Source organism: Saccostrea cucullata, unplaced genomic scaffold (assembly GCF_032062105.1).
Source record: "Saccostrea cucullata isolate Sc308-1 unplaced genomic scaffold, CSIRO_AGI_Scuc_v1 ctg1427, whole genome shotgun sequence".
Taxonomy (NCBI): Eukaryota; Metazoa; Mollusca; class Bivalvia; order Ostreida; family Ostreidae; genus Saccostrea; species Saccostrea cuccullata.
The window spans coordinates 10,617-136,337 of NW_026922815.1; the positions used below are offsets into that span (position 1 = coordinate 10,617).

Sequence of the window (125,721 nt, forward strand, 5' to 3'; positions counted from 1 at the left end):
TATACTAGTACTATAGCTTGCGACTAATATAGAAAGAACATTGCAGGTACCCCCCCCCAACACATACACACACAGCCGCTTATTTCCTCAGTATCGGGATGTTTTTCTTACCGTTTTCGAATAAAGTGAACAAATTGTTGTGTTATGCCTGAAATCCTATTGACCTTGTATATCCTAAAAATACAGGTACTAATATTTTATCACTCGCGTTGTTGTCGCTGTATATGTTAATTCTCATGCACGAGGAATGTTTATACCGTTCATTCTGACTTTGTAATCAGAATATGGATTTACTATACAATACTAGTTAAAATAAGTTGCTGGTCATCCTTATACTAGTATGTCTCCGAAATGATGAATGAAATTAAATTTTGTATCTATATCACTTTTTAAATCTCGCATATTCCAAAGGTCAAGATATTTATACTCGTACTGTAAACGTGAAGTCGTACGTTCAACAAATGACGTTGTAGATATAGATCACGCCGTAAACGCAACATTTTAGCAGTAAAAAAGAAAACTTTGAAATTTTTTAGCAAAAAATCTAGCGAGAAGACATATTGATTTTTTTATATTAATACTTTTGATTTTACCTCATCTTCGCATTTTGAAATTCCTGACTAATTCGTCTACGTGTTTAAAAAGTTATCCAACCTTTATAAAAGAAACTAATTCCACAAAATTGGCTTAAAAACGTCATTTTTCCATACATTTCAATAGTAAAGCGTAAAAAAGGTAATAACAACAATGTCGCGTTAACAGTAATGTAGCATTAAAACTACGTAGGCAAATTTAATAAAATTTGCAGATAATACGCTGTGAATTCTAAGGAACATTATATCAAATTTTCAGGATATGTTTTCTCGTAAGAATTTTTATGCAGTAAACCCGCGACCTACCTTAATGTCGTGCAAAACAAGAGAAAATATCCAAGATGTACTTCGATAAGCCATAAGCATAAGTTTTAGCAATTCTGTGAAAATGAACACGTCAGATAGACTGACATTTACAAGAAAACTAAGGACATCATTTGACTGCAGAGCATCAAACAGAGAAGACGTCTCCAGGCGACTCATCTTACTACAAAACTCTTAACACGGACTATCAAAGTAAGGAGATGGCTTACCAGAAACCAATCCAGGATAATGATAATAACAGTTTGTCGTATCATCAAAGAAAACCAATAGGGTCTTCTGATAATCTTAGAACCTATCCTTGGCCATCGCAACTAAATACGAAAATGTGCATTTTTTTAGAAATACCCATCGTGTGCCGATTGCGGAACCATGTACGCCAGCTCATATGATTTACTGCGTATTGTTAAAAATGGTTGTCGAATGGAAGATAATTAAGACGAAATCGATACCATGTCTGACGTCAGTGAAGAGGATGACGACAGAGGATTCTCTTCCCTCGTCAAAGAAGTATGGGAGGAAACTCAATCTCAGTTTGACAAAAAATATGATCAGCTCATGGAAGAAAATGCAAACCTCTCCAAAACGGAAGCTCGAGAGGAAGTAAGTGAAATGATGTTACCCAAAGACAGGAACTTGCTCCTTAAGAAGTATAAAAGAATTCTTTTAATTTTTGCGAAATTGAATCGAAGCAAGCTTCACCGCGACATTAACAAAGTATCAACCCTCATGGAGAAAAAGGATATATATCTGGAAAGGGCAGTTACTTTTTGATAACTTTCACAGGGTCTATAGAGCTTCTTCGTGTTTTTGACAGTATTTGTTATGTAAGAAAATAGTGACCCATTTTGCTGTTGCAAAACTGCAGAGTCGACCTTTGATTGATCAGCGCGATTTGATTGGTAATACATTTTCTTTACTATATATAATGAAAAAAATCGATACTTCGATATGTCACCACGAGTTATCACTCTTTACCCACTGAGTATAGTTACTTTTTTAACACGGTAAAAATTAAGTAAATTTATCTTTCGACAACATAACTGTAACCAATACATGTCGTTCGGTGTGTGTTAGAAAATTTGTCCATCTATCTTGTGTCAGTGAAACCTTCTGGTTGCTCTCAATTATAAAAAAAAAAAAAACTTAATTAAATAGTTTGATTTTTTTGTTTTCTACAAAGTGTTCATTACTTAACATATGTTCCTATCGAACTAACTGTGATATGTCCCGCTAAGAGTGAAAAACGATATAAAATCAATTATTGAAATCGACGTGTAAAATGTCCACGTCGCGCTGTTGATAAGCCATACGCGCAGCGGGGATCTCCGTCACAGTGTTCATCCGTTTTTTCGGGCACCATTATTATAAATGTCAGTCTATCTGACGTGTTTATTTTCACAGAATTGTTAAAACGTATGCTTATGGCTTATCGAAGTACATCTTTTAACAGTGTTCATGGATATTTTCTCTTGTTTTGCACGACATTAAATTCCCTCCGTGTGTTGTTTATAACGTATCCCGTTAAAAGATAATTTCCTAATACTTAATTGTATAATTATTTATTAAATTAAGTATAATATATATACTACATATACTACCCCCCCCCCCCACGAAAAAAAAAATAATAATAATAATTATGTACATGTATGCATATACAAGTATTTTTAAATCATATAAACTATTTAGTCTTTTATATTTTATACTCTTGTTAATACTTCTTAAAAAATAACACCACCTGTGGTGTGGTACACCCCCTTTCCCCTCATTAATTTTGGTGGGATCCGTTCCATGACGTCAGCGATGGGCAAATTTGATGTGCAAATTTGATGAGGGAGCGTATAAATGCACACACTATACTACTGCTGATATTCTTGTTTCACAATTGCAATCTTGTTTGTCAATAATTTCCTTGCTTTAAATTGAAGTTGTTCATACGTAGAGCATGCTCTTGCGTATCGAATCAACTGAGATATATAAACTCCGTATGCAAATGATGAAGATATATTGCTGAAAAAGGGAAGTTGACCAAGGGAAGTTGACCATTGAAAAGTTTTAAAAAGTTACCACGCTAAGCAAAGAGCTTTGTTGATTGCTAGATTGCCGTTGACGGTTCTTTTTTCAAATAAAACATTAAAATATTAAACAGGCTTTTCAAACTCTGTGGTGTCTTGTATCTTAATCTCACCGGGATATATTGTATCGATACATGTATAAGACTGAAAATAACAATGGTTAATTGACAATATGTCATCGATATATCTAAATGTCAAGTTAATGGCAACAAAATTAAAAGTTTTTTTTAAAAATACAATTTATATAAGGAGTTTTACAAACGAAGACAATGTTGTTACCTGCTTTGTCATCGGTACCAGTACGTACTGATCATGTTATCTATCTAATTCTTCTTTTACCCCTTGATTATTGAATACGGAGGGATACATGTACATGTATATAAATTTCAATATACCCCTCGATCTTTTTATACGCTATTGTTACAAGGACCTAATACATTTTATCATTTATGAAAAATAGTATCTAGGTATAACTATACTCGTAATTGATACTTTATTTTCTATAATGTAGTAATATTAAGCAATCATTCCTGATTTGAAGGCAATGAAAAGTTGATTTGGCAACCGGTGGAGGATCCCGACGGTGAATATTGTACTTCATGATAAATAAATTGAAATTTCGGGAGGGAGTATGGAGAGATAGCATGTAACCCTCTTATACAGTGTATAGATAAAATGAGCTTCAATTCTGTCTGTCTAGATGTCTGCCTATTTGTCTGTAAACAATTTTTAAAAACGATACTCTTCCTACATTTTTAGTCTCTTTTCAATATAACTTGGTACACAAGTAGACTACGCTAGGATACATAATTCCGTATATCGGTTTTCAATTTTGATGAACGGTGTAGCCGTGGTTACTAAAAATAGTAATTACTGTGAAATACTTTAAAAATGATTTTTCTCCTACAGTTTTAGTTTGATTTCAATTTAGTTTGGCACACAAGTAGACTACACTTAGATTCATAATTCTGTGTATCGGTTTTTGATTTTAATAAACGGTGGTGCGGTGGTTACTAAAAATAGAAATTTCTGTGAAATTCTTTCAAAATGCTACCCCTCCTACAATTTTTGTCTGATTTCTTTATACTTTGGCACACAAGTAGACTACACTACATAATTCTTTTTATAAGTGTTTAGCTCACCCAAGCCGAAGCCTCAAGAGAGCTTTTTTGATCATATTTTGCCCTTCGTCCGTCTGTCTAGCTGTACACCTGCCTGTAAAATTTTCTTCTCAAGAACCACTTGTCCAATTTTAACCTATCTTGGTACAATGCATCCATAGGTAGAGGGGAGTCTAAATTGATAACATGAAATGTCAAGTCCCCTTACAAGGGGAGATAATTAAAAAGACAAATATGGTTGGATCATTAGAAAGTCTTCTTCTCTACATGTAGAACCAATGGGTCAGAAAAGCTAAAACTTCTGTGGAAGCATCGTAGAGTAGTGTAGATTCTTAATTGTTCAAATTATGACCCCAGGGGCTATGCAGGGCCACAATAGGTAATCAAAGTGTGACACTAATTTAGGAAAAGTTAGGTGAGGGTCAAAGAAAAGACCAAGGTAAAAAATGTTGATGGCGATGAATTGCTCTAATCAGTATGTATCAGCATATAAGTTTAAAATGTATTATGAATATTTTCTTTAAAACTGACTTAAACAAAATTTGATAAAAGTGAGGTAAAGGTCAAATGAAAAATTAAGGTAAAAAATTTTGATGCAAATGAATTGCTCACATCTGTATGTATCAACATATGAAGTTTGACACTACTTTAGGAAAAGTGAGGTAAGGTAAAACATTTTGATTCAGTTGAACAACTCTCATCAGTATGTATCAAAATATGAATTTTTAATCTTTACAAATGAGCTATACACTATCAAAGAAAAGTGTGGTCAAAGGAAAGGTCAGGGTAAAAAAAATTTGAAGCAGTTGACTAGCTTTCATCAGCATATAATGTTTGATATAAAAATATCTTGGATGGTTTCTTAAAACTGACCTAAACACTCATTTAAGAAAAGTCTGGTCAGGGTCAAAGGAAAGGTCAAACATGATGATGTAATTGAATAGCTCTTTTCAGTATGTACAATGTATCAACATGTCAAGTTTGACATCACTCTCTTGAATGATATCTTTGAAACTGAGCTAAAAACTCATTCAAGAAAAGTGGTGTCAGGGTCAAAGGAAAGGTAAAAAATGTCGATGCAGTTGAATAGCTCTAATCAATAATTATCAACATGTGAAGTTTGATGACACTTTCTTATATGGTATCTTTAAAACTGAGCTGTATTATTGTTTCATATTTATCATTATGAAAGAAAATTGAAGTAAAATGAATTTAATTGGTATTGAACTCTCATTTAAGAAAAGTGAGGTCAAGGTAATGGAAAGTTCAAGGTAAAAAAAGTTGAAGCGGTTGCATAGCTCTTATCAATATCTATCGGTATATGAAGATTGATGAAAATATCTTGGATAGTTACTTTAAAACTGAGCTTTGAACTTAGCTAAACACAAAGTGTGACGGTAGGACAGATGGAAGACGGACATAGGAAAAACTAAATATGAAAAATAAAAGCCATTTATTTAAATGGATGTTCTCTATAAATTTTTGATTAAGTGTAGAGAAAGGAAGGGCGTGAAAAACAGAGCATTCTGGGCAAAGAGCATCTATAAATCAAGACAGCAATTTGATACAAATTATACATCACTTCATTTTCGCTCAGGACAAACGACAGTGCAACACATGTAACTCTTACAAGCACCCCTGATCACCCACACAAGCGCGTTACTATATATTCTCCTATTCCGTTACAAGGCGATATTAAATCCTATTGTTCATAAAGAATTTTTTTTGTTTTCAAGTATCAACAGATGATGTGGGAAATGTTATTTCTAGAGTATTGGATAAATGTAAACAAAACGCAAAATGTGTATAGCCGTATCCAACATGATATGCCTTATTTCCTTATTTAACCTAAATGACATCGACCTTCATAAAATTGGCTAAAAACAGAAAATGGGTTGTGTTTGTCGGAAATTTCGTCGTTATAGTGCGTATAGTAAAGGGTGCAAACATGTATATGATTATACACAATGTATGCTGAGTATAATAGATTTCGCATGATTGTTCAATTTCTTTGACAAAATTATTAAGATTTTTGAATGAGACAAACATATGACAAACGACGTCATAATCCTTTCGTTTACGCTTAACTTAGGTTTCCTGTAAATGATGGTTAGTGTAGTAAATGCAGGGAAAAAGGATTACATGTTATAAATAATTGATATTAATTTGAAGTAAACAAGATGTGTTTGTGAAACACTTCGCGCCCGGCGGTAACAAATCTGAAAAAAAAACATTTGTTTTAGCATAAAGGTCACAGTGAAGGTCACAAGGCCATTGCTCTTGGTGTCATTTGAAAGATCTTGATTAGTGAAGTATGAATACCAAATATTAAGTCTCTATCTTATGGAATCCGGATAGGGCCATGCAGTTCACTATCGCACCATCGAGCATCGACTTATAGGTCGATGGCGCGATAATGCGATGACGCGATAACGATGAAGCGATGGTGCGATGACGATAAAGCTATGGTGCGATAGCGCGATGACGATGATGCGATGGCGCGATAATGCAATGACGATGGTGCGATAGAACGATGGAGTAAAAGTGAATATCGCTTCATCGTCATCGTACCATCGCGCCATCGTTATCGCACCATAGTGTCATCGCTATCGCACCATCGCGTCATCGCGCTATCGCGTCATCGCATTATCGTACCATCGTCATCGTTGTCGCGCCATAGCATCATCGTCATCGCGCTATCGCACCATCGCTTCATCGTTATCGCACCATCGCTTCATCGTCATCGCATTATCGCTTCATCGCACTATCTACCTAAACCTCGATGGCGCGATGATGCGATAGTGAACTGCGTGGCCCTATCCGGATTCCATACTATCTTTATGGTTCAAAAGTTATGGTGAAGATTCAAAAAAGCTATTTTTAGCTTATAAGACACAGTCAAGGTCACAAGGTCAATGACCTTGGTGTCACGTGAAAGGGCTTAATTAGTGAAGTAGGCATGCCAAATATTAAGTCTCTATCTTTTATGGTTCAAAAGTAATGGCAAAGGTTAATGTTTGCAATAAAACCTCTATTTTTAGCATATAGGTCACAGTCAAGGTCACAAGGTCATTGACCTTGGTGTCATTTGAAAGAACTTCATTAGTGGAGTAGGCATACCAAGTATGAAGTCTCTATCTTTCATGGTTCAAAGTTATAGCGAAGGTTAAAGTTTGCAAACAAGCAGACAAACAGACAGACAGACAGACAGACAAACAAACAGGACAAAAACAATATACGCCTCGGATCTTTCGATCCAAGCGCATAAAAATACAAAATCCTTTTTGATTACGTTTTCCTTTTTTTTTACTTACTTTGTAGAATGTGATGCTGGGTTCTATGGGAAAAACTGTTCAAAGATATGCCTCTACCCAAGCTATGGCAAAAAGTGCCATTTTGAATGCTTTTGTGAAGTCATGGAGTGTAATCATATTATCGGTTGTAAAAACATAAGTAGGTTCATTCTTTCATCTTCATATAATTAATATTCCCTCTATCACTCTCAAACACACACTTCTACACAATTGCTTTTAATTATTTATGAATAAACATGATAAATGACTAAGTGATCTTATTATTCAAGTTTTAATCTTCGACATCTTGATTATAGCACCGAACCTGCTTTTAAAATAGCTACTTATATCGCTCATCATCAATATTTCATCGAATAAAACCATCACCAGTCAAAAAATTACACTTATTTAGATTTATTACCTTTTGTGTTTTTTCTTGGAAGAGGGAATGCCGTATATTCATGTTAACATGATGTGCAGATAAACGCTGTAATTCATCCTTAAATAAAAACTTGTGTGCAGAAAATATATAATTAGAGAAAAGGTACAATGTACGCCAGTCAAACAAATTAAAATTAGATGTAAGATCCGCTCGCATACTCGCTACACTAACATCTAATAACATCGTTAGTGTAGGAAGTATGCAAGCGGATCTAACTTTACTTAAATTAGAATGATGATAGTATACAAATTAGACACGAGAATGGAGTTCCTGATATTAGTATATATTTTTTTAATTTTACTGATTAGCTGATGTAACAAGTAACCTAAAGTCTTCCAAAGATCTTGAAATCGTTTTCACAACAAAGATCAGCCGGGAAATTACACGGGGAAAAACACGAAATCAGGAAAAATCTCCAAATGATGACAACAAAAACACTTTTGATGACCTAAAATCTCTATTACTAGGAGCATTTGGAATCGTTGGAATGTTTATTGTTCTTTGTGCTGTATATGTTGGAGCCAAGATCACACAAAGACGAAGTGCAATGAACGCTCGTGATATATCATTTCCAACAGAGTGCAAATACATAAGATCTTTAGCAGGTACCCAGAATATGCCATGGGAAGGAAACACAGGCCTAGAAATTGACCATTCCGTTCACGAGGAAGTTCGTGGAAATACTCCTTCGCCATACCTCGAAATAATAGATAATAGATTTGATGGCAGAAACGATGGAGGATATCTCCGTCCGCTGCACTTGTAGTGTTCATGGCAGGCTAGAAAATCCAAAGAATGTCCAAAATGAATTATCGTGGTTAAATTGATTAAACACATAGGAAGTAATTCCTTGATTTGACTGATACAGCTTTCTCTTTCGTGTTTTTTTTTAATCTTTTCAAATATAAATATATGCTTCCTGTATATAAATAGAACGGACAACAAACGTGTTTATAGTTTTAAGTTTATAGAAACATTTTTAAATTTAGTATGGATTGAAACTCGAATAAAATTGTCCGTTTCATTGCTCTGACAGGAGTCGAAGGACAAAATGAGTTTTTCTTATCAATCTGTTGTCCGTCGTCTGTAACCGTCACATTTTAGACATTTCTCAAGAATCACTGGACAATTTTCAACCAAATTAGCCATAAAGCATCCAAGAGCAAAATGGATTCATCATGCATTCCACAGGTTTTACTTACTGTTGGAGCAAGCGGTAAGGAAATATTTAAGAATTCGTAGAAATTTGATTCTATTATTCAACAAGAGGCCCATGGGCCATATCGCTAACCGGAGTATTATGGCTAGGAAAAATGAAGCAATCACTTTATAATTTATTAAAAAGTTTGAACCAAAAAGTGATCCCAACCAATGCCTATACGTCGTCCGCCTATATTTAATATGATCAATCATGACTTTGCTGCCCTTAAAATATTTTTCCTATATATTCTTAAATAAAATTTTGATCGGCCTTTGTGGCCCCGTACAATCGCCAGGGGTTACATGTATGATGAGAACAAACTTGAATCTACACTGCCTGAGAATGCTTCCATATAGATATTACCAATCAAGACTTTGCTATTCTTGAAAAAAGATTTTCAAAGAATATTTCTGTATACATTTATATGTTTAACTCTTATCGGTCATTGTGGCCCCACCTAGCCCCCGGGGGTCATGATTTGAACAAACTTGAATCTACACTACCTGAGGATGCTTGCATATAAATATTACCAATCATGGCTTTGCTATTTTTGAGAAGATTTTAAAAGAATTTTCCTATATATAATGTATTTATATGTAATACTTTGATCGGCCATTGTGATCCCACCCATTCCCCGGGGATCATGTCTTGAGCAAACTTAAATGTACATTACCTGATTATGCTTTCATAAAAATATGATAGATTATGACTCTGCTTTTATTGAGAAGAAGATTAATTTTTTTCCAGATCATATCCCCTGGAGGGGCGGGGTGGGAGTTTAGGGCATGTTCATAAAATGGGGTCAAAGTTTAGGAATATGAAATATATGGATATAACGAACAGTTTTCAGGCTCAAAAGTACATAAAACAATAAAAAAAATTGGAGCAGAATACACACGGACCTCAAACATCTGAGGTGGGATTAGGTGCCTTGGAGGAGTGAGAATACCCTTTCGACCAGTCACACCCGCCGTATGCTCCTTGTCATGATTGGATAATAACGGTAAAATCCATCGTCAATTCAGTCTGTAAATAATAGACTAACAATTTTGGAAAACAAATGCAGCTGTATAAGATTCTGCATGCATCAGGTAGAGTTGCGAGGGCTGCTCAATAAATAGTGTCGTGAATTCTATTACATACACCATATAATTTATAACAATCATATGTCATTCATCTTGACTTTTCTTTTGTTTTAATCTTTATTGAATTGATTACAGTTAATGTGGCCACTTTTCATCACATAGATTCATTGTGAGAAACTGGAAAACAAGGACTATTCGAGATACTGCATTATAAATGGTATTGAAACAGTGAACTAGAAATTAAACGTTTCATTAAAGCTCCTGTAAACCTTGTACAAAATCCCAACCCAAGAATTATTCATTCATTTATGAGAAATTTACAGCAACCAATTTCTGTTTCATAGACACATGAGTAATAGTGGATTTCAACTAACAGGAATGGTATAATGGGCATTAAAAATGGGTATCGTCTTTGGTGATAAGGACTTACAGAAACCAATGTACTGTTTGCCAAAATTCAACAAATTATCACCAAATATGACTTGTTTTATTGACTTTATTACACATAAGAAAGAGCAATTATTTATAAATGATATGTGTCTTAAGTGGCCCCTTAAAATGAATTTCTTAATTTTATTTCATATATAGATTTAATTTGAACAGCTTTACATGTACATGTACATGCCATCTCTATTGGTCATTTTTAATTTTAATTTAGTATAAAACTGCTCATTTTCAACCTGTTTATTTCTGAAAATATTGAGCGCAGACTAGAAAAAACTCTATATTTTTACCTAAGATGAATCTATCCAATATCATAGTGTATGTTCTACACTGAGTTCTATGTTTCCCATAAAAAAAAACCAAGAAGAAGGCCTATTTTTCACTTCTCGGTAAGATAGTAATAATAACATTATTTCTCATTTCATTTACAGCCAGTGAGTGCATAAATATGTGAAAACTATGCTGGAAAAATACAAAATAAATATCAATTAAACATATCTGAATATTATTCTAATATGTTGTTTCAAAAATTCACTACACAAAATTTCTTCATGGCAGCGTCCAAACCCACACGCCTTTAAGAGGTAAAGGAGTTTGGGTGATAAACAGAAAGTTAATGTTTTGTCACACCATTTAACAATATTCGCCAGATCTTTCACCCTTTGACTTGTTTTATTTTCCAAACTTTAAAACACCTTTCAGAAAGAAGAAACAAGTCCAAGAAATCATGGGATCTGCCATGTTACAATATACAAAGGGTCATACTCAAAAATGTAATAAAATTATTACTAGAAAATTGAATAAAAATATCAAGAACATGTGATTTAATTTGAATATAGTATATAAGTAAATTCATTAGACTAAATGATTGAAAAGCGTTTTTTTTTTCTTTCCGAGCACCGAGGACATTATTTATTATACAGCCCTCATATATGTAGAAGATTGAATTTTATTTTTACTTGACAAACCATAACAAAACAATACTATAGTAAACTAAAGTTAACTATAGTACCAAAGTTAAAACTTTGGAACATTGATTTACTATGATGAAAACTTTGGAAGTTTGATTTACTATAGTAAAAATTTTAGACTTTGATTAACAATGGTGAAAACTTTGAAACTTTGATTAACTATGATGAAAACTTTGAAACTTTGATTTACTATAGTGAAAACTTTGGGACTTTGATTTAGTAGTATAAAACCCATGGAATTTTGTTTTTGCTTCCTATTCTCTACAACTCTACATTTTATGAAAATTAAAGATTAAAATTCATTATAGTTTCAGAGAACTTTTTAAAACCAGACCCGTCTCCTAAAGGAATTATGTACGATAAATGCATTTTAATGTAAAATTGTCTCTTGCACAGATAAAAGCGATATTTTGTTGAACAGATAAAACGTAAGTCTTATTTATGGAGAAAAAAATTACTGTAAGATAAAATTTGCGTTATTTAGAATGAAAATATATGCTTCATTATCTCAGTCAACATGTTTTATTTTTACTGTAAATGGTAAATATTGCATTTAAATTAATTACATGTACTTTGAATATTTGAATTAAGATTAACAATAAAAACCAGCCTCAACAAACGCAACATCATCCCCTTTTAAAACAATTGAATAATATAAAAAAAGTTAATGAAACTATTAAATTATTAAAGTTATTAAAAAACTTTAGAACTTTGAATAACTATGGAATTAACTTTGGAACTTTGATTTACTATTGCGAAAACTTTAGAACTTTGATTTACTATGTTAAAAACTTTGCAAAATTGGAATTTTCATTTACTATAGTAAACTATAGTTAACAATAGTTTTCTATAGTATTTTTTTGATAGGGAAATGCTATTGATTAACTTTTACGTTTCAAAATGACCACTACTTTGTTTTCATTTTCTTATTGTTGAATTATTTTTAAGAAAAATATTTTGTGAATACAATGAACTCGTAAATTTGCTAAGAATTTATCTACAGCAAACATTTCCAGATTTACAGTATTCCAAATTATGAATGAATAGTTTGCTCCGTGGAAAAGAATTCAAAATGAATTTCAGAAGATAGGAAGTCCTCATTGAATAAGAGAAGAAAAGTGACGTTGCGGAAAAGCAGTTAATGAAACCTACTCCGGAGAACTTCTTAATACACACTGAAAATGCAAGAGGAAGCAGGAATTATGTCAAAAGTGTAGAATCAGGAAAGCTTGAAATTCGGATAGAGCCACGAAGTTCACTATCGCATCATCGCACTATCGAGGTTTGTGATGGTGAACGAAGGTGTAATGAATAGAGATGAGGCGATTGTTCGATAGCGCAATGTTGATGATGCGATGGCGTGACAATGCCATGACGGTGATCCGATGGTATTATAAAGATAGAGCAATGACGCAGTGGTGCGATAGCGATGACACGATAGTACGATAAGGATGGTGCGATGGTCCGATGACGATGGAGCAATATTCATTATTATACTTCTGTTAAAATGTTTCCTATGTAAAGTTCAGAAGGTAAAATAACTATTCTTCATAGTCTGAAAATTTCCCTGCATAGAAAGCTATACCCCGGGGTATAGTTTTTGCTACCCACCCCTCGGAAAATTTTCATGCAATTTTTGACGCCAATTTTAATTTCAAGTGTTAAATCCATAGCCTAATGATGTCATAATGACTTCAGTAGCATTGTGACATCATCAGGATTTCAGCTCATTCTTGCAGTATTATCTAACTCCAAAGAAAATTCAAACCTTAGAAATTATAATAAACATCAGTATGATAAAACAATTATTCAACGGTTGTGAGTGGGATAGCTCTTTTATCAAACCTGCGACAGAGAACTATTCCCCGAGGGCTTTCCCTCGGGGAATAGTTCCCTGTCGCAGGTTTGATAAAAGAGCTATCCCACTCACAACCATTGGATAAGTGTATATTATCGCATTATCGTGCTATGGCACTATCGTCATTGCATTATTGCGTAATGGCATTATCGTCATCGCTTCCTCTTTATTGCACAATTGCTTCATCGTTATCGCGCCACAGCATTATCGCACAGAAGAGTTTTAAGTCGATGCTCGATTGTGCGTTAGTGATCTGCATAATACTATCCGGATTCCATAGTTTTGAGACAACAAAATTATAATGTGCAAAAATTATAAAGTTACAAAAAACTCAAATATAGGGAAAATGATAGATGTTATATAATGTCACCTCTGTCAAATATCCTCGTAATTTAATACAAAATCATCCATTTTTGTATCTTCAATTGCGATAATATAAGCATAAATCTTCTTTTCATTCACGTCAATGGCGTTGATAGCTGCAGATCTGTAGCTATCCGAAAAATGTATATTGATAGACCGGATAGCTACAGTGCCACCCATTGAAAAAACTGTATATTTATTGCGCACAAAAAAGTGCGCTCGGTTCGTGATTCTTACCTCAATTGCAAAAGAGGGAAGATTTTAAAAAGTTTCTCTCTCCTCTATCAAGAACATTCGTAGTTGACATCTGAACGATGCATATTGGACCGAATTATCTTTGAAACCAAAAATGTCAGTATACATTATCGAAATGTTCGATGATTACAATATCAGGGTCAGGAGGACTATTAACAACAATTTTGACGAATGTTTTTTTGTGGAAAGAGTCAAAGAATATGTTAGGAACACACGGTAAGTAATATTTTGAGATTACAGTTTTAGGAACATGGAGAAATAAATCGAAAACCGAGCGCACTTTTTTGTGCGCAATAAATATACAGTTTTTTCAATGGGTGGCACTGTAGCTATCCGGTCTATCAATATATATTTTTCGGATAGCTACAGATCTGCAGCTATGGCGTTGATTGAACGACTATTTTGTGTTGTAACCCTGCCACAACATTGTAATATCAAATATTTACAGTCATCAGTTGTTCCCTTGATTATTAAATAGTTGGCTTTATTTTACACGACAACTTGATGCTTTTATTTGTTACTCCATCGGGTATGCTGTGTTACCTTGGAGTGTCAATTTCATTTTTGCCATTAAATATGAAGAATACGAAGCAGAAAAATGCATGATTTTTACAGGAATGTTCCACAAAGACTATCTACAAATGTGGAAAGGTACATGTAATGTAGATAATTTTATAATCTCGTATTGATAAAGAAAAAAATCACGAAGTCATTTTAACAATTTTTTTAAAATCAATTATTTTAAGGAAAATTCTATCCCAAGAGCAGATTCAAAACATTTCAAAATAAGTTGGCAAATTTTTAACGACATTTATTTTTTCAAATCAAAACACTAATGCATATGAAGAAGTATAAATTACTCTCCATAACGATTTTTGAGTGTTTTTGCGGCAGACACATCAACACATAGCATGATGGGAAAAAGTAATCAGTGGCGGATCCAGAAATCGTGAAAAAAGGGGGAGGGGTTGTGACCAGTTTGTGGTTAGGGTACTGGTCCACAGACACACACAAAAAAACATTGATTTATTAAATTTTGTGTATTTTTGGACACAAAAAGTGCCCCCCCTGCACCCTATTAATTCGCCAATGGGAATGGATAGGGACCTTAATTATTAATGATCTTGATACGTTAAATGCATATGAAAATAAGACACAAAGTTAAAAAAGCAAAAATTATTTAGATTGTCAATATTTGTTATATGTATAATTTATTGTTTAGCGACACAATTAGTGATCGCTGCCTTCATTTTAGGACACAACAGATTGCTGCCTCAGAATGCAGATTCCACCTCTGCCAAATGTCAAACCACCTAGATATAACTATATTCACCTTATACTTTACATTATTCTTGATTTTTGGAAAGAATATATAGCGATGTGTTCTATTATCCTACCACAACCGTTATGAATTTCATCATCAGAATCTAACCAAATGTTAATAAAAATGTTGCTGTCATGAAGTATCATAATTGTATCTTCACTACGCTAATTGGTTTTTGAAACATCTGTTTTTGAAACGATTGCTGCAGGTTACATAAAAGTATTGAATTTTGCTTTCAAATTAAATGTTTACCAAAGTGCGCATATCTGAGAGGGTGGTTTTAATTTAAACCAGTTTTGAATGGTTTCCTTTTCAAGTTTTGAAAAACAAATGAATACTTTATAAATATTTAAATGCGCCAGAATATTTGAAGAGGAACATGAAAACGTGAAAAAGTTAACGGGACAGAAAAGAGGCACAATTAGAGATACTAGTAAAAAGCCTATTTAAACAGTTTTTTTATGTACGCTTAAAACACTTCCCAATATTAAATTTCCACGCAACGATAAAATTACCCGATGAAATTAAATGTTGTGTTATTGCAGAACGTAAAAGGATTTATCTTGCTGTCGTTGCATATTCAGAATACCACACTTACAGTAAATGAAGCACGCATGCTTACAAAAGAATCCCGGGAAAAGAGTTGGATTTTATTAGAGAGTTTATGAAATAAGCCAAAAATGATGGTTCTCTTTTATTATTTGAAATTCGTTTGCATAGTTGGATATGTTAATGCTGTTTGTCAGACCAACAGAATTGAGATAGATGGAAATGGTTATACGGGAATCACAGTTGCAGTGTCCAGTAAACTGGAACCATCTGAAATACAACTACAAAGATTAAAGGTGAGATATTATATTCATGATTATTGCTGTCATTATAACTCAGTGACAAGAGTGCCAAGATCAGATGGTACACAAAGAACGTATTTGTATTCAAACTCGGTGTTCTTTATATTTATTGTGTACAACCAATCATTTTTTGGACTGTTAACATGAGCCCCGAAAACTTTTTCGTGGAGAATGTGAATAGGGTTCAATATAAAACGAAATATTCTGAAACTTGGTAAAACAGTAGGTTAACATATATAAAACTAGCTCTTTTCATTAAAAATCTTTTTTTTTCGAATTACAATATTTCAACAACATACTAAATCTGCTAAGGGGCTCTACACATTCAACTACATGCTGAATTAGGAAGATTGGATCTAATCTATTTATACATTGAGACTCTCTGATTTATTTTTTTTTATACATTTTAAAATCAAATATTAAAATGAATACACGCACCAGGGGTTGTACATAATTAAAAAATAGACGCTACCGAGTAGAGTTTTAAAATTGCTTGCCTTGTCTGAAATACCATCCTCAATGAAACAGTAGTCTATTATTTGCCAAAACAGCTACAGTTTTGTCTGACCTAAAATCACAACCCATAAAGGATTTTAAAGAGAAGCTAGATTGAATTCTGTCCTATTCATTCTTCAAAAGCCACTCTACGTTTTCTTCTTCACATGGTAAGGAGATCCAACATTCTTCCGCATTCAGTTTTCATTCCTTGTATCAACTTTCTTGTCTCGCACTGCATTTTGGAAGGTTTTGAAGGTCACAATATCATTTGCATCAGTTATAATATATTCAGGTCATTTATCAAAATCTTTGCATATCTTTTAAAAGTATATTAAAATTATTTTTTCCGCTTACTGAGTATATCGTCTTAAATGCAAATGTTTAAGGTATAATTCTTCATAATAGCTGATATTTTTGTGATGTTTTTCAGGTATTAATATATCCTTCTAAAAACACTTGGAATTCCAGAAGTTCAAAAATGATCAAACACAAAATGGAAACTATCAAGAATTTTAAAAGCACTTGACAATTCCCATATTTTATAATCGCCAACGAGGCGCAGTCATTCGGATGAAACCATATAAACTGTTGTCCACGTAGGTGCTGACACATAAGAAAAATTCCTCACTGCTCAATCACTATGAGTGCCGAGTATACTCGTGGATCAAAATTTGTAGCCCCCTACCGGCAAGTTGCAACGTCTCCATATGAGTGAAAAAAAAAATCGAAAGGTACGTTAACCTAGAAAACAAACAAAAAATAACTTTTAAGAAATATAATATCAATGGAAATTAACCTAAACCCATTCGAGTTTTGTATTATCATCTGATGAAACGGATGTAACAGATTCTATAGTGTTTTTCATTTCAAGTTCACTGGGATATATCGAGTAGTAATTTGAATTAAAAAATATTGTTAATTGATGAAACGTCGTCGATATATTAGAATACTTTGTCGAAGACCACTGCTAAAAATTCTTCAAATGTAATAAAAATTGAATAAATCATGTTTCACAGTAATAAAAAAAACAGGTCTGCTAATAAAGGAGTACAATTAGTGCTCATGGGAATTCCAACAGATAAGTGAAATACCTAGTATCCAAAGACTACATGGTGTTGGCAATGTAGAACTTCAGCATATTTAAATATCAACCTCAGAGTAACTATTTGTACATGTAGAATCAGAATGATTTTTAACACTCCAGTTTTGTAGTTGACCTATCAGAAGATATGAAAATTTACGCGTTCAATTATTCCTGATACCAGATGAAATTAATCAAGATTTTGAACTATTTTTGTTCTTCAACTATTGAATGTTTTGTTTTTATTTTAGAAATCTACAGAAATTGATTCTGATAACAATTTATGGCCAGGGTGTTGTCTTACAAAAGAACTTACAACTACATGAAGACCAAAACTTTGTTTTGCTTATAACTTTCCAATTTACATTTAATTGCAAATAAAGTTTGATATTATTTTTACGTTAACTTTACAATTTGAAACAGATTTATTAATTTTGTAAAGTTTGGCAATCAGCTGAGGTTTTTGATCTCAGTAGTAAAGTATTTTGTAAAACAGGTCTCTTCTTTTGAATTTGTCATGAATTTGTCATGAGAAAAGATAAAGTAAAGGTAGTTATTTCATTAAAAAAGATTGAAAATATGCAGCAACGTCTTGAATATGGCATTGGTTTCAATGATTTTAAAAGCATAATTGACTTAAATGAGCATTAAAAATAAATTAAACCTCTGTAAATGGATAAAATCTTCCCATCACTACATTTTCTTTCATTATACAAGGGATGTTTGCGACAGACACTAAATTTTGGTAAATATTCTTTTTCTACATACCCTCACAACGAGTTTGGAGGGGATATTCATGTAGTAACGCGATCGTGTTTGTTCGTAGATGGGTGAGTTAGCGCTGTACAAAACGGAAGTGAAGTAATTTGCTTCGGTATCGATTTCGAATACTGTTTGATTTATATAAAAAATAAATCAAAATAAACTATTTTACGCATGTTATAGGTGTAAATACTTTGAATATACAAGCTGCATGATCCAGTCTGACGTAAAGCTGATATAAGATTAACGTAAAAAATGGGAATTTTGAATTTATTTTCACATATTTTCACATGTTATTGTACACATTCTTACGTTTTCATTATCATGACACACTGCAAAATTTATGTATATATATGACTATAACTGATTTAATGTCAAACTAAATAAAATGGAGATAATTTACAAGCGTCATCAATATAAAAAATTCATATACACAATCTGCACAGCCCAGTCCGATGTTGCGCTAGATTTATGACAACGTCGTGAATATGGATATCATGATTTTTATTACATAACAGTGAATATATACTTCTTTTAGTGTTTTCAAAATTATACACACCGTTGAAAAATTGTGTGAATATATAAATACGATATATTCAACCTTACTAAAACACAATCTTATGTTTAAACGTTGTTCCGTTAAGAGGGGATGTTGCTTTTTCTGTCAATCTTTAAACGTACTTCGTGCGGTGTTTACTTATATTTTCAGTGGATGTATAGAAAACGAGTTTCAAACAATATAAAAAAAATGTTCTGAAATAAATTATCATAGCATATATTTTTGATATACAATAAGTATATCTAGAACTATTCATTATGGCAAAGACATTATTAACCATGAACTTTATGACAACCCTAATACATGTACGACTAGCAGTAAAGCATTCTCATAAAGTACTGTTTACATTAAATTGAATTTGTTACATTTGTACAACAATAAATGATGCATTTTTATTTGTTCTAGGACCTGTTTACAGCCGCTTCTGCTCGACTTTATAAGGCAACAAAACATCATGTATTCTTTAAAGATATCACAATAGTAATACCAAAGTCTTGGCCGAGCAATATAACTGATAGTTATATAACCGGACCCCAGCTTGACTCTGCCCATGTGATTGTTGACAAAGCTAACCCACTCGCAAATAATAAGCCCTATGTCTCTGGCATGACCGGATGTGGAAAACCTGGGAGACACATACATTTAGAACCATATACGGTACAAACTCTTAACGCTGTTGGAGATGCAGGTATATGAAAATTGTAAAGCGTATAAAATATATGTATCTTCATGCAACATAAAACTTGAATTTATTTGCTGTTCTTTCGTAAGATATGACATTAACGCTCAGACTTTGATGGGTGTAACGGTTTGTTGTAATTAATAACCCTTTCATATTATAGACAGATTATTTGTTCACCACTGGGGCCATTTTAGATGGGGTTTATTCGACGAACATGGTGATACCGAGTCTCCTGTCCAAGAGTCGAATAGAAATACGTGGTTTTATTCATCTGGAGGAACCTTCAAACCAAATATGTAGAAACATACTTCTAATAAACACTAAATGGTTTTGTACATAAATTACTTAATTAACATTCGTAATTATGCTTACGATTTATGTTTTTCTTTCATGTACATCATTTTATTTCATGTGCCTATTCCCCCGCTTCAAAAGCGGAGGATGCGTGGTGATGGTTGTGTCCGTCTGTTTGTCCGAATATAAGTCTGCCTATCCATTACGCTTTATTATGATACCCATATTTATCCGCTATCCCCCTTTAAAACCACTGGATAAAATGTAATGAGACTTTCACAGACTCTCTTGTACATTGTCATTTTGCACCCCTACATTGTATATAACTTTTTTATAGGAAATACATTTGGGGTTTCCAATGACAAAACATATACACTACCGTTCTTTCTGTGATATTGGGGGTACATATCTATTTTCTGCAACTCCTCCTATATCGCAAATAAAAAATGATAGTCTCATATAATCTTTATTACACAATGCCATTGTCCTCTTTCTATTTTACTTTTTGATCGGATACATATTTCGGATTTCCCAAAGCAAAACTGATATAGGAATTGATGGGGGATGGGTAATAATTTTTTGAGCTCAGTGCTATCTTTAGAATGATGTTGGTTTCCTGTGTTTTGATATTTTCCTCCATGATTTACAATGAAAAATGATTTTATGTCTTAAGTACTTAAATTACCTTTACAGCTGCGTTAAGAATACAAAAGGGAAAATTGAATTGAATTATTGTGGGAGTAATATGAAGTGCTCAGTGGATGAAAATGGTCTACCTGAAAAGAACTGTAAATTCTGTGGAGACGAGACTGGAAACACCGTTAATGGGTCAATAATGGGGACTGTAGAAATATCCAGTGTAAGTATTTACAATTGAAACAAAAGAACAACGATGCAAAATATCTCTCTTTACTACATTTCTTCTCGCTCAGACTAGTTATTGAATATATATAAAACATATGTAGCTTATTTGAAAGAAAGAGGTTTTGAACAAAACTAAAGAAAGCTTTAATTTCAAATAAAATCTTTCGTACTGTCACAAGATTGACAGATAAACGTTAAATTTGTTAAAAAAGATACCCGACCTTATGTTAGTTTTGCATATGACAAGAAGAATAAGAAAGACTGTGATAAGCATTTTGTATAATTCGGATCAGAGATTAATGATTTTTCAGTTCTATATCTTTGTAATCATGAGGTACTGACGTCCTATTCTAAAAAAATGAAAAATCTCTAGGAAATATTTCACAAAGAAACGGTTTTGTTACTTTTAAACCAATAATTACAGATTCATTGGAATATTTTTAAAGGTGGAAGAGTTTTGTGATGAAGAAAATAGCAATGTTCCACACAACAAAGAAGCTGAAACACCACAGAACAAAATATGTCAAGGAAAAAGTGCCTGGGAAATAATGAGACTTCATTCTGATTTTAAAGGTTTCCTCTTCTTTACATATTTACAATATTGCTTATCATAAGAAAATGAAAGAATAGAAGCTTTTTTCTATTTTAGAATATTTTCAAATTACTAAGATAACAAAGTGCACTTTTCTACTTAGAAACGTCAACTGGCTAACCTCTTTTTCCTCTTTTAAAATTGGACAAAAAGGTTAACAATATCAGATAACGCGTTTGTTAGCAACTGACGATGTTCTAAAATGTTGTTTAGTTTTATGAACATTAAATTTGTAGTCTGGAAGTTTGATAATTGACAACAATACATTTCTTTTCAAAGAGCTGATAACGTAACAAACAATTCATATTAATATATAATATGTTTTCATGTTTCTTGGTAATACCGATATATATGCAAAATTAATTTTATTTTATAACATTTCTGAAATAAAACTTAAGTTATAGCGAAAATATTAAATTTGAAATCATCTAACTATTCTGCGTTTAATTGTTTAAAAAAATGTAATAGGACACATTTGGGAAGATATGACTAATTTTGTTTGTGTTCGTAGATACAACGCCAGGCTCTTCATCGCAAAACACAACACCAACATTTCGAATTGTTAAACAGAGGGCGGGTCAAAACTTTGTCTTGGTCTTAGACAAGTCCGGAAGTATGGCTGGTGCTGTAAGTTAAAATTCAGTCCATTTTTTAAACTTTCTTGCACCGAAAATGTTTTGAATTGTTTTGGAGCCAATACAAAAATGCTGTTAATGTAAGATGTTAAAGAGAAGTGAAAACATTTAAATTTGCAGAAAATAAAGGAGTTAAAAGAGATATCATCTATTTTTATCACAAACTGGGTATCGAATGGTAGCTCTGTAGGAGTTGTGACGTTTGATACTTCTGCACAAATTGTCTCCTCACTCAAGCTTGTGACGTCAGATGAGGTGCGTAAAAGATTGGTGACTTTGATAAACAACATTGGGGCAGCTGGAGGAACATCAATTGGAGAAGGCTTACTTAAAGGGATAGAGGTATAAAATTCATAAATCCTGATGAGGAGTTCAATTTTAAGGACAGATCTGATATAAAACATAAAAAAATGGAATGCCTGAATCGGTATATATTTTTTGACCTAATTTCATTGCAAATGATGCATATATTAAATTTCTAGAATAACAAGAAATTGTAAACCATCTGTGACGTTCAAATTTCTACCCTTCTGAAACCATCCATATTATTCTATACAAATACTTTTCACTGCAAATTCCATTCTGGTGCAACTGTGAATAAAAATGAAAACTGTGCTGTGAAGTTTATTCATTTTATTTATTAAAACGTGACCAAAGTTTGTTTTTTTTTCAAAAGTTTTGACAAGAGTTTGTTTGTGTGATTTGTCCTCCATTGTTTTTAACTGTATGCTTTAATGAAATTAGACTGTGATTTTTTTGCTCAGAATTACAAATTAATCTTCATCATATAATAAATCCATTTTTGAAGATGAGTTCAATGCACTTACATATAAATGCATATAGATCTGATATGCATGAGTTAACTTATACTAGCTTTTTTGTTCAACTTTAGGTTCTTAAAACACATAGTGATGATATCAGAGGAAGCGAGATAATTCTAGTGTCAGATGGTCAAAATAATGCTGGTACACTAGGAATCGATGATGTAATAAATCAAATCTTAGCCGAAAAAGTTATTGTTACGACCGTTGCCATTAGTCAAGCGGCAGATAAAGATATGGAAAACCTTGCAAGGCAGAGCGGAGGCTCAAGCCATTTTTATTCTGGAAAGGATAATTCTACCGCTCTTATTGATAGTTTTGCCAAAATTGCCGAATGTGCCTCTGATGACGATAACAAAATGCAACAGGTAAGTAGGACAATGCCTTTTTTTCTTGGAACCCGCATAAGTGAGGGATCTGACTGACTTCAAGAGTACATGTGTCTATCTATCTGTCCTTCCGCACATATTTGAGATGTAATAACTTGAGTATCTTCAAACTTGCAGGCATTATATATGCATGAGATAAAGAGGCTGAAATCGAGAAAAGAGTAGTTTTTTTGGTTTAATTGCCCAATAGTCAAAATATTTTTCATTATCATGCAACAAATGTTTGATCTGGTAATGTTGAATTTTTATCGTACAGATTGTCTACATGTAGATACATATGCATTTATAGGTCAAAGATGGTATAATAGGAAATCATGATTGAAAATACAAAGTCAAAAGTTATTGCCTTGGTTATTTTGGCACCTTACAAATTTTAAATGCAGTAAATAGGTAGAGTATTGTAAAAGAAAAAAAAAACTTTAAGGATTTATTTTGTTAAGGTAAAGGAGAACAATCTAGACAAACTATATTACTAAATGTGATCAAACAGCGTGAGCAATCTACAACATATGGACTCATTTATTATGATTGATTGATTAAGTGTATATTGTTTAACAATCCCTCTTTTTTTCACTGATATGTAAGACGTCACATATTGAAGATAAATTTACGTTTTCGTCACTAATGTTGCCATTGAAAATGATGCATATTTTAGTTAAAAACTTTTCGTCAAATACGTTTTTAAGGTTATATCCAAAATACAATTGAAATTCCTATACTATCCTAGCGTTAAATTGTTTTAAAATGGAAAAGTCACTACTTGTTTAGGCAAAAATGTTTTTTTTTAGTTTTTGTCCATCAAATTGTTTGCACATTGTTTGTCTTTTTTTGCTTAAAATCTCAGGCTCATTTCCGGCAAAATGCGTCAACATTTCAAACCTTGTAATGAAAGTGAAAGTAGGGGAATTTCAGACTTCAGCTTTACCAAGCTATTTTGGTAGGACAAGTCCGGAAGTATTAACCAGTGTGAGTACGCAGTTTAATACATCTTTCAAATTTTCTTGCACTGAAAATGGTTTGAATTGTTTGAGAGACAATCCAAATATGCTGTAATAAATTAATAATAGATTTCATAGAGAAGTGGAAACCTTTCAATTTGCAGTAATTAAAGCCATTAAAAGTAACCACTTAAACTTTTCACGAACTTTGATGAAACTTACCCATGCTTAGTACTTGACACCAGAAACAAATATCAAACAAAATTTCGTTGCTATGTGTCGTCGGATGCTATGGCAAAAGTTTGGAAAAGTTTGAAAAACAGCATTTTCAGCCACTTTAAATCTTGACTGTGGCTTAATAAAAGGGAAAAAGCAAACAAACCATTCTCACAAAAACATGACACCTTGATGTCACTTAATTTAAAGAAACTGTTTAGAATATATCTCTAAAAGGTGGTAACCAAGGGTATACATTTGGAATACATTTGAAATGCAAATATGCATTGAAAAAATTTTCACTAATGGTAGGTGTTAAATGCTAAACCATTGTGACGTTAAGAAAAACAATGAAAATGTTTGAAACCTTAAGTATATAAGTATAAGCAATATTATTCTATAAATAACTTTTATTTGCCATGGTAACATGTGAATAACCATGCAAAACCAATAACTAAGTTTATTAATGTTTATTCATTGAGGAAAAACATGAAGGCTCTCTGTGTTATAAAAAGTTTTGACCAAAATGAAATATCATATTTTGTGTGTATATGTTTCAAGGTTTTTTTTGTATGCTTTAATGAAATTATCAGACTGTGATTGCTTTTTATTTTTACAAATTATGACTTCATAAAATAATAATATTCCATTTTTGAATACTTTGTTCAATGCACTAACATATATATGCATATTGATTTATAAACATGTTTATCATGCATTTAGCTTTTTGACCTTCAACTTTTCTTAAACAGTATTGCCAATTGTATTGATTTGAAGCAAATGTTAACTAGTGTCACATGGTCAAAAAATGCTTTTACACTTTAGGACATGTTGCCATGTAATAAATCAAATCTTAGCCAAAAATTTTTGTTGATTTCAGTTGCCATTAGTCAATGACTTTTAGATAAGAGATATGGAAAACCTTGCAAAGCAGAGCGGAGGCTCCTATATAAAATTTCAAAGTCATTACAGACTTATTGATAGTTTTGCTAAAATTGCGGAATGTTCTCTGTGTTACCCATTAATGAAAAATGAACATGATTCATAAATAAGCATACGCTTAGTGTTTCTATATCTATCAGCACCTGGCCCAAATGGCGCATTGGTAAGAGCGGAGTAAGGATTTGTCCTTCGATACATTTGTGGGTTTGTAATCCAACTTGGGGTATATCTTAACTTGCAGGCATTATATTTACAATTACTGCAGAGTTTGAAATCGAGAAAAAAGTAGTGTTTTTGGATCAATTGGCTAATGGTTAAAATATTTATCAGTATCATGTCAAGTATGCGTCTCCATATTAGTGAAAATTCTCGAGAGGGACGTTTGACAAGGTCAAATCAAAAGGTATATCAGCACTTAGTTATATATAAACCTTTATTCTGTGATTTCCGATAGCCCCCCAAACACTTTGCTTATAAATATTTAATTATGTACCTTAAATAGGGCGGATTCCATGGAATTTGGGTGGAATTCAACGCAATGAATATTTTCATAAGTAATGACGTCATATATACGAAATGACATCACAAACATGACGTGAATTTCAGTTTTTTTATGAATTTTACATTAAAATGTACATATTTCGTCAATATTTTGAGTAAAAATCACCGAGCGCATGTGTGTTCAGGTTCAATATTTTTAAATAATGTGTAGAATGATAATATCAATTATGTCATTTGTTCCTGGTTAAGTTTGCTTGATCATTAATTTCAAAGCTAAAATTGTTGAAACAGGAAATGCAGATATATCAATGTTAAGGCTTTTACACTTCTTCTGAAAAAGGATGACATCACTATTGCTGGTAAAAAGTTATGAATTAACTACTTTGAAAAATTATTATGCCACTGTACAATTATATTTTATACAATTTATTGAATTCAGCACATTTAAAATTTCAAAATTTGACTTTTTGCACACATATCTGCAATATCAATAATAGTTCTGATTAATGCAGTGAATAGGTAGATAACTGTAAAACTGAAAAATATTTAAATGAAGACATGTATTGGGTAACTAAAATGTTACATATAAATTATTGAAATGATAAAAAATTATTGTAAAAAGTTTGTTGAATTCTAAATACACACACAATCATGGTGGTGTTTTAGTGTCCCTTACACAAAATGTATAAGTTATATATATCTTTACTATGTTAATGACTTGTCATTATGTTTTCTTACAGTTCAAAAAGCTAATTTTTATTAACATGTAAATCATAATCGAGTGTTTTTATTTGTTAACATGGTAAATATATAGGTTTTTAGGTCACATAGTATTATATAATAAAAAGAATTCCAAATATTCGTGAAGCTTAAAACTGATACTGTAATATTTTGATTACTAGTTTAATTACATGTCATTTATTTTTTCTGTGTTATTTCATTAATTAAATTCCTGCCACTTTCCTCTTGGTTTCCGCTTGGGTTACGCCCGGAACCTGTGTATCACCATACATGTAGAGAGAAAAGCACTGGAGTATATAAACCTTCTCCAATGCCTAGTTTGCTATATTCCGGGCAGAACATTTCGAACAGGTATATATACCTTGCATTGAGTCTCTGTTTAAGTTTTATTTCAATGAACGTTAATGCATTGACCAGTGCATCTTTGATAACTATTTTTCTTGACCTGCCAGAGGCAAAAGAAATACTTTTTTTGAAGCGTCCAAGTCTATAATTATGGGAATAAAAGAAATCATGTTTGTTGTTCAAGCGCAAAACCCTTAATTATTAAGAAAGTTGAGGCTTTCATAACAACTTGAGAATGATTGTCATGAGTAGGCTAATATGGCGGAGTCGGACACAGTTAACTCTTTTCCTTTTACGAATCGTGTTCAGCTCTAAGAAGAATACATGTACAATGTAAGTGTTGAATTGGATATTTTCTCCTCCAGATAGAAAGTAAAAGTGTAAGTGTGACAAAAGGTCAGAACTACACCACCGTTGTATATGTTGACTCCACATTAGGACTCGATACAGTTTTATTGCTGCAAGGCCCTGGTGTGAGCGATATCTCAGCTTTCATCATAGGACCCGGAAATCAGACTTGGAAGACTGATTCATGCACAGATTCATGTCGCATAAAGATAAGTGGATTAGCAGAGGTATGAACATGTATAATAATTTTACTCATAGGACTTCATTCTGATTTTTACAATTGTTTTTAAAACTTTTATCAGAACGCAGAAGAGCTTTAGCATTGAAAAGCCAGTTTATATTCCCTTTGTGCATCTGTCTTTTGGTTTATCAATATTTTTATCTAAAAATATCACTTTTTATACAGCATTGATCTTATTTTAATGTTATATGGAGATCACACCATTACACAGAGGCGTTTGTATATTGGTTTTTGATTTTAAAAAAAAGGCATAGCAATTTAAACTTGTATTGTAATTTTGTTAAAAACTAAACCAACCTTGACATTGGCTTTTGCAAACTTAATTTGTTAAAAAAATTCTGACTGTAAACACAAGAACTTTGAATTAGATTTTAAATGTATGCTTGATTTTTTGGTTGACAATATCTATATGGTTTTTGGATATCACTTCTTCCAACAATCATTTAAAATTTCATTAGGTAGAAATTACTACGGTACTTGTTATTAGCAGACCTATTCTTCTTATTCAAATGAAGCATAATTTATTCAAAAACAAATACACAAGCAGAAGAGGCAGATACTTACTCTGGCCTTCAACTCAACATTAAGATATACTCTAACAAAAATAATATCGTTAAATATACTTTACTATAGTAAATCAATGTGCCAAAGTTATCACTATAGTAAATCAAAGTTTTCCAAGTTATCACTATAGTAAATCAAGGTTTTCATAGTGATTAATACATTGTATAGAAAAGTTTTTCAAGTGATCACTATAGTAAATCAAAGTGTTTACCAGAACATATCAAAGTTTTCATAGTTATCACTTTAGTTAATTAAAATGTTAAAGTTAACACTATAATAAGTCAAAGTTATCTGTATAGTAAATCAAAGTTTTCATAGTGTCAAAGTTTTCATTAAGTTAAGCATAGTTAACTATTAAGAATAATAAATAATAGTTAACTATAATGTTTTTGTTGGGGTATCAACGACGCATTATCAATAAACAATGCTTACTTTCATTCATATTTCTAATCGACATACTCGTGAGATTCAAATTGAAGATATCACAGAGTCTGACACATCTGTTCAATATTTGTTTATATTACTCGAAAAAGATTTTATTAATGGTTACCTAACGTGATGACTTCTTCTTTTCTTTTGTTAACTTCTCTTATCTGATATGTAGAAATATATCGTTCAAAAGGTGTCTCCCAAATGATCCAATAAGCAACATGCTCTTTGAATATTTTAAAAACCTAGACATGATATTGACAAATAAGTTGATGAAAGCAAAGAATGTCAACAGTTTCGTTCAAAGTCATCATTTTGCAAGTTTTATGGTCGATACAATTACCTTGTTAGAAAATACAACATACGTACATGTATCATTATGTAGAATGCTGACTGATGTATTCCATATTATTTGTTAAACCATTATTTACACACTGAATTGTCAATAGATTTTTTTCCGTTTTTTTTCCTGATTATGATAAAGAGCATAAGGCGGGTTTGACCTGGTCGGCAGGGAGTGCTCACTCCTCCATGGTACCTGATCCCGCCTCTGATATTTTGGGGGTCTGTGTTTGCTCATTTCAATATCATCTCAATATGAACAAACATAAGTTGATTATATTATCTTCACATCTGATGTCTATATTCTGGAATGAAGTATTTTTAAACGCGTCATTTTTTCACATTCAAGGTTGGAACTTACAACGTGCAGATTTCATCTATCGCCGATAAAGACACAACTTTAACCTTGACAGTGCATTCATATCCCAAAGATCCTTCTGAGGACGTATTTACTGCTACTGCGTGGATATCTACGGATTCATTTGATTTCTCGCCCTCTACTCCTCTTGTCATCTATGCATTAGTTATGAAAGGATCGTCACCAGTCCTAGATGCTTATGTTTCAATGAAAATCGAAGATTCTAAAGGATATGTGTTAACAATTGTTCTGACAGATAATGGTCTAGGTAAATGAATTTAAATACGGTAGATTCCTTATTTTTTTGCGGGTACTTATTATCGCAAAATGGCTCTCTAAAGACAAATTTATTTATTCGCGAGAATCTGTTTGCAAATGGACCGTTGATCAAGAGAAATTCCATGAATTTCGGCACTATAAAAATAAAAGCGAGTATTATATTTTGCATTTTGCGAGTGATGCTTCTCGCTAAATGACACAATGATAAATTCCTCGCGTTCAATTTGGAATTTACAATAAACAAAATTCCACATTGACCTATTACAAAAAAAAAAAAAAAAATAGTTTTGAAACTTTTTTTATGATTTTCTCCTTCTTTTTCTTCAAACCCCAATAAGGAATTCAATAACATATACTGAAAGGAAAAAGAAATGCAGGGTAGCATAATATTTGAAAAATTTTTGACCGCAAATCCGAAAATTACGAAAATTGGTCATATGAGAAATTTAGATACTACGCACCAAAATCAGTGTTCAGAATTACCCAACCGTAACATGTATGACGTCACGCAGGGAAAACGCTAAAAAGACGAAAACACGTGCAATTTGATGACGACGAGTTTGTCAACAAATTTTGTTGCACCATTTGACGCACCTGAGGTATACACATCTTTTTTCAATATTTAGAGACGATATGAATTTCTTGCAATCTTGGTACAATTTACGGAAGTTCCATGGAGTCCGGTTTTATTGCATAATTAATGAAAAAGGCAACAGTGGGTAACTAAGCAATTTGTTGTAAATATTCCCCCATAAAACCTGTTACCCGTTGTCAGAAAGGGCCTGAAATGGTTTTTAATCAACCATTTAGTGAGGATGACGTTAACGCAAAACAGAGTCATATTACGAGAAGGTTATTCGTCCTGCCATCTCTTAAATCGCCACCTAAATTACTACCACAAAAACCACCTTTTATACAGAAGACTGTTATAATCATTGCATACAGCTTACACACGAAAAATGAAAAAAAAAAAAACAATTCCGCAATTTGATTTTTTGAGCCGGTGTATTTACTGTTGTTTTTCTGACACTGGCGCATGCGCGCGTCGTATTACTAATTTCTTGGCGTGGTTACCCATGCCCAATATAGCCAGGGTTTGAAATTAAACACTCGGATGAATTCCTTGCAAGGGAGAAATAAGGCTCTGACAGATGCGCGGGAGACACATTGAAGATAATGAGAGTTTTCGATTTACACTTACCCTCTTACATTTACACTCGATTTATACTTTTGGGGGGTATCGTCATATGAGCTTCAACAATTAATGAATTATTAGACAAAATCAAATGGAATTTTGGTTTTATCTTTTTAAAAGTTAGACAGGAATACTGAGAAAAATTAAGAGCAAAAATTAATTTAATTCACCGCAAAAGTTTACCCTGTTTTTCTTTTTCCTTTCAGTATATTTCAAAAGAAAAGAAACTGAATTTATTCAACTCAAAATATTCAGGTAGCATAATGGCTACCGATGAAAGTTATATAAATTGCATTAGAATTTACCTCCAATTGTCTTTAAGCGATTTTTTAAATAGCTTAAGCATAATTTCATGCATAAATTGCAAGTATGACCCATCTCAATCTCGTGCTTATCGATATTAGATTCATTCAATATCAGTATTCCAATATAACACTAATATTAAAAAAAAACAAAGTAATTGCAGGTTAGGCATATTTCACATTGTGGCAATAACAATATTATCAACTTAATAGTTATAGGAATGACCATGACTTATGATCAGAAGGTCTATATTGTATTAAACAAGTGCGAAGCAAGTGATCTTAAGATGTGAACAGGCAGTTTATTTAACTCCAGCTTTAGCTTTATTTCTCTTCTTAAATTGTTGTACTTTTTATAATCTTTTGAATGTATGTTGATTCGTAAGAGTATAGAAAGAAGCATTGTTAACGTTATACCAGTAAAGGAAATTTCAATGTTTTCGCCTATTATTAGCCTAAATTTTCACATATTTGTCTTTCTTCATGCTGTATACAGGGTTTTTTTTTTTGCCCCGTGTCAGTTTTGCCCTTGCTTACAAATTTGCGTTGTTTTAAATTCGAACAGTCCAAGTTCTGTTTAAGAATTTATACTGTGTTCTTATTTTATATTCGCACACTTGTGACAAGGACGAAAAGTGCGAAAATAAAACGGGGGCGAAAATTTTCCTTTATATGCAAGTAAATTTCTCTTATGAAATTTAATTTATGTCAATATTTGCAGAATTACATTCTTACCTTTAGGTGAAGATGTAATTAAAGGAGATGGACTCTACACAGGAGTGATGTTACCTTCTCAAATTAAAGAAGGGGGCAGACACAGCCTCAAGCTCTTCGTTACAGGAAAAAGTGGCGAAACAAAAATCCTTGTACCAAAAGTGAAAAGACGAAAAAGAGAAACAAAGACTGAAGACAGTAAGCATAATTCTCATTATGTTCTCTACCTCTTATATTTAAATATTTTGTTCTAGTATCCTTTAAGGAGCTGCGATTTTCAGTAAATCATTAAAGTTTGATAAGCGGTTGTCCATGTAGGTAAAATCACCTATCAGGTTGTTTTCAAAATAATAAATCAGACATTTCAGGAATTAACAACAAAATTAATATCAATTTGACGTTTACCCTTTTAGCAGCCACAAATTTGGAAACGCGTACAGTAGATGGATTTCAGCGAGTTGCATCCAGTGGCTCATTCACAGTATATAATTATAGCCAAGTGAATATTACTAACGATATCATATCCCCAGCGCGCATAACGACACTCCAAGTGGTCAACAGAAAAGGCAATTCTTTTAATGTAAGCTGGAATGCTGTCGGAGATGACGTCACATATGGCAAAGGTATGAATTTTTTTTTTATTAATGGCTTACAAGTGAATTATTTCTTTTTGTTTGTGTAAAATGTGTGACATTATATATATTCGCAGTAGAAAAAAAAATAAATGACCTCTAAAACATTGAGTCAATATGTCCCTCTATATTTTTTTTTCTTTTTTCTTTAATAGCTTTGCTCTATAACATTTTATTATCAAAGAACCTTTCAACTTTACGGGACTCTCCAGAAACGATTGAACCATTAACCGGAAACGCACCCACACCTTCTAATCCAGAAAGCTTGGAAATATTCTCTTTTGAGTTACCGGAAGTTAGTACGAACTACTATTTAGCAGTCCGTGCTGTTGATGAAGCGGGAAATAAAGGCGATGTTTCGAACATCCTGTCTTTATCTGTGATCACTGACAGCACTTGGAAGCGCGAAAAAATACAATCGCCATCTTCATCCAATGAGGCTTTGATAATTGGTATTTGCGTGGCAGCTTTAGCTTTGATAGTCCTGCTTGTGTTTGGATGTGTTATTTATAATAGAAGGAAGGTGCTTGGAAAAGGCGCAGTGGTCTAGTCCTCTGGAAAATGTACATGTGTGTATATATATATATATATATATATATATATATATATATATATATATATATATATATATATATATATATATATATATATATATATATATATATATATATATATATATATAGTTTAATTTTTACAGTGTATGAAGATTGCCTAAAGTCTTTCAGAAACGGTAATTTTGTATATTATTGGCCTCTTCTTTAAAATACTTTCAGATTTGATACAAATACAGATGTCGGGACTACTTTTCATGTGGTTTCAAATTGAATTCCAAGAAAATACTTCAGTTTCTACATAGTTCTCTTAGAGTCCTAAAGTACGGGGAAAAGAAAGTTGAAAGTGATAATGCCGTCATAATGGATCTAACACCAAAAAATTAGTCTAAAGACATTTACTAGATCTTGACGTGAAAATTAAGGTCAATCAGCCGAAGGCTCATGTGAGCTTTTCTGATCGAAAGGTGATCTATAGGCCTTTGTCGTGTGTTTTCGCTATTTTTTTATTTACATTTTTGACTTCTTCTCAAAACACATTGGTTAAATTCCATCAAACTTACCATTAAGTTTCTTGGGAGAATGAGATTTAAGTTTGTCCAAATGTACTTAAATATCTAACCCCAGGATCATGAAAGAAACAAAGACTTGAGTTGAATTTTGTTTCGCCTTTAAAATGTTTATTAATTACGCAATTAATCCCTTTCAAAGGGAGAAAATTAAGACTTAAAACCACTTTGAAAAAGAAGAGGAACCAGTACATATATTTATAGTGTCACACTTGTTCAATTCATGACCCCTGTGAATTGTTTGGGCCACTATAGGCAATTCACATTTTACATTTGAATACATGTATATATGAAGTCTTCTCAAGAACAGCAAAGCTATGGTTAATCATAATCAATTAGTATCCGTAGGTAAAACATACTAATATATATTCAAGTTTTTTTTTTCAAATCTCGATCCCTAGGGCCATAATTGCCTATCAAAGGTTTATATGGGAATATGATTGACTGATTCTATTTGTTTTGCGTCCGGTTGGAGAATTTTTTACTCATAAGAGAACACCAAACACGCAACGAACGAACGTATCTCGACGGTATTAACCGTATTACTAGTATATAAATAACATCACTCGCTTTATGTTTATATTGTAATTATTGCAAAGGCGGATCCAGCACCGGCGCGCCGGGCGTGTGCCCCCTCTTCCATTTGATTTTTAATTTTGTTTGTATTATCCTAAAATCAACAGGAAAACACCTCTAATTTGTTATAGAGTTCCTCAGTTTCCGTGGCCTTCGCCCCTGGATTGCGCCTCTGGATCCCCACCAGGTCTTTAATGCAGCCCCCAGACCTCCCAGTCTTCTACTGCGCCCCCCCCCCCCCCACGTTTTAAAATTCCTGGATCCGCAATTAACAATTCGTTAACTATAGTTTTCATCTGTAAAACTATATTTAACGGTTGTTAACTATCGTTTACGAATGCTAATCTAAATTAATCTGTCTGTAATAAAACGGTAACAATAGATTTGTTGATAAACATAGATTCGCGTATCTAAACTATAATTTACAATCGTGAACTATAGTTAAGAGTTGTTAATCATAGTTTATAAATCATGAAACTGTATTTATCAGATAATCTATGTTTTGCAACCGCAAATGATTGTTTTTAGTGTTAAGTATATATAGTTTATTGTTCTGGAACATAGCTTATCGCGTTAACTGTGGTTTACAGATGTAAAATATAGATTAATTTCAATTGTTAACTATAATTTACATTAGTGTACAACCGATAAACCTAGTTTTTCGACTGTGAAATTATATATGTTTACCTTATTTTTGTGAATTTGGCGTGCCATGCATACATAAGACATTATCGTAATAAACAAAGGTCATCCTTTAACATGGGCATACAGAAAAGCAATTTTTGAAAAAAAAGGAGAGGGGTCCAGGTCGGTGTACCCAGCACTCATGCGAAGAATCACACCATGGCCACTTCAAGTCCGTAGCTTCATTTATAAGAAGGGGAGCTCCAAAAACATTTCACAAGCAAAACAAACAAACAAAAACAAAACAAAAAAACCTATGCGCAACACTTTAAACTTGGGAGGGGGTAGAGGGGGCTTCGTGTCACTTTTCTGTTCGGTACAATACTTTCAATCTTGAATCTGCGTTTCTGCATGCTACAGGAACATTTTAATATTTTTCTAGTTTGATTAAAAATATTTATGCATACTTCTGAAGTTAGTTACTCCTGAAGATGGTCCAAAAATGGTATAGCTAAAGTTCGCTGGAATCTACATATCTAGCGAGCAGAAAGGACAGCGATTTTTTTTATTTTTCAAATGATTAGACGTATAAATATCTATATTACAGAAAAGCTATTCTCTCTCTCTTTCTCTCTCTTTCTCTCTCTCTCTCTCTCTCTCTCTCTGTGTGTGTGTACAAAAATAAAGAGGGGTTCAAACCCCCGGAACTCCCCTCTCGTTTGCCAATGCTTTAATGTAATATGGATCAATTTTCATTTGTTATAAGTTAATTAAAAGGAATCAATAAATACACACCTGAACATATGCATATATTTATATCATACTGGTACATGGAACACCAAAGCGATTATACTTATCAAAGTGATAAATTTTTCTATACGTGTGATTCGTCCGTACGTTTCGTCAGTTACACAGGTAATCACAAAGTAAACAAGTTTACTGTTCGTAAAACTAATATTCGTTCGTTACGTGTTTGGTGTTCTCTACTTAGAGACGTCACCATGTACCGGTGAATGTTCGATGCTGGCCATGAGCACGATTTTTTTCTTGTATTAATTTTTTTCCTCCATTTTTTATTCGGAATTAGATAAATTTAATGCTATTATACCAGAAAAAAGTAATAAAATTTTTAAGTTAAATAAGCCGATTATTCAATAAAAAGATGCAACTGAATGATAACTGAAAGGTCACTGAAATGTATGTGCTATTCAATCGACTGAATGGTAACTGAATGATCACGGAAAGGTCACGGGAAAGGGTCTTTTCAGTGACCTCTCCGTGACCATTCAGTGGGGATTCAGTTGTCATTCAGTCGAATGAATGGTGGATTTTCATCCTGTTTGTCTTCAAATTTAGATCTTTACGTGGCACTCGGGATCATTAATAAGAGAGGGTTCCTTACGGGAGCGCTCTCTTTTATATCTGAATAAATATGAAATTTTTTTTTGATATTTTCTTCTCATGATTGTTCATATTAATATGGAAGCATCTCCAAGTAGTTTAGCTTTAAGGGCATTTTAATCACCATTTGGGATGTTGGTTAGCGGCACAATATGTGACTAAAGTTTTACTGGATTGAGGGGGGTGCAGAGGGAAAACAACAGATACTCAAATGAGCGATGTGGCCCATGGACTTCTTGTGTTCATAATCGACAAAACTATACTAAACAAGAAATACATAATAACCAAACAGAATACATTTTCATTTTTTTTACAAGTGCTTATCCTTATACATAGTCAATATAAGTGATACCATTCTTTTTCTGCTTTATAGCACACTGACACAGATTTTGTCTATAAATTTTGCTCAGTAAATCTTTAATTTTGTATATTTGTTATTAACCTTTGTTTCAAAACAAATTTGTAATGATTGTATTTTGTATTATTTCACTAATAAAGATATAAATGGTAACGGTATTGAATAAGTTATAATGAAGTTATTGTATAAAAATATACATTATTTTATTTGGTTAGAGGGCAATATGCTTTTGTCGGACCCAAGAATGAAACTGTTTTCCTGGGGCCGCATTTAGCCCGAGAACACAGTCAATAATTTTTTTTATACCTTTCAATTTTAACCTACATGTATCTTATGTCGGCGTCCATGAAGTAAATTTCCTCTACCGGCTCTGCAGTAAAACTCGGTAAATTCCGTCACCATTGAACACTAACAAATTCAAGTCAATGTCTCTGATACAATTTTGGTGTGGCAGACGGACAGAGGGACAGCTAGACGGATGGACGGACAGACAGACGCCGGGAAAAGGGGTCCCTTAGTGCTCCTCTGCTCTGCAGGCGACTACAAAAATAGATCATTGTATCCCTTGTGTGGTCTCCTTTTTAACAGCAGGTTGCACCAAGATTTAAATAGAGGGGAGATAATATCTCAGATATATTCATTGTGTCTTAATTCATGCCCATAATTGTTTTCCATAAATTTTCACCAAATTACTGTTTAACTAATATTAGTAGCCTTATATGTTCTCCATACTATTAAGCTTGTTCAGCAGGGTTTACCAGGCAACTAAAATCCCGTGATTTCAGAAATCAGAGTGGGCGTTACGTAGCAATTGACGAGAGAAGTAGTGTGTGAAACGGCTCGTCTTTCCCTTATATTTATTTGTTTAATATTTCATGACCAGAGGTCCACCTATTCTGGATAAATGTGTTTATCTATTACCTTAAGCTGTGTGATTTATTGACCGTGTTTAATATTCCTGTAATGGCAACAGAACTTTTTTTCAGTCTATAAGTTCATTCGTAAATTAGATTCAATTTAAAGTAGTATTTGCTCATGTAAAGTATAAAGTAAAAGTAAAATCGTATGATTATATGTTTAATGTAGACATAGTGTTGTATGTACAATATATGGCGTATAGTATTCGTCTTAAGGTTTCATCAAAGATCAATATCATGAATATGTCCAAAAATTTATTTTTACAATAGCTCCAAAACTATGTGATTTATAAAGCTGAAACTTTTACAGTTTATAAATATATCATTGATTCACAGGTAGAAAGTACCACTCGAAAACAAAGACGGAATAAAAATATTTATCGAGAAAATTATTTTTAAAAATGCCTTTATTTTCAAAAATACACCTTATTAATTCTATACTTTTAGTGAAAGCCATCATTGCAGGAACAATGTATATTTATCAATGAAGTGCGAGTTGGACTTCGATAGCCTCTAGAAATTGTTTTCCTGCTTATTTTGTCCAAATGTTTAGATTTGCCATCGAAAGTACATTACAAATAGCGGATTTAAAGGGTTCAGGCCTTTATACATGCTGTGCTTTCAATAAAAGTCTTTCAAAGACGATTCACGTCCAACTTGCCTTTCATTGATAAACATGTATTATTTCTGCTAAGATGGTTTTCACTAAAAGCACAGAATTAAGCAGGTGCATTTAAAAAAAATATTGATTTTTTTTTGTACATAATTTTTCTCGCTAAATCTTTTATTTTTTACATATTTGTTTTCAAGTCACACATTCTAACGTACATGTACTCTTTATATGCCATTGTTATTCAACGCAAAATCACATCATAGAAATGAGGCGTTACCTTTTCCCTGCAAGCACTTTATAGCGCGGTACAAGTCTCTTAAATTAAGTTTAGCGTACTAAGGAATATTATGATGTAATGTTTTAATAAGAAAAAAGTTTTTTAATTTTTTAAATTTAGAGATTAAAGCAAATATAAAATACAAGGAAATTGGCATGAAATGAACATTAAAGGTTCTTTTTAAAGTGCGCGAAAAATGTGTGATCGCGGGAAAACGGTATACATGTGCGCGTGATTTTGCGTTAGAAATAGAAAATGGCATATACGAGTACATGTACATGTACGTTAGAATGTGTGACTGTGGTTAAGGGGATTGAGCAATCTTATGATATATTCATAAATTGTCAATGTTTTAACTTTATACCTCACATTGTTTTGAAGCTATTGTAAAATTAATTTTGTAGCATGCTGACAATGAAGAAACCTAAATCTTAGCAGAAATAAAGTATGTTTATCAATGTGGAAGTTGGACGTAAAAATTCTGTAAAGTAAAGGAGATTTATTGAAAGTACAGTGCAGTAAAATGCAACTTTAAATGTATTTGTAATGTACCTATAAGTAAATGTATCAGTAAAAATGCAAGGAAAACAATTTATGTATCAAAATTCATGTCTGTATCTGACTTTGATTTATTCTATACTTGGTCACTTTTATAACTTTTATACCATTTATGCCAATTACGACATTGAGCCACTGAGCCAGTCGGCCATTTAGCAAGAACTGCGCGTGTATTTGTACATATTTTGAATATATACTATTTTATATACAATGCCTTGCAATTTTGGGGAAGCAGCCCTGTGACACATTGCAATAGCCCATTAATCTGTAATTTTAATAATATTGAAATTCAAGTTCACGTATAACATAAACGTTTTATTTTATTAACAATTAGGATTAAATTCTCCATGGCAGAGTTGGCAGGAAAGTATTTTTCATTTCATATCTATTGCAGTCTAAAAGATTTTAGTATCGATAATTAGTTAACATACAAAGGTATCCGTGTTTGTTCATCAAAGCGTATAGACTGTAAATGAATCGCTGTTTTAAAAACATCATGGAATATTTCATACGGACCATTTATTTTCGTTGAATGAAAAATCTTTAAAGCAAATTATGGTTTGAAGACGAATGTAAATATTAAAGCGTATGTGTATGCGTAAATTTTACATGTGTGCAGACTGATTTGTTTCACAAAGACATGCAATGTGCATGCTGTCACAGGAGACTTTTACATGTATTATTCCCCTTACAACATACTAATTGTAAGGGGAATGTTGACTTCAATGTAGCTGTTTAGTGCATTATACAACAGACAGAGATTCTTATTCCTTCTAAGCTCAAAAACCTACAGTTGTGTGCCAAAAGTGAAGATAATTTTATTTTTTCTTTATATATTTCATTGAAAACAGTATTTTGTAAAATCGCTGGTATGACAACATTTCTTGACAGATTTTATCAAAAATTTCTTGATATTCCAAGAAATTGTTGCAGTTAAAAAAAACAATAGTTTTTATCTGATAAGCATTGATAATCTTAAAATATTGTAATATAAGTGTGACATGAATTTTTAAGTAATATACTCACAATGAATTATATTCAACATTTCTTGAATTTTGAACTATGTTTAATGAACTATATTTTACTACATTAAACGTGTAATGATCTTTTAAAGAAAGATAACTACACATTTCCTGATTTAAGTACTGAAATAAATAATTAAATTGGACAAAAATTGACCATTTACCTATGATTTTACAAAATGTTGTTTTCAATGAAATATATAGAGAAAAAATAAAATTATCTTCACTTTTGGCACGCCACTGTACATCTGGCTCCAAGACCATAAACTGATAACAGACTTAAGTCAAAGATTTTTAATATCTGAAGTTTCATTCATTGTATAAGATAAAAATTTGCAATTGTGCAAAACGCTTCAATTCAAACATATAATGAAAATTTTATTTTATTATCAAAATTATTCCGAAAGTTCTATCAATTTGAAATTTGACTTAAGTCTGTTCTCAGTTTATGGTCTTGGGGCCTAGTGTTTCCGTTGAAATATGTATTACTCCTGTTCATGAGTTTGTTGTATACAAGTTTCATGATATGCACCAGTTTTGTCATCAAAAACTTTTTATATGACCAAATGCCAAAGAAATTAAAAGCGAAAATTCATATACATTTATGGAAATTGGTTTCTTAAAACATCTATACCAAAAAGTCAATTTAGTTTTCTAAAATGCATAAATTGTTTTAGTTGAAAACAAAACACATTTATACATACATATGAGTTCTTTCCGTTGTAATGTGTTAAAACACAACCAACAGATAAGCAAAAATGTATGTAAAATCAATATAAATCTACTTGCATCTTTTTTTCGATTTTTACTGGAATCTTGTATAAGAAAGCAAAATCAACTTCAATGATTTGTTATACATGTTATATGACGGAGAGAGAGAGAGAGAGAGAGAGAGAGAGAGAGAGAGAGAGAGAGAGAGAGAGAGAGAGAGAGAGAGAGAGAGAGAGAGGGGGGAATAGAAAGAGATTTTACACCAATGTGTGTATTAAACATAATTATGAAGTTTTATCTTGATAAGGATTTCTAACGCACTTGTTTACATTTGCAAATGTGGTCTGCTATTTGTTTAAAATATGGGGCAGTTATTTGAAAGGAAAATTATCGAAGTTCTTTTAAAAGAAAAAAAAATAATATTTACAAAATATGAAAAAAAGGCAATTTCCCTTGACAAGTTATTGTAAAAATATCCAATTTTTAATCAAATGTACTCTTGGACAGGACGCCTACTAAAATTATTCCTCAGGGCGAATTGGACATTCCTTTCCAAATATGATCATTATGACCTCATATATCATGTATACCTTCGACGGAAATAGGGGAACCCCCAAATGATCGTTTAACACAATATACCCCATATTATATTATTATAGTGGGGTATAGTTATGTTTAATGATATTTTTTTAATGTTTTAGTCGATTTTTCCGATGGCACACATGATAAATTTGTTTAGATATAATTTGTAAAGATATGTCCAACTAGTCTCCCCTGGGTTGAATATTTTGGGATGGGGTTACATGCACCGCCCACAAGTAACTATGATCTCAATTATTCGACATGTTTTAATAGTATTTTCAGATCAAAGACCATGAATTCAGGTCACATGCATCACTCTTTTGAGTTTCAAATTTCATAGAGTCACGGTTTTACCTTAAATGAATTTCACCGTCGTCCTTTTTGTGTTTGTAATTCATGCAAGACTGCCTTTTTCATTCATTAAAATTTGAGGTTTTTATTTTTAAAATCTTCTCGAATTATTATCATTGTCTGTATGTTTCTGCTTTTTATGATGTATGCAACTGTTGTCAAAGCCACACGATACTTTACAAAATAATATATGTTAATTAATTTCTTATAGGACTCAGTTGATCATCTTGAAGAGTGACTTGAACTTTATATATTATATAAGAAGATTATTTTCGTAATTTTCATTGGTTGAAAGAACGTCACGTGATATTCCTCCTTTTGTGATGTCGACGCAAAAGCGCGTACGCGGAAAATATCACACGACACACCGTTCAGTTGCACCAAAGCTACGTAGAACGTGACGTCATAATATAAGAAGCGTGTTTTCACCATTGTGACGTAATGACAGCCGAGTCTGTTCAGTTAGGACTGTGTCAGAGCATTCACTTTGAAAGATTATATAATATAACTATTATGGACTTCAGTGAACGGTCAATATGTGGCTATAAGGACTCATGGCAATATTGATATTGACCGAAGACACAGAAAATGATAGCGACCTCGCAGGCTCGGTCGCTATCACTTTCTGTGTCTTCGGTCAATATCAATTGCCATGAGTCCTAATAACCACATATCGACCTACACTGAAGTTCATAATTGTATAGTATATCCACTATCAACTATAAAAAGAAACATCATCTTAAAAAATTCTCACGTTTCAAATGATTACCCAACAATTTTGTTTTTGATTTATTGGACATTTAAAATTGATGATTAAGTTTAACTGAATGGAATTGTAACAAACTCGATGCTGTATTCAGTGGTTGTGTCATTAGGAAATACTGGTATTCTATGACCTAGTTATCGGAAATATCAGTATAATTGTATTTAAAAAATCACCTAAATATTTGAATTGACGTTTAACCTTGTTTCACTTTAACCGTAGATTTTAACACGACAACCAGTTTGCAAAATTGTAAATCGACCCCATTTAGCTGCTATTCATTTCACCTTTTTTGTAAAGGAACATGATTGGCCATATTTAGCAAAATACCCGGGTTTTCAACGCATGCGGTAATTAATAGAGTCCGTGACTTGTACACGAAGGTGTGGTAATGCGTCAAAAATCATGAGGTTTTTGGCCTTTTACTTAATTTCTTTATGTTTTAGCTCTAGTGTCAGGGCTGTTTGTCAGTCAAATAGGATTCGGATAAATGGAAACGGTTATACTGGAGTCACTGTTGCAATATCCAGTAAACTTCAACCTACTCAAATACAGATACAAAAAATTAAGGTGAGGTTTTCTTCTTTCATGTAGAAAGGAATTTTTTTTTAAACGTACAATGAATTGAATAGAAACTCTTTGTTTCTTCATTCAGAGTAAACGTGTACACTGTACAATACTGTAGATAAAATGCATGCGAACTGATATCTCTCTTAGGGGTTTTTATAATGTATACAACATGTACATGGGTATTGATTTGTTTGTCAATTAAAGCTGAATATTATATGATTTGTTTGATAATATAATATAAATTTGGTTTTAAGAAATTCAAATTAAAATTTCAGAATACTAGTAAATTGGTATTTTGTTAATATAAAGATTTGCTTAATATAACGATCCAATGACCTTGAGATAAGTCGCAAAATTTAAAATTAAACATGTAAATGAAGCAACTCAATACCATAGAAGAAACACCCGAATTCCTTATCAAAAGAAATGCAGTGATTGTAAAATTTGATAAAAGGCGTAGAGAAAAATCAGAAACCTTGAAAACCGAACGCATTTTTAAATAACTTGGATCTGTTATTTGCTCTATTTACCTTTAAAACATTTTTATTTAAATCTTAAAAAGTACACATTTAACAAGCAGGTTCTTCTTTTAAATAAATGTAAATAAGCATTGATTTTAATGCTTCTGTGATATCGATGTATCTTTTCTTTTAAATTAGACAATATTAATTCAAGAAATTTATATAGAAATAAATTACTTATTTTATTTTAATCATTATTATTTGCTAAATGGAAACTGCGAGGATGATAGCAAAGTCCTTCTCATCGTCTCAAGCCACGGTCCGGAGTCCGCATATACTAGATGGTAGAGGAGCGTACATTTTGGCCGTGGTTTGCGACGATGAGTCCTTCTGGGAACTTGGGAAAGAGAAAATTATAACTTTACAAATTGAAGCTAATTATTTTTACAGTCACATCAAATAAACCTAAACTTGAAATCAAACAATCTTTTTCGTTTTATCTTAATTTCTCTTTGGTTCTCTTTTTCCCGAAAACTGAAGGAAAATTCAACATTATTTGAAACTAGTTTAGATATTACAAATGTCTTCAGCGCTTCAAAGATGCGGAAACATATTTAAACTGAATACATATAGGTCTGTAGTCACCCACCTTTCCACAGCTGCTGTGCCGTCAACATATAAGATTATACATGTATATGAGTCATTATATAAGTCATTTAGTAGAAAGATGCAAAATAAAATGTCAGAACTAATCATCTTTATATTCGTTTCTTATAGGACCTATTTATGGCCGCTTCAGCCCAATTGTACGAGTCAACAAAATACCATCTCTACTTTAAGGATATTACAATAGTAATACCAAAGTCATGGCCAAACGATATTACCAACGATTTTGTTAGAGGACCCCAACTCGATTCTGCACATGTGATTGTTGACAATCCTAACCCACTGGTGGATAACAGGCCATATGTATCTGGTATGACCGGTTGCGGAAAATCAGGAAAGCACATACATTTAGAACCATATACGGTACAGATTCTTCCAGCTCAGAAAAGCGGAGGTATTGCAGTTAAAAAATATTTGTAAAAATCCTTGCATTATAATTGTATCTCGGTTGTTATATGCACGAGACAGTCATTTTCAAGAGAAATTTTGCAATGTTTATTGTTTCTTCTTGCAATTGTAGATAAAATTTTAGTGCATCTTTGGGGCCATTTTAGATGGGGTTTATTCGACGAACATGGTGATAAGGAATCTCCAATGCAGGACTTAAACACAAATACATGGTTTTATCCATCTGAAGGAACATTTAAACCAAACATGTAGGTACCTTACAAAAGAAAATTATATTCAGAAAATAAACGGCCCTCTGTTTGAAAACTGACAGTTTTTTTCAAATCTACTTATATTTCCAGCTGTGCTAAAGATATCATAGGAAAAAGAGAGCTCTCGTATTGTGAGAGTCAAATGCAGTGTTCATTAGACGAGAATGGTTTACCTGAGAAGGACTGTAAGTTTTGCGCAGATGAATCAGGAAATGCCGTCAAGGGGTCAATAATGGGGAAACCAGGAATCTCAAGTGTAAGAACCTAACTGTGCAAAAGCAACAGTTACTTCAATTGCTTTAATACTGTTCCGTTGAACTTAATAAAGAAAACCCTTGAAAATTTCTTGAATAGTTTTTTTTCCTTCTTTTTACTGCATACATGATTTTTTTAATTTAAAAGTAAATATTAATCTTTTTAGAAATTCTTAAATCTTTTCACACCGAACAGAGTTTATTAATGCATCAATATATGGAACACAAGGATGCATAATACAGCTAGGACGCATTTTATCTCTTGTGTAATATAATGCCTTATCATCTATAAAGGTGGAAGAGTTTTGTGATGACAATGGCAACACTGTTCCACACAACAAGGAAGCGCAGACTCCACAAAACAGATTCTGCCAAGGTAGAAGTGCTTGGGAAGTAATGAGACTTCACTCCGATTTCAAAGGTATTTTTTGCGATTGAAAAAGCTACAGTTGCTAATTTAAAAAAGTCGTCAGAATACTTCCTGGAATAGGTTGAAGTTTTTAACGAAAAGATTTATTTAATTGTTTTAAACAAACTTCATTAATTTTGTTCTATACACTGCACTTGTGATTTCATTACTTAAAAATAGAACAAATAAAAATATCGTATAACTTATTAATGTTAACCAATTACTGATGTAATACCAATGCTAACGTAATTTTTAATTATATATAACATAGATACAACACCAGGTTCTCCGACACAAGATACCACGCCAACATTTAGAGTTGTTCAACAGAAAACTGGTCAAAATTTCGTGATGGTCTTGGACAAGTCCGGGAGTATGAATTTTTATGTACGTAACAGGTCAGGAAATGTAAGAGTTTATGTACATTTCAGAGTCAGGAAATATATATCTACCTACCTATATTAAGTCTTTGTTGCACCCAGAGGCACATAGACTTAGTAATAAAGATTTATACCCTTCTCTGTTCCTTGCTATCCTTTCAAACTATCCTCAGGTAAGATTCGCGTCTTTGAGTCAGGAAGTATGAAGTTGTATTGCATGAAAAATTATGTAAAATATATAAAATTTTATGCAAGTTCAGTTTGCATTAAAACTTTTTGAAGCAGACTCAAAATGTTTGTTATTTCTAGCATCAGAAATTATTGCATAATGATGTTAACATTTATATTTTAGGATGGTCCCTCTAATGATACAAGTGTTCTACGGAAGGTAAAAATTGCTATTTTTATCATTATGTTATTATTCTGAACCATGAATATATTTCTACTGTAATCAAATCTAATCTAAATGAAAGAACTTTCTTTCCTTTTCAAAGCAAAGAATGACAAAATTGAAAGAAATAACTTCCATTTTTATTCTGGATTGGCTACCCATGGGGAGTTCTCTTGGAATAGTGGCATTCAACACAACAGCTTACACTGTAGCCCCAGTCAGGTCCGTAACGACGGGCGCCGTACGACAAGAACTAGTCACACTAATCAAAGATATTGACGTTGGCGGAGGTACTTCTATCGGGACAGGGCTTCGGGAAGGAATACAGGTACAGAATCATTTTATTAGTTATAATTTATTATGAACAAAGGGGCACTTACAAGATGATAATAAAAGTGAGGTGTCTTCATGTATATTTCAGCATAACGTATTATATATATATATATATATATATATATATATATATATATATATATATATATATATATATATATATATATATATATATATATATATATATGTATGTATATATATATATATATATATATATATATATATATATATATATATATATATATATATATATATATATATATATATATATATATATTTAATTTTATTGATTATTGTTTCCAATTAATTATCTGAGTCAAATAAGATTTTTTTCAGTATTGATATTTTCAGCTGTCCTCTCAATATTCAGTATCAAATCATTTCAATAACCCTACTGTGTTATAGATTTTTAATCGAGGTTATATTTAGGCTAATACGTACATCTGTATAATAAAAAAAATAACTTACCTAACTGACACTACCTGTGGTTTGATTGATTTTGAAATGTTTTGGACAACGTTACTTCATATAACGTTATTCTAAAAGTTCAATAAAAAGCTAAGATATTGGATGCTAAAATGTTCTTAAAATTTAAAGTTATTATTTTTATTCTAGAATATCTATTTGCTACATGTGTATATAATTATAAAAATGTATTGATTGAGTTATTTTCTGTAAGGCATTATTGAAAACTTTTTTTTATTTAAAAAAAAACATTAAATGCTTACCCTTTCATAGAGCTCGTTCTCAAAAAGAAAGATATCAACCCATTTCTGATCAGATTTATATTATGTTTTTTTAATCATACAATGAAATTTGAGATATATTTAATAGATGATACATCACAAATAAAATAAAATCCTGTCAAGAGGCAGATTTTGGTGGAAATAATTATTCTACTAGTGAAATAAGAATAATTTAATCTGTTCAATACCTGTTTATTTCAAGTTCTCTAAAAAATAAAATGAAAATATATCAGTCTAAATCAGAAAAAAATAATTATAATAAATCATATTAAATGTACAATAAACTTAATAACTCATAATCAAACTTTTTTTATCTTGCTAGTAATTAGATATTCGTTGTGTATTAAATATCTGCATGAAAATGTCTGAGACTCTGTGATAATATTCCAGGTATTAAAGACACTCGGAGTAAACATCAGTGGCAGCGAAATCATTTTAGTGACTGATGGTGAAAATACACATCTTCCAGGGATAAACGAGGTTGAGAATGAAATCTTAGCTGAAAAAGTAATTGTTACAACCATTGCCATTGGTAGAAATGCAGACAAAAACATGGAAACCTTGGCAAAAAATAGTGGAGGTTCAAGCCATTTTTATTCCGGATATGACCAGTCTACCGCTCTGATTGATAGTTTTGTAAATATTGCTGAATGTGCTTCTGATGACGAGAGTAAACTTTTTCAGGTCAGTATTGACATATTTCGAGTATCAGTATTAAATATGAGATTTTCGAAATCTTTATTTTAATTGACCTGGGGTCTTTTTTGGTATTACCAAAAAAAAATCATGCCTTGGGAATTTGTTTTAAGGACGGCAATAAATATTCCAAATATAACATTCTTGGCTTATATCTCTACACAACCTTACCAAACCATGATGCTTCTATGATACCTTGTTTAATCTACTCTTATTTCAAAGCACAGGAATTTTTTTTTAGCTTGATTACAGTTAGTCTAGGTTAATTGTTTCCCATACAATATATATAGAATAAGTATCCGTATATCTTAAACACAGTGTAAGGATTGAATTATTTCGTGTTATTTTTTTTCAGATAGAAAGTAAAAGTCTGAATGTCACGAAAGATCGGAATTACACCAGTATCATTTCTATTGACGACACAATAGGACGGGACACAACATTGTTACTTCAGGGTCCTGGCGTGAACTATGCTACATTATCTCTGTCTGGACCTGGGAATAGAATATGGACATCCGGTGTATGTAACGATTCTTGTCGCGTTAAGATTGACGCACTAGCTGAGGTACGTGTTACTTATGAAATCTGGAAGTCTCACTTGAGTGACGCGCTAGCTTAGGTATGAGATTGTTCCTTGAGTATTGAAGTCAGATTTGAACCTTTGATTATCTTTAGATAAAATTATATTTTGAAGGTTGGTGATTATGTGGTGAATGTTACGTCATCTTTTGACACTGGACTTGTTCTAACACTGACCGCGCATTCATATCCCAGAAATCCATCAGAGGAAGTCATCACTGCGTCTGCGTGGTCCTCAACAGACTCATTTGATTTCTCGCCTTCTAATACGATTAATCTTTTCGCACAAGTACAAAAGGGATCATCGCCAGTTTTAGATGCTAGCGTCGAAATGTTGCTTGAGGATTCAGAGGATCACATGACAACAATTAATCTCTCTGATAATGGCTTTGGTATGCAAACATAAATATTTTTGAACATTTTCTAAAAAGGGCAATCTCTCGTGGATGGTCATAGACGAATTTGGCTTATTTACATGAAAAATATGGAGATAACGAGCTATAATTAAACTCATTTTTACGGGTGAACTATTAATGGTGGATTGCTATCGATATCATTGCCTGGTTATGATTTCTATATGTAGGTGAAGATATAGTTCAAGGTGATGGTCTCTACACGGGTGTGATATTACCTTCTCAAATTAAATCTGCTGGAAGACATAGTCTGAAAGTCTCTGTGACGGGAAAAAGTGGAGAAACCAAAATTTTGGTTCCAAAAGTGAAAAGACGTAAAAGAGCTGCTCAGGACAATGTCCGTAAGGATGTCTTTTTGTATTACACTATTTGATTCTAGCCATCAGTAGTCTTAATTATAGATGAAGCATTATACATTGAAAACTGTGTAATCCGTTTTATTGTGAATTTCAATCTCTTTTCACTGTTTTTACTGGTTCTTTTTGCTGTCTGGTCAATCGTCTTGTCTATTCTGACAAAAGATTTCTCTCCCTGTGCATGTTGCCTCAAAAAGAAATCGCTTGCAGATATTTAATGTCAAAGGCCATATTATTTACCTTTTAATTTTCTACCTATATTTTATGATAGTAAAGTATATTTAATTTAACCATTTAGTCTAAAAAGTAACTTGTCGCGCCTCTAAAAATTGAATATTTACATGATTTAAACGACTTACCGTGTGATTTTTGTTGAAATTATAGCCGGAACAGATCTTGTAACTGGAACAGTTGCAGGATTCAAACGAGTAACTTCCGGTGGTTCCATCACTGTGCAGAATTACAAAACTTCAGCCGAAGGAGGTGACAAAATTCCACCAGCTAGAATAACAACACTCAAAGTAGTGACGTCAAACGGAAACCTCTTTAACATTAGCTGGAACGCTGTCGGAGATGACGTCACATATGGATCAGGTATTCAAGGCTGTGTGCGATATCCTTATGTTATGAATTTATCGATATACATGTATATATGAATTAAATAATGTATAAATGGTTATTTTTGTAATGAAATTACGTTTTGAAAATTGTTGCCATTGTAATTGTCCAAAACAAAAAAAAATATTTTTGGACTTTTGTTCTGTTCTGCACTCTCAAACTTAATATACATTCAAATGATAATGCTTTGATTTCTTGTAAGACATATCGGAATACTAGAACCTCATGAAGACCATTTGATAAAATGTTATTCTTCCATTGTTTTTTTACATTTTGAGATAATATGGATTTTTTTTCATTTTCAACATTGTCTTTCATGGATCAATATAAAAATATTCACAATATTTAAAGTTAAACAACTTCTTCTTAGTTCTCATGAAATATGAACTTGATAATCTTTTCTATTTCTAGCTACATCTTATTTGATTTTGTTGTCAAAGTCCTACTCGGATTTGCTGAATCTTCCAGACAGAGTCAATGCTTTGACCGACCAAGTACCAACACCGTCAAAACCCGGTAATACCGAATTCTTCTCTTTATCGTTACCAGAAGTTGGTGTAAATTACTATTTAGCAGTCCGAGCTGTTGATGACGCAGGGAACAAGGGAGATGTCTCAAATATTCTGTCTCTGTCTGTGGTTACCGATAACTCTTGGCAACCTGTCCGAACACAGCCACCAACGTTGTCCTATGATGGCGTCATTGCATCTGCGTGTGTAGCAGCATTACTTGTTTGTATAATTGTTTTATGTGGAATATGCTTTTGTAAGAGAAGAAATGCTTCCAGAAGGAAATCAAGCTACAAATCTAGAGAACAATATGGCCAATTTTCAAATGATATTTCATATGATCCTTATCAAGCGCAATACCAAAATCACATGTTGCATATGTACATGCATCAAATGCACAACCAACAAATAACCAGGCAATATTATGCCAACGATCCGAGATTTAAAAAACGAGATGTATATCCCTACCATATTTCCTGAAAAAAATGGCAATTATAACGAAGAATCATAGGGAGATTTGATGGGATGAACTAATTCACATTAAATTTTATAATGGAAAGTTCGCCTACAATACTCGTACTAACTGCAAAGATTTGTACACGCTGGAACTAAAACAGAAGAAGATGGACTGTTTTTGAATTTCTTTTGACGTACTTTTTTAATTTATGTATATCAAATCCATCGAAAATTCAGCAATTATCGTTTAAAATAAATAAAGAAATGTTTTATTGTTGTTTATATCTACTTAGTGAAAAACATTCTTGAAGGATTAGAATGTCCAAAACTTGACCGATGTTTAGTTTCTTTACATAAGACAGATGTACACTTCGTTCGTTTTTTTTTTTTTGGTTAAATATCCCATCAACATTATTTCACTTAAGAAATAAATAACAAATTTATAAACTTCAATGGGAATTGAAGTGGGCCGGTCACGTGATCAAATCCTGTGAAGGCCAAAGGCCTTCTCAGAAGATTTGCCTGAAAGGGATGGATGGATCCGTGTTTTGTGCCAGCATCCATTGCGACATCCGAAGGGCCTATCTCCGTGACCCACAGTGGGAATTAAACCCCACGATTCCTTACTCCACGACTCGAGACCAAGCACTTTAACCAATGGGCCAAGCGCGCCCGTTATCCATTCAACACTTTCAAGTGCTAGAAGGTCACCTGTTTGGCTTTCATTATGAGAAAAGCCAAGTGTCGTCCTGTCCTCATCTCTCTAAAAGTATTTTTATTCATAAAATGTTATAATAATAGTTATTATAAATACGATACTCTTAATTTTTTTTTCATTATTTTCTTTAAAATGTACGTATTCTTTATCCTCATCTTACGTATATATACTGTTGTCATAACCGAACCAGTGACTTATTATGTAGCAGTGTCTCAGGCAGATGACCATGAGGTGATAGTTATCAATTCAAACAAAGCAATCTGTCTGATATGTTATGCAGTTGTTTATTTAGGTATCTAGAATCAATCTTAAATATTGCCGATCAAAAGGTGTGTATACATAAATTTGTTGATAACCTTGCAATGATCATAATCTAGGTCAAAAAAAAACTCTTACAATGTTCTATCAATGAATTTTCATTTCGATCGTGTGAAAACCGGATTTGCATCCATTCTTCGCTAGGAATAATTTCTGCAATGGAATTTTCCTTCAGAACTTTTATTTTTCTCGCGATATTGTCACAGGTACGTACATGTATTATCATAAGATGAATTTTAGTTCTCCTTAGTGAAATTATTTGTTCAAAATATTACATATTATGTCGCACGTGTGTAGCAACCGCTAATGATATACACTGTAACGCCGCTTATTTCAACACTCAATGATAGTTCTATCATTCAGCGGCGATATATCATTAGCGGTTGCTGCACACGCGTAACACTTTACTATCTTTGAGTATTCTTACAAATATACATGTACTTCCATGATAGTGTTTCTGTAAAATGGTTCAGCAAATGATAACGGATAAAAAAAAACAAAAATCGACCATTCAAAAATTGAAGCAGTTTTAAAACCATGTTGATAATTATAGGGATCTTAATTAAAATCAGTTTCATCACATAGCTTAAGGATATTAATTTCATTACATGTAGTATAGACATGGAAAGTTGCATGATGACTACCAATATGTATATAATTATACTCTAATTATAATTATATACACTGTACAAAAATATATTGAAGAATCTTAATTAATTAAAAGTTAATTTGTTTGCCATGCGAAGTAATTTATCGAATAGTTCCTTTAATTCACTTAGAATAGTTTGCATTATGAATTATTGAGCACATTATTTAATGGGAAAAAATTGCAATTAGCACATTCGATTCGATGCTTCTTTAAATTGAAGTTATATCACAAGTTGGTTTGTTGTTCAATCTCATGTAAGAAAGACTGTAATTAAATAAGTAATAATAATCATAAATTAAAGATTGAATGCTATGCACTTTGAAATTTATTTTTGAAATTATTTTTTTTTTTAAAAAACTTTATAATGCGCTTTTATACTGCAAAGAATAATATCAGAGAAGAGAAAATGCCACTGAGATATTTCCAAATTTTACACATTTTTCTTTATTTCAATTGTGTTTACTGTATTTTCTTTACATCTAGACAGCAGGAAAAATCACGGTGGTCTTCCATATTGACGAAATAGGAAACTCCGGAAACCGAGTGAAAGGCGGGGCCTGCTGTCAGGGGCTCACAACGACCTGTTCTAAGTTGTGTAAGCCCGTCATATCAGTGTGCATCTACAGGTGGGTAGATGTCTTTTCAATCTATTCACTGGGTGAAAAAAGTGGTTTCCCATCATGGGAAACTTTATGGAAACCACATGGAAACCTCAAGTTTACATCATGTTTCCCAGTGGTTTCCGCAGCGGATGCCAGGTTATTCCGCCAAGTTTCCGTGACACGGAAACCCCCTACGCTCCGATTCCATAAGGTATCCCGAACCACGGAAACCTCTGTAAACCTGAAGTTTCCCGAACATCCATGTAGTTTCCCGTAATGGGAAACCTAAAGATTCCACTGGTTTCCAGAATCAGGAAACTTGATGGAATCGGAGCGTAGGGGGTTTCCATGGAATGGAAACTTGGTGGAATCTTTAGGTTTCCTTTTACGGGAAACTACATGGAAGCTCGGGAAACCTCACCATTCCTATAGTTTCCGTGACTCAGGAAACCATATGGAATCGGAGCGTAGTGGTTTCCGTGGGATGGAAACTTGGTGGAATCTTAAGGTTTCCTTTTTAAGGAAACTACATGGAAGCTTGGGAAACCTCATGATTCCTAAAGTTTCCGTGACTCAGGAAACCACAGGGAATCGGAGTGTAGTGGTTTCCGTGGAATGGAAACTTGATGGAATCTTAAGGTTTCCTATTACGGGAAACTACATGGAACCTCGTGAAACCTTACGATTCCTAAAGTTTCCTTGACTCAGGAAACTATATGGAACTTGTGTAGCAGTTTCTGTGTGGCGGAAACTTGGTGGAATTATCTGGAGTCCCATTCCTGGTTGAAGTTACTGGGAAACTTCAAGATTCCCCAACTTTTCTTAAGGAAGCGATGTGAAATTATGTGTATTCTTTCAAAAATCTATCAAAAAAATTATTAAATGTAAGAGAAAAAAAGCATTACCATTTTATATGTTTAATAATTCATTTGATGTACAAAAACTGTAACAGTGTTTTTCATTGATATCAAAATACTAAATAAATTCATGTATCTTAGATAAAGAATGGAACAGTCTTTCACATTTAAGTCCATTCATAAGCGTCATTAAGTACTTCTTTCAACATCAGTTCCCTGGTATTTCCTTCACATCACCTATGATCTGCAATATTCATACAAAATTATCATATGATGTGTCAGAATTATAATGCTTGAATATAACTTAGAAATCTGAAAGATCAGTCAATGTTCTTTAATATACCAATATCAATAATTACTTTCCATGACCATGATACATATGATTTCAGCATTTAATGTGTCTCTTTAAAATTTAATGCTTTATGATAAGGAAAAATTTTTTACATAATATAAATAATGTTTTCAGCCTCATTATGTCATTGAGAATATATTACAATTTCATAGAACCCTGCTTTAAGTTGAATTAGTTTGAGAGAAAATATACTCTTTATAATAACAAAAATATTAATAGAGAGAGAATTTTTTAAAATTTTTGATATTTGACCTAAAAAATTGGTTGAAGATCATTGCAGACCCTCCACACCAATTGCATAAAAGCTAGATTACACCAAGGGAGAAATATACTCTGGACTACGACTTTGAATAAAGATATACAGTACATTTTGATACTGACCTTTGACCTAGAAAATTAGTCCAAGGTCACTCTTCATCCTCTATCCACAGGCTCTCTGTAGTTTAAGTTTGAGAGAGAAATATGCTCAGAACAAGTGATATCAGATGGCATGATGGGAAGACACACTGACTGTTTAAGGGCATCCACAGAACAGGTCTCTAAAAACAATGCAATATATATGTATTACAGTATGGATATACATGTACTTGTATGTTAATGATTTATCATATGCTGCATTGGACACATATGCTTTTATCATGGTGTAAGTATACATGTATCTTATGAGTAATTTTATGCCAGTATTGCATGTACACTCAGTTTATAAACAAGTAATTTAAATTTTTTTTTTACAAAAATTGACCAACATTATTTACATCCACTCATCATGTTCATGAATCGGTGGATCAAAATTCAGTCAGTTTTAGATCTCTATGATATACCATAGACAACTTTCACATTTACAAAAGTTATTCCCCTTTGCAGGGTCAATCTGGGGTCAATCGGCTTAAAGGGGGAGGAAATAAGCACCTCCTTCAAATTTACCTGGTCTTAGAACCTCTGTCAATCATCTGAAATTAAGCCTGGGATTGGATACTTTGATTTGATTGACATTTAGCTTGCTGCTGTTGTGTATATCTTGTGTACCATGTCTGGAGATCGTACCGACCATCGAATTAACTTTCAGGCTTTTGATGCCTACCGCACTGTATGCCAACGTGATAAAGAAGCAATCAAATCGTTCTTTTTTTAATTCATAAGAATAGTCATAAATATAATCAATCTATCAAATTATTAAATAAATGACAAGAAAATCATGGCTATATATATAATATATTATAAATTTAATTTTAAAAGGGAGGATTTCATATCACGATTACTATTTTAATTTCCGTGTCAAAACATGAGTTAACGTACATTGATTCCTCCATTAATGAACAAAATAAACCGACCTGTGTTTGAAGCTTGTGTCATGGAATTAAATAAAATATTTTTTAAAACAAGTATGACAACATTGTAACATTGTTCATGAGTCAAGCGAATTTATATTTATAAGACAATCCTGGTACGTGTCGCTTTTCTTCGAGACATGGTGACGAAGTAACCTGTTACGGTATAATAATAAGTTTTAGAAGAGAAATTACTCGGAATATAACATCTTGCTTTGTATTTAATGTTTGAAATTAATAATGAATCCCGAAAGAAAAAAAAAACATGCAGATTATTCTTTTCCCGTTTCATAGCTGTCGGGGAATCAGCCCGGGCCATTTTTACCGACTTACGTTATGGAAAAATCAAGTAGGGTTTAGAAAAAGATATTTATAGACAATAATATTTCTACTTCAACATTTTATTCTCAAAACATCGTTTCTATGTTTCATTGTTATTTACCGAGAGACTGTTTTATGATTCACTTTCTTCTTTCGTTTTGCGTAGATGACGTGTAATTTGAATTACTTCCCTTTTTGTCGCCAGATTACAACGACAGATTATAGTGCTAAATGTATTTTCGTTATAACACTTTATTAAGAAACACACTGTATATAAAAAATGTCGAATTATTAAAAATATCAGTTATTTTAAAAGAAAGAAATTGAGAGAGATTCTGTCTGCAACAAAAAAATGCTTTATTTCGCATTTCAATTCATGAGCTAAACATAAAAAAAACGGCCTCGGTTTACAAAGTCGTAGGAAAACGCATACAGGTAATACACTCAGGGGCTCAGGTAACACCCTGTGTATATAGGTAGTATACACAAGCCAGCGTCGTTTAGTGTGGGCTTTCAGCCGCTTCGATTAAGCTCCACCCCACACCAAACTTACCTGAGGAAAACCGTACGGTTGAAAACCTCGGCCTTTAAGACGCTGTTTTCCCTCTATATAACCGTACCAACTTTGAGGGTCAATATCTTGGAAGTGAAATCTGTATGAACATGTTCATTATGATTTTCATGTTACCCCATATTGGCCATACAGATACAGATCGACAATAGTTTTATTGAAAAAATACAAGTAACTTACAAAGGACAAAGTGAGAAAAATGAGCGATACACCGACAATTGGAGACAACTCTTAGCAATGTGAAATTTGTCTATTGGTGAATAGATGACAATTCCTGTTTTAATGTCACTGAAAAATTAAGAGACATTAAAAATTTAAGCCCGATTGTCATGCATGCATGCTGTTTTTTTCAACCAAACTATAAATTACAATTGCTTGTAATTGAAAGATGGATCCATTACACATTGCACCCCATTACTTTGAAAAAATGTAATGATTACAATGCATTACCATTACACATTACCATTACCCCAGGTCTGTTTTCAACCACATAACCTTTTACTATCATAAAATTTACCAAAATTTAATACTTCAAATAATTTCATTGAATACATGTATCTAAAAAATTGAGGAAACTCTAAAAACTTAGTGTCAGACTTACAGAAATTAATCTTTGGAGAGAAAAAAACCTATCACATAAAGATGTGCATAATGAGCCTTTTTTTATTCATTTAGAACATATCGTATGTGCATCATTTCCCCAAGAAATTTTCAAAGACAATGGACTATTTGTGAGCAGAAATCATTGCTGTTTACTTAATACATTTGGAAAATTTATGAAAATAATCAAATAATTTCTTTATTTTTGATTTTAGATAATGCTAAAAATTATTTAATCTCTTATAAGTAATCCAACTGACTGTAAAATAAAATTTTTCTTAATCTCAATCTAAGGGCAGATCACTCTAACTGCATAAAACTACCCAATATCAAAGTAGAGCTCTTTAGTGTGCAGATTTTAGAGCTTCCTTAAAGTCATCAAAATACTGACCAGCAAGAAATCAGTTAATAACATTTCCTCTTTTTCATTCAAATTTTTTGAGAGATCTCAAAGTTTTTTCCTCTTCAATTCAGGTTCGAGATGACAAAGTTTTACTGTAGTGTATGTATTAGAGAACTGATTGTATGTCAATCACGACAATACATACATAACATGGAGGGGGGCAAATTGTTTCAGCCCTAGCTTTTACATAAAACTTCTTGTAGCTCACAGCTGATAAACCACAGCTCAGTATTTAAAATTTAGAATCTTTTTTTTTTTTTTCAGGCAATTGTTATACATACCAATCATGATTTAATTACCACTTACCAAATGACCACATCCTGAATCATCATACATTTTATATGATTTTATCTCACTGGTTTTCTTTTAAAGTCATGCAGTTTTCTTCTCTCTGAAATGATAAAATATGTTAAGGTACTATTGCATTCTAATTTAAACTAATTATGTAATAGCATTAGCAACAACAGGGATGGGCAAAAAAAAAAAAAAAAACAAGATGCGCTTGTAAAACACTATGTGCCCGGCGGCAACAAAGTTTCGAAAAAGCAATTTTTTTAGCATATAGGTCACAGTCAAGATCACATAATCATCGTCCTTGTTGTCACGTGAAAGCACTTCATAAGTGGAGTATGCATACTAAATATGATGTCACTATCTCATATAGTTCTAAAGTTATGGTGAAGGTTTAAGTTGACAACAGGCAGACACTGAGATAAACAGTTATGGCAAAAGTTCGAAAAAGCTATTTTAACATATAATCACAGTCAAAGTCACAAGGTCATTGACCTTGTTGCATTTCAAAGAACTTAATTATCATAGTATGCATACCAAATATGAAGTCTCTATCTCTCACAGTTCAAAAGTCATGGCAATGGTTCAAGTTGACAACAGACAGAAAGGACAAAATCAATACACGTGCCGAGTCTATCAATTCAGGCGTATAAAAATTTCAAACAAATGAGCATCAACTAGTTTGTACCATTCTACTTCTCCTATGTCAGGACAACCATCACTAATTTACTATTTCATCCAAGTCTTTTTTTCAAAATATTTAATCTAATGCAATAGCTCACCAGCAGAATATGATATTGTGCTCGACTCATTGTTTGCCTGCACCACAGTTATGTAGAATGTGGCGTATGTTATAAACTTATAATTATATTCAGATATAAGAAGCATGTTATTTTTTATGACAGCTAAGTCTGTTCAGTTAGACAATACCATGTACACTGTACATGTATGTAAGTAGTTTAATTGTGCTTGATTATTTACTTATTTTCTTCTCAACTTAAAGCTGAACACAACTCGTAAATAGGCATACGCCATTTTCAATAGCATTATCTACGATACATCAATACTAGGGTATACTCGTTGCAATCGTTACACCTGACTGCTTTATTGTCACGGGTATTGGCGTGGAATAGCAACCCGTGATCGTGCTGGTTATCTTGCATTACCTTTTTTTACATTTTATTGCAGTTACGTTTATCTGTGTTTTTTGTATATTTTACTGACTTATAAAACTATAATTATTATAAACTTATTTGGTATCTTATTTTCCTGCATTAGATGAAGTATTACGTTATTACTTTCGCTACCGAGTTCTTCTGTATAGCATACGTCCATCTTCACCAGTGTAGACTGATTACACTGAACAGTGACCAACTGCTGCCCTATTTATAGCGGTCTGCAGAGAAGATAGACTCGGGAACAAAAATGGCGGACAGATTCCTTTTACGAATCGTATTCAGCTTTAAAGTGTTCTGTATTTTATTATCAAGTTTGTAATAAGCATTTTGAAACATACTATCAATATTAATTCACTATGAAGGCTTAATTTTCTTTTTTTACATCTTCATCTCAGCAGGTTAGACAGTACAAAAAAATCTTTTGAGCAGTAAACTATTTCAATAAACAAACCTATTCTCTTCAGAGAAGTGGACAGGCTTTCACCTACATTCACTTTTTTATGTATATTTTCCCTCCATATCATCTCATGCATATGATTAAGGGTTATGCTACAGTATTGGCTACAATCTATTCCAAATGTTCTGAATGATGATATCCTTCATGATAATCGGATAAGCTGAGATTGAAGACACTTTTTGTAAAAATATTGATGCTTTTATCAAGGTTTTGAACCAAAAGTATTTCATTCATACCTTGCCATAAGTCATAAGTTCCAAAAATCAAAAGAGTTGGCTATCCGAAAACGGAAAGTCAGAAGAAAACACATGTATGTATTCAAACCGGATGTACTACAGTCTGAATTTAACTACGAAACCATGCTCGGTATAACTATTATCATCCGGATAATTTGAGCGGGGTTAAAAATATATTTTTGTTTAAATCCGAAAAGTATTCATTTATATTTAGAGAGAGAACATACATATTGAGCATACATTTTAATAAACATGGTGAAAGGCGAAACGTTGCCATTTTACAACATACGGTGCCTTGGGACCTCTATAATCTATTTAAGTTATGTTGTATCACTGTCTCAAATCTCTCTCTCTCTCTCTCTCTCTCTCTTGCAATATATGCACTTAACAATTTAAAACTTAGATATCCAACTTTTTAAAATGGCGTCAGAACAAAAGTTGCCTCCGATAGTGAAGATTTGTTGTTGCCAAATATTACAATTATTTGCCGTAAAAAGTTAACAAAAATATACGTACATTAATCCTTGGTCGTTGGTCATTGCATTTATCACAGTCTTAAAGACACTGGGTGGTGAAAACATCAACTTTTCACATTTACGAGCTGCTTACACCTTCTTCTTCGTCCTTCTCGATCCTCCAAAAATGGCGCCTCGGGAAATTGACCAATGAAATAAAGCGCCTGCAGAGCGATGCAGGATGGGAAAATAAACTGTTTACATTCACTATGATTATGTGTGATTATGAGATTTTATATTAGAATTTAGAAGTTTTCCCCTGTTCATGGAATAAAAAAAGGGGCTCCTATTAAAATATTTTTTGTCGATATGATGTGTAGGCCTAGTATATTTAGATAAAAAGCGGTTAAATACGTGAGAGCAGAGAAAAATAATGTTTCTTGTGTGACACCTCAACTTATTTGCCTTCGGGATGAGGGGTTCGGGGCTTGGTTGTTGGTTGTGGCCGTCCTTGCTGAAATTACCCCCCCCCCCCCTCCCCGCTACTTTTAACTGTTATAATTATGAATTTATAATGTCACATCAAAAGATGTTAAACCTTTAAAAGTACATTTTTTTAATTGCGAACGTTCCACAGGAATCCTTAAAGGCATGAAAATGAGTTACAATTATAATACATGTATATATAATTAACAATAACCGTCCTTATTTTTTTTTTATTTCAATAGTGATGATTGAAAAGTTCGGTGTTTAATAATTAATTGCTTATAATTTTTGGGGGGATTAAAATACTACTAGAACTCCCTCCTTTTCTGGTTTTAATTAGATTTTGAGCCTGCTATCAATATACTGTATTATTACTGGTGGACCCTCTAGACGTTTCTCTATTTGCTACATGTAGGCCTAAATTGTACTTGAAACTTCTTTGCCTTTAGCTAATAACTTTCCCACATCATTTTAACAAGTAAAATTGTTAAATGAATTAGGATGTTGAAAATCTTTTTTTAGGAGAGTTACATGTATCTCAAGATGGAATAAAACTTACATCTAATCAAAGACAACAAAATATAATAGTATTTTAATTCAGTATTTAGTCGTGATGGGTATAAGTGAGGTCATGGGAAAAATTATGTCAAAAGTCATCTAGATACTCGTTGATGTACAGGGCTGTACTTATGCATATACAGCTTTAGCTGGTCCCGCCCTGTATTTCTTTTAATGTTTTTTTTTTTCGTACAGGGCTGTACTTATGCATACAGCTTTAGCTGGTCCCGCCCTGTATTTCTTTTAATGTTTTTTTTTTCGTCATTAGCTTTACAGAAATCTGGTAAGGTATGCTAGTCGACATCAAAAAAAAAAAAAAAAATCCCGGTAAATTTATTACCCTAAAGGAAATTACTTTCCTACAGGCCTGAAGTTCGAGTCTATTAGTCAAATTTAAGAATGTCACGCATCTTTTTTAAAAAGAGTAGCATGTCGGGGAATAAAAATAAAGTAATGTACAATTTAGATAAAGAAAATTAATGTTTGTTGAAGTATTGACAAACTTCATACCTTTATATAATGAAATCAACAAAAACTGCACAAAAATACAATCGTGACAATTATACAATTAATTCTTTTAATAGATTGCCTCAAGTTAGCATCCACTACTTTAAAAGCCGTTGTTCTTCAGGAAAACAAAATGATGCAAAATATTATAGACTTTTCTTTATCTAGAGAAATGGCCTTTGGAGAAAAGAATGGCTGAAATTTTTAAAGTTTGTTAAATATATGTGCATGATCATATGTGCATTTAGGACCCTACATTGTAATTTTATGCGAAAAGTGCAGACGTTTACTACACGGGGATCTGCGTACATATAAACAAAAAAGGAAAAAAAAAGTTTTATGTAATGAATATTATAACATTATTTAATAAATGCCTTTGTATAGTACGTTGGATTACAAATTTCACACAAAACTCATCAAGACTATTAAATACAGTGTTGATTTCACATTGATCTATTAAGTAATTCTGATTTAATATAATTATACACGACGAGAATTTAGATCTAATCAATACCTATAGAAAATTATTTAATTTCTAAAGTCTGAGCATAGTTTTTTTCAAATCAGTAATGAAAATTGAAATAAAAATTCTAAATAGTTCGTTCTTTCATTGAACATCTTAAAATAAATGTATGTTATTTTATAAATATGTTCTCTTGTATAACTTTATTTATGAAATATACAATTTTTTAATTGATAAAAAAACACAAATCGTCATCTTAATTCAAACGAATTTTCGATCGGAGGCTGTGTGTGTACATGCTCGACAACAGCCCATTGTTCCCTTTAGGTAGAAAACCGTCTCAATTCACATAGAATATACAAAAAATACACAGTGACAGGTGTCTTCGCGGCACGTGTCTCCACCTGATATGGCACGTGAGGACAGGTGCCCGTAGTTATTACACAGGCCGACTATAGTGATTTTTTCAAGTGTGGTTTTATTTTTTTTTGAAGGGGGGGGGGGGGGGGGCTTCTCTAGGAAAAAATGAAAAGCAATCCACCCACCCCAATAATAATAATAATTTATTAAATTAAAAGAAACACAATCTTACTAAAGTAAAATACTAGTATGATAATACTCAGCCCCCAACCAATTCGATGGATTTTATCTGACCAGTTTACATTGATCTCTATGTAACCATACTTACTCTTCTATATTTTGTTTTTTTAAAGGTCAGACGATACGTTTCCCATTAAGTATCTGTTTTGTGAATCTTCATATTAATGTATAATAAATTTGTATAAAAATCTTTATTACTTTCTAAACTGGTTTTTAATAATTTGAAACACTAAAAATGTAATTGTGACAAACCAACTGAAGAATTTTTTCCTGAAGGATTACCCCGGTATATAAGAGATGCCAACCTCTGGTATCTCACACAAAATGCCTTGTAAGGTACCTTGAGTTTTTGTGAATACATGTTATAATGTAAAAAAAGTAAGTCTTCAATGTCAAAATATTGGAAAAAATTATAATTATATTATTGAGGAACTTCTCATCTGTCCTTAATCACTACATTTTATATAATCGCAACTTGACATATTTCTTTATTTACTTTTTTATCGATCGTTTTACCTTTTCTGTAAATAATATCATTAAAGGTGCCCTTCGCTCTTGCGTTTTTTTCAAAGGAACATTCAACATAGACAGCTTACAAGAAAGTGGGATCGGAAATGATTGATATCTACATAACTGCACTTAATTTTCTCTATTCCATTTCATGCATTCTATACGAGTTTACCAAAACTTATTTGATAAATTTTTAATATTAAATTGCGTTCACGGCGGTGCTGAAATATTATATCTTATCACGCAGAAATACACATCTAGTTATTTTAACTGTTTGAAGGGAAGTTAATTATTTTGATACAGCATGTAAACACTTTTGAAATATTTCTATAATTGGTAAGCATGTGGTAACATCAGAAAATATTTAACTTTTTGTAAAATAAAAAGTAGGTGGATTACCATTGAGATATACTTTCAAAGTTTCTCTACCTGGGAAACATGGGGGAAACTACACATTGGTGGCTTCCATGTCGGGAATCTATATGGAAACCACTGAGGCATGTTTCCATGGTTTCCTATCTTGGGAAACTAACGGGAAACCACAGGTTGGTTGTTTCCATGTCGGGAATCTACATGGAAACCACCAGGGCATGTTTCCATGGTTTCCTATCTTGGGAAACTAACGGGAAACCACAGGTTGGTTGTTTCCATGTCGGGAATCTACATGGAAACCACCAGGGCATGTTTCCATGGTTTCCTATCTTGGGAAACTTACGGGAAACCACAGGTTGATTGTTTCCATGTCGGGAATCTATGTGGAAACCACTATGTGGTTTCCATAAAATTGAAACTATATGGAAACTACTGATGTCACGATTCCCATATGTTTCCATCGGGTTTCCAAATTTGGGAAACCTGGCTTTTCATCCTGTGTTAAATACATAATTAGTCATGAAAATATAAACAGTCATGTAATGGTGAATTATATATACACAATAATAATTCAATTATTATGTATTAAGTTTCTTCAGCTTTGATAAATGTTGTACGATATTTTTTTTTTTACAATTAATGTTGATTGGAAACAATGCTTTTGTATGTTGATTGTTGATGCTGATATTAAATCGGTTCCATGTTGACAGGGATGATCCTAACAACTGCGATGCCTCAGCGGTAACATCAGTCAACCTCAAAACCAACGACCAAAAATTTGGCACTCACATTGGAAATATGTCTAATCCTCTCTTTTTGGAAATAGATAATTGGGTGAGTTAAAATGATTATTAAAGATTCTATATAAAAAAAAGTTTCAATTTCATTTTCAAAAGTGACGAGACCATTCTTCAAGCGATAGCAACGTAAATTGCTAATGCTTGTGTTACTACCTTGTATTCTGAATCAACGATCCGTACATAGAAAAAAACTGCTTCTAGATAAAACGGCTTTAATTAAAAGGGTGGGTGGTTGTAGCGCTTTCACAGAGTGTATTATATTTTGAAATGAATTCAAATTATACATGTATACGCAGGAAGTACACTGAAAGAAAAACCTATGAATTTAACTAGTGTGCCTCGTAAAGCGTTGGTCGTAATTAGTAAACTTCCATTTTACTAGTTAAGATAGTGATTTGTGGAGCGGGGTTCGTATAGATACTTAGACACCTAGTGAAAGTTACTTATCAATTCTAAATTTACTAATCTTATCTAGTATAAATATACCAATATCTGGTAAATCTACTTTTAAGGTAGTGATTGTATGGACAGTAAATTTACTAGTTTTCTTCGTAACTTTAACTAGTTATTTTTTTTACAGTGTATTTCATTTGTTATCGGATAAAAATTTGTTTTGGCTTTTAAAATGAAATTTGTACCCCTCTTGCCACAGTGACTACACGTGTACCTTCCCCCAAATCACCACAACAGAAAATAAAAGTATTCTGGTCTTTAAAATTGGATCCGCATACATGTATGGACATGTATATTTTTGTAATAGGCCCAATGGACGAGTCAATGGTTATGATCTTATGAAAAGAGCGCAAAGAACGTACAACACTGAAAGGTTTTTGGTATCATATTAAAACCTAAAAAGCTCAAATTATGGATATCTCAGTTGAAACTTTAAAAACATAAATTCCATGCATAACTCAAAATTTTGACACTTCACCTTGAGCAGATGAAGTTTCTAGATGAATGATTTTTTTTTCGAATGACCGTTGATAGCGACAACAACACATTGTTATATCCAAGCACTCAATCATACACCTACGTGAATAGAAAGACTTCTTTAAGCATCAAAATTTGAACGCAAATCTTTATCTCAAAGCTTTTTTGTGTTAAGACATAATATCAACATACAAAGTTTTCTTTCATTAATCAAGAAATTAACAGCTGTAATCGTTGATACCTAACTATTAAGATATACTTTGAAATCACTAATTTTCACTGGGGCCTAATTTTCGTTGTTTTCGAGGTATGGACAAATCCACGAATTCATGAACACCACAATCAGTTAACTTTTATATGCATTACTACTAAACCAACCACGAAATCAAATCCCCTCAAACCTAAAAAATTTGACCCCACGAAAATAAAGGATTTTAAAGTAACACAGACTTATACTCATCACTTTATCAAGATCCCTACCCAATCCCAAAAGACTACCAGATGATGGTCCCATGCCCTCACTTCTCTTACTCTGTCAAAAAAATGTTTATTTCGTTCTTTAGGATAAGTATAAGTCAAGGTTCCAAATAATAGTCCACGACATGGGACCAACAGACACGCCCCTTATTTACCAGGCCCAGTTTTCTGATTTCTCTGTGATTGTTGGAACGGATGAACTAAGTAAAGTTTGGAGAGCAAAGACGTTAAAGGCAAGTTGGATCTCCTCCAACAATGCTTTCAGGTAAATGGACGCTTGTTCACGAATTATTCTATATATGTTAGTACAAAGGCGACGCATTGCACATAAAAAAAAATTATAAAAACATTGATGAACTTTAACAAGATCGCACTATATGAGCCCATAATGAAAAAAACATCATCCGTATCTTTATTAAACGATTTGCTATATGGTTTTTTTCTGTTTGACAATTTTTTTCCTATCCTATTTCTGTACTTCTTGAAAAACTAGCATAAATCGCTATTCATGAGAGACGAGTGTTTCTAATCGCTATTCATGAGAGACGAGTGTTTCTAAAATCTTGTCCCCAAAAGGAAAACGGTTTTGCTTTATTATACGGACACCTGCGTGAAATATGACACCTTGATAAATAACATTTTTTTTCTTTTATATAGATTACACATATCATATAAGCTCTACTGTTCCTCTGGCTTTTATGGACCAAACTGTGATATCTCATGCCCTCGAAACCCCAACAAATGCGTGCATGATGGAAAAACTTACTGTAAGACAGGTACCTGATTTCCTTTAAATCTTTAAATGCTCATCAGAAAAATATGTAAAATGTATGCTGTTTTATTTCGAATTCATTTCCGTCGTTTAATGATTTTTCTTCGACAATTATTCAATTACAGAACTCTTTGTATATCCTATATATGTACTGATATTATCCTTTGATAATGACATCTACAGTTAGTATTGAAACATAGCAAAAGTGTAATTTTTAATTGAAAGTCTTTTAAGAGAAGGACTACCATTATTATAGACTTTATGTGTGGTTAGTAGACCCTAGACATATTTCAAACACTTTTGTCCCTTTTGTAATAGGATGGAACGGTACAAACTGCGATCAGGACATTGTGGAGTGTAATGACCCAGGCTTTTGTCATTATGGGCGTTGCGTGAATACTATTGGAGGATATTACTGCGAATGTCCTGATGGACTGACGGGTACCCAATGCAGGTTAGATGACGATGAATGCTTCTTTGAACCCTGTAATGGAGGATCCTGTCTGAATACCCTGGGCTCCTTTTCTTGTTCATGTCCAGGTGAAACAACGGGCAAAACTTGTGACCAACTGATTGCTAGCAGGTGTTCAGATTCAACATGCCATGGTAACGGAACATGTAAAATGATATCCAATGGTAACAGTACGCATGCACAGTGCAAGTGCAATTTCGGTTACATGGGAGCAGATTGTCGACACCGAGATTATTGTAGTATTCACGGTTGCATTAATGGTGGTACTTGTGTTAATACTGCTGACTCATCTTTTTGTGTTTGTCAGACTGGTTTCTCGGGTAAAGATTGTGAACTGCATGACTACTGTTCGAGTTATCCTTGCAGCCATTCAGGAACGTGCACAAACATCTACAACGGTTTTCAATGCGACTGCGCCAAGGGGTATTCCGGTGTAACATGTGATGTTCGTGACTTTTGTCAAAATCAAAACTGCAGTAATCACGGCGAATGCTTTAATGGACATTCAGATTTTCATTGTGTATGTGAAAATGGTTTCTCGGGAAAAGAATGTGAGCAGATCGACTTTTGTTTTAACGCGACCTGTCCGCCGGCTCAGAAATGTGTTAATGGCAAAAGTGGATATTCATGCGTTTGTGCGGGTGGATTAACCGGAGACAAATGTGACAAATTGGATCGATGTTACTTTGACCCCTGTCATAGTCATGGAATATGTTCAAATACAGATTCTGGTTTTACCTGCAATTGTGAAGGCGGTTGGACTCTAGCAGACTGTAGCAAAATCGACTATTGTTATGTAGATCCGTGTATACATGGTAACTGTACAGACTTGGCCAAGGAATTTCAATGCACATGTGAGGAAGGATGGGTTGGAAAAAAATGCAATGACACAGACTTTTGCTTAAGTGATCCGTGCTACCACAACGGCACATGTTCAAATAAGATTAATACTTTTGAATGTCTGTGCCCAACAGGATGGACGGGAAAAAGATGTGAATTGGTTGATGATTGTTTGAGTACTCCATGTCATAATAACGGGAGTTGCTCAGTGGATAACAAAGGATTTCACTGCGCATGCTTATCTCGTTGGACAGGTCCAACATGTCTCGAAATAGATTTTTGCTCGGGAGATCCGTGTCAAAATGATGGAACTTGTATAAATGGATTAACTGGGTATTTCTGTCAATGTCCTGATCGTTTTACAGGAGCAAATTGTGAGACAAATGCCTGTGTCAATGAGACCTGCAGTGGGCAGGGGTCTTGTAAGGCATTTGGTGGGGGGTATATTTGCGAATGTGATGATGGGTTCGTAGGATACGACTGTGAATACACAGACCCATGCAAAACATTAAAGTGTTTAAATGGCGGAAACTGTACGGTATTACAACATAATTATACAACCTCCACCTCTTTATATTTCAACTACACAGCAGCATGTATCTGTCCTTTCACATGGAAGGGTGAAAGATGCGAGGAAGATGTTGACGAGTGTCTCATTAAATCAACATGTGGAAGGCATGGACATTGTTCAAACAGTAAAGGGGATTTCACCTGTTTCTGTGATCCTGGTTATGAGGGCAAACATTGCGAGAAAGATATTAATGAATGTGCCTCCATGCCCTGTAAAAATAATGGTACTTGCGAGAATAAAGATGGTAATTTCCTTTGTCGATGCGATCAATTTTGGACGGGAACGACTTGTGATCAAGACATTGACGAATGCAGGTACCATCCGTGTGAAAACCAAGGAATATGTAATAATTTTCCGGGAAATTACTCATGCACTTGTGGAAAATTCTGGATGGGTAGGCATTGCGAAAAACATATTGATGCATGTCATGCGCAGCCATGCAAAAACGGTGCAACATGTATTGACTTAGACACCACCTTTTATTGCAAATGTGATTCAAGATTCACAGGTCGTCATTGTGATGTTGATGTTAACGAATGCCTAACACAATACCCATGTCAGCATGGGGGTACATGTGTCAATACTGTAGGGGGATTCAACTGCAATTGCACATCCTACTGGGAAGGACCACATTGCGAAGAAGACTTCGATGAATGTTCCTCAAGTGTTTGTCCTAATGATACCGCATGTGTGAACAAGCGCGAAGGATATGAATGTCAGGATTGTTCCCTATTCTCATGTTATCATCATGGTACATGTATAGATTCCCCTGTGTCTGGTCCAAAATGCCAGTGTCCGCGAGATTGGACTGGAGATCATTGTGAACAGCGAGATTTTTGTCGTTTCGACCCATGTGGTCCCCTTCAAGTGTGTAAAAATACTGAACATGCTTACATCTGTGACTATCACCCATGTTTGAGTTCTCCTTGCCATAATAATGGTACCTGTGTTGAGGTTCGAAGTGACATTCGCTGCGATTGCACAAAAGGTTGGATGGGTGATCTTTGTCAAGTAAAAGACTATTGTGCCAGCAATCCTTGCGTTCACAATGGCACTTGTCAAAATCTTGCAGATGGTTTCAAATGCACCTGTCCACCTGATTGGTTAGGAGATACATGTTCTGTTTACGACTATTGTTATTCTAAACCATGTTTGAATGATGGAGTCTGTGCAATCAGACCGAACACATTTCAGTGCTTGTGCCATCAACAATGGATGGGAAAAAAATGTGATGTTCGAAATTACTGCTATGAAATGCCATGTGAGAACCAGGGGATATGCACCAATACAAACTCTTCCTTTAATTGCTTGTGCTCAAGAGAATGGATAAGTCATAACTGCAGTGTCTATAATTATTGTTTTAATCAACCATGCAAGAATGGTGCCACATGTAAAAACATGCCTTCAAATTTTACTTGTACATGTCAACCCGGGTATACAGGTCGACACTGTGAAACAGCGATCGACTATTGTGCTTCAACGCCATGTCAAAATAACGGGACCTGTGTGAATTCTCCATATGGCTATTTTTGTACATGCGCAGCAGGCTTTGTCGGACATAATTGCCAAACCGACCTTGATGAATGCAAAATTGACATGTGTCCGGCTAAATCATCCTGCTTCAATTATCATGGGGGATACACCTGTATATGGGCTTCCCAAACAGCTAGGATAAAACGAAATTCATTAGGTAAGGATAAGTTATTTATAAGAAAAATCCACATAGGAAAACTTATTTATATAAAGTTGAACTTCGGTATCTAAAAAACTGATATCTCAAATACCATTAATATGTCGAAGTTTTTTTTTTTTAAATCCCAACAAATATTCATGTTTTTCTTGTTCCGATCAGGTTCAATGTAGAGTTTTTGGCTGTATAAATACATGTAAAACGGAAAGATAGGCAGACACAAGAAAACAAGATTACCGATATATAATCTTGCTGTTTGGTTGCAGTTATTTTCTGTTTTTAGAAATGGCATCCTTGAAGGTGACAGTGCCGATAGAATGGGAACACGGAAGTTACGTAGCCTTGGTGACACGTATACAAAGTACTCTGGATTCTTCTGTATGCTCAAAGGAAACGGAAGTAGAACCGGAAAAGTATAAAATAAACTACATGTGAGTTTTTGATTTTTATCAGTTATATATAGTCATAAAAGAAATAACTGAGAATTGCAATGGATATAAAGTTAACTTTTTCCAAATAAAAAAAAAATGATAACAAAGATCAGAAGTAAACAAAAATCGGCTGAAAATAAATGCCCTCTTCATAATTCATTTTCACTGTTTTACAAAATGTAAAGCATTATACAATAAACTACTGAATATACAAATATTTTATATTTACACGAAAATACTTCATTTACAAATTACACCCTATAGCTATTTACTGTAACTGCAATATTTTAAAAAATAACTTATATGTAGAAGCACATATAGAATTCTTGCGTACCATATAGATCATCCAACTCAATTAATAACGATAACAATAGCCTGCAATACCTGGCCGATTTTTAAAAGATAAAAAAAATTTGTTAAAGTATGAAAAAATGATCGATTTTTGTTTTTTTTAAGTCAGCTCTGCGTATGCTTTTTCATAAGCAAATATTTTCGGTCTTTGTGAGATTTTTGTAAATTAGAGAGATTTTACATTAAGTACATGTATACTTTAATATTAGAGGAAATATGAAGTAAATTTTGGATATAACTGATGTTAAATTTTTCCCTTCTTATCTGTCGCGCTATAGGCATTCTGTCCGCCTTATCCCCTCATCTTCTTTATGAAAAAATATAACATAGATCACGAGGGAAAGAATTCGCAGAATGAAATGTAAAATCAGCAATATTACGCTAACAAAAAAGCTATTTATGGCGAGCTCAACCTTCAAGAACATTGTTTCACTTCCTCCCAGATTTTTTATTTAAAAAAAAATGTTTTTATAGTATTATTTCTGCTTCGTATGACAAACTTTTCCCCCCTTATTTTGCAGATCCAGACAGGTTGCCTTTTCATTTAAAGCAAATTGTTATGGAGAAAACATTGACATCTCAGAAGCGGAAAAGGTCATACGTAATCTGATATCATCATAGAAATACATCTGGTGTACCTTATGATTGATGAGGACTTAAAATGCAAAGAAGGGAATTGCAATATTTCAAGAAAAAGAAAATTGGCCGTCTTGTGTAAAGACTGTGACTTCTTTTTTATCATTGATCTAAGGTAATATGGGAAATTGACTTTCATTTTTTATATAAACTTGAGGCATTTAATAAAGGAGCTAAGGGGGGGGGGGGGGCTACTCGGTTCCGCGATGAACTGCAAGAGAGAGATATTCTTACAAGAAATTAGCTTTCTAGAAAAATATTATGTTATCCTCATCGGCAAATAATTTATAATTTCCAAAAACTTGTTGTCTATCCTAAGTTTACAGTGTACATATAATTTGGTTGCGTTTTACTTCAGATATATGAAGATGTGTTACACAAGTTTATTTTTTATACACGTTTGGTTAGGATAAGAGAATTTGCTTGCATTTTCATTGACTTTATGCTTTTTCCTTTTAAAGAGATTTCACCACCAATTTTTTTTCTTCCTTCATTTATTTTGATTAATTAAATTATTTCCTAATTGATTATGCTTTGTTTTTTAATTTCTCTTGTCTGTTAGAGTTTTTATTTGTGTGTTTAAATTTTTTTTGTTTTTTATTTAGTTGTGTATCATATATATAATAGTGATGTGTTTTGCATGCACTTTGTATAAATAGTAGTCAGGGTTTGACACATGGTGCACGAGCCGGAGGCGAGTGTCAAACCCTGACTACTATATACGCATAGTGCATGCAAAATACAACACTATTGTTATTAATTTGCTTACTGTTGCATAAGAACGACATTATTTTCTCCAATCCCGATGTTTCATCATTGTATGCGCATCAAATGTAACCATTACATATGATTTTTTTAAATATAAAAAGTAAACTCTATATACTACATGAATGTGACGATTGAAAGATGTTTTATTCATTTAGATGAACATAAACATTTATTAAGTAAAGTCCACATAGGAGAGACTAGTACGATATATTTGACGTTTTCCTTTCATTTAAAACGATTTTGATATTTGATGTGCCACGTAAACGTCAGAACCAGCACCGTTGAAAAAACAGGAAATTTCGCCGTCTGCAACAAGCGTTGATCCGCGTTTTCCTGACGTTAAATATCGAAATTGTGAAAAAAAAACCTGGAAAACACCAGATATTTTGGACTAAGGAGAAGGACCCCCCTGGAAGTGCAGGTTTACATGTATGATAAGCAAGAAGGTCTTCATTCAATACAATTTATTTTAACACAACCATTTACCCTTCCTTCCTACGAAGAATCGGGTCTGGAGAGAAGGGGGGGGGGGTTTAGACCTATAGGCTATACGCCCGATTGTTCAATGCATATACATAATATTTTATTATGACTGTCTTCCTTTACAAAAAGTAGCTCACCCTACTCCTTTTCCGACCCCGATTGTTCAATGCATATACATAATATTTTATTATGACTGTCTTCCTTTACAAAAAGTATTGTTCATCATACTCGGGACCCTGCTCCTCTACCCCCCCCCCCCCACTACACACACACACACACACCCTCTCACGCACACACACTTTTTATTGTCCCCCGCTTTGGTTTAGCAGCTGATCCTTCGCCAAGCGCATATTTCACAAGTGTATTTCACTTTGAAGTTTAAAAGTCTTTAACTTTTAGTCATATCTGAGACCATATTTCAAATATATAGCGACCTTTTCATTGGATACCAACCTCGACCTTGACCATGGAGACGTACTTATAAAAAACTTTAACCTTGACCATAACTTTTGAACGGTAAGAACTAGGGTTTTCATATTTCACATATGTAATCCTTGTAAGAAGACCTTTCATTAGATACCATGAACTTTGACCCTTTGACCTTGACCTTTGAGTAAGACTTTTTTTCCTTTGACCTGCACAATAATCTAATGCGGAGGCTAAATCATTATATATATGGCCATAACTTTTGTTGAACTTATATATTTTTGTGAAAAGACCTACACAACCTTGACCTTTTGACCTTGGTATAAAAAAAACTTTAACTTTGGCCATAACTTTTGAATGAAACCCTTCAATTGTTCAACAAAAATATTTGGATTTAAATTTTAAATAAATAACATGTGATAGGATTTTCATATTAGGCAAAATATGTCAGAAAAAATGACATATCACTTAAAAAGACATCGAAAGCGGGGGACCACAATTCCTTGAATTTGCTTGTTGCTTTTGAAACCTATCTTCAATTATTTAATCAAATATAATGTGAAATGTTATAATAATGCTTTATAAAGTCGAATACGCTGTAAGATTTACAAGCAAAATAATTTTACAAAGCCTTTGTGACATGACCCGGCGAGTTTTCCTTTGAAGTCAAGCATACTGTAAAAAAAATTGGTATGCAAATGAAAAAAGTATCTGCAAAATATCAACGATACAGTACGGTTTATTTTTAGCGATGACGGAAAACATATTCAGACACATCGTTCAATTTGCATGATAGCACTGTTAGTAATTACTCAAAATTTAGGTGGAATAAAATTTTTACATGAGTGTCGGATTCAAAAAATTTAGAAAAGAGGGAGTGGGGCAGATCAAAAAGGACTACCTTGACCCCCCCCTAAAAAAACCCATGAAAATCCACACACACACACACGTTACTTGTTGATAAATTAAAAAGATTATGTATATACTCTACTCACACACACACATTTTATTAAAAACAATTCTGTTTATTTCAATTTTGTATATGATTACAGGTTAGAGGATAAGCCGAAGCATTTTTGTTTCAAAAATATATATAAAAATGTTTTCAAATACTTAAATTAAAATAAAATGTGAAATATTATAACAAATCTAAATTAATTTTTTGGAAAACAAATTATATAATGCATCCCTCAAATAATTATTTTTAAAATAATAGTAAATAATTACCTGCAGGTCCACCTCACTCGGCATTTCAGTTGCGAATGCTTAAAATGGGATACTAAATCAACTTTCTGCTAAAATCATCTGATTGGTTGAGAGAAACAAATATGAATGTTTTACAAAGCATTTATTTACGATGCCAACTGTTAAACTTCCTTCATTATAATTTTTTTGCCAACTGTTAAACTTAATACATTAAAACTTTTTCCTATAGAAATTCTTTTTAAAAGTGCATGTCACGTTGCTTTAAAACTAAGCGCATTAAAAAAAAATCTCGAATCGGATGAAGAAGCACCCACGGAAATCATGTGAAAAGAAAAAACAATACCAACTAATTATTCATCGGAAGTTTTTTTAAAAAAATGTCAATTCGTCGTGTTTTTCGAGGTCAAAGTTTATATTAAGATTCATGCAAATAACGTCAAAGCTATAGACAGGTTTGCCTTTGTTCGATCGTGACTGCACTTTTCTTCCCTTAAAAAAAGTTATCGCAGTCATTCTTTTTTCCGTCTTGTAGTACTGCGAATCTACTTGAAATCGCTTAGGTAGCAGACGATAATAAAACGACCGAGGATTAGAATAAGGAGAAAGAGAAGGGGGAGAGATAGAAAGGATAAGTGGATTTTTATCTACCTTCGACAGGTAAGTTACAGGTAGATGGCAACACAGGTGTTTCGGATGCCCTGTTATCTGCTTGGGGTATATTCTGTGTTGACATCCCTCAGAAGCCATTTTGGTTCCGCTTGAGATGGGGGGATAGATTTTCACCTTTTTGTGTGTGTGTATCCGTTTGTTTAAAAAGTAGATGAAGAATGGATCATTTATTCACCCCCGCCACATTAAATTGGCCAGGTAACATTTTTTGATAATCTGAAAGACGTTTTTTCCATAAAAGTAAAAATGGCCATGTGCACTTGTAGTAGCTTATACATTGTAGTACATTGTACATGTACATATAGGTAGTAAAGTTGAAGGGCATATGAACCTTGTCCTAATTATATGTATACGTATATATTTTAGAATTATGTAAATTCCGTTTACCTGAAAGCTATTTTTTTAAACCAAAGCATTTTAAGGCAATATACATATTTTGAAAAGTTATTTTAAGAAAATATTTAAAGAATTTTGAGGTAATACGCATATTCTTTGAAAGTTTTAGTTTTCTTTCTAATGTAAAATCTTTTAGATCTGAATATTTTACAGTTTGAAAATTGAGGAAGTTTTTTTTTCAGAATTAGATACTCTAGATCCGTCTGATTTCTCGTCTGATTTTTTTGATTACGCAAGCGTGACATGAAGGATCGCTCTCTATGCACAATTCAGCTTTATCATAATCATTTTCAATTTTTTACAACATTGTGAATTATAAATAAAGGTGAATGTCTTAATAGCTTATTCTAACAATTAACATAACGAGAATTTATAATATGATAATGAATTACATTACTATTGCACGAAACGTGTCTGTTTTTTAAGTCTGTGTACACTGTGCCCTCTCAGGGATAGGATTTATTTAACTGGATGATATTTCAAGATGATTACTTACAATCAAACAATGATACAATTTACAATGATTAGCACTCAGTATCACTTGAAAATAGTATTATTTAATTTCAGCTGGGATGAAATAGAGTCTTAATACACAGAAAAGGAGGAAATACGCCTTTTAAATGTGAACCCCTGGATCTTTTTAAATATAATCATTTTTATATTTAAAAAATCTACGACAAATATTGTACTCTGTCTATCTAGCTGTCTGTGAAGTGTAGCTGTCTGTCTGTCTGTCTATCTTCTCTCTCTCTCTCTCTCTCTCTCTCTCTCTCTCTCTCTCTCTTTGAGGAACCAAATTAAACTAGAACTTTCGATAACTTTTACGTGCATCTTTGAGCAATTGTAGAATTTCAGTGTATTTGTTTCTTTAAAACACCTGATATATAGAAATATTTGTATATGGTGATACATAATGAAAATATTCTTGATACGTCTTTTTCCTTAAGAAACTTACATGTGTACCTGTGCCAGAGTCGTGTATATTTTTGCACAGACTCAAGTGAACTGTTTGCAGGAAAATCAATTTAACTTCGAGACATAAATCCTGAAGTCTATATCATTTCAAGTTTCTTGTTTTCCTTACATACCAATCACAAGTACCTAGATTAACATAGATATTTCTCCTTCAATCGGAAACAAGTCTATGTAATGCTTCACTGAAAAAAAACTATGATTCAGAAATGTATCCAAGAAAAACAAGATGGGTTTGTGAAACCTTTCTTTGGGTAAATGTACAACCAAATTTGACCTCTTGACCTTGACATTGGAGTTTGACCCACTTTTACAAAAATTATCACACTTAAACCTTGATCATAACTTTTGAACAGTTGGTGTAAGGGTTTTCATACTTCACACATGTATTTTAAAAATATATGTCATTGTGACAAGACCTTTCAGTATAGGTACCCCAGTATAAATATTTTAGACCTTTGATCTTGAGCTTAGAGTTTGATATACTTTTTTAATGACTTAATCTTGGCCATAACTATTAAACATTTAGAGGTAGGGCATTTCATATTATACATGTGAATGCCTTGTGACAAACCTTATTTTTGAACCAACAAGTTTGACTTTGACTTTTTGAGTTTGACATGCATTTGAGAAAACTCAACTCTCGCCATAAGTTTCCATACAGGGGCATCAGTGCTTCACAAACTCATCTTGTCTATATATGCAAAAGTTCGTGGAATTTTTTTAAAATTTTATCTTGATTTGATGAAAACAAGCAACAGGCATATTCATAATATAGAGTCATAATGTTACAATATTGGAAAATTTCATCAGTTTCCAATTACCTTACGGTCACACGAGTTTTTTTTTGAAAATGGATAGTTGTGAAACCCGGGGGAGACTTCGACGTTACGTCAAGTTAGATATGTCACGTCACGTTATAGAGCATCTCATCCCAATGTCCAATTCTAGCAAGTAATCCTACAAAATGCCGGTCTTTTCTATTTCTTTTCTCTAGAAAAGCCTGGATATCCTCTTGCACCAACTTTTCATTTTTTTAATATTTCAAAATACTACCCATCTTACCTTATGATGTTCCAATTTCAGAAGCGATGTCAAGAACAGTACAACGGCCAACAACGTCCATAAACGCTTGAAATTTGTCTAAGGGGATACACACTTAAAACAGAGCTTCCAAAAAGCGACCACACCTTTAATTAACATCCATGGAAGTTCTGTTTTTCTTAAATTTCTTATGCCACTGGGAAACCAGTAATTAAATGCATTTCCCCAAGCCTTTGTCAATAACATACTCGTTCAAGATAGAGTCATCCCGGGATTTTCACAAAACTTATGACTTGACCGAAATTTGACGTCGCCTTACATCTTGAAGATGAACAATAAATCATCAACTTATAAACAAAATATCCATTTCAGAGAGAGTAAAATCAGTAAAACTCTCACACAGAGGTTTATAAAAGATCAGGCAATTGTAATAATGACATAATTTTTGTTTTATTTTCCACATTGGGCAGTTTAATTCTCATTCCACGTATTTAGAATGAAAATGATAATGAAAGCGTTAGTGTCTCCCCCGCATTTCCAAACAACCGTTTCTATGGCAACTGCCATAGAGTTACTATCAAAGATATTCAAAATGTTTTTCAATTTAAAATATTCCTCAAGTGTCTATATTTTTATTTGTAATTTTCAATCAATTCCACTTTAATATAAATAAAATATGAAGAAATTCCACGAACTTTTGGATCAACCCTCGTATATGTAATTTATTTTTTTCTTTTTCTTTTTTTGTTATAAGTAATTGAATTTCCATATCAGATTAAAATTGTCGCACTTAGTTTGATACTGACAATATATTTTTTGTAAATTTTAGAAAAGGAAGTTTTTTTTTTCTTATATAAATATAAAATATTAATCGTGGGCGAAATATCCACTTTCAAGATACTATTTAATTACACTGTTTACACTACATGTCGTGTATACTGCATCCGTATGTATCTGGTACAGAACTGTACAATTATTTATATACATGTATCCACGCAAAGTAAATCTACGTGCGCCAGTGTTTTTTTTTTAATTGAATCAGGAAAGATATGGGATTTTGATTTTGATCTATTTCAGCCATTGTAAAAAAAGAAAAAAAGATTTGTTCAATTGTAAAACATAGAAAGGACATTTATCTAAGATTAGAATATCGTCTTTGAAAGCTTCGATTACATTTGATGCGATTAAAGCAATTTTCTTTTCGAAGAATTTCAAAAACCAATAGGTTCTAAATAATGGTCTAACACGACACGGACAAGTGCAATGTACTCGGCATATCCCATCCAGCAACTCGTTACTAGCCAGGCAGCCATTACTGCGTGTAGGGGGTCAACAGAAGGGGAGATAAATAGGGGTATTATTCAGAGAGATTCTTTACTGCTCAATTTACAATACCACGTGTCGAAAACATTCATGAGATGTTGCATGATACGGCAGAATTTTTTGATAAAAAAGTATGTCCCTTCATAGCAACACAAAATTCGTGTTCCAAAACTGTCAGTGCTTGGGATCTTAGCGACGAAAGGATAATTCTTTGTTTGGTTGTATTTTCTTTTTATTTAGAAATCTAAATTCTTTTTCTGTAAATCAGGGGATTGTCTGAATATCATGCACAAAGAATTTAGTCTTATTGTATGCTAATCATATCTGTTTTTGCTGTAAAAGTACATCATTATGCAAAAAGATGTGAAGAACTGGTAATATTAATGTGTTTGTGTGTAAATAGTAAATAAATATGCATGTATATTTGATATGATCAAATATTATATTTTATGGACAAAGAAAACACGCCGAAATAAAGATATATCAAGTATCAATCAATTCTAAAAGCCACCACCCAGAACCTAGCCCTTCAAAACATAAGTAAAAGTGTATAATATTTATGCTATTTTTATCTGTGCATATAGGGCTTAACTACGTTACTGGCTCGTATATGTATACATACATACTCGTAAGTAAATGTAGTACGTCGTGAAAAATGTGATGCAGTAGGGGAGATAACCCCATACCTATCTTGGGCAGCTCAAAAAACCTTAATTGTCTTTATTTTATTTATTTGTACTAAAGCGAATGGATAAGGTATTACCATCCTCACGTGTATAATTTTTTAGGTTCAAAGTTGAACAAAAATTAATACATATATTAGAATTGACTTATTATGATAACAAAAAAAATATATGTTTCCTTTTTTTCAAGAAGTAAAATAATACTAAACTAAAGTGAATTTCAGCGTTACATTATAAATTAATCAATTTTAATGAATATAACTATAAAAATTAGGTAAAATCTGGTTAAAATACATAATTCTGATGCTAAAAGTTCCAAAGTAATTGCGACTTTTAAAAGTACTAGAATTGTATCAGGGAAAGCGTGTTACATGTAATTAAAATTCATAATAAAGAAAATCCCTTATTACAAAAAGAGCTATTGCCCTTGACAACATTGTTACGATTGAATAATTAATAATTTATAGAGAAAAAATAATTTTTAAATATATTTTTTTTTCAAATTTACTTAACAATTGTTTTCATTACACCTATTGAATAGCAAGATTTATAATGAGCATGAATTTACAGATAAACCTTTTTCAAAAAAAAAAAAAAAAAAAAAAAAAAACAAAAAAAAAAAAAAAACAAACAAACAAACAAACAAAAAAACAAACAAACAAACAAATCATAGGTTTTTTTTTTGTCATGCACAGGAAGGTTGAAATACCTAAGGTTTTTCTGGATAATGTTTAACTAATTTTGGAATTTCAGTGTACAATAATAAACATGTAGCTGTAAAAGATATGTTTTATTTATACACTTTTAAGACCTTGGATGTAACAAAATGTTTTAAAAATACGTGGCAGTTTGAATAAACTTCCTTGTGACAAGTTTATTGTTACAGTGTATTATTTTTTTTTTTTACAAAGTGTGATGTTTTTATTGAAGCAGATCAATGTACAATATGCATTAGGGAAATCACAGGATTTTTCTTAAAATTTAGAATAAAATGCAATTTTCATCAAGTACTGCTGAAATTTTAAATTTTGTGAAATTATAGATTTTATGTATATGCATTTATGAGTGAGTGCCAGTTACATGTACAGTTTAACAACTAAATTTTAACATACAAAATTACGTCTAGTCAACGTGAAGCTTCAATTAATTTTCAATTATTTCATATGTTTAAGGAATCACTGTCTAGTTAGTAGAAATAGTATACCACTTTCTGAAAGATGTACACTTTGTAGCAAAGAGCTGATGAATTTCATTAACAATGCAAAGTGGGAAAAAATACCTATAGGTAGGTAATTATTATTTTGCATAACGAATATTATTAAATTTACAGAACTTATGCCGTTATGCTTCACCCGTTATGCAAATTATTCCATGTTTCCCACTATTGTTGATGCCCTGGCATACTATACTATCTAGATAGTGATTCCCTATATTTCCATTTCATTATGAAATAAAATTGTAGATTTAGAAAAAATGCAGGCATAGATTTAAATTACACGAGGATTCCTATCCCAATTTCAAATAGTCCTCGCCCACTGATGTCAAACACAACAGCAGCCGCACGAGATTTTCATGCATATTTGGCCTCCTTAGCGTCAGACTCAGAGACAGATGCGCACGAGATTTGCATGCATATAAGGACTCTTTAGCTCCTGACCTATTGACCTGCCTAATTTACATTCCGGTAGAATTATCAAGAAATAAACTCTGCTAACTTTCAAAGAGTTGTCACATTGAGAAAATTAGAAAGGGAAATATTTGTCTTTTATGTAACTACATTGTAACTGTTGCATTGAAAAATTGATAACATGCTAATAAAATATAAATGGTCTTAATAATAAAAATATTCCTTTATTCGGATTAAATGATGTTCAGAAATAGAATTTATACGAGTCATCCTATGTGAAGTTCATGTCTGAAAATTGATGAAATTGAAATAGGAAGTTAACAGCACAAGACTTAGTAAGGAAAAGCCATATGTTCCCTCTTTACAGTAACTGTTATACATGTATTCCAATATTGTTCGAAATGTACTATCATACAAATGTATGATAAATGTTGAAAATTTAAATATAATCTACTCTCAAAATACTATTCATTTGATTTTGATTTGATTTAAAGGGAGAAAGAGTTAGAAAAAGAGGGAAGGTCTACATGTACCCCTTATAAACTATAGTCTCCACTGTTACAAAATAATCATACATACTCGTATATCAACTTTTGTTAATGTAATCCTTCCTTTAAATTTCTGCTTTAAAGTTCAGCATCTAGTGTATGCCTTAAACTTTCAACTTTCTTTTCCCCCTACTTTAAAAGTTACGGCTGCACTAGAATTACATTGTATGTTGAAAATAGGTATTTTCATGGTATTCAATTTGAAAACACATGGAAAGTAGTCCCGATACCTTTGTTAAATTTTATAGAATTATTTCTGTTTTTTGAGGTCAATACAATGATTTAGCCATCTGAGGAGTACAATATTCAACGAGCCCGAAGGGCGGGGTGAATATTGTACTTCGAAGATGGCTAAATCATTGTATTGACCGAAAAATACAGCAATAACTATTTTATTATATGATTCACTGATAAAATGATACAGCTCATTACTTGTTTGCATTTTATTAAGTCCTAGCCAAATACAAGAGAGAAGCAGAATTAAAATGTGAATAAACCTTACCAGTCGTATCAATTTGAAATGCTTTTTTCAAATCAATTCTAGTTGCCATGAAAGAAATATATAATGTCAGTCTTTTTTTTATAGGATAGATTTTGAAAGGAAGGAGTATTATCAGGGCAAACTGATTGCCAAAAAGTAAAAAAAAGATTGTCCAGTAAAAGTGTTGGAGGGGGGTCCTTTTATCACCCTAACCCTAAAATATATATTCGCTTATGATTTGTTCACATAAAAAAATCATTGTCGTTTAAATTGCTTTCCAAAACAATTGTATCAATTTGGAATTTCCCAATCTATTTTTAGATCAATGTAGAGGAAATAAATCCTTGTATTGACCTGGAACGTCACGTGCAGGTCAATACAACGTAGTATTTTTCTAACATAGTTGGATCTCAGCCAATCAGAGAGATGGAAATCGTTCAATCATATAATAAGACATTATATCAAAGAACATACAGCCAGGTATTACCGTTTTCTGATTGTATGCAATCTAGATGCATTTTCTTGGTCCGATATGGAAAAAAAAACTGTCATATTCATGACTGGTTTTCTTAAATTTTCATCAGAAATTTCAGTTTAAGATATGAATTGTCATCTTGTTTACCTACAAATTATGCCCCGAACATCTTTTTGGCCATGCTTAAGTTATAAAATATCATCAATTAAAGGAACTTAAAATGCCTTAAGTTTGACATATTTATAAGCATCTTTCATTTACTAGATCTTGACCTTAAGAACTGAGCCAGTTTGGTTTGAGCTTAAGGTAGGATTCTTCTCATATTTCTAATATTTAAAAATTAATGAAATTTTCACAGAATCAAGAAGACAATATCAGTAAGTGATAGTATCAGTTAAATTAAATTTGACCGTTTTGTATTAGAGGCAAGGTCAGGTCAAGGTCATTATGTTTTTCTTTGACATTCAGAATAAAAAAATACTGTTGCCAATCATGTGATACCTACTTCTATTTCAAAAATTTAAAGATTGTTCTTTTTGCATAACAACATATTACTATAGCAGGTCTATGGCATGATATTACCAAATTTACATAAATAATTTAACTTAACTGGATATTGGCTAATCCGAATTTTCTCTGTTTTTCTTATTTTTTAGGATATATTAGTTATTTTCATATGCTTCCTATATTTAACTTTTTCTTATTTTCACATATAATAAAGTGGCCTTATAAATGTACAAAATGATACAAAAACAAAAAGTTTTGATCGTTTACTAAGAGAGAAAAAATACTTTTTATGGATTTTTGGCTTAAATCTGCACTTTGAAAGGAAGCGTTTAAAAGCTGCATGTAACAAAGCTCTAATTTGTTTGAAAAATCATATTTATTTAATATATTTTGAAAGTTTAGTCCCTCATAATTAATTTAACTTACATTTGAAAATTTTCCCCAAGTCTTCGATTGTGTAAAAATTATAACTAAATTCATTGTTCTATTATAATTTTGAGAGGCAGAAAAGAAGATATTTTCATACGCCACCATTCCGCCAAAAATATATGCATTCCTCCCTGTTAGTTTTCAAACGCAGTTTATCATTTCTATTCAAAGTTGTACAATTGTGATGAGGAAAGAAAAATATGGTCTTTTAAATTCCTTACACCTCAATATATAAGACATATAAGCAAATATAATTTGAATGTTTCATCTAGTCAGAAACCAGAGAAGAATCCTACCTTAAGTATATCAAAATAAAGAACTGCATGAGTCATTCCATGCACACCATGCAAGTTCATAGTTTTATTTTTTTTGGTATATGCATTCCTTTTTCAAAGATCAATAGGTTTGCAAGATGTTTTGTCTTTTATGCAATTTTTAAACAGAAAAAAGTACTCTCGCTCCCAAGTTTTGTTTTTGCTCGACATCACATCATGCAATTTAAATTCCAAAGTAAAAAGCCGTATGTTATTTGAAGACAAATATCAAACGGACAAACAGGAACCCTTCACCCAATCAAATCTGCGTTATAAAAAGCAGGCTGAATGAAGGTTGAAAGTTTGCGCAAAATTTTACAACTTGTTGAAAAACTTTCGATAGAGATGAAAAACCCATCAGCAATGTTTTGCCTACGCTATGACGTCATTTCCGGCAGAGGGCACTATTGTGTCGCGTCAAGTAAAATAGATCTATGAAGAATAACGTTTTTAACGGATATATATCCGCCTTTGAATTTTTCGGTAAATAAGTATGTACATGTGTGTGAATAAGGTGAAAAGACAGTGTCCCGTATCCTAGGTGATTAAGTTTACGGCTAAAAATGATTTCAAAGCTTTAGAATGTATTTAAATTATTGAGTTGACAATTACACGACAACACTTGAATCGTAATGGGGAACGTCGTAGAATAAACAGATAAATTCATTGCTAAGTGGGTACATTCTTCTCTCTACTAGACATTGTAATATTCGGTGGATTATGAACAAATAAAAGAGGTGCTTTTTATCATTTTGATATGGAGAATTTGACAGGGAAAGCACGCAGAGAGAGCATTGTTGACGAAAGACGGTTTAATGGCCTGAGGATAGGGGTCATTTATTATCCATTTATTTTAATCTCCAAGGTCACAATAAAGCCTATTAAAGGTCAAGTTTTTTAGGGATAGGTTTGGACTCGGACTTGTCAGTACCGTTTTTATTAACAGACTGTATCATGTTCTCTCTGTGAAAAAAATAATTTATCTTTATTTATTCATCAACTATAATTGCACTTTTTTTTTTGAATATGTATAATATTTAAGAATAATATTGTTGTCTATTGAATTTCAAAGATGAGATATATATTTTCATAACTTTTCAAGTATCCTCAATTGGGTTTCATTTCTATGAAAAATGATTAATTATATATTATTTTACGTCCGATTCCATAGACACGTCAATCAAACCCAACTGACGGTACTTGAAACTATGAAGCATTTCTCACTTTTGATTTCTACACGTATACTACAGTCTCTTTGGCAGATGCATTTCTTCGTAAACAAGTGCAACTGTGAAAATATTGCACATCATTAAAACATTTGTTTTCTATCTCCCCGTCTTAACACGGGAACACAGTTACGATGTGTACAGGGATAATTGTGCATATCTTTGTCGCTGGTCAGTCGCGATCGAGGCGAAGAATGCAACGTCAAAAGTTTTCTTCGTCGCCTGATCTGCCCGGCTTACTGATAATATTAATAATTTGAAATGTAAACAGATAAGGGTAGGCGAAATGTTTTTTTGGGTGAACACGCCCTTATTTGAGGTCTCACTAACGGAATTTCTTTTTTTATCACAGGAGGGTCCGAAAAACAGTAGAAAAAGAGATGTCCAACCCGGACTTGTACATTACAGGTATGTATATATACATTTTTTTAATTAACTAATGATTATTCATTTTTTTAATTAATATTAATATTTATGAGAAAGTAAAAGGAAATGCGATAACAATAGATTAAAAAATATATCCCATGTTCCATGTTAAACATTTTACTAAGTTTTTTAAATGTTTGTTTGGATATGATATTAATATAAAATTTTAATAGAAAAAAGTCTTTACACATATAATTAATATATATATATATATATATATATATATATATATATATATATATATATATATATATATATATATATATATATATATATATATATATATATATATATATATAATATTAATTTATGTAATTTAAAGAAGGGGGGAATATGTTGATATTCCGAAACGGTGAATTAATATACTTGTTCTACAAATTATTTTTAAAAAATATGTTCAATTATTATGACAGAATCGTGTGTTCCGGTCTTTTGGAACTGCTCTGCGGGGACACAACTCATTGATCCCTGCTCCTGTTTCCAGTATTATGAGTGCAGAGGTCATGGAAATGGCGTCGTAGAGCGGAAGTGCGCGCCCGGTACTGCGTACAACCACGAGAGCAAGAACTGTATGAAAGAACTGGATGTGTTGAGAACGCAGTGTCCGCGAAATGAACCCTGGGACAGATGTGGACTGAACGGTATTTGATCGAATTTGTACCTACATCTTTAATTAACTAAAAATTAAACGTTCAAAATTTAAAAACGTGTGATCTATGTAAATAGTTTGTATTCGTTTTTTTTTTAACTTGCTTCAATTTCTACTGTATACCAGTATTTATTTCATATAGGACAATTCCCAGTTTAGCTTGGACTTTCAGTAAGGCGTGGCAATCTCGACGTTACAAAATTAGCTTTCCTTCACTGTTGAAATATGCATGGGATAGAAATGCCAACTATAGTTTATCGAATAATCAATAACATTGTCTCGACCGGCAAAGAGATGGACCTAAAGTCGTCTCATCGTTGTCAACAACAATTTAAAATTTCTGATGTTATTAATTTCTTAACGAATGTGAATCTATTCGCCATCTGACAGACGCTTATTACGTAGCGCTGAGAATGCCACGCCTAACTGAAAGTCCAAGCTTACCTGGAAGTGGTTCTATTTGTATAGTTTATGACATCAAAAAAAATAGCATACATCACATGTAAATTTTATTTTGATTTAGAAATCAATATTGGGCAATGTATGCAATAAGGGAAAAATACAGTCAGCATAAAATTATTGTGCGATTTTTCTTATGGACAATTTTTGTAAACCATTAGGTACTCAGAAAGATATTCTTGCTCAAAGATGTTCAAATTACACATTAAGCATCATAACCACAACGACATCAAATCCCGTGACGAAGCCGGGGACAGCTGGGCCGGACGGAAACGAGGTCGGGATCATTTTGGGCGGACTATTCGGCGGATTGTTCGTTGTTGTTGTCGCCATCTTAATTGCCGTATTGTTTCATCGCCATCGAGCAAAAACGAAGTAAGATTTAACATTTTCTTTTATTGCATGAAGACGATGCTGTGCCATTTTTTGTGATTATAGAATATTTCAGGTAAATGTCGCTTGAAGTCTGACAAAATTGGCACATTGGGTAAATACTTTGTACTTACAGATCAAAACTGACAAAGAAGCGATCCGTTCAGAATCCGGAATATAATTTTCAGCCTGAGCCATCTTTTGAATCAACCCCGGAGGATGAAGAAACATATCACGTGATTGATGATAATATGGTATGTGATGTATTTGATGTTGATTGATTGATTGACTGATCGATTGAATATCGTTTGCAAATGTTGATCTATGCTCTGCACTGACGGCCGTTGAGCAGAGGGATCTTTTTCGTGGCAGCACCTACTGCGACACGTGACTTCGGTTTATACGGCCAAATCCGAAGAACCGGTCCCCACGTCCCACAGTTATATAAGAACCCGCGAAGTAAGGATTTACTCCTATCTTTAAAAATCTTCTTCTAATGAACAGTAAAGCCATGATTGGTGATACATGTATTTATATGGTAGCATCCTCAGGTAGTTTAAAATCAAAAACATGACCCAATGGGTTAGGGTGGGGCCACAATAGATGATCAAAGTTTTACTTAGTAATATATAGGAAAAAATCTTCTTTGAAGTCATTATTGGTCATTTATATGTATGAATCTGCAGGTGATGTAGATTCAAGTTTGTACAAATCGTGACCAATTGGGATAGGGTCGGTCTACAATGGACAATCAAGGGTATACCGGTATATATTAAATATATGGGAAAACTACTTTGAAAATCTTATTCTCAAGAAGATCAAAGCCATGGGTGGTCATATTGATATGGAAGCATCCTCAGGTTGTGCAGATTCAGATTTGTTCAAAATATGACCGCTGGGGGAGCGGTGGGGCAACAATAGACAATCAAATTTTAACATAGGAATATATAGGAAAAATCTTGAACAAGAAAGCCATGATGGTCATTTTATTTGGCAGCATCCCCAGATATTTTAGATTTAAATTGTTCAAATTGTACCCCCCCCCCCCTTACCCCTTCTGTCTTTAAGGAGTAGGTCGGGGTCACTCATGCATTTAAGCTTTTTAATACTAAACTTCTTTTTTTTCTTGCCACGGTACTAAGCTGATTATTGTGGCCCATGGGCCTCTTGTTTATGTCATGTTTAATTTTAAACTGGCTTTCTGTCTTCAGAATCATCCAACGTATAATAGTGACTCGGTTACCGTAAAGCCACCGTCCTTACCACATCGAGACTCTGCTGGAGACACCATTGGCGGATCACACAAAATGGGGAATGTGAACAATAATTTGCATAATAGTGACACGTTATCCTCACAGCGTGAACCAATCAACTTTCATTCTGGAACTGGTAGTATGAACAAAAATGGCAACGCTGTCAGTCTGTCTGACGAACCCGAAACTTCGAATTACATTACAATCTTTCCGAGTGAAAATTCGGATGAAAACGAGACTACACCGGAAGTGTTTGAGGAAGAAACACCATACGATAATTCACTTGTAACCAGATCTGTCACAAATGGGGAAAATACCAAGATTTAGTGATAACCTTGTGATCAGTACAATTATATTTCTTTACTTTTGACTGATATTATATGTGTATGATATTATCTTTCTTAGGCATGTTAGGAGCGAGCGAGAGAGCAAAAGAGAGAGAGACAGAGAGTACGATATGCTATCTTTGGTGCAAATACATGCGTCTTGCCATGTTACCATCATAATAAAAATATGTTTTATTTCTTCTACAATTACAAAGGTCAACATTCCCTTTTTAATTGATAATACATGTAGCTTTACTGTGACCCGACCTGCTTATCAGGATCTATAAACAATATAGCGACCAACGGGGAATAACTCTTGCTAAAATCTGGCCTATCGAAAACTATCTATTAAGGTTAAAGTTTTTTTTTCACAAGGATTGAAATCTCCAAGGTCAAGATCAAATGGTCATGGTTGTTGGCATCCAATGAAAGGTCTTTCAACAAAGAGTATATATGTGAAGTATTAATGTCCTGGTATTTACTGTTAAAAAGATATGGCACAAACAGAAAAAGTTTGGAATTTGTAAAAGTGGGTCAAACTCCAAGGTCAAGGTCAAATTTAGCGATACTCAAAGATAGTTACCCAAGGTATACTATAAGACAGGTGTCTTTGTCAATGATCGCGGCTAACACTGTAATATAGAATGGCCATGTGAAATATGCAAGTCATAGCTCCGCTAAATCAAAAGTTATGGGCAAGGTTAAAGTTTTTGCGGAGAAACAGACAAACAGAGAAACAGACAGACAGAGAGACAGACAGATGGACACGACAAAAACTATATACCCCTGAAACTTCGTTTACGGGGGCAAAAAAATATTAGTTATATATAGAAATTAAAGTAAAATTCTGATATCTTTATTTTTTTTTTCATTATAGTATATATATATAGTAATAAGACTACCAGATTTAAGTAATTTGTTCTGCAGCTGCTCTGAATCCTCCTTGATGTAGTAAATAATTTATTGTTTTAAGTAAAACAATTAAATATAGCAATTTAAAAATATTTCAGTAATAGCTAGTAATTAGTGGTAAACTGTAAGTAAAAACAAAGTAATATGTTATTACTTACATACACAAATTTAAGTAAATATAAATTACTAAGTAAAACTTTTTTTATAGTGTATATTGGACTTCTGCGAGAACACTGACTGCTACAGTTGGAGGTTTACTTTGATATTAAAACCTTTGTCATGAACGGAGGTACATAATTGATAATGGAAAAGAAAACCTTTCTAGTGGTCAAATATGTATGGCGTTTAGCGGTAGACTGTAAAAGTCAGCGATGTACGCTAAAAGGGCAATTGCCGTTTTATGTCAGCCTGTTCAAGACAGGAAGTCCACCACATAGTCGCCAAATTAAAGTTGCGTGTAAAAATATAGTACCAACTCTTAATCGCTTTTGAGATAATACAAATGATAAATTAAACAACAAAAAATAAAAGGAGGTGTTTTCTGTACAAATAAACATCAGTATTATGAGTATGAAAACTTCAGCCCTAAGTCAAACGACATAGTTCATATGCGTAAGGTTTTTTTGATGGTCAGTGTTAACGTAGCCTAGTTCACGATTTGTCCAATCAAATTTATTTCATGTCTAAAAAAAACTCTTTTGGATTAAAATGAGGAAAACTCTGTTGATAAGAAATATCAATTTGTCAAGCTACGCTTGAAGTCGAGCTGAATGCAAACAATTCAAAAAGTAAATTGATCCATGAGTTATCATACTCATTATAGATAACTCGTTAAAAAATGGAATGTTGAAATGTTTAAGGATCATAAATTCTCTGCTCACTCGTATAAAATGTTTTTCTTAACCCTTATGATTTTCTAAAGGAAAATGTTTATATGCTTATAGTAAAATACAGATAATTATAGAATGACTTGTAGGACAAAATTGGGAAAAAGACATTTCAACATAACAAATTTATAAAGGAATATTAGACATAGATTTCATGAAGAGTTATCCCTCTGATAAGAGTATCGATGTACCTTAAATAAAACCTGAACAAATAAAATTTTAAAACTTACCTACAGGACATTAACTCTGTTAATTAACAGTGCAGAGCAACTAAATTATTCTCTCTTTTCATATTCAAAATGCCACCTAGCCTGTATAAGAATGTCAAGAGTAGATAAACCATCCTGGCATACTCTAAAGCTACCAATGTTTCCCAAAATCATTGTTTAAAAATTTCTTGTTCTCACAATCTCTATAAACTGCAGTGACATCTTAAAGCCGCTCAACTATTATGTATTACTGTGTTCAGGTGGAAAGAAAGAAAATATAACAAGCACATTCAAGGAAATTTGCTCCTCCGTTTTGGGTGTCTTTGTGGGTGAAATGTCATTATTTATGACAAATTGTGTCAAATAAGGACCCCCTATCATATGACATCAAGAAACTATAATCTTGTCACAGGTACATGTAATGCACATGTCAAATATAAAAAAATCATGTGACTTCTCAATCAAAGGGTATAAGGAAAAATTAACAATTTTGAAAAGTAGGTCGTCACAAGATCAAAACTCATAGTGTACTTAGAAAAGTCTTGTCACAGCCAATACACAGATTTTTAAAATATAAAAGTCCTATCTCTTCTCATTCAAACTTCATGAACAATGTTAAAGTTTTTTAAAAAGTATGTCAAACTTTAAAGTCCAAGGTCACGAACTTTAAACTCATAGTATTTTAGGAAGGTCTTGTCACAGCTATTACACATTTTAACATGAAAGTCTCTCTCTTCTCGTACAAACCTTATGTCCAATTCAAAGTAAGGTTTAATTTTTTAAAAGTAGGTCAAACTTGAAGGGCAAGGTTGCGGCGTCAAAAATCATAATATTTAGAAAGATCTTCTCAGAAGTAATATACATGTGTGATATGGAAGTTCTATTTCCTCTCATTCAAAAGTTATGACGAAGGTTAAAGGTTTTGAAAAGTAGGTCAAAATTTAAGGTCAAGGTCAGAGAATTAAAGAGGGCCTTGTCACAGAATATACAAATTTCTAATATGAAAGCATAATCTCTTCTCATTCAAAAGTTATAGCCATATCAAAGCAATGACTATTTTTTCTTTAAGATACGTCATGGGGTGAAATATATTAAGTAATGTATCCGGAGAAAGCTTTGTTACAGGTAATATACATGTGTAATATGAATGAAAGCGGGGAACAAAAAAGCCAGCCTTCGGCTCAGGTGAGAAATAAATTGAGATATTGTTACCGTATATACTCACCTATAAGTCGGTATTTTTGGAGTTAAATATTGGTCTAAAACTCTATGTCCGACTTATAGGCGAGTCATAAAGAGATTGGTATTTTTCTGGAGGTTAAAAGGTAGTATCTTATTTGCATGTCCGACAATTATCAAAAAAAATGTCTGGATATATAAGATAATTTATGTATTCTTAGATTATATATATAAAATACAAATATTTACATATTTCAATAAATTAATTTATATTTAAAGTGAGCATTGTCTTTTTGAAAAATGATTTAAGATTAATTATCAGGGTCATTTGGAAAAACATTAATTTAAACCAGGTTAAAACCAATGGATTTACTTGAAATTATCACCAGATATTGGCAAATAATTGTACCGACTTATAAGCGGGTCAATAGCAAATCCCACCAAAATAAAGACAAGAAATACAACCGACTTATAGGCGAGTATATACGGTAGTATATTCCGTTCATCTGTTCCTTAAAACAACATAAACCATGTACCTTTTTTCAAATTTATTTTGCAAATGTACTACATGTATATAATGTTTATTTTTTAAAACTTCTTCCAAGATTTGGATTTTTCCTTTAGGTATGTATATTCTCTTTGCCTGGCCCAAAGGAACGTCCGCGAATGAAAGAAAATCATTGTCATCATCAATTGTTTTGCTGCAAAAATACAATACAGTGTACTAAGTCATAGGTTAGAAAGGTTGAAGTTATATTCAATATACATGTATATTTCCATTGTTATTCATTTCATGGCAATTAAGAAATATTTTGATTTTCATACTTTTTGGTTTATTAACAGGAAGTCAAAACATTATAAGCGTATTATATTATGCAGTTAACTTGAACAAACCTGTTTCGGAAGAATCTAACATAAACAAAGATTCCCGACGTCGAGATAATTCCAATAACTAGGAGTAGGGCACCAAAAACCACTATTGTCTTGACTAAATATGAAAAAACATTATTCTTTAAACCGCAATTATCAATAAGTTACTGGTAATGAAATTGCAATTATCAATAGGTTATGTGAAAAGTAATAGATTGTAACCTTCTTGACAAACCAATCCTGTATAAAGAACATCACATCGGCACGTGAATCCATTAATGTAATCTTCACATTTTCCGTGTATACAAGGATTGCTCACACATTCTTTAATCTCTGAATTAAGAAAAACAGCAATTAGCAAGGTAAGTCATGGTTACATATAGTTTACCACTTAATGTAAATTATAAGATAGGGTAATTAAATATTGACCCCCAAAATGTTATTCTCGAATATTTTTGCAAATAGTTAGAGTCATTCCTGATAATTTAATATTTAAATCATTAAATAAATATGGGTGTAAAATTTCGTCGCTTTTTATTAGTTCAATTTCCCACTCAATAATGCAACCGTAGTGACGGGAGTGATGGGAGGCGAGGGGAGGTAGGCTATATAATAACTTAAACCGAGACCAAGCAGCCATGAAGTTTGTTTACATGTCTAAAAATCGAATTACTGTTTGAAGTTAAGGGTATATTTAGTAATTTTAAAATTTTCAATGAATCTTGAGGACTGACAATGAGAGGATCGCATGGATACAGATGAGAGAAGGTGGGTGTCCCTACACCAAACCAAGTTATACAAACATAACTTATGTTCCATTTGTATTTTTAAAATCAGTCAGAGTGTTGAGAATAGAAATTATTTGTACTGTAAACGAAAATTTTGATACGAACATTCTGATAATGCAATACAATTTCATTGAGTTTTTTTGAAAATCAATTAAAAGCTAACCTTATCATAAACATGTATTACGTATACTATATACATGTACTAAATTTGAGAATATTGCTGATATAAACTGAATTAATTCTTAATAACTTTACTTGAACAATAAATTATTTGGAAAAGAATATCAAAAACCCTGCTTGAAGTATTTCAAACAAATTATTTGTCAAATACATTTTCAAGTAAAGATACAGATTGACAAGAAGTTCATATATTACCCGTTTCAAACACTAGATATCTGTAAGCAACAAAGATGGAACATTTTAGTTTTTTGATGAAATAAAACTCAAGGCCGTTTAAGATTATGAATTGTTATAATTATTCCTTTTTTGGTCAGATGTCTTACGTGTATTACCAAAAACAAAACAAAGCAAAAAAAAAAAAAAAAAAAAAAAAAAACAAACAAACAAACAAACAAACAAACAAACTTAGAAATATTTCTTTATCTTAAAGAAAAAACACATAAAAAAATTCAATTTCCGTGAAAATTCTGTCGCGATAAAAATGGTTGTATTCAATCAAATTACCAAGATATTATGAAGCAGGCATAAAAGGCATGTGGGAGAAGGCTACGTCATCATATTTTTTTATATGATTTTTGATAATAGAAACCTTGAAAGAAATTTTTTAAAAACTGGTCTCTATAAATGGGAAAAATATACCTTTATCACACAGATAACCACTGTAGCCAGGATCACACGAACAAGTAAAATTGTTGATGGCGTCTGTGCATGTTCCATAAATGCATGGTGAGCTTGCGCATTCATCTATTTCTTAATTTAAAAAAAAAAAACTTACATCATCTGAAGTTTGCTTGCTGTAAAGTTCAATATGTTTGAAATATTTATCAACTGTTGTATTGTTTTATTATCCTGATTAAAATCTTGCACTCCCATTATGGAAAGAAAGGGAGACCATCTTTTAAGTAATAAAACAAAGGAAAGTAGTTTTGCTATACGTGCAAATCGAGTCATCGAGATTTCAATGACATAATAACACAATACGTTCTGTGAAGAAAAGTTTCGTTTTAGTTTTCCTTTTAACTCACCTTCGTTGAGCAGTGTTTGAGCGCTTGCTCTGTAGTTGCGAAGTAAACGGATGATCCTTACGTCGCGGGTTCGAATCCCACTGTGGGGCGTGATGATCGGTCCTTCGGATGAGACCGTATAAAACGAAGTACCGTGTTGCAGTCGGTTCTGGCACGAAAAAGATCCCTCCCTGCTCTATGGCCCTTAGTGCCCAGTATAGGACAAATTTTGCAGCTCTCCACCGAAAGTGGTGGCGTCTCCATATGGGTGAAGAATTCTCGAGAGGGACGTTAAACAATATACAATCAATCAATCTTATTTAGAACTCGTATGTCCCATGTTTATTTTTTATAGGGAATTATATATTTGTCTTAAAAGTCCATTTTACCTTTTTCACACAATGGACTAGTGTAATCTGAATCGTACGAGCACGTGGAGTTGTTAATGTTGTAATTTTGTTGTAAGTTTTAATTGTCAATTTAATATTTCAATTATTATATAAGTGGGGGTTTAAAATTTCTTAGCTTTATAAAAGTTCAATTTGCCGCTCAATAAAGCAAGCGCAGTATTGGGAATGATGGGAAACGAGGGGGCTAATAATTTAAACCATCCCTAGCAGCCATGAAGTGTGTTTACGTTTGGTAAGATCGATTTACTGTTTGCAGTTTAAGGTTGATTTTTAAATCTGGAATTTTTTATGAATCTTGAGGACTGGCATGAAAGGATTGCATGGATACAGATAATTCATCTGGTCATTCGTGGGGGTTGCCCCTATACCAAACCAGGTTAAACAAACATGATACTTTGTGTTCCTGTTTGGATATTAACCAGTCAGAGAAAAGAATTCAACGAAATTTTTGTAAAACATTCTAATATTGTAATAATATTTCATTGACAGAGTTCTGATGAAAATTAGTTAAAAGCTTATCTTATTATAAACGTGTATTACTATATTAAATGCAATAAAGTTCAGAATATTGCTACAGGAGTTTTATGAAGAGACTTACTTTTACATTTGACAGCTGACTTTTACATTCTAGTGATTGGAGTTTGTCTATGTTAAAATTGTAAACGTCAGTCGTCAATTGTAAAAGTAAGTCTATTCATAAAACTCCACATGTAATAAAATTGAATTAATTCTTTCAAATTTAACTTGTTAAAATAAATTATTAGGAAAACAATATCGTAAGCCCTGATAAAAGTTTCAAAAACGAATAATTTGTCATATACATGTATATTTATATTTTCAAGTAAAGATACAGACCGACAAGGAAAATCGTTTTACCCGTTTCAAACACTAGATTTGTGAAAACAGCTTCGCGGGAAATTTTATTTTGCTGATAAAATAAAATTCTGGGTCGTTTGAAATTTTGAATAGTAATATTTTTTTTTATCAGATATCTTACATGCATTACCAAAAAAAAAAAAAAAAAAAAAAAAAAAAGTACATTAAAATACAAAGAATTGTAACATGGCTTGCGGGCAAAATTGAACAAAAAAGATATTTCAACTTGACAAATTTATAAAGGAATCACAGACATTTATGTTATTTAGAGTTATCTCTCTTATTAGAGTATCGATGTAATTTGAATTATCAAGTATTTTTTAAGCAGACATAAAAGGGAGGGTGTATTTTTTAAAATATGATTTTTGAGAATAGAAACCTCAAAAGTGTTAGGAAGTAGAAATTTAAAAAGAGTGGTCTCTATAAATGTGAAAAAATATACCTTTATCACACAGATAACCACTGTAGCCAGGATCACACGAACAAGTAAAATTGTTGATGGCGTCTGTGCATGTTCCATGGATGCATGGTGAGCTTGCGCATTCATCTATATCTTAATTTAAAAAAAATCAAACTTGAATCATCTGATTTCTTGATTCTCGTTTCTCGGCCTTTTGGCTACGATCAAAGTGTAGAATACTGTAACCTCCAAAAATTTTCGTGGGGGGTTAATTTCCGTTGTTTTCGAAGTATGAAGGGACCCACGAATTCATGTCCACCACGAAATGTAAAATGTTACATACATTAGTACTCAACAATTCTTTATCCACGAAATCATTCAAATCCCCACGAACCAAATGTTTTATCCTCAAACAACGAAAATTTGACTCTACGAAAATATATGATTTTACAGTATCTGAAGTTTGCTTGATGTAAAGCTTAACATGTTTAAAATATCTATCAAAGGTTGTATTGTTTATTGTTCCTGATTAAAATCTTGCAACTGAAAGAAAATGGCACCTTCTTTTAAGTAATAGAGTAAAATTATGTAGTTTTACTATAGGTAAAAATCAAATTATCGAAATTTGAATGACATTATGACAAAAGACGTTCTTTGAAGAAAAGAGTTTAATTTTAGTTTTTCTTTTTCCCGCGTGGTGCAGTAGTTAGGGTGTCTGCTCTAGAGTCGTGGAGTAAGTAGATAATCATTACGTCAGGGGTTCGAGTCCCACTGTAGGACGTGGAAACTGGTCCTTCGGAGAGAAACCGAAGTTCCATGTTGCAATAGATGCTGGCACGAAAAAGACCCCTCCCTGCTCAATTGCCAAAAGTGCCGGGTATAGGACACAATTTACTCCTGCATGTGATGGTGTCTCCAAATGAATGAAAAATTCTCGAGACGAACGTTAAACAATACACAATCAATCAATCTTTTTTAGGTCTCATATGACCCATATTTACTTACTTTTAAAAGGAATAAAATAATATTTGTTACTTAAAATGTTTATTAACCTTTCCCACACAATGGACCATTGTAAACTGCATCGCACGAGTACGTGAAAATGTTGATGTTGTAATTTTTAATTGTAAATTTGAAATGCAAATCATAATATAATTGGTGGTTTAAAATTTTGTTGCTTTTTATTTGTTCAATTTGTCGCTCAGTAATGCAATCATAGTAAAGGGAATGATGGCAAACGAGGGGGTAATTACTGAAACCGAATCCTAGCAGCCATGAAGTTTGTTTACATTTAGTAAGATCGATTTACTGTTTGAAGTTAAAGGTAGATTGATGAAATCCGAAATTTTTGATGAATCTTGAGGACTGATAATGAGAGGATTGCATGGATACAGATCTAGATGATTCATCTGGTCGTCAGGGGGTTCCCCTTACCAAACCAGGTTATACATATATAATTCGTGTTAAATTATTTGGAATATCAATAAAAATTCATAAAACAGTCTGACATTTCATTGAGCTCTTCTAAAAATAACTAACCTTTTTATATTATATTCATGTGTTACTACATTACCTGTACTAAGTTGAGAATATTGCTACATGAAGTAAAAACAGAATTATTTTTTTAAAACTTTACTTGGAAAAATAACTTATTAGAAAAACAATATCACATGCCCTGCTAAAATTTTATTAAACGAATTATTTGTCAAATATATATATTTTCAAGTAAAGGTACAATTAGATAAAGAAGATCGTATTATTCGTTAGAAACACTAGATTTGTGTAACCAGCATCGCTATAACATTTTAGTTTGTTGAAATAAAATTCAGGGTCGTTTGACATTTTGAATCATATTATTCTTTTTTGGACAGATGTACATGTATTACAAAAAAAAAAAAAAAACAAACAAACAAACAAACAAACAAACAAAAACTCACAAAACAAGCAAACTACATGCATAAAATACTTTTTCTGTCTTAAGCAGAAAAAATAATGAAAAAATGAGGTTTCGTCATACTTTTTTTGATACGATTTTTGAGAAAAGATATTTGAAAGTGTTTGGGAAGTAGAAATAAAAAAAAGGTCTCTATAAATGGGAAAAATATACCTTTATCACACAGAAAACCACTGTAGCCAGGATCACACGAACAAGAAAAATTGTAGATGGCGTCTGTACATGTTCCATAAATGCATGGTGAGCTTGTGCGTTCATCTATATCTTAATTAAAAAAAAAACTTAGATCTCATCATCAGATTTCTTGATTGTCTGAAGTGTGCTTGATGTAAAGCTCAACATGTTTAAACTATCTGTCAACGGTTGTATTGTTTTATTACTCCTGATTAAAATCTTGCAATGGATAGAAAAGAAGACCATCTTTCAAGTAATAAAACAAAGGAAAATAGTTTTGCTATATGTAAAATCGTATAATCGAGATAAAATTATATGACAGCAAAGCCCGTTTTCAATGAAGATGGATATTGCGAATTCACCCATATGATAAAATGATAAAGTTATTTTTTATCCCCAGCAATATATCGATTTAATGAATTTCTTATATGGATACAACTGATGACGGATATAGTGAAGTAATATTACAGGTCCTAGTGACTTCGTTATAACCGAGTTTTATTGTGAAACACAAGACGTTCTGTTAAGAAAAGGGTTTGGTTTTAGTTTTTCTTTTCGCCTGCGTGGCACAGTGGATAAAGCGTCTGCTCTAGAGTCGCATGGTAAGTAAGGGGTGTTAAGAAAGTTCGTTCCATGATGAAATGTTTTCAAAAATAATTTCAAAGTAGTGCTTTACTAAAGAGATGAATTTTCAAGTATTATAAAATCATAAGACTGTGCTTCAGATTTATGGCGATTCATTTCTAGCGGGAAGTTATAGGATTTTTCTTCAGTATGAAAATATGTATAACATCTTTAAAGCACCCGAATGATAGAAATGCTGGTCTTTTTGAGTGAAAATTAAGAATTATTTACTTTTGTTTCTGCACAGTTTATCTCGCATCAATCAAGCTTATGATCGTAAATATTAGCAAGATGGATCACTTTTCAAAAGAATATAATTTAGTCATTTTGTAATTTTCACTGACTTGATAATTTGTGCATAGTATTTGAAACGATATTTAGATCCGTGTGCCTTATAAATGTCACAAATATGCACCATCACTAATTTTTCTGCACAGACATCATCTGTTCTAATAAATGCCCTCTCCTTATTACGGAAGCCCATTTAGGACCTATCAAAAAATATAATTTAATTTGTTATGACAGATTTATTGAATTCGTTTTAGCGAATTTAATTTGTTATAACAGATTCATTCAATTCGTTATAACGAATTTAGTTTGTTATTACAGATTTATTGAATTCGTTATAACGAATTTAATCTGTTATTACAGATTTGTTGAATTCGTTATAACCAAATTCTTGAATTGGTTATAACGAATTGAATGAATTTGTTATAACAAATTGAATTCGTTATTACGAATTCAATAAAGCTGTTATATAACAAATTAAATTCGTTATAACGAATTCAATAAATCTGTTATAACAAATCAAATTCGTTATAACGAATTCAATAAAACTGTTTTAACAAATTAAATTGGTTATAACGAATTCAATATATCTGTTATTACAAATTAAATTCGTTATAACGAATTAAAAAAAATCTGTTATAACAAATTAAATTCGTTATAACGAATTCAATCAATCTGTTATAACAAATTAAATTCGTTATAACGAATTCTAAAAATCGTTATAACGAATTAAATAATATTTTTTGATAGGTCTTAAATGGGCTTCCGTACCTTATTGACAAATGAAACCTTATCAGTAGCAAGAATGGACTCTGTAGACATGAAATACATGTATCACAAACTATAAATATCTTCTCATCGTATTTCTTTTCGAAAAGGAAAAAAAAAGTGGAATGAACTTTTCCCACCCTTTAGACGATCCTTATGTCGCAGATGCAAATCCCACTTTGAGACGGGGAAACCGGCCATTTGGATGTGACCGTATAAACCGATGTCCCGTGTCGCAGTTGGTGCCTGCATGAAAAATGGCCTTAACTGCTGAGTGTAGGAAAAAAGTTCCACCGACAAGTGGTGGCCTCTCCATATGAGTGAAAAATTCTCCAGAGGGAAGTTTAACAATATACAATCAATCAATCAATCTTTTCAGAACTCGTGTGTCCCATATTAACCTATTTTTACAAGAAATGTTATATTTGTTGCTTATAAAGTTCATTTTACCATTCTCACACAATGGACCAGTGTAACCTGCATCGCACGAGCACGTGAATTTGTTAATGGCGTCAATACAGCTACCGTGACTGCAGGGTGAACTCTCACATTCATTGATATCTATTAAAATAAATTCCGGGTCGTTTAAACTCTTACTGGGATTTCATTTTGTAACAAACATGACGCGTTTTTCAAAGAGATAATTGCCATTCGATGTTTTTTTCCTAGATATGAAATTTATGAAAAACCCGACAAATTCAAATAGATACATATTAGGTTTGAATTAGGATTTGAAAAAAACGCATAATGAAAATTGACATATATAAATAAGAAATAAAATTTATTATTAATGCATCCCATTTTGTGAACAAGTTGAATAAAGAAAAATATTTGAGCAAGAAGGATATGGAGATAACGAACAGTATTCAATCTCAAAGTCCATTAAACAGTATACAAAATCAGAGCGGAACAAACACGGACCTCCGAAACATCAGAGGTGGGATCAGGTGCCATGGAGGAGTGAGCATCCCCTGACGACCGGTACAAATCTGCAAGTACTTCTAGGAATTGGATTTGTTCTTTTTAGATGAGATCAAAACTAATACCTTTCTCGCACAGGTTACCATCGTACCCAGACTCGCATGTACACGTAAAACTGTTGATATTCTCTGTACATGTTCCATGAATGCATGGTGAGCTTGCACATTCATCTATATCTTAATAAAGCAGTTCTTCTTATTTAATATATATTCTTTTGGTTGTTTACATGATGGTTACCGAATTACGAGGGTTGTCCCGTAAAATCGTGGACAAGTTGTCTAGTGTGAAAAATAAACAACACTGCGTTCTGAAATTTTTCACTATTATTTAGTACATATTTTAGTAATATACACAGCAAATTTCAGAAAAATATATGCAGAAATAAACAAATTATGATATTTTATGCCATGTATTGTATAACCTTACGGCGCATGGATTATAACGTCAAAGTGTCTAAAAGAGAGTCACGTTTTATCTTTGCTGAAAATGAAGTTGGATGAGTCCGACTTAAATTCAGGAATTCCATTGATACACATTCTTTAATCTCCAAAAACAGTCGAAGAACCAATTGGCACCCTCATGCGATCTTCAAAAGATTTATTGGTAAGTTACGGACAATATTCTCACCATCATTCAACTAATAGAAAATCTCATATCGGCGGTCTACTGCGACAGCGTCTTTTGCTATTACATTAGGAGTTTGTCCGTATGTTTTGTACTCCCCAGGGACTCTATCAAAAAAGACTTCGCTAAGAAAACTCCCATTTCATTAGTATACTTAAGATATGGTGATATTTCTATAATCTTTTTTCTTCCATGGTCATTTAAAGTCTCTAAAGGTGTCATCGAAATAAAACTGAACTGCTCTCCGGTGCGCCGTACCGTCATAAAACGACGCCATTTTTCGTGTGTTGTGTTTACCACTTTCCCATTTCGAATGCTCGAGAAACTGCCAAAAATTAACTACGAGGGCTGTTCGAAAATTATTGAGACATTGTGTATATTTTGCCTTCTAATGAACGTCTTTCGGTGAAAATTTGCATATACGTTTGACATACACTAAAAATTAATAAAAGCAAGAAATATTTTACAAATGTTAAATATTTTCTCTACAATGGTATATAAATATGTCAATAGTAGGGGTACCCGGAGCAGTCGCGGAACCAAATATTGAAAATATGTAACACCAAAATTCTAACTCTTCGTGGATCCATAATGAGAGCGAAAATAATTCAGTAATAGTGTATAATTTTTCAGCTTTATTTCAAATTCATGTTTTGCAACTTTGATAGAATTTTGATCAGAAATAGGGAAATCATAAAAAAAATTAAGCGCGGTACAGAAATCTAGTAACAACGACAAAATGGATTTTGACGTCAAAGGCGGAGCAGCCACATACCTAAAATTTTATGTAGCGCAATGTAGAGCTCTTTTCAAGACTGAACGACCTGCTAAAACAATAACAACGAGAAAGAAATAGTGTGTTAGGGTTTGTTATTTCATTGGTATCCATTTTTTTTTTACAATTAATTTAACCAGAGTAAAATTAAAAGCTCTGGACGACCATGGGTTATTATGTACCCTTGATATCGTTACGGTATTAAACCCGCGTTGCATAAATCGGCACTGCATGACTTTATGTCATCCTTTCTCACAAATAAGATATTTTTCACTGGGTTAGCAACAGCATACATTTTTAAAGAATAGTTTAAGAAAAGAGACTGCTTGATTTTTGTAATGTTATATGTAATAACAAAAAAGGAAGAATATCAAACGCTTCCCGATTGTTTCACATGCGAAAGAATCTACGGCTAACGTAACGTTAAATGACGTGGCGATGCTGCTCCGGGTCGATAGACATATGCATATTTATTACTTCACCGAAACGTCTCTAATTATCATAGAAATGAGAAATTTTGCATAAGTGTTTTAGTCGTCCTTTATAAGATGTTGATGAATTTTCATGAAATTATCTCCGTCCTTTTTGGAGTAAATGTAATTGTCCCAATAATTTCCGAACAACCCTCGTAAATGCCTTAAAATTTTTACAAATACTACAAAATTGATTGTGGAATTGAATCAGGATAATTTTAATCCAAATCTTCAGAACTTTTATTTTGAATTCAAACTTGTGTATTCTTTAGTAAAACCTTGGTTTTTTGACCGTGCGCCGTAGGACAATACCCCGTGCACATTCGAGCATAACAAAATCTATATTCTATATTTTTGCCTATATTTTACCAAAAAAATTATCATGCATAAAAATATGATTAATAAACATTTACTGAAATTTTCAGCTTAGTGTGCCCATTACTTTTCGAGAAAAACGTTTTGTCCACGATTTTACGGGACAACCCTCGTACATCTAAAATATTATTATATACGTAATATTAAAGTCTTGCAATGGGAAAAAAAACTTAAACAGTTTTAAGTTAGGTCTTTTCTTCGGGGAGGGGGGGGGGGGTAAGAGTATTTATGAAAAATCCAATTATAGAAAAGGACATATTAATTCAAAGCAGAAAAAAAGAGCATTGTGTGTTATTACAATGTTATTAAGTCTAGAGTGAGGAAACAAGAATTGAAGTTCTTTTTAGAAAAAAAATATTTTGAGCATCTTTTGAACAAATTTTATTTTAAGAGTATTTTTAATTTATTGCTTTCCTAAAAACACATTACCTTTTTCACACACAGTACCCGTGTAACCTAAATTGCAGGAACAAGTAAAGGTGTTGACGACATTTACGCAGCTACCATGATTGCACGGAGAACTTTCACACTCATTGATATCTGATAAAATTCAATTAAATACACTGTACTTCCGCATTGCTTATGTTGAAATTGTGAGCTTAATATTTTCTGTTTCAACAAATTGATTTTGTCCAAAAGTCATGATCTGTCTTCCAGCAATAAAAATCTTACACGCAATTATTGGAAAAATATCTGCAACAATGTCTTTTCAATGCATACGTCATCATGAAGTGTAAAAATTGTATTAAATTCAAAAAATGATTGTGGAGCTGTTATGAGGCAACCAAAAAAAAAAAGAAATTGAAAAGATAAAAAGAAATGCTTGACTTTGCTCTTTAACAAAGACTGAATATTCCCTACGTTCGCACACCATGTTCCAATCCAAAGTCTTTTCATAACCAACATGTGGATCAATTCCAAGCCATGCATTAGTTGCTTTAATTAAACAAGATCCTTTATTGTCATCTCCCTCGGGAGATGACACATTAAGATTGTATGCCGGAAGTGAAGTCCCAGTGTAAGCCTCCATTAATATTTCGGGAATCCTCGATGTTTTACAATATCTCAAGTGAGAATCTACACAAGGAGTTCCAAGTAGCCTGTAAACTGGTGTTCTTTTAGAAGAACTAGCTTAGAAGTTTGTTATCTACTTTCGGTTTTGGCCTATTTGAAAGCCAAGAAAAATTTAGAAAAGAAGTACGATGCTTATTGTCATCTCGAGAGAGAGATGACACACATTAAGTTTGATTTCCGGATGTGAAGTCCCAGTGTAAGCTGCCATTTAACAGTCGGCAATCCTCGGCTGAATCCACTGCTCTCCATACAAAAAGTGCGAGGTCACCCGAGGAGCACCGAGTTGATGCTATTTTCTAAATATAGAGATGTAAACAATGAGCGATCTACTTTATTTCTATCGATAAAGAAAACAAGCTGCACAGAAATCAGAGAGAGTTACACACAATCGCCTGGATTGCGGAGTCTTCAAAATATACACTGTATGTTCTTATATATACCCCGGTAGTCTTCTTGGCTATTACGTAAATGATGGTCAGAACAAGATAGAATCTTGTAACTAGGTCAGCGCGTGTATAAATATCCTCTGCAGCCGAGGCGTGGATCCAAGAATTCACAAAAAAAAAAAAAAAAAAAAAAAATCAAATTTATTTTAACATTTACAAAAGTAATTGTTTATTTTTAGTATGCAGATAAAGTTTTCTAAAACAAAACACAGAAATAAACGCATTGCACGTGAATTTTGACGATGGCACAACACTGTATTCCTAAAACAGCCTAAGTTCAGAGTTGGCAAATTAGGACTCTTTTTTCAGATAATTTATAAATGCTTAATTTTATGTTAAATGTTATTACTTACCTGTATTTAAAAACATGTGGGCGTTATTTCTTTGGATAAGCTATATAAAAGTGTGTAAAAGTAGATTTGATATTGTATGTGCTTTCAAGTTAATTACGTTGATGGCAGTTTTCTCTATTCTATGCTATATTTCGACAGGGCCTTGTGCATGTGCTTATATTTTATAAAGCGTTAACAGTGGCGGATACAGGAATCTTGAAAAGGGGGGTTCAGGGTATAGGGGCCTACAGCCTCACACAAAAAATGAATTATGAAATCTTATGTATATTTTGGACACAAAAAGGGCGAACCTGCCCCCCCCCCCCCCCCTCAAATTAGCCAGTGCTGTTAAAAGTTAAAATTCTAAATAGTAAACTTTTTTATGTAAGTTTAGTTCATTTTTCCCTTTATATCCCATGGGTGTTCGATGGGCATGTCACTTAAAGGAATGAGAAGATTAAGGAAAATCTTTGGAAAGGAAAGGGTCTGAATTATAAAGTTAGCGCTTTTGTCTGCTGTCAGAGTAAGAAGCTGTGAAATACGTATAAATATATATGTAAGGTCAAAAGGAACGCTAAGGTTTTTGTCCAACTTCTTGTAAAAAAAAATGCTTACAAATTTTTCGAATACTGCTTAGTTGTACAATAACAATATCTAAATACGTTAAACAAAAAAATATTTGTAATAATAAATTAAAACATTTTTTCACATAAATTTAGAATTACAGACACGTGTCATCAGAGAGCTAGGGTACCTCTCCATTTATTTAAACTTGACAGTGCTGAAAAAAAGTTACATTCAATTAACTGTTTATTCTGTGACATAAATGAAGCCCAAAGAGATGACATTTCAGGCTTTCTGGAAAGCCAAACTTGTTATAGCACTTAATTTTGAGAGTTTGAGTAACATCTGCTGCATATTCATCGTGAAAATATTTTCCAAACGTGAAACTGACATAAGTTCCTTGTGGGCATTGTAAAAGTGTTTCTTCTCCTTCCTTCAACATTCCTATGGAAAATTTTTTTTCCATTATTGAGTGAAAAAATAAATGAAAGATACGAGTGATAAGATACAATAAGATAAATTCAGTTAATATCAAATTTAAGCTACCTTTACAAAAGTAAAAAGATAAAAACAGAAAAAGTAAACTTCCCATTGCAAGTCAGTCTATTATTCTGAAAAAACGTTCTTTTAAAAAGATCTATTTGTATATATAGTAGATCATCGACTTAAACTTCCTAATTGTATCACCGGTATCTTAACTAGTGATTGGTTGCATTTGTACTTCAAACATATCTTTTTTTTTTATCTCAGAGATAAATCACTTTCCATTCATGAAAGCAAAAGGATGGCATCAGCTCATTAGTATGTTCACAATACCGGTAGTTTATTAAATGTGATTTAACAAAAAAAAAACTCGAGCAAACGAAACTGTTGATATACTTGAATTTCATTAACTTGTTTTACAATAACTTACCTCGCTTTATCAAGTGAGATATATAAACTCCGTTTGCTGCATAAGTAAGGGAAGTTGTCGATAGAAAAGTTAAAAGTCATCACGTTTATCATAGAGCTTGATTGTTAGATTACCATTAACGTCCTTTTCATGTGAAATATCGAAGTATGAAATAGATGTGTACGACCTTGTTGTATCTTTTATCTCAAATTGACCAGGATATATTGCATCGACAAAGGAATGGGAAATTCCATTGTTGATTGAAAATACGACGTTGATATATCTCAATGTTAAATTGAAGGCCACAGCGAGTGTTTTCTTCTTGTCACGCAGAAGATTTTGAACAAAGTCTGCTTCATATGAATACAAAATTGCGAAAACACCCTTCTAAATACTTTGTTATCTTTGACCTCGTGACCTTGGCCTACTTTTTTAAAGTTTGACCTACTTTAAAAAATAAACATTAAATTAAATTTAACAATTTTAAATTAGAAGAGGTACGGCACATATTACACATGTATATTATTTGTGACATGTTCTTTTCACATACACTCTGAATTTTGACCCAGTGACCTTGCGATTGACCTACTTCTCAAAAACTTTAATTTTGGTCAGAACTTTAGAATGAGAGGAGATAAGGCTTTCATAGTTTATATGTATATAGCCTATGACAAGTCATTTCTAGATACACTCAACCTTGAAATTTTACCTACTTTTCAAGCATGTTAATTCTTCCTTATACTTCTAGATGGAGAAGAGATATTATTTATATATACTCACAGTCAATGGAAACGCAACATTTTAATTCAAGGGGTGAAAATTATGTACGGGATATGCATGTAACTATGTACGAAAAAAAAGTTAGGACATCTCTTACTTTGCCAAATCAGTTATTTAACGGTTGAATGATTTCTAATCCATTACCGGACTAGGATGTTTGAATTGAATGGTCGGAAGGGGGATATTTTAAAAGTAATGTGTTACTTTCTAAGGTCTAAAGATAATATTTAAAGTTTAAATAAGTATCATTGTTTTGTAAATTTAATTTTTACATTTATGTATTCATTCTTCATGTTATCTTTAAACCTTTAAAAGAAAAACCTAACTCTAAAACATCCCCTTTCCGACCATTCAATTCAAACGTGCTAGTCCATAACAACATAAGCAGCCCGAATTCTACCATGCATTAGGTTTATCAATGTCTTAATCTGAGCGAAATATATATTCTTGGGCATTTTTCAATGCCTGTTTTTCAGATACTGAGGTCGAATTTTCTCTAACTTGGCGTAGTGTAGTAACCCTTGGACTTCCGGTCAAGGAACTGTCATTTATGTTTTGAAACACACAAACCCGAAAAGTCGTTATGTAGTGTATATTTACATCTGTAGCTCTCCTTTTTCTTTATTTTGAGAATTTCCAACATAGGCAATGAAAATGCGTGCTTTCAGTTATTTTAAGGAAATACAGGCATCACATTTGGAAAAGAAAGAAGGATATTTTTCGGGAATTTTAGTACATGTATAAGACTTATGATTAACAGGTACAAAACCTTGAAAACCCAAAATATTTTCAATATTTTTAATAAAAATACTAATTTTTGATTTCTGTTCAGAGAGTTAAACATAAACTTCCGGAATGGAACGAAAATCATTCAATCGTTAAATAACTGATTTTGCAAAGTAAAAGATGTCCTGACTTTTTTGGTACATATTTATATCCCGTACATAATTTTCGCCCGTAAATTAGGGTGTTGCGTTTCTATTGACTGTGAGTATATCTTTAAGCTTTCAAAGATTAAATAATCTTTTTTTTTTATTTCTCATTCTTCATGCACAAGGTAGATTTTTTTCGATATAGCATTTTAATTTCATACGAAGTCTTATTTGATCCTTTCTCAAGATAGATTCTTATCACTTTAGTTGTTAGTTAAAATCGTCCAATCATATTTATTTAATGTCTTTTAAGAATATATAGGATTAATATGAGGAAAACTCTGTTGATATAAAACAACACGTTATGTTTGAAGTCGAGCTTGATGCAAACAATACAAAAGGTAAAATAACCACGATTTATTAATATAATGATAAGTAACTCGTTTTATAAATGGAAATGTTTGAAAAGTTTAAATATGACCTTTAGCCATATTCAAGTTTTACACTTACTTACATAATATTAAGTCTGTCAATATACTGCGCGGAACAACTCAAATGTTCTCTATCTTCATGAAGACGCAATTTAAGATATCCCCTAGCCTGCATCAGAATATCGAGAGTAGATAATCCATTCTTACAGACTCTTTAACTGCCGAAAGATTTTAAAATTCTCATTTTCACCATCCCTACACTAGATATGACTTTTCACAACTGTTCACATATTAGGTCACAGCCTACCTTACTGTTTTCAGGTGGAAAAGAAAGCATATACTATTATAATACACAGAAAATTCAATGTTTCATTATTTTTTGAATTTATTTCACCCGTGAGAAATAAAGGAATGTTTTTCAGTGAGATTCGCACGCTTAGAATTGCTAAAATCCAGTCAAACCCCCTAAACTACTGTATGGGATCTGGAGAGGATTTTGAATAGACAATGACTACATGTACATGTAACTACAAATCATTTATTATATTTTCTTTATATGCAAACGACTGTTCACGGAAGCTCAGTCGGTAGAGCGCTCGCTCCGTGATCGGGAGGTCGTGAGTTCGAATCTCGGCCGCGACTGACCCAAGTCGATAAATATTGGGTAGCAAATGCTCCTTCGTCATGCGCTCGGCACTTTGAAGTGAAAGTTGCGTTTCCTTGTGAAACCTTAGAAATCGAGGCCCCACGTCAGCGGCAAGTGTTGGCACAATAAAGATCCCTCATGCTCAATGGGCCTGAGTGGCGAGTAAAGGTCAAAATTTGAAGCCCTCCCTACCAAAAAAAAAAAAAACAAAACAAAACAAACAAACTACAGTTAACTACAGTTTATTATAGTTAACTATAGTAAATCAAAGTGCCAAAGTTTTCACCATAGTGAATCAAAGTGTCACAGTTTTCTCCAAGGTTTTTCAAAGTGTCAAAGTTTCCGTCAACGTTTTTCAAAGTGTAAAAGGTTTCGCCAAAGTTTTTCAAAGTGTCAAAGTATTGGATAACGTTTTTCAAAGTGTCAAAGTATTGGATAAAGTTTTTCAAAGTGTCAAAGTTATCACTATAGTAAATTAGAGTTTTCAAAGTGTCAAAGTTATCACTAATGTTAACTATAGTTAACTATAGTAAACTATAGTATACATTTATGGAATGGGTACGAGGGAAATAGCAAATTTATGGTTCCCCGAGGGAGGAAACTATTTCATGTGGCGGCGAAGCCGCCGAGGGAAATAGTTTCCTGCCGACTGAAACCATAAATTTGCTTTTTCTCGAGTTCTCATTCCAATACTGTTTTATTATACCGAAACAATCAAAGGCGTTTTTTAAATTTGTTTTTACCAGATCTAGATATTCCGACATTTTAAAAAAACACTGCAGAGGAATAATTATAAATGCATTTGATAAGTAATGCATCGTGTTCTAAAATGTTTTAATATTTTTTGTATTTTCACTGACATTTCGAAGAATAATCGTTGTCTTCATTTTGCTAGAATTCAAGTATTATTTTGACATCGCATGTCGAAATGTTTTGACGTCATAGTTACATTGCTAATAACATTACATCACAGACTCGAGATTCATTGAACGCTCCGCCCACTGAACACTTTGATTGGCTAAAATTACTTAAGGAATGACTCTAATTCTGGGCCATATTATCGAGTATAATCTGGTTTGGGTCAGTTTACGCTTTATAATCCGCGAAGCGGATTATAAAAAAGCGTAAACTGACCCAAACCAGATTATACTCGATAATATGGCCAAGAATTAAAGTCATTCCTTATAATTTAATTTTAAAATAATTAAACAACTTTTGATGTAAAATTGTGTTGCTTTTTATAAGTTCAAATTTACCGCGCAATAATACAACCGTAGTAACGGAAGTGATTTGAAGCGAGGGGAGGTAATAACTGATACATAGATCTAGCAGCCATGATGTTTGTTTACATGAGGTAAGAACAAGTAATTGTTTATAATTGAAGGTACATTTATTAAATCTGGAATTTTCCATGGATTCCGAGGACTGTAAATGAGGGGATTGCATGGAAATGATGATTAAGCTGGTCGTCAAGGGGGTGTGTCCCTATACCAAACCAGATTATACAAAATGTTATGCGTTCCTTTTTGGAAATCAACCAATGAGAGGCGAGAATACAAATAAAATTAAATTATTAATAAATAATGATGAGGGAGTAGTCCCAGGGAGTAGCTCTGATTTCCCAGGGAGTAGTCTTCAGGTGAGGGCAGTAGTCTTTTCTCGGGGACATAGACAGTTTTATGGTATGAATTCTATATAGAGTAATTACAGTAGAGGTATAATAATTAATTACAGTATTTTTTGTTAGGGCTTCGCCGGTATGCGGTGACGTCTCCATACGAGTGAAAAATTCTCGAGCGGGACAACAATATACAATCAATCATTCTATATGCATACGATGAAAAAAAAAATGCAAAAAATGGATCCACGGAAAGCGTAGTGTATCGTTCAAATGGATTAAAGTACTCGGTAAAATGGCTTCTTTACCAAAAAAGAAAGAAAACCACACTCACATATACAATAATCAAAAAAGAAAAAAAAGAGAGAGAAAACTAGTAAACTAATTGTTCAGAGAAAAATAAGACGTCTTTCCACCTTTTTAAGTCTTTCCATTTCATTTGGGTTGAAAAAATGAAGAAAAACACCAGAAAAACGCCAAAAATTCAAAAATTCAAAAAAAAAAAAAAAAAAAAAATTGCTTCCAGGAGGATTCGATCCAGGGACCTTCGGATTGGTAGTCGAGCGCTCTAACCACTAGACCACGGATTCCGTTGAAAATCATTGGTATTATTGTCGAGTTAAAGTTACCGGGGTTTCCTTGACCAGTCAAGAAGTTCCAGTTTATAAACTTCTAACTTCTAACCAGCTCCTGGATGTAAATGTGAGTTTGAAGGAGATTGTTTTCGAGTTAAAATGTAAGGGACATTGTCTGATTACAATTATGATATTGTTATTAACGGGTATACATGCATTTGAGGTTGCGTAGCAATTTATGTATTTGAAAAAGGCCGCTTTCGTTTTCACAGATGTAGTTAACTCATAGGTAAGATTTAATAATTGTTATATTCCTGTTATTAGTTTGACCTTTTAGTGACTTTCGTTTATTAGTAAAACCAGTTGATGCTGTATCATTATTAGCCAATCAGATAATTTCTTTTGTTTTATGTGCGAGTCTGTTATGTCATAGAATAAACGTGTTCAGCTTCCATGTGTTCATCACTCTGGGTCCATCGTCTACTAAATACCACATAATCTAACATGGTGGCAGCGGTAAACCTGTGAATAATGAACTAAACGGTGCGTCAACCGTAAGTTGTGACTATTTTGTGCATTTTTTCTCATTATTTCGGGAACCAGAACACTGCCAACTCGATCGACACATGAGGTCACTGAGTGCATCAGCTCACTTTTGAATGACATTTGAGAACTCCGAAGTATTACCTTTCCTCAGATATCTATTCAATATGGGTGATCCACCAACTATATATCAAAGTGTTCCGGGACCAGGAAAACTCTCTCTAGAAGGTGATGCAGCTCTAAACTTCCGCCGTTTTGAGCGCGGGTGGAAAGTGTACGAAGTCGGCGCTCGTGTCAAGGAACAGGATGCGACTATCCAAGCTTCCATTCTCCAATCATATGTGACCGCAGAAGTCCTAGAACTACTGGAAACGCTTCCATTTGAAGACCAAGCTCACCGCAAAGATGCTGACCGTATTCTCAAAGTGCTTGAAACTCACTTCATTGGGACTACAAATGAAACTTATGAAAGGTACAAGTTTAACATTCGCTCTCAGAAAAAAGGGGAAACTTTTGATACATTTCTCGGAGCAATCCGTGTACTCTCCAAGTCCTGAAATTTTGGTGCACTCGAGGACTCTCTACTCCGTGACAAAATAGTGTGTGGTGTTAACAAGGAACACACAAGACGCAAACTCCTTGCGGAATCACAACTCAACCTGGCAAAAGCCATAAACATTTGTAAGGCTGACGAGTCAGCTACACAGCAAGCATCCAAAATAGGCAAATCAACAGACACAAAAGAGGATTCTGTTCATAGTGTAAAAACTCCACGTGACTCTAAACATTCTCAGCGGCCCCAGAGAGGACCCCTTCCACAACAGAGACTACACAAAGGACAGACTCAGAGACAAATAAACCATTGCAAGTATTGTGGTGGTGCACATGCATGGAAAAAAGAAGCATGTCCGGCATACGGAAAGACTTGTAAGAAGTGCAAAGGAAAAAACCATTTTGCTAAGTACTGTAAGCAAAGTGTTAATACTCGTGTTCACAGTGTAGAAGAGGGCAATGACTATTATGCGGAGCCTGAGTACTTGATTAGACAGGTCAGTACTAACATTGCAGGTGGATCTGGACGTCTCTGTGCGGAACTCATGGTTAACGATCAACCAATAGCATTTCAGATAGACACCGGTGCTTCTAACAATCTTATTGGAAAGAAATGGATTGGTGACACTACTATTACTCCATCGACCAGTACTCTAGTGATGTGGAATGGCTCGCGTATGGAACCTCACGGGGAGTGTATTCTGAAATTAGTCAATCACAAGAACAGGACCAAGTACAAAGTCAAGTTCGTAGTTGTCAATGAGGACTTAACTCCACTCCTCGGACTCAATGCATGTACTCAAATGGGACTCATTACCATAAATCAGGACAAGTTCAAGCGAGTGAACTCTGTGTACTCCGTCTGTCCGACTGTTGCGTACAAGGATGTATTTGAGGACAAAATAGGACAACTCCCTGGAGTAGCACATTTTGAGGTTGACCCCTCAGTCTCACCAGTTATATCGCCAGTCCGGAAAGTTGCAGTCCACATGAAACCAAAACTAAAGGAAGCACTAGAGGATTTGACAAAGAAGGCCATCATAGCTCCTGTTAACAAGCCTACCGATTGGCTCAGTCACCTTGTATGTACCACTAAGAGAAACGGTAAACTCCGACTATGTTTAGACCCAGAGCATCTCAACAAAGCACTAAAACGTGAACATTTTCATCTCCCTGTACTCCGTGAGATGCTACCAGACCTGGCACACGCAAAGGTGTTCTCAACGTTTGATCTCCGTCATGGCTACTGGCACGTAAGGCTGGATGATGAAAGTAGTCACATGACTACATTTGACACACCATTCGGAAGGTACCGTTGGTTACGACTCCCATTCGGCACTAGTGTTTCCTCAGAGATGTTCCAGCGACGTCTATATCAGGCTATAGGTGACTTGAGAGGGATTCTGAACATCGCAGATGATGTATTACTCTATGGTGTTGGTGAGACCAAGGAAGAGGCCATGAGAGACCATGATGAAAAGTTAGTAGCATTCCTCCAGCGATGCCAAGCAGTTGGTATCCGACTAAATCCGAAGAAAATGCGACTGAGACTCTCCCAGGTAGGATTCATGGGTCACCTTGTAACTGACAAAGGAGTGTTACCAGACCCCGATAAGGTAGCTGCCATTCGCAACATGCCAGCACCAACAGACTTACATGGTGTTCACAGACTATGTGGAACAGTGAACTTCCTATCAGACTTCATTCCATCATTAGCTACAATAATGGAACCGATAAACATGCTCAAACGGAAGCACATTGAGTTCAGATGGGATGAACCGCAACGTAAGGCTTTCAACAATGTGAAAGAAATATTATCCTCTGAAAATCATCTCCAATACTACGATGATAAGAAACCACTTACCATACAGTGTGATGCGTCCCAAAGAGGCTTAGGAGCAGCCCTTCTACAGGAAGGAAAGCCAATAGCATATGCTAGCCGAGCACTCACTGAAACTGAGGCGAACTATGCTCAGATCGAGAAGGAACTTCTGGCCATAGTTTTTGCATTGGAGAAGTTTCATCATTACACATTTGCTAGACATGTGGTGGTACAGTCTGACCACAAACCGCTAGAGACTATCATTCCAGGCTCTCTCTGGAAAGCTCCAAAACGCCTACAGGCAATGAAACTCCGACTCCAGAAGTATGACATAACTGTTAAGAACCACAGGGGCAAGGAGATGCACATAGCAGACACACTGTCACATGCGTACCCGTCTGACACAGGAATGGGCAAACAGGATGACATAATTGACATCAATGTTATTCAACATATCTCCATCTCACCTGAGCGCATCAAAGAGATACAACGCCACACTGCTAAGGATGAGACCCTACAGGCTCTTCGCAAGACTATCGTGGAAGGTTGGCCTGACCTCTTAACTGAACTACCTCCAGTGGTAGGGCGTTATGCATCCTTCAGAAGTGAACTTTCATTTACGGATGGTATCATTCTACGTGGAGACAGGATCGTAGTTCCTCAGACTCTCCGTAAAAGTATGCTAGAAAGACTCCATAGCTCTCATCTAGGTATTACTGGTACCCGTCGACGAGCAGCTGAATGTCTCTACTGGCCAAACATGAGTAACGACATAAAGGAATTCATTTCACAGTGTGAGACATGCCGCAGCATGGAAGTGGCAAATACCAAGATGCCACTCTCGCCCCATGATGTCCCAGACCGACCATGGTCTAAGGTTGGTGTTGACCTTTTCACGCTCAACAACATCAACTATCTCATTCTACTTGACTACTTCTCTGGATACTTTGAGGTTGATGAACTCCGCCAAACACTTGCAATCAATGTCATCCAGAGAATGAAGTATCATTTTGCTCGATACGGACTACCTGAGATTGTCGTCTCGGACAACGGTCCCCAATTCTCATGTCTCGAGTTTCTGGACTTTGCAGAAGAATATGACTTCAGACATCAGCCCAGTAGTCCTGGAAATTCTCAAGCCAACGGAAAAGCTGAGGCTGCAGTAAAAACAGCAAAGACTATCATCAAAAAAGCTCTAGCGTCTGGAAGGGATGTGTATCTGGCACTACTTGATCTCAGGAACACACCGACCCAAGGACAGAACACAAGCCCTGTACAGCGCTCTCTTGGTCGCCGTACATGTACGCTTTTACCAATGACAACCACCCTACTCCGACCAGAAGGCATACAGACTGACGATATTCACCGTAAGATCCTACAGCGACAGGAAACACAGAAAATCTATTTCGACAGAAAATCAAAGGCCCTCAAGCCTCTCGAGGAAGGTGATGTGGTTCGTCTTCAACCATTCGTCAACCGTTAAGCCCCTTGGGCTAAAGGTCAAGTCATCCGTCGTCTAGATGACCGCTCCTATGAAGTCAGTTCTGGAGACCGCATATACCGACGCAATCGAGTACACCTTAAGGCTACCAATGAACCTCCAGTGATGACCTTTTCACCTAACACACCTGTGCATGCACCGCCTATAGTACCTACTCCAAAAACACCGACTAAACCTAAGTCACCGGTTAAGGTCAGCCCACAGCCTGTGCAACCACATATCACTGTCCCTCCGGCACCAATGCCAAACTTACCTGATGCTCGTATTACCACATCAGCTCTGAAGGCTGATTCAGCAGTGAAAACGCGATCTGGCAGGACAGTTAACCTACCTTCGCATCTTAAAGATTTTCAGATTGATGTTAAAAAATGAACAGTGTTGTATAAGCTTTATTATGTTTACATCTCAATGACAGTTTCATTTTTTTGTAAAATGAGGAGGATGTTATATTCCTGTTATTAGTTTGACCTTTTAGTGACTTTCGTTTATTAGTAAAACCAGTTGATGCTGTATCATTATTAGCCAATCAGATAATTTCTTTTGTTTTATGTGCGAGTCTGTTATGTCATAGAATAAACGTGTTCAGCTTCCATGTGTTCATCACTCTGGGTCCATCGTCTACTAAATACCACATAATCTAACAATAATCATTTCTATTTGAATTGAATTAGTAGTTACCAGCATAAATTTAACTTGAAACATGCATCTCAGGAAAAAAAAAAGTCATTGAGAGCGTGGAAATTTATTTGACAGAAAAAAATCGCTATTTTTCGAGATTCATTCCATAAATATTAAATCTAAATAAAATTGAAATAAATTCCACATACTAAAGAAAGCAAGAATATTTGGTATTAAAATGTTGTAGTAGAGCAGGTGAATCGAATGACATTAACAACAATCCAAAAATAGCCAATACAAGCTTTAATTAATTTTTATACTCAGCAACTATTAAATTTCAGATAGAAAAAAATGTAGATTTTCCCGATATTCACTAGAATTTAATTGTACTTTAGAGACTCACCGTAAAAATCTCAGGGCACTTTCTTTGAGGTGTCTTGTACATGCTAAACTGGATTTTCTGTTCATCTTTGGTTTCGTTTGACTTGTACAAAAGTTTTCTAGGCAGTTATTGATTTTTTTTTAGAGAATGGGGGGGGGGGTACATAACATAAATATTAGTCTTTGTTAAAGTAAGAGTTGTAAATACCTCCACGTATTTAAGATTGATTGTGACCTTTGGGTCAAAGGTCATGGTCATCCAAAAAAAAAAAACACTTATAGAGTTGAACTTTACATTTGAAGCTCAATCTAGGTGAAGGTAATGAAGATATCTTTTTAACTTGTGAGAAAAGGTCAAGGTCAAAGGTCAAGGTCAAATTTGAAAGTCAAAGGTCAAGGTCATTTACAAGAAAAACCATATATAAGCAATTTTGATACTTTCCAAATGACCTTGACCTTTGACCTTGACCTTATCTTCAAGGTCAAAGGTCGAAATCTCTCATGCATTGTCTGCATGTCTTTACAACTTGCCGCTAAAATTTTTTAGTTCTTCGTAAACATCAGAAACTGTAAGGGGCAATAACTACTAAAAATGATTGACGAATCCTTTCGCAATGAATAGATTCAAGAGTCTACTAAATTAGTCGTAGACATTATTGAAGGTTTCGAACGTCTGCTGTTTACAGTTTCAGAAGAGTAGCGATAACAAGGGTTTACACTGAAAGGGGCATTAACTTTTAGAGGGGTCAATCTTAGGGGACAAGCTTGAAATCTCTGAAATGGTTTTAAGAGTACATATTAAAGATGCAAAGATGTTTAAAATTTGTTGAAGAACAAAGGAGCTACCAAAAAAAAAATTAATTTTTTCATATTTTGAATGACCTTGACATTGACCTACTTTTCAAGGTAAAATGTCATAAGATCTCATGCAGTTGTTCCCAAATCTTTACCACTTGTCGTTTAAAAGTTTTAAAATTTTTTTTTATGCTTTAAAACTTTCAGGGGCAATAACTACTCCAAGGAGTTTAGGAATTCTTTCGCACTTCCCAGTTTGGAGAACCGACTAAATTAGTCGAAGACATTGGTGAAGCAGGCGTACCTCTACGGTTTACGGTTTCCGAGGAGTAGTGATAACAAGCATTTCTTGCGAAAGGGGTAATAACTTCGAAAGGGGTCATAGTTCATATGCGTTGGGTCAAATCTGTTCCTAACTTTTAATGACCTTTATGATGAACAAAAAGTCCCTTCGATAAATGTCGAAACAAAAAATCAGCGGAAGAAAAATAATGGGAATTTACAGAAGAAAAGCAATAAGTCTTTCCACAGAAAGGTGGAAAGACTTAAAAATGAAAAAAAATTACAATTTATAATATCTTCCTAATACATAATGACAGAAAACTTAAAAAAAAATAAAGTTTAATACAATCTTTATAATTCTTATGTCACAGCTGTGATGTGGGATGCAACGCATTATTCTTCGAAATATGAAAACAAAAACCACATTACTCAAAGACAGAAAAATTATCATTCAACAAAAAATGGTACCGTAGTGAATTTCGTTTATTTGTTCCCTGAAACAACACACACTTAAGGTAGGATTCTTCTCATATTTATAATATTTAAAAATTAATGAAATTTTCACAGAATCAAGAAGACAATATCACCAAGTGTTAGTATCAGTGAAATTATATTTGACTGTTTTATATTAGAGACAAGGTCAGGTCAAGGTCATTATCTTTTTCCTTGACAAAAGAATAAAAAAATAACTGTTGTCAATCATATGATACCTACTTCTATTTCAAAAGTTTAATGGTGGTTCTTTTTGCATAAAAACATACTACTATATCGGGTCTATAGCATGATATTACCAAATTTACATTAATAATTTAACATATCTGGATATTGGCTAATCCGAATTTTCTCTGTTTTTCTTAATAATTTAGGATATATTATTCATTTTCATATGCTTCCTATATTTAACTTTTTCTTATTTTCACATATAATAAAGTAGTCCTATAAATGTACAAAATGATACACAAACAAAAAGTTTTGATCGTTTACTTAGAGAGAAAAAATACTTTTTAAGAATTTTTGGCTCAAGTCTGCACTTTGAAAGGAAATGTTTAAAAGCTAATAGAGTTCTAGCTTGTTTGAAAAATCATATTTATTTGATATATTTTGAAAGCTTAGTCCATCTTTATTAATCCAACTTACATTTGAAAAATTCTCCAAGACTTCGGTTGTGTAAAAATTATAACTCAATTCGTTGTTCTATTATAATTCTGAGAGGCAGAAAAGAAGATATTTTCATACGCCACCATTCTGCCAAAAATATAGTCCCTGCTTGTTTTCAAACACAGTTTACCATTTCTATTTAAAGTTGTACAATTGTGACGAGGAAAGAAAAATATGGTCTTTTAAATTCCTTACACCTCAATATATAGAACATATAAGCAAATATACTTTGACTGTTTCATCTAGTCAGAAACCAGAGAAGAATCCTACCTTAATAAAAGTTCTAAGTGTTCAATTAAATAAAAGTATTTATTTAAAAACTACCTTATAGAATCGTATGATAATTTTAAATTATTACAACAAATAAGTCTTCTCAACAATTGTAGAAAGAAAAAAAAATATCAACGATGAAAACCAATGTACCGTGACAAAGCTTAAAAACAATAAATCTTTCTTTTTTGTGATAATTATCAAATTTTAAAAACTGGTTTCTCTTAAAAACACAAAAGATTGGAAAAATGACAATTGAGTTAGAAGGGCGAGCCGTTAGAATTTTGATATCTGAACCATCCTTGCACTATATTTTACAAACTTTTAGTTTAGTGTTTAATTGACCTTGATATTACTTTTGAAAATTTATAACCAGTATCAAAACCCATTTAAACACCTTTTATGTATTCTTATGCTTATATGCAAGCTCACCGCAGCTTGTTTTTGCTAATTTTGTATAAGTCAAATAAAACACTTTCATAGAGATGAATAATGTCATTTATTAAAATGACGGTATAAATGTGAACAATTTAACAAACAAGAAGGGGATCAGATTCACAAGCTTTGATTAGCAGTTACGTAAAATATGATAATGTCTGATCCCCCAAAACTGACTAGAAAAAAGTATCTGTAAGACAAGACAATGAAAACATCATATGAAAAAGTTAGCAAAAAGATGGCACATAAAAACAAAATAGGCCTAGCCCAAGGAAAATAGTGAAACAAACTACATAAAAACAGTATAAACAAATCGAGTCAGAACTAATGAAATATTTGATTTTGCATGACACACTAATACTGTACCTATTTTAAGGGGTAGGAATGCAGGGGTGGAGGAGGGTCTTCAAAATAGACGTGCCTCTAATTTTAGCGTGGTCATCAGGCGGGTTATCACAATACAACTGAATGACTCGCTGAGCTGACCACGTGACCTTACACCTTCTATCACACGTAATCAATCAACCAAGGCGTGGATCTAAGAATTTTTTATATTTTACCAAAATTAATCCTACCGGAAACCTCCAACTAAGTTATCGCATTCAATACATAAATACAATTATTATTCTAAAAATTGTTGTTTTTCTATAGACTGTGCGTCATTTTTACCGACAAAATTTAACCAAACTGGAAATGACCTTGATCTTCATCCAAGGCTAAAATTTCGCGTCACTCCAGGTAAAAGAGTGTTAAATTGTCCTGAAACTATTATTGAAACATGAAAACAAACAATTTAAATCGAATGAAAATGATAAGAAATCGGTGTATCATCTCACAGATGCCTTTTGGTCAATATCCTAGGGTGTTGAAAGAAAATCATCGTCATCATCAATGGTTTTGCTGCAAAAATAATATACTAGGTCATAGATTAGTAATGATGAGGATAAAATCAATTTACATATAAATATATAAGGTATAAAACATATTTCCATTTTGTATTCATTTTCTGGCATGGAATTTCATGCCGTTTTGGTTTTATTGATAGGAAGTCAAAAGCAATATACTAGTAAATTCTGTTAATTTGATCAAATCTTTTTCGAAAAATTTAACATAAACAAAGATTTCAAACGCCGAGATATTTCCAATAATTACATGTAGGAATAGGGCACCTAAAACCACGATTGTCTTGACTGAAAATTTAAAATGATATTCTTTTTCTTTAACTTCCAAAATCGCAATTATCAATAGGTAATTGATAAAGAAACCCTAATTGTTTATAGGTTATCAGAAATTAATCGATTATAACCTTCCTGACAGACCAATCCAGATTAAAAAACGTCACATCGGCACGTGAATTCATTAAATAGATGTTATCTTCACATTTTCCCTGTATATAAGGGTTGCTTGTCTCTGAAAAAAGAAATCAGCAATTAGAAAGCTACGTCATGGTTTTATATAATGTTCTACTGAATGTGAGTTATAAAACAACGTAAACTGACCAAACCAGGTTATAATCGAATTATTCTATGTAAGGAATGAAGCTTATTTCAACTTATTGTAATATGTGAGACCTTCATCAGCTGTTCATGTGCTTACTCTTGTATTGTTTACAATTAATTTATTCTGAATGGAGATACACTATAATCATAGTACATGACTTTAAAGTTATTAATTAAGCTTAAGCAGCATTTATTATGTCTTATTTTTATTCAGATTTTGTTTACAAAACTTGCAGTATTACCGATCGTGTTTTGACAACATCCCCCATTGTCAATAGTTTGTTTACAAATTTTATTCTCTAAGTTTCTGCGTAAATACGGTAAAATAATACATTTTAACAGATTACAGTTTTTAATAATTACCGGTTATTGATTTCTGTTCAGTGCCAGCGTATCCTTTTACTTACATCTATGTGAAATCGTCATTTTACCGCTCGCGAACTTCTTGTGTACTTTATCATGACTTTCCTTCGTCTGATTGACCGCTTCACTACTCATCTTGTCACCTGTGATTCTGCTGCCTGATTTCTCATTATTTAACCATGTTGTACATTATTTTATTCTTGAATTATTGTAATACGATGCTGACCAATATTTTTGTCCCTTATTTACTTTTTAGTTGTGAACTATTGTCTTATTTTATCGATCTATCCTAGGCACTATGTTGTGAAGTCGCGCTTCCGTATTTGCGTATATCGCTACGCGCACTACTTCTGAAGGCGCCTAGATTCGAAACTTGATTTTTATAACAAAACTACGTAGTCTTGGATAATTTTATTTATTAAACTAATTACGTATTTTAGTGTTCATGTAATTAAAGTAATCCGGACAAGGTCTTGTATTGTTCATTATACGTTTATTAAGGGTTTTAATTCTGCTTGTCCGGAGATTGGATATTGTTCGGATTTTCCATAGATCCGTACAGCGTTTGGATTGGTTATTAATTTTCCGGACAAAAAGGACAAATGCTGATTGGTGATAGAAGGTTATATATAGGACCCAACTTCAGTATCTCGACACTCAATCTTGACTCTACATCCCTTGTGGTTGCTAGTTCTTGAACCAAATCCTCAGAGAAAGCTTAAGGTATTCAAGATGATAGATCTTGTAGTGGATGATGCTAATTTTTATAAAGACTCGCGCGTCCGGACAGGACAGTATTACAAGTAGAGAAATTATTCCAGTCATGTAGACCAGTAGTTTGTTTGTTTACAGTTCGAGTTATTAATTAGGACTTATGACCGGAACATTTCTATTAGTTATTTCCAAGTTCAGAAGTTATATTTGTTATAGTTTATGACAGAATTATATTTTGATAGTTGTCCGGATCGTTTGTTCGGATGTCCAGAGTAGTTCACACAATTTAAGTTCACATAGGTTATTCTTGTCCGGAATGGGTTGTCCGGATTTGGCAGTATTTGTTCGGATTTGCTTAAGCTGAAAATAAAGTCATTTTAGGAATATTCATATGTTCGGCATAATTTACGCATAGTGTCTTTGTAAGTTAGGCAGTAATAAAGTTGATTGCTGGAGATATTTAGTACAGATTTAGAATATAGATAGCCTAGTTAGGGACTGTCCGGATTGATGCATGATAAAAATTAAATTCATAATTATTTTAACGCAAGTATTTACGCAAAGTTATTTCACTTCGATTCCGAGAGCTAAGGTTGTTTGCAGATACTAAAATAAATAAATAAATAAACTTTATTAAGTGTAGTCAAGACAAGTTCACCCCCCCCTTTTTTCCGGGTCAATTGATTGTCTGCATGGTCAGCATCTCATTCGTTGTTGTTGTTCTTTGATTGTTGCCATCCTCAATAAAAACTTGTTATGCCTGACAATGGAGTTTTTATTTTGTGACAAGGGTCCGCTCGACTTGTTACATTATGTTATCCAATATTACATAACTTGGGGCAGTTTACTTCGCGGTTTATAAGAAAGCGTAAACTGTACCAAGTTTTGTAATATCGGATAACATAATTTGAAATAAGCTTCATTCTTTAGAATTTAATTTCAGGGTAGACAATAAGACAATATTTCCTCCGGAAAAAGGCTTAAAATTAAGCGTTATTTTAAAATAAACGTCAAGCGGAGTAATACGTTTCTGACGTAACTCATTATGACGTAGGCAAGTTATGTTATACAAAATGGATAATACTGTTTAACCAATCAAATGGCGTCTTACAACTAAAATTAAATTATTTGCAACTTGTCATTTGATTTGGTAGAAGATTAAATCAATTTTGTATATAACATAAATTGCATACGTCACAATGAGTTACGTCAAGAAACGTATTATTCTAATTGGCGTTACTTTTAAAACACACTCAATTTGAAACCTTTTTTCTGCAGGAAAAAAACTGTGTCTTTGTCTCCACTGAAATTAAAGTACAAAGAATGAAGCTTATTCCAATTTATGTTATACAATATAATATAGCTTGAGGCAGTTTACGCTTTTTTATAAAGCGGGAGTAAATAATTTGGTCAAGAATTGGAGTCATTCTTATATTTAAAAAAAACTCTCCATGAATCCTTAGGACTGACAATGAAAGGATTTCATGGATACAGGTGATTTAGCTGGTTGGAGGGGGGTGTCCCCAGAGCAGGTTATATAGAAATAATTTATGTTCCTTTTTTAATGAAATATATGGAGATAACAAACAGTATTCAAGATCAAAGGTACATAAAACAATACAAAATAGGAACATAGAAAACACGGACATCCAAACATCGGAGCTGGGATCATCTGCCATGGAGGAGTTAGCATTCCCTGCACATCGGGTACAACCGCCTTGTGCCCCTTGCCATGATCGGGAAATAACGAAAAATTCGTTGTCAATTCAGTCTATGAATGATAGACTAACAATTACTTTGAAAAACATCAGCACTTGACAGAATGATAAATTGTATCTGCTAACAAGGCCATATTATTAATGCATTGTGTTGACCATAGAACTCACGATATGATGACTCTTAAACGAGACTGCTGATATTCTTGTATCATCAACTTGTTAGTCAATAATTCAGCGCGTTTTAGAAATTGTTCATATGAAGAGTATGCTCTTGTCTATCGAATTCACTGAGGTATACAAACTCTGTATGCAGTTGATGAAGGTATGTTTCTGCTTAAGTAAGGGAAGTTGACGATAGTAGACTGAGTTAAAATCATCACGTTTATCATAGTGCTTGTTTGTTAGATAACCATTAACTTCCTTCTTAAGTAAATTATCCAACGATGATACAGATATATATCAGTTGATTTGATAGGCATGAGCATGCTCTACGTTTGGGCAATAGCTAAAACGAGGTAAATTATTGGCAAACAAGTTGGTGAAACAAGAAAGTCGTAAACCTCGTTTGAAGTCATAATTTTGATAGTTCTATGGTGGATACAAGACATTGTCAGCGAATACAATTTATTATTGAGGCAATTGCTGACTGGCGCTTTTCATATTCTAATTGTAAGTCCATTATTTATACAATATTGGCAACGGATTTGTCCGTTATTTCCCAATCATGACAAGAAGCACACGGCGGGTGTGCCGGTCGGCAGGGGATCCTCACTTCTCCATGGCACCTGATCCCACTTCTGATGTTCTGGAGGTCTTTGTTTGCTGTGCTTCTATTTTGTATATTTTTTATGGATGTTTGATCTTGAATACTAACTAGACAGTGATTCCTTATTTAACAATTTCATTGTGAAATAAAATTTTTAATTTAGGTTTTAAAAATGATTAAAAGTACACGATTCTTCAAATGCCAATTTTATTAGTTCACGCCAACTGACATCAAACATAAAGCCTGCTGTAGGGAATTTACAGGTGTATATGCAGATTAGGACTCCTTAGTGTCAGACACAAAGGCAGACACATGAGATTTGCATGTTGATAGGTCACATTGGCTCCTGATCTAGTTCTTGACGAAGTTTTTATTCCGGTAGTGTTATCATGAAATTAACTTTACTAACATTCAAAAAATTATCACAGAGAAAACAAATAGAAATGGAAATATTTCATAATTAACGCAATGACTTCAACTTTCTAAAATATCTCAATTATGTTGGTTTTACTATATATTCTTTCCTTTACAATGTTTTTATAATTCCCTGCTTCAAAAGCAAGGTAATGTGAAGAAATTATTATTCTGCTTCTGTGCTTTTTTTTATAAAGAGGAAGTATATACTT

General features: G+C 33.1%; 4 protein-coding genes and 1 long non-coding RNA gene across 7 annotated transcripts; 4 read left to right on the top strand and 1 right to left on the bottom strand.

Annotated features, from left to right (window-relative positions):
* Nucleotides 1–15,905: 15,905 nt before the first annotated feature.
* LOC134262541 (calcium-activated chloride channel regulator 1-like) lies at nucleotides 15,906–33,022 on the top strand. Of its 2 annotated transcripts, none has more exons than XM_062744940.1 (13): nucleotides 15,906–16,191; nucleotides 19,503–19,785; nucleotides 19,940–20,075; nucleotides 20,767–20,932; nucleotides 21,384–21,510; nucleotides 22,041–22,156; nucleotides 22,285–22,506; nucleotides 23,057–23,353; nucleotides 27,423–27,632; nucleotides 29,331–29,607; nucleotides 31,857–32,027; nucleotides 32,246–32,452; nucleotides 32,617–33,022. In XM_062744940.1, the coding sequence occupies exons 1-13, from the start codon at nucleotides 16,027–16,029 to the stop codon at nucleotides 33,009–33,011; spliced, it is 2,772 nt and encodes a 923-aa protein (XP_062600924.1). In that variant the 5' UTR covers nucleotides 15,906–16,026; the 3' UTR covers nucleotides 33,012–33,022. The 2 variants fall into 2 exon arrangements, with proteins under 2 accessions (XP_062600924.1, XP_062600923.1); XM_062744939.1 differs by having other exon boundaries at nucleotides 15,907–16,191; nucleotides 32,243–32,452.
* Nucleotides 33,023–42,478: 9,456 nt separating this feature from the next.
* LOC134262540 (calcium-activated chloride channel regulator 1-like) lies at nucleotides 42,479–51,100 on the top strand. The gene is made up of 14 exons (XM_062744937.1): nucleotides 42,479–42,904; nucleotides 44,143–44,425; nucleotides 44,552–44,687; nucleotides 44,781–44,946; nucleotides 45,239–45,365; nucleotides 45,625–45,740; nucleotides 46,086–46,121; nucleotides 46,228–46,452; nucleotides 47,594–47,887; nucleotides 48,255–48,464; nucleotides 48,594–48,870; nucleotides 49,062–49,232; nucleotides 49,632–49,841; nucleotides 50,277–51,100. The coding sequence occupies exons 1-14, from the start codon at nucleotides 42,740–42,742 to the stop codon at nucleotides 50,852–50,854; spliced, it is 2,994 nt and encodes a 997-aa protein (XP_062600921.1). The 5' UTR covers nucleotides 42,479–42,739; the 3' UTR covers nucleotides 50,855–51,100.
* A 457-nt stretch (nucleotides 51,101–51,557) lies between these two features.
* LOC134262542 (neurogenic locus notch homolog protein 2-like) lies at nucleotides 51,558–71,664 on the top strand. Its single transcript, XM_062744941.1, has 8 exons — nucleotides 51,558–51,599; nucleotides 52,999–53,141; nucleotides 64,373–64,496; nucleotides 65,956–66,134; nucleotides 66,527–66,645; nucleotides 66,960–70,214; nucleotides 70,498–70,645; nucleotides 71,518–71,664. Exons 1-8 carry the CDS (start codon nucleotides 51,558–51,560, stop codon nucleotides 71,615–71,617), a joined length of 4,110 nt encoding a protein of 1,369 aa, XP_062600925.1. The 3' UTR covers nucleotides 71,618–71,664.
* Nucleotides 54,845–60,338, bottom strand: LOC134262537 (uncharacterized). The gene is made up of 3 exons (XR_009991023.1): nucleotides 59,712–60,338; nucleotides 57,856–57,940; nucleotides 54,845–54,865 (listed from the first exon to the last, which is right to left on the bottom strand). It is a non-coding gene; the product is annotated as an uncharacterized LOC134262537 (long non-coding RNA).
* A 3,330-nt stretch (nucleotides 71,665–74,994) lies between the features above and the next one.
* Nucleotides 74,995–88,977, top strand: LOC134262539 (uncharacterized). 2 transcript variants are annotated; one of them, XM_062744936.1, is made up of 6 exons: nucleotides 74,995–75,172; nucleotides 85,562–85,617; nucleotides 86,049–86,276; nucleotides 86,905–87,118; nucleotides 87,252–87,369; nucleotides 88,327–88,976. In XM_062744936.1, the coding sequence occupies exons 2-6, from the start codon at nucleotides 85,590–85,592 to the stop codon at nucleotides 88,693–88,695; spliced, it is 957 nt and encodes a 318-aa protein (XP_062600920.1). In that variant the 5' UTR covers nucleotides 74,995–75,172; nucleotides 85,562–85,589; the 3' UTR covers nucleotides 88,696–88,976. The 2 variants fall into 2 exon arrangements, with proteins under 2 accessions (XP_062600920.1, XP_062600919.1); XM_062744935.1 differs by lacking the exon at nucleotides 74,995–75,172 and adding an exon at nucleotides 75,237–75,382 and having other exon boundaries at nucleotides 88,327–88,977.
* Nucleotides 88,978–125,721: the final 36,744 nt, after the last annotated feature.

Coding starts and splice junctions, on each gene's coding strand:
- LOC134262539 (XM_062744935.1), top strand. CDS start 75,336: ATGAAGAATGGATCATTTATTCACCCCCGCCACATTAAATTGGCCAG. Junction 75,383..85,561: donor CGCCACATTAAATTGGCCAG/GTAACATTTTTT, acceptor TTTTTATCACAG/GAGGGTCCGAAAAACAGTAG. Junction 86,277..86,904: donor GGACAGATGTGGACTGAACG/GTATTTGATCGA, acceptor GTAAACCATTAG/GTACTCAGAAAGATATTCTT.
- LOC134262541 (XM_062744939.1), top strand. CDS start 16,027: ATGATGGTTCTCTTTTATTATTTGAAATTCGTTTGCATAGTTGGATAT. Junction 22,157..22,284: donor CCGGAAGTATGGCTGGTGCT/GTAAGTTAAAAT, acceptor TTAAATTTGCAG/AAAATAAAGGAGTTAAAAGA. Junction 32,453..32,616: donor TGACGTCACATATGGCAAAG/GTATGAATTTTT, acceptor TTTCTTTAATAG/CTTTGCTCTATAACATTTTA.
- LOC134262540 (XM_062744937.1), top strand. CDS start 42,740: ATGAGGTTTTTGGCCTTTTACTTAATTTCTTTATGTTTTAGCTCTAGT. Junction 47,888..48,254: donor ACGAGAGTAAACTTTTTCAG/GTCAGTATTGAC, acceptor ATTTTTTTTCAG/ATAGAAAGTAAAAGTCTGAA. Junction 48,465..48,593: donor AGATTGACGCACTAGCTGAG/GTACGTGTTACT, acceptor TATATTTTGAAG/GTTGGTGATTATGTGGTGAA.
- LOC134262542 (XM_062744941.1), top strand. CDS start 51,558: ATGAGAAAAGCCAAGTGTCGTCCTGTCCTCATCTCTCTAAAA. Junction 66,135..66,526: donor TCCTCCAACAATGCTTTCAG/GTAAATGGACGC, acceptor TCTTTTATATAG/ATTACACATATCATATAAGC. Junction 70,215..70,497: donor GATAAAACGAAATTCATTAG/GTAAGGATAAGT, acceptor TTCTGTTTTTAG/AAATGGCATCCTTGAAGGTG.